We start from the raw sequence: 144,179 nt of genomic DNA on the forward strand, positions 1-144,179 counted from the left end.
GGTCTAAGTCCAACTCCAATTAAAAAAATTATTCATGCATTTAATCAAATTAAATGAGAACCATAAACTACTTAATTACAAGTTTTAAAACAATAAACTGTTTCAAAAAATTCTCAAGAATCCAAATTACAAGGCTGCATATTTGAAGTTAAAAGATATTGAAGGTTTTCAACATTTTCTAAACACCTTATACAGCGCATTGTATAGATTTGATACTTGAAGACATTGGCAAGATACATTTGCATAAACGAGTATTGGAAAATCAAAGATTATAACTACAATTATATATGGACATGCATGGCTTTTAAATTTGACAAGAAAATATACAAATGGTAAAGAGCTCTTACGACCAGCTATTACTCGTTTTGCAACTTTTTATCTTACTCTTCAAAGTATTGGTGTAAACAAAAAGGCATTAAAGAATATGTTCTTATCTCCAAAATTTCAAGATAGTGAGTATTATATCAAAAATCCAAAAGGTAAAGAAGTAACACACATTGTCACTGAAGATAGAAAATTTTGGAAAGCAATTGTTTATATCATCAAAGTCACATTACCTTTGGTGAAAGTATTGAGAAGGGTTGATTCAGATGATAAACCAGTTATGAGATTTTTGTTTAATGATATGAAAAAGACAAAGGAAAAAATAGCTCATAATGTAGGCAATGATAAGAGCAGCTATATAAAAATTTGGGATATTATTGACAAGAGGTGGGATAATCAAATGCATCACTGCTTACATTCTGTAGGGTATTTTCTAAACCCACACTTTCATTATGATGATGATTGTGTAAAAGATAAAAAAAATAAAACTGGGTTTATGGAATGTTTAGAAAAGATAGTGCCCAATATAGAAGAACGTTGTGAGATTTTGATTCAGCTTGATACATATGAAAATGCAATTGGTTTGTTTGGTAGACCAGAGGCAATTGGCACAAGAAAGAGAAAAAATCCAGGTATGTATTTTTCTTTATATTGTCTTAATTTCAATTCTAATTGATCTAAATTTTTTATTACTAGCATTCTTTTTTATTTTATTTTCTCAGCTGATTGGTGTGATACATTTGGTGATGAAACAAAAGAATTGAAAAACTTTGCAATGCGAGTGCTGAATTTCACATGTAGTGCATCAGGATGTGAGCGTAATTGGAGCACTTTTTCTTTGGAAAATAAAGATATTTTCGTATTATTGATTGTTCATTGTTGCATAATATATTACAAATTTGTAATTATATAACTTTTTAATTTATAAGTACATACAAAAAGGCGAAATCGCCTTGAGCAAGAAAAACTCAATGCTTTGGTGTTTATCATGTACAATATGAACTTGAAAGAAAGAGATATAAGAAGGAAGACAGTTGAGGATCCTTTGTGTCTTGAAAATATTGATTCTGATGATGAGTGGATTATAGAAAAAAAGATCCAATTTTGCCACAAGATGCATTAGAAGATTCTTGGTTGGATCCAGCTTTTAATTTGGATAATATAGATGTTACTCCTTTTGAGACTTCACCAAGCTCAACTAAAAAACGTAAAAAAGATCCATCTTCAAACAATATGCATGCTAATAAAGGTATGTTTTGTATTTTATAAATCTTATACTTTTTGAATTTTAAATATTAATTTTGTTAATATTTTGGAATGAAGGTAAAAGAAAACAAGTAGAAGATTCAGAAAATGAGAGTGTGGATAATGAAGAAACTGAAAATGAAGAAAAAACTATCCCATATATGGATGATTCAAATGAAGATGAGCTATCTAGTCCTAGTGAAGACAATTTTGTTGAAAATATTTGATATTGTTTAAGGCTTATGAGATGATCATGACAGTACACTTGATAAAGGTGCAGGCACTAAGAATGTACATGATAGTACACCTAACTCTGTTCCCGTAGAAGGAATGTAGTTTAACAATGAGGATGCTGCATATAAATTTTACAATAATTATGCCTTAAAATTTGGCTCCAGTGTTAAAATGTATTCTTGGTAAAAAATGCACAGGGTGTTGTGGTGAGAAAGACATATGCTTGTTCTAAGGAATGTTGGAAGAAGTCAAGTGAAAATCCAACAAGGAGCAAGCAAGAATCAAGATGTGGATGTTCAGCGAGAATGGTGTTAAGAAGACTTACGAATAAAAAATATGCAGTCCATACTTTAATCAGTGGTCATAACCATGAATTAGAAGCTTTATTTATGACTCCCATGTTAAGGTCACATCGTAAAGTAACTGAAACACATGCTGCAATTACAAAAATAGCTGATAGCACCAACATTATACTAAGAAAGACATACAATTTGTGCGCGCACATAGATGGTGGTCGTGAGAATATGACATTCACACCTATGGATCTAAGAAACCACTTGAGTAGGAAGATGATAGATAACATGAAGAATGGAGAAATATGTTTTTTGGTTGATTACTTATAGAAGAAATCAAGCAATTACTCTGGTTTCTTTAGTGCAATGCAATTGGATAATGATGGATATGTTGTGAATATATTTTGGGTAGATTCAAAGTCAAGAGTAGATTATGAATGCTTCAATGATGTGCTTTTTTTTATACGACAGTGAAGATTAATATTGAACAGTAGCCATTTGCGCAGTTTGTCAAAGTGAACCATCACTCACAGAGTTGTATATTAGGCAACGCTTTTTTGTATGACCAGATCAAGGAACTTTGAGTGGTTGTTCATAGTATTTACATAGGCAGTGAATCAGAAGCAACTTGAAGTTGCACTTACAAATGGTGATCACACAATTACGGTTGTAGTGTCTCATGTGTGGCAAGATGCACATCATCGCCTATGTTTGTAACATATCTTTCAAAATGCAGCAAAAAACATAGGACACATATTTAATCAGAAGACAGGGTTTGACAAAAAGTTTACAAGGTGTGTACTTGAGAGCGTAGACGAGGTCGCCTTTATGTCTGATTGAGAGAAAATGATTCAGTTATACAACCTTGAAGACTGTCTATGGTTACAAAATTTATATGCAGAAAAAGAGAAGTAGGCATTTACGTATGAAAGATAATACTTTTGTGCAAGTATGATAAGCACACAAAGAGCTGAATCTATGCATGCCACACTGAAGAAAACCATGTATTCATGTTTAACAATGTTTCGCTTCATGAAACAATATGAATTATTTGTAGACGGTCTTAGACAGAATGAGCTTGAACAAGATGTGAAATGCTTCAATACACGTCCTGTAACTTTGGGCATGAAAATATTGATGTGACCTACAGATCTGTATAGACTAACTGTATTTGACTGAATTAAGAAAGAGGTTATACAGGTCATGAATTGTAACATAGAAGGACACAAATACTTGATGACATATTTGCTCTTTCCTTTGTAATTTTTTGTTTGTGCATCCTAATTCAATATTGTCGCTTTCAATAGATTTCTCTTATTGGTGGAACTTATGTATCTATCTTTTAAAGATTCACCCTATCTTGAAATGATTTTCAGCTCGTGACTTGATTACTGCAATGTCTGTATGGCCTTTTTTTTCTTTTTTTGCATCGCATAATTTTCTTACCTAAATATCATGTATTTGACTCTGTGATTTTGTTTTCGGAACATCATTGTCACTGGCCTATTTCCTTCAATGGGCCAGCGCGGTGCGACAGTCCCTTCTCACCGCCGTAAGCCTACTTGTTAGCTCGCTTGACGGTCGCAGAAGCTTGTAATCAGAGTGCAAGAGAGAATAAAGGAAGAGAAATTGCAATCACAACGAGGTAGAACAAAAGAAAGCTCAATGCATTTACTTCATTCACAATTTCACCCGCAGGCCAGTTTAAGTATACGAGCTACCTCTTTGGAGTATTGATTCATCTGAACCGGACAACTTATATCAGACTCAACAAAAGCAAAATAGACTCTAAGCAAAATTGTACAATGTAAGTCGCAAGGGAACACAAACAGGGGGTTATTAATAGTTTTGGTATCTGTAGATGTCCAGAACAACCTCAAGGAGAATAAGGAAGAGAAAAGAATATAGACAGGGTTGCTGCTGAAATGATTCCCAATGGGAAATTTAGGCGAGAGGGCTTGCCCCGACCTACCGAAAAACAGCGAAGGCAGGGGCGATGCCTCTGCCTAACGAGAAAAGAGGCACAGAGAGGGCTCGACCCCCTCCCCAGCCGCAACAAGGAGCAAAGAGGGGCTCGACCCGCTCCCCCATCAAAACGAGCAGGGAGGGGGCTCAGCCCCTCCCCTGCCAACACAAAGAGTAGGGAGGAGACTCAACCACTCCCCTGACATAACACGAAGCAGGGAGGGGGCTCAGCCTCTCCCTTGCCATGATAGGGAGCAAGGAGCAGGGAGGAGGGGCTCGACCCCTCCCTTGCTGAACAGAGGGAAACAGAGAGGAGGGGGAGGCGAGCCCCTCCTCTGCCGTAACAGGAGGCAGGGAGGAGGGCTCGAGCCCCTCCTCTGCCATAACAGGAGAACAGAGAGGAGAGGGGCGAGCCCCTCCTCTGCTGGAAGAACCATGAATCGGCAGGGGCTCCGCCCCTACCGAAAAATCCACAAAAAGGCAGGGGGCAAAAGCCCCTGCCGAAAAAATGGGCCAACACAGGGAGCTCCGCTCCCTGCCGTCGAAACAAGAGGGACAGGGGGAGCAGAGCCCTTTGTCGACACGACAAGTGGCAGGGGGTTGAGCCCTCTGCTGAAACAACAAGTGACAGGGGGCTCTGCCCCCTGCTTAAAACAGTAAGCGACAGGGGGCGAAGCCCCCTGCCAACACAGTAAGTGACAGGGGGCGGAGCCCCCTGTTGGCGAATGGCGACGACAGGGGGCTCTGCCCCCCTGTCAGTCGACCCAAAAAGAGAGAGGCTGGAAGGAGTCCCCCTGCCGACAACAGGGGGCTCAGCCCCTTGTCAGCCGATCTCTTCGGGAGAAGAAGAAGAGGAGGCGAGAGAAAATAGGGGAGACGAAGAAGAAAAATGAAAGAGGAGCGTACCTGGTGGTCGCTGGCGTCGACAGCGTCGGCATCGAAGGTTGTCGGCTCCCTGCAGCACACGGGATGAAGGCGATGGTCGGCGGCAAGTCACCGGCGTCGGTGGCCGCAGAGAGGAACGAGGGGGAAAGAGAGAGTCGGTCGGGGAAGAGAGACCGAGAGACGAGAGGGGGAAGAGGCGCTGAGGGGGAGAGAGACCGAGAGAGGAAGAAGGGGGGCGGGGGTTCTCTCTGAACCCCTGCCTCGCTGTCTTCAAAAGACACGGGAGGCGGTGCCTCCCTTTCGGGTCCGGGTCCGGATCCGACTCGAATCCAAGTTTATTTTTTTTTCAGTTTATTACAGTCTATCTCAATCAACTCAGAAGATCATCACAATTCATCATAACATTTCATTTATTCATAATAAAGATTTACAAAATCCACGCCGGATCTTTTGGTCTGGAAAATGTACACCCTCACAAGGAGTTACCGCCCTAGACGGATGGTCTGCCTGGTCTTGGACAATATACTTCCTCACAGGAATATACCGTCTTCGCGGGCTACCCGCTCTTGGACAATGCACTTCCTCACAGAGACTTACCGCTCTAGCCGAATTATTTGATCTGTTCATCCACACCCTCACAGAGAATCCTTTGGGAACAGTTCCTCAACGAGTACCATATCCAGGGAAAACTATTGTGATACATGCATCAATACAATTGACCACTCTCAGGGTCGATAGCCATCAACACGGGCATAAGCAATAATATAATCAAAGAATCACACCATACATCACTTCATATGACATTAAAATTATAAAATCACACATTTAACCAATGAGGCTTTATGAACCAAAGTTCACTATTGAAGTTAAACATTTATTGCATGCATTCATAATTTCATTTCACGTGGCATTTAAATCATATAATACATAAACATGTTATCCTGCGCATCATATCATCGCCACAAAGAACATTGCACTCCGTAAATTGAACCTCGAAGCATACGTAAACAAATCATGAGTTCTACGCATGCATATGTGAACATGCACATTTCATAATATGAAGCAACTAAACCTCAACATACATAACTCCTATGTAGTTCGAGATTTGCACACACGATAAAAGTCATATGCATTTTTCACCACATGAATCGATATATCACCTTAGATATAATTGTGTAAGGGTTGGTCAAAATCTCATTGACCATCCTACCGTACACCATACGCATATATTTCTCAAGCAAACAAGACATACAAGTTCAAAACAATTTATAACATTCGCATGTTTTAGAATAAATGTGTCTATCATATGACAAGACAATATATATAACATTCACAGTATGCATCGAACACGACTTATACATGTCCATAATAGTTATATGTGCATCATGTATCAAATTCATACAAACACACAAAACAACATATTATGCGCAAACCAAAGTATGATGACACACATTGCGTACATATTATACATTCATAAGTGCACAAGCATTCAAACCCACACACAGATGTACCTGCAGCAAACACACTCCATATTTCGCTAACTACAATCATGACAAGCATGATCTCCGAACTACAATCACAAGAGTCCTAGATATCCACAACTAAGTGAAGTGTGTGAGCATAACTTGTATTTGTAATTCATTTAGATATTCAGTGCAACATCATGCTTACACAATTAATACCTAAACATGTTCTCTATAAGTTCAGTTAAGGTATCTTACCTTAATAATATGAAGAACAATGAATCGAAACTCAAAAGACTGAGGAGTTTTAAAGTCCGCAAAGACCGCTACCCAAGTAATACAACGAACCCTTCGTGTGCGATCGCAAATGCTAAAAACTCAAAAAATGTCAATTATAATAAGATTAGCCAAAAATAGCAAATTACCCTATAAATCATTACCAAGAGCCAAATAACACACAAATACACTCCAATAATTTACAAACTCTATCAAAAATATATTTAATATAATATATATATATATATATATAAATAGTGATTTATAAAATTCAAAATCTAGAAATACATTTCTAATTTAGAGATAAAAAAATGAGTTTCTTATTTATTAATAATCCTTAAAAATTATGGGTTTTACAGAACTGATCTCAATCCCAGTATGTACCTGAACCCATTTCATACATGAAATTGGTATGCACCCAAACCCCGTATGTAACAGAACCATCTCAACTCAAGCCCATTGAAACCCGATTCACCATTAGAACCAGTTCAAAGCGAGAACCATTTCATGCCCATATTGTAAAGCAACATTAGCATGTGTTTCCTATTTTCAAGGGTTGTGTAATCACAACATTTATGTTCTAAACATAAGATTAAAAAAAGCATATAGTTAACTACATGAGAGTTATCTAAGATGCGTTCAAATAGTATCATTTTGCTAAAATCTCTCTTATCATTATTTTTATTGTTAAGTATTAAATATCATTCAACTCTCTCTCTCTCTCTCTCTCTCTCTCTTAATGCTAATAAAGGTCCTCTCATCCGTCGAGTGCCAATACCAATAATAGAAAAAAAAACTTCAAAAAATCTAACGATTGGAAGTGTTAAAAAGAGAAATAGCTTTTCAAAATCAGTTTTGGAACATTGAAAGCTTTAAATGCTTTTAATTAGTGATTGAAAATTTTAAACAAAACATTGAATGATCTTGAAACGTTTTTTCATGTATCTCAAGAAAGTAGATAAGACTCGGCTGAGTCAATGATAAACTCGGCCGAGTCACCAAATAATCTTTTATCTTATATACGATCAAACCCAGGGTTACTGGAAGCGCCTATAGGAGTAGGGAAGCGTGCTTTCTCGAAATGTGCTTTGGAAGCACGAAACATAGCACTTCCAAAATGTGTGAGGAAGAGCGAGTTTATTTGGGAATCGTGCTTTCCATTTTGATGGTAACCGCGATTCCCTTTTAGCAGTAATCACGGTTCTTTGATTTTGGGAAGCGTGGTTTTAATTTTATGAGAATCACATTTCCTGAAAATAGGAACCAAGATTTCCATTATGGGGAATCAAGATTCCTCTAATTGGAAAAATCGATTCCCCTTATTTTTGTGTGTGATTTTAAATTTTTATTGCTCTCTCTCTCTCTCTCCTAGTTATTTTTTCTCTGTTCTCTTTCCTTTCTTCTGTTCTTTTTTCCTATTCTTCTTCTTCTTCTCCTTTTTTCTGTTTTTTTTTGTTCTTTTTCCTGTTCTTCTTCTATTCATTTTCTTCTTTTTTCTGTTTTTCCTCTTCTTTTTCTATTATTTTTCTTCTTTTCTTTAGTTATTTTTTCTGTTTTTTCCCCTTTTTCTCCCTATTTTTCTGTTTCTTTTTCTATTTTTGTTTTTCCTATCATTTTCATTTACTTTCATCCGGTGGAAACAAGAAAAAAAACAGAAAAGCATGACATTAAGGTTAGAAATTATGATTAAAAAAAGAATAAGATAGAAATTTTATGCATTTTTTTGTATTTGGTATTCTGATAATTCAAAGTTCAAAGCTGAAAGTTCAAACTTCAAAACAACTTGACATGGACAAGAGATGCTAAAGTTGAGACCAGGAGTATTGGGGCCAAAATTTCAGTCAAAGATACGGAATATGATTTTTTGCTTATTTGTAATAAGGCGGCCATCATGATATGGTGGAGTATGTTACTAGTTATTTATTGATGTACCAAATGCTTGCAAAAAAGATGCATCGTGATTGCACATATGATTCAGTTTTAAGATTAATGGTTAAAATGCTTTGGATTTTTCACGCTTTAATTTGTCAATGATAGCATAAATTACATGTTTGGTTAAGTAGGAAAAATATAAATACATATATGCTTCTCCTTTTGGTTTCCCATTCAATTCCCTCTTTGTTTTTCGTTTCCAAGTCCTTTTGTGATTCCCGATTCCAAAATTTTTAAGAGTGCCTCGTTTTCCGTATCGCTTCTCGCTCCCGCATCCTTGATCAAACCTCATGCCTAATTCTCCCATTATTTTAGACAGCATAATTTACATCTAATGAGATGGGAAATTGACCTCCAGAAAATGTTGAATAGACATATTTGCATTTAAAATGACAAGGAGAAACTATAAACTAGCCCTACTCACTAAAACAGAAGATATCTTTAGCGATGCATCAAAAGCATCTAATGTTGATGCATCCTCTGATCAACTTCATCTTTACCTCTTTTATCCTCGATCGGATGAGGACTTGACTTTTGAAGGATACTGCAGACCCTTCCAGATGGTCCATTGTCAATGCTGCAAACAACAGGGCAGAATCTAAAGTCCACCGTGTTCTTGCAGAAATTTCTATTAAAGCCCAAGCGGCTAGAAGGCAATTCTTTTAGACATCTGAAAGATTTGAAATTAGGGGATGCCTGTATATGAAAACAGAAGATAAAATAATCCCATCACCATCTAAATGAAGGCCCAACTTGATTTTCTAAAGGATAGTTCGATATAGATGGACATCATAAAAAATGCAGTTCATAAGGACTTTAAGGTAACCATAGCATTTTTGCTTAAATTCAATTCAACAAGAATGGATCAGGAACCAGGCAGCTCAGACACTCGAAGATAGAGATATAAGCTTTTGGATAAGTCTCATTCATTTGACGTGTAGGTAGCGATTTGTGCAGGATAATAAAACGGCCAAGCTGCCTTTGACCTAAACTTCTTCATTGATACCGGACTCATATTTCTTTCAGGCCAACGTGAAGTTTTTAAGTACTAAAATAAATCATTTAGCAACAAACAGAAAGGAAGTAGATAGCGACTATCAAACCATATTATCTACTACCAGTTGGTATGTACCTTCACCTTTTCAAGCTTCCAAGTACAAGGTGGGAGTCTCTTCCAAATGGAGACAAGGGTATATAGATAATGCCTGTAAATTTTGGTTGAAGACATTTGCTTTAGCTACTTAATGGAAGGTTTTCTCCTTCCTTTAAACTCAAATCCTTCATTGGAAGCAACCAAAACTATACGTATATATATATATATATATATATATATATATATATATATATATATATATATATATATATATATATATATATATATATATATATCATAGATTTTGATTATCTTCAGCCATTTCAGCTTTGTTGCCTTTTCCCCTTCAAACCCACATCATCAGAACATAGTTTCAATGACTAGTAAACTCGGGTCCATAGTCCCAACTTGTAGATTTCCCCAAACTCTTTGCTTATATAGACAAGCATCACATAGAGACCCTTATGTTGAGTTATGTGCATGCCTTTAGCTATTATCTTGCATTGTCAAGTTGTCTGTCTTTATCTTTTCAAAAAATACTTTGTCAAAGCCAATCTTTCACTCTTTCTAAAGCCACTCTGTTTACTTCTTTGTTATCAATCGAGATTCACACACTCGACAACCTATGTCACATGGGTGCGGGTGCGGGTGCAGGGATTCGGCACTTCCAAAAAACCCGGGTGCGGCACGGGCAAAAATGTAATATATATATATATATATATATATATATATATATATATATATAAAGGGGGTCGGGGGAAAACGCGGGTTTTTTCAAATTTCGCAGCTATCAGCAGCTGACAGACAGCTGCTGTCAGCATGATTTTTTTTTTTTAAAAAATTTGCAGCCCATTTGGGCAAATTTAAAAAAAAATCCAAAAAAAAATAGACCTTAATAATCCTGGGTGCGGTCAACGCACCCAGGATCGGGTTAACTGCACCCGGTGCCGCACCCGCACCCGCACCCGCGTCGACGCGGGTGCGGCACCCTGCTAGCCGAATCCCTGTGACATAGTCGACAACAAACAAGGGCATCTATAGACACCCCATTTTTTACTGTGACATTTTTATACCAAAAAAATATATCTTTAACCTATTCCAAAAAAAATGTTAACTTTAATCCAATTTTTTGCATTTAAAATGTCTTCTTTTAGGTTTTGACTAAAAGAATAATTAAAGAAAAGATTTTCAACTTTCCAAAGAGCCAAAAATCAGGTCAATTCGACATTATGATCAAAAGTTGTGACCAAAACAAGATTCTAGTTGCTGACAACACATTGATTATCGTCAACACCATATTGAATTGTTGTCAGTATCCTTGATTGTCGTCAGAACCTTCTTGAATTGTTGTTTGTATACTCGATTGTCAGCACCTTTTTGAATTGTTGTTAATATCCTTGAATTGTTGTCAGTAGTCAACTACTTTCTTGGAAGTGATGTCAGCATCTTCTAACCACAAATTGTTTATATTTATTTGTCATCAGGAGTAGATCACTCCATAAATTGTCATTAGCACCTGCCATTGACGACAAAACAAGTTTGTCGTTAGCAAGGTTTGTCATCAGCAGAATTGTCATCAACATTTTCTACCTCTTTCAAAAATGTGTGCCCCTCAGTTAAGCCCGACCTAATTCGTCCAACCTCCCTTCCAAACTCGGAACATAATATTTAGATTCTGAAATCCCTTTATAAAATTAAACCTCTATCTTAGGCAACATGCCTTGGACGAATTTCAACCGTTCATTAAAAAACTATTAAGTAGGAACTGTCCATCTCAATCTGGATAAGATTTGAAAAACAAATCCTAAATATGCGGGAAATAGATCTAGATCTGCAAAAAAAATTTATAAATAGCCCCCCATATGTTATAAGATCCGATGCTTGTGTCCTTAGCCGACCTAGCCTAGGACCTAAATCCCCTTATCTCACCCACTTTTAGAGCTTTCACCTAGCTGAAGTGTTGTCCGTGCTCCTCTGCACTCATCAACAATATAGGAAGGGCTATCTGACCCCGAAGGTGAGATTTGATTCTCTTTTACTGTTCATTTCATTTATTTGTTGCATTTTTGTAAGTATTGAAAGCCCTAACATTCATATATTCTTATTTGTTTCGTAGTTTTCTTTGAGTTTTGTTGGCTTCTGCTATCGAGCTCACCTTTTTAATAGGATTCACGTACAAGGTACGAACACTTGCAAATTGTCGCCCCAAAATGAAGATTTGGAGCTCCTAGTTTGGTTGATCCCTGTTCAAGGGAGGAAAAAAGACATATAAGGTATAACCTTGAAACCCTTTAATTTCTAAAATTTAGATCCAACTTTTTAGACCCATTTCTAATTCTTTTTTTGTGAAAACTCATCTTTTTGTTTTAAAAAAAATTGAGGATCCATAGGTAACAATGGCTTTTATCCAACTCAAAGCGAGTTGATCTGCATGCTTTTACACTTTACTATAGATTTAATTTTGACACATCACCTTCATTGATGAACTGGCTAGGAGGAGGATAGGATCCATCTATGAACTTGATGATATCTTGATTGAACACAACTCATTCAATTTGAGAGCATAATAACACGTAATTGTTTTGATCAAGGTTGATCGAAACTACAAAGGAGAAGATGTTTCCAGCAATCAAAACTCTCACCTTTGGCATCTTCTGTTGGGTTGTCTCTCCAAAGAAAGACTTTCTCATTTAGCAAAAAAAATTCTAATGTTTTTTCTTTCCTAAAACTTTATGTGATGTTTGTCATTATGCAAAACATACATGTTTACCTTTTTCCATTAGCACAAGTAGAAGCACTTTACCATGAGCATGTATATTACACAATCACACACATGCACATGTTTTTTCTTACCATTATTGATGATTAGTGTACTTATCTATATCTCATGAGATATAAATACAAAACTTATCATTTTTTGATAAAGTTTTGTACCATGGCGAATACACAATCTAGTTCTCAAGTTCAACAAATTCACACTGATAACGTCATTGATTTCACATCTCACGTGACATAATTTTTTTTTCATCAAAATGGTATTGATCATCAAAGGTCTTGTATTGCCACTCCGCAAAAAAATGTAACATTTACTCAATTTTCTTGACAAGTACTAGAGTTTGTCATCCAACAATTAATTTTTTCTTTCATAGATGATTGTTAAGAATCATATGGAGAATTAGAATTTAAATGAATTTGAGTAAAAATAAAATGTATGTAAGAATGGAACCTTGACCACCTAAATATATATCTGCAACATGTCTGTATCACAAGTAGAAAAGGAAGACCCTGTATTGCCAAAAAGTCCTAATTGGTTGGTGAACTCCTAATTAGACCCAAAATTTGATATAAATGGAGTTGAACAATTACCTATTAAAGTGTTGACAAAGCATCTAGGGTCACAAGGATGTGTTATTGCTCTGTCTTTTGACTTTTGATTGAATATTCTTGCATTATTCAATTTTTTATAATGGTATGATCTAATATCGTTTGCATGAAATTAACAATCATTTACGATGAGGACATACACGTTTTTCCACCCCGTAGAATGGTTCACCACCCACCAACAAAGGTGAACACCTAGACAAAATCCACTTCATATCACATGTAGGTGATACTTCAAGGGAGGAAGAGATGTCCCCCCAAACGCTACATGCCACTACAACTCCAAAGCCATCCACGACGGTCTCAGGTAAATATTAATTCAGTATTTCTTTTGTACAATTAAAAATTTATTACTGTCATTCCTATTAATATATATTTATTTTTTACAACAAATTAGCAACTGTAAAATCTTCTCAGCGCAAACATGAAAAGAGCAAATGTGTAGCCCACAAGAAGAAAATTAAGAACAAAAGGCTTCAATAAGTATTAAGCTTGTAACGCCAGGAGTCGTGGGCGAGGGTGCCTCCGTATTCTCTTGGAGGCTTTCATGCATCATCAGAGAGTTGGCCAACATGAATAAGAAGTCATGGATAATCCCAGAGGATGAGAAGATAGTGTTGCGTGAGTCAATTTATGTAAGTATATTGCCTAACTGTGTTTTATTAAACAAATTAATCCATAAAGAAAATGTTACTAACTATATTATGATAATTCAATACAAACAGTTTGATTTAGACAAGGATATAGATGAATATCATGCTACTATGGATAAACAACTTTAGCTATCATACTCAAGGGTGTGAGAAGGTTTTTACAAGCATTACAAGAAGTTTGAAAACCAAGACAAAGCAGCAAAACATCATCTTGAGAGAGTCAACTCTGAAGTGTGGAATGAGTTTTGTAACTTTTAAACTGGAGACTATTAGACGATAAATATTGGATATATATTCATAAGTAAATAAATATTTAAATTTTTAGATTTTCATGAACCAATTGATCTTTCTTTGGTTAACAATGGACATAAAAGAAAAATTTCATGAATAGAGCAAAGCAGTCTGTCCAACATATCAGTGGATCATCTTCGTACATCCATAGGTTTCATATGAAGTTTCTTATTTCCTAACTTTATTTTTTTCATATAGTAGTACAATGTTAAATATGTTTGATTTAATAAATTTTAAATTTATTATTTACAGACGGAAATAGATGCGCAAAATCGATGGCATGTGCATTCTGCAAAGAGACGCACACCCATTCAAATCGCACGACATTCATTTGCAACAAAGCAGAAAACACCTTCGTAAGTAATTAACACTTTGTAGCAGCGAAGGAGAATCCACATTCATTCATTATATTTTGTAAATTATCATTAGATACTGATAACCAAATATTAACGCCGTGCATAACAAGTTGCACTTTGTAGAGATTGAAAGTGAGAAAACATGTTTTTCACAAGGAAACCCATCAATGTCACAACGAGACGTTTTTGCTAAAGTCTTCATAGAGCAGTCTGGACATGTGAGAGGGATGAGTGCATTTGCTATTCTATTTAAAGGCAAAACTCATGTTTTAGAGTTATCTTCTCAGTTGGAGGCGACACAGTCGGAGCTCCAATAATTAAGAGAACAACTGGAGCTAGAGAAAGAAGACTGAGAGCGAGAGAAAGAAGATCGAGAGTGAGAAAGAGAAGAAAATTAAAAGTTCAGAGAGCAGATGCAGACTTTCATAGATTATCTCAGACAGAACCCTCCCATCCTAGATCTCTTTTATTTTCTCGTAGATAAGATCACAAGATGTATATTTGTTGGATGAACATATTGTAGTTTTTGATGTCATGTTATGTTTTAAGGACATGTGTCTGTTTATAGTTTCTATTTATGTTTGGCCTTTTTTTAATCTTTTTCTGTTGTAGTTAGTGTAAAATTGATTATGTATATATATATTAAAGTTGATATTCTCTTGAATGTAAAAAGATGTTTTGTTAATGTTATCTTTTTGCATTTCTAGATTCTCATGTAAGTTCAAGAAAAGACGAAAGCATTATCGAACATTCAATCGTAATATAATTAAAATATTTATAAGTTATCAAACTAAATTCTTATACTGCTATTATCCTCATTAATATTGTCATAATTGAATTGTCAAATTGTAGTCATTCTTGAAGTGTATTTGTTGCAGGTTTAAAGAGGATGTAAGGTTGGGGTTTGAATATGATATATGTTTATTTTTTGAAGTATATGTTTATATTTGAATATATGTTTGAAGTTAATGTTTGAGGGGGTTGGAGATGAGGAATATTTGAGGAGGGTGGAGAAGTGTATTTGTATTTTGAAATCTATATTTATATTTGAATGTATATTTGAAGTTGAATGTTTGAGGGGGGTTGGAGAGAATGAATGTTTGAATAGGTTGGAGAAATGTGTTTGTTTTTTTTGAAGTATATATTTATATTTTAATGTATGTTTGAAGTTGAATGTTTAAGGGTGTTGGAGATGATGAATGTTTGAGGAAGTTGGAGAAGTATGTTTGTTTTTTGAACTATATGTTTATATTTGAATATATATTTGAAGTTAAATGTTTGAGGGGTGGGAGAGGATGAATGTTTGAGAAGGTTGGAGAAATATGTTTGGTTTTTGAAGTGTATGTTTATATTTGAATGTATGTTTGAAGTTGAATGTTTAAGGAGGTCGGAGAAGTATATGTTTATATTTGAATGAATGTATGTTTGAGGATGTTCCCGTTTTGTTTAATGTAATGTAAAAAAAAGTTTAAAACTGATATAAAATATATTTGTGCAGGTTTAAGGCCTATAACGATGACATTTCTGTGTCGCCGTTATAGGCCTTAATGCTATGTTGCCGTTACAACCTATAACAATGATGTAATTGTCGCTATCATAGCCTAAAATGATGACTTACTTCTCGCCGTTATAAACTATAACAATGAGTTAATTCTTTCAGTTTTTGCATAAAACGTTGACAAAAAACTATCATTACTAAATATTGCTTTGTTATGTAAATGGTGGTAGGGTCTTGCCACTGCGGAGATGCCTTTGTCCAATTTTATAAAAGGAAAGTGCAGGTTAGTGGGGCCACCTTCAACTTGGTCTTTGACTCTACATGAAAAAAATGTTCACAAGTGTGGAAAGCTTTTGTTAAGGCTTTTGATACTTTCAAAGAAGGGTTGGTCGTTATTGATTCATTAGGCCAAGTTAAATGGGTGCTCAACAATGATGGTTGTTTTTCTGTTGCTTCCTGCTATATGGCATGTAATGAACATGGTATGTCTTGGCTCTCAGATAAAACTATTTGGTACAGATGACCTTCGCCTAGAGCATCATTTTTTGCTTTAGGTGCTACTAGCCAGGAAGATAAGCACTCGAGACCTCCTGTAGAAGATTGAGATCAGTTTAGCTTACAGATGTTGTCTATGTGAAAATAGCATTGAAACTGTTGAACATTTGATTTGGTTTTGCTCATATTTTCAAGAGATTTTCTCCCTTATGTGGCCAAATGTTAAAAATAGAGCCAATTCAGCTCCCTTGCTTCAGGCAATTGATTATTGGGCCTACGCCCACTAAGTTCTCATGCATTTGGAAGAAAGTCTAGAGGTGGTGGTTTATATGGAGAGTTTGGGAAGAAAAACATAAGGAAAATTTTAGGGGAAAGAAGAAACCTGCCAAGTCAATTATGTTGTTTATCCAATTCAACCTGTTTTGTGTTGTGAAGCTTAATTGGAAAGATTCATATCTCTCATGACTAGGCCACCGTCGAATAGGGTCGGTCTTTGACAAGTCATGATGACTTGGAGGACGCTCAACCTGTATGATATCAAAAACTATAATTTGTATACTTTTGATATTTCATTAGTCTGATGACTCCTTGTCATGTGGTTAACCTGTATATTTCTTTCTTGCTGCTATTTAATGAATCTTATTCTTCTTAAAAAAAAGAAAAAAATCATGAAATGTAATTGGCCATAAGTTATTATGAGTTGTTATGCCTAAACCCAATTTGATTATCCCTCAAACATGTGTGGACTAGAAACCAACTTTGATCATCACGTGCATAAAAGAAAAGTATGCTTGTATAACTGGATTTAAGAAAAGTTAAAGTTTTATGAAACCACGGAAAATTTAATGCCGATAAAATTGTCCATTTTAGACATTTATCACTATTGCAGATAGGTTAGGTAGGTGAAGAAGAAGACCCATTAATGAGCCTTGTTACTGGGACCAAACCAAAGGCTTACTTTTCCACACTTTCCCAATCCATGCATAGTACGTGCACAGCAGAGTTCCAACTACCAGCCAAACCCCAGAAAAAATCTAATTAAAATCGAGTGAGGATTTTGTTCTTTACTGTGAATAAAGTTTGTAGCAAAATTCTCTTTTAATCCGTGCACATGCTCAAGGCTTTAGAAAAATGGTAGAGAGAGAGATTTTTGTGGTTAATTGAATCTTGTCACTGTGCCCCAAGTGGTCCAAATGCAAACGAATTAAATTCCTGACGTGCAATGTCATCCGATGGGGGCAAGGATGGTTGTTGTTCAGTTGTTCCCTTCACAGCATCCAAAGTTTTGTACGGCAAGGATGGTCATTTTGCATGAATGTGAGAAGAAGTCTTTGCTAGTAAGTCATTCTCAATGAACTTGACTAGATTCATTTTATCATCTTCGCTAGATTTATCTTCAAAGATTGGTTTATTTTTGTTTAGAACATATAAAGTTTAGTCGTGAATAAGCAAATACTCTATTGTGCGTTGCCACATCATGAAGTTTGTACAATTGAGCTTCTCAATTTTAGAGAGCTCAACCATAGTTACTCAATTTGCCATTTTTCAACCTTAAGAAAAAGAGATAACTAGGATTAAATTAAATTATTCCACTATTATTAATTTTTGAAAATTTAAATATGCTTAAAATAAAAAACTCTTTTCTATAGTTTTTGGAAGTTTTGAACCCCTTTTAATAATTTAAAAAAGGCTCTGTCCTTATTCTATAATTTTTGTTTTAACCAGATTGCTTTTCAATAAGTTTTAGGTACCTATCCATAATTTATTTTGTTACAGAACTACTTAGATTGAAAATAAACGCAAATCTAAGTACTAAAATGTAAACTAGGTATTAAAATGTAATTATCACAAATTCAATACCATTCAAGAAATAATAAAAAATCAGGCACTGAACAAGAAATAATTAATAACAAAAACTATTTTTTTTGCAAAAATCAGATACAAGGGATTTTCTGTAAAAAACCAAAACTCAAAGACCCTTTGAGGAAAAACAAAAAATACAACATTGTCTCTGTGAAACAATGTGTTGTAGGGTGTTTCTGTAAAACAGAATGCTCTGGGGTTTGTTCTAGAATTTTCAAAGATATCAGGCACCAATACTGAAAAACAAAATTTTTATATAAATACTTTAAAAAAGGGGAACCCGTTTAGGGTTTTCACTTCGATATTTCTAAGCAGAGAGAGAGAAATAGGAGGTGCAGCTGGAGTAGCATGCTTTCTTTGGCAAACCACCAGCGGACAACCTACAGTCGAACCACTACCTCACGTGGTGGTCCATAGCCTCTTTGGCACCCTTTTGCTAATGAGGACAACCGGAGGTAGGTTATATGTTCTCCCCGGAACACACATTGTAGCTACAGTGCGTGTTCCAGGGTCTCAACTGAGCACCGTACACCCTCGTACGTCTCGCAGGTGGGTGTACGGTGATGTACGACATGCCCGTACACCCCATTGAGCGCCACACGACGCTCAGTCGGGACCCCGAAACACGAACTGTAGCTACAATGTGTGTTCCAGGGAGAACACGCAACACCCCCTCTAAGTGACAACACAAGCCTCTTCACCGACCACTTATTGCGAGAGCCTCCTTTCGGAGATGCAGGCAACAACCCAGTGCTTTAGCAATCTCTGGCAAACCCCTTTCGAGCCTCTATTTTTTATTTGTGGTCTTCGCTCGATCGAAACAGAGAGGAAGGATTGAGAGAGAACAGAGGGTTGGGAGCATAGGGTGTTCGACCCTCTGCTTCTTCTCCTCCCTAATGTTGGAACAATGAGAGGGGAAAGTCATGGTGGCTCTTCCTCTCTCTCACTCTGTCTTCGTAAGGCAACCCTCTGCTCCTCCTATTTCTCTAGCTGAAAATCGAGGGGTCTCTACCCTCTCCCGACTGCACTGAGGGCTCCACCCTCGCCCCCTTAGGTTTGAGATCAGAACAAAGAGGGAAGGTCGCGATGGGTGGTTCTTCCTTCTTCTTCTGTCTCTTCCTCTCTGTATGCCAACAGAGGACTCCCCACTCCCTTTGTGTCCCTTTGTGTCCCTTTGTGTCTTTCTTCCTTTTCTGTCTCGATGAGGAAGTAGAGGGTTTTGACCCTCTACTTCTTCTCTTTGAGATTTGAACACAGAGAGGGGGAGCAAGCCTTTTTTTTTTGTTCTTGCTCTCTATAGACAGAGGACGAAAGTTCATCTATCGTACAAGAGATGGGCAAAGAGGGTGGCCGACCTCCGGTCGGTGACCCTGCATATCACCCGAAGGGTCACATCCCCAAAGAAGCCGAATCTACGCTAGATCAACAGATCCACACTCTCCCTTTTTTTCATATAGAATGTTGTGTACATGCACTAGTGACAAGCACATACACCCGATTATTGGCAAAATTGTGATAGTGGCAATGACAATCCTTGTCGAGCAACAACTCAGGCTCAGCAGTAACCCGAGCTCTGATACTACTAAAGGATCGGTGAAGTCTGATAACTGGAAAGGGTCAAATCGAGGAGGAGCACACTATTACGCTTTTGATCTCCTAGAATTGGAGTATTCACAACCTCTGCAAGTATTCACTCTTCTCTCTCTGATTTTTCTCTAGATTTGTTTTTGAATTATCTTTTCATAGAATGAAAGACTCTGTTATGTAAACCATGGGGCTGGACTTGTTTTCAATCCTTGGTGAAAGACTCTCCCTGATCCTCGAGAATCATAACTGTCATGCATGTGAGAATTATAATTTTAAAGTAATTGATGTTTTCCAAATACGTGCATGTAAAACTACTCGACGAAAGCGATCGCCAATGAAAAGCTCAGTTGAAGAAAGCATAAGGATATCTCTTGAGTATACTACAAACTACTTTCCATACGAGTTCTTGTAAACCATCTGAGCTTAACAAAGACAACCTCAAATAATCATTTCAGGCATCACCTCATGGGATGAAAGGTTCAAGAATATGTAGCCTCCACTTTTCGATGACAATTCTGATGGCATCACAACAGAGAATTGGCTTATGCAAGTAAAAAAATCTTTAGATGCCATTGAGTGTTCGAAAGATCAAAGGGTATGGATAGCAGTGTCGAACCTAACCAGCAATGTGGAGCACTGCTGGAGGACCATCTGAGACATTCTAAAGCGGGACACTTATTTGCCTTGGTCCACCTTTGTGAGGAGGTTATACAAGCAATTCTTTTCGAAGTATCAGTGAGTGGAGAAAGAGAAAAAATTCAGGAAGTTGAAGCAAGGGGATATGACTGTAGCCCAGTATACAACTTAATTTAACTCTCTTTCCCGTTTTGCCAAGTCCTTGGTGGCAAACAAGGAAGATAAATACATGCGTTTTGAGAAGGGATTGAGACTCAAAATTTTTGAGGTTGGTAAGGCCACAACAAATAAAGAAATACAGACGACTTGTAGACTACACTTCTAGGTATAAATTTTGGGAGTTGAGGATGAAAGAGAAGTCACAAGAAAAGAAAAAGCTTAGGACTGAAGAGAAGGCCAAATACAATGGAAGTGATATGGGTGAGTCATCTTGAAGAAAATTTTAGTATAAAGGGAAGTTTCAACAAGAGCACAAGAGGCACTACGGAGGTTAGACCAGTGGTCAGACCCAGGGTAAGCAAGTCAAGAATTCATGAGTCTAACAAGCTAAGAGGCAGAAAACTCAAAAGTCGGCCTACTCAGACAGTTCATGCAGGACTTGTAGACTTTTGAGGCATGAAGGCAGATAAGACCTAATGAATGTCAAGTCTTTCAACTGTCAGTAAATGGGTCACTATGCCAACGACTGCTCAAGGCCTGACCGAAGAAACAATGCAACCCCAAAGCAGAAACTCGTAGTACCATGTTGCGCATATGAGGTTGCTCTTCAAGAAGCCCATGCTAGTCCCAAGGTGGTTGAAGGTACACTCCTTATTTTTGGTATTTTAGCATATGTGTTATTTGACTCTAGAGATACACAGTTTTACCACTTCAACATCTGAGAAACGGTTACTAGTTTCGCCTTTACAGTTGACTGTTTCTTACTTGATAGAAACACTCATAGGAAAGTCCACTGTAGTGGACACTATATACAACAATTGCTTAGTAAAAGTAGAGAATTGTGAGTTGTCTGTGAATTTGTTGCAACTCGATTTCAAGAATATAGACGTTGTCCTTGGTATAGACTGACTGTCAGACCACCATGCCACTATTGATTGCAGAAGAAAGTGCGTTAATTTTTAAAACTCTCAGACTCTAACTTTCACATATCAGGGTGTTAGGAAACTACTCAAGCGGATGATCATGTCATGCATTGAATTTATGGCTTACATAAAGAATGATGCATTGAATTTATGGCTTACATAAAGACCAATGGAAGAGAAGACCTCACCATATCAGATGTGGACATAGATCGAGAATATGTAGATGGTTTTTTTTGAAAAAACTACAAGGTCTCCCTCCTGATCGAGAGATTGAGTTTATGATCGATTTCATTCTAAGAACAACACCAATTTAAAAAGCTATGGCCGGGTGAACTCTTGCAACCACTATCCATTCCTGTATTAAAGTAGGCATACATTATCATGAATTTTATCATGAGATTTTCTAAGACCAAAGAAGGACTGAATGCAATCTGGGTGATTGTCGATAGATTGACCAAGTCTGTACATTTTTTTGCATGCAAGATAATGTGTTCCTTCAATCACTTGGCTCGTCTCTTTATTAAGGAGAAAGTGAGATTGCACGGAGTGCCAAACTCTATTATATCGGGCAAAGATTCAACATTCACCTTCAAGTTTTGGCAAAGCGTTCAAGAAGCAATTGGGACTCAATTGAAGATGAGCACAACCTTTCATCCTCTGACAAACAGTCAATCCGAAATGACTATCAAATCATTGAAGAATATATTGCGAGCTTGTGCACTAGAGTATCATGACTCTTGACACGAGATTCTGCTATTAATGGAATTTACTTAATTATAACAATAATTTCGAGGCCAGTATTAATATGGCTCCCTACAAAGCTTTATATAGGAGACGTTGTAGAACACTTCTGTGTTGGGACCAAGTAGGTGAAAGAAAGACTTTAAGGTCTAAATTGGTTTGACAAATGGAGGAGGATATCAAATTCATCCGTGAAAGATTTCTAACAGCTCAGAGTCATCATAAAAGTTATGTCGATAAGAGGTGACGTGAGTTGGCGTTCGAGCAAGGTGACCATGTTTTCTTGAAGATATCACATTTTAAAAGAGTAATGATGTTCGAAAAGAAGGAAAAATTAAGTCCAAGATATATTGGACCCTTCAAATTTTTGAAAATGATAGGGTCTACAACCTATCGGTTGGCATTACCCCTATCGCTATCCAGGATACATAATATATTTCATGTATTCCTGTTAATGAAGTACATGCCAGATTCTTCACATATACTGGACATAGTAGAATCAATATTGGATATCCAAGAAGGCCTAGTTAGTAAGGAATCCACTAGATGAAACTCATGGGAAAAGATTGTTTTAACCAAATCCAACCTCTTTGATGTTTTCAACATGATCAAAATGGTAGGAATAAACTCTTGGATCATATTTTTTTGACCCTCTTGAAGCCACCAAGTCTCCAACTTGAAGGAACTCTTTTCGATGTGCCAACCCTCTCTCCATGTTATGCTAATGATGGCATGTTTCAACTAGGGGTGTCAATGTGTCGGGTTCGGCGGACGTAGGTGAAACCAGACTTGGACCAGATTTTCGGGTATGCTATCGGGTCCATACTCGAGTCTACTATAAGAGAAACCATACTCGGACCTCATAAGAACTGCATGAACCATACTCGGTAAAATAATATTTTTATCATTTCTACATTGAAAATTTGTGGGTCTTAATCGGAACTTGGGTCAGGCCCAAGTCTGGTATAAAATTTTACAAACTATACTCGGGTCTAGGTATTAATCGGACCTTCTGGTCCAAACTCAAGTCTTAGTCAGGTCTTTTTATTTATCACCGTACCTGGACCCTATAGGGTTTGGGACGAGTAAACCCGACCAGTTGACACTCCTAGTTCCAACACCGTGAATGGGTCTATAGAGGACCACATAACGTGATGTCCATGCACCATCTCTCAGGAGTAAAGAAACCGGTCAAGCCAGCCCGTATACATAAGTTAGTACAAAGGGTGAGGGCTTAGAAGTATCCTTTAAAAATATCATAATTGGGAATTCTCTAAAAAAATAACAGCGCCCCCTGGCAAATCCCCCTTTCACATCCCTCTTGACGAGGATCCCAAATATGATGTTTTATACTATTTTCATGAATTGTAAGCCATTGATTTTTACCATCTCAAAAGTGAAACCCCTAACAGTTATATACAACCATACCATGGGGTTTGAACTTGCAACGTCCCTACACAATGTGACGTACACTTACAGATCCTGCCTGATAAGTGGAGGCTCGGTTCGTTAAAAAATGAGATCTTATATTATATTAAACATGATAAAACCTTATAATGTAACTAACAAATCATGTTAAAACACATATGTACGGATAGGTTTACCATCTGATGACCAGGCCTATGAATACAAGAACGTGTACTACCCTAAGTATAAATTTTTCTAACTTCAGGGGGCTCCATATCCGTAGTGAAGTGACCCTTGGATTATGTTTCTCCAACATGTATGTCAGATTTTCCATGGATTGAAAAATCAATGGCCCCACAATGTGTCAAATCTAAAAAAACTGTAACTTCCTAAAAAAATACAATCTAAGGGTCAATTTTTGACTTTTTCATCATGAAAACAACTTCCTTGTGTGAGTTTTAAACAAATAACTACTATTGGAATCCAAAAGGTAACCAACATATATAATAAAGCTAATTGTAAATACAATCTAGTTATGCAAGTTGTTTTGACTCAATTTAACCTTGTAAATGTGTTCTAAATGCTCAAATTAGTGAGGAGCAACCCTCATATAATGTTTTTTTTATGAAAAAACCATGTTTTTTTGGGTAAAAAAAAAATTGAAGCATTTACTACTGTTCATTTTTGCATTGCCTGGAAAACATGTACATAAGTCCAGATTCTAGCTATTCAAAAGTCGCTTTCTACTAAAAACAATATGTAAATTACATTCATGGGGTCACTTAAACAAAATAAATAAATAAAAGTTTATATATATATATAAACCGTCCAACCAAAAAGTCCAAAATTTACAACCGATGATGATGGTGTTCCTTCTCTAACAATCAAGTGTTTCATGGAACAGATTTTACATATTAGGTTTTTATTATTTATTTAGTAAGCAACATGTTTTATATTATGGAATTTTGATATTCATTAAGCAACATGTTTTAGAAAAATATAGTACCATGATACCATATGGTGGTACACACTTGTGTTTAAATGAATCTAGCTACCAAATGACAAATCTAGCTGTAAAAATGTGCTTAACCATATTTAATACATCATAAGATCCTATTTTTGAGACAATAAAAATCAACCGCTCACAATTCATTACAATAAGGGTGGTCTCTAAATGGCATAAAACATCACATTTCAATTAACTTAGGAAGGTCAGATTTTGCAATGGGATCTTAGATGTATGTAAATTAAGTGTGTACCACAATATATATATATATATATATAGGCCCCCTTTTTGTGTTAGGTCTTATTAGGCCCTTTCAAAAATCGTAGTTTTAAGTATTTTTCTCACATCTATTACTGTAGATATGATCTATAGGTTTTGTTTAGTGTAAACCGGCTTTTGGATCGTCAGAATCTGACTTGCATACAGGTTTTTTCAATTATCCAAAATCAATGGCTATGAAGGTACCAGTTTTTTTTGGCTCATAAAAATATAGTTTTTGGTTGAAAAAACATTATCCAAGAGTCAATTCCCACTAAATTAAGCATGTAAACACATCTAATGGTTCAGATCTATCATAAAACACTTAAAATCAATGAATTAAGTGCAATTTTGATGAATGGTATTAGCTCCTCATCATTCACGGTTGGATTAGAACATAACCAAGCATAGCTGGACCTACGTTGGATAACACGATCAAGGCATTACTTATCTTTAAATAAAACTAAGTTTCCTGTTTCAAAAAATAAAAATAAAAACACTTTCACGGCATTGATGGCCGTGATAATCACTATAAGTTGAAAACGGGTTAGATCCAATAATTTGGAGGCTTTCTACTGCATGCATGTGTCCCCTCAAGGGGCGTTTGAGTCAAGGGATGCAACAGCCCGTAGAGACTTTTTTTTTTTTTTGGACCAAGAAGTTTTCGAAGGGGATAGATAGGGATGGCAGTGGACCAGGGTAGGGGGACAAGGTCTCCACCGTTGCCCCATCTCAAAATCTTACCCTCCATTCCCACCTCCATCACCGCACGGGTTTTGATTTTAACCTCCATCCCCGTTTCATGTCCATCCTTGGTTCATACGGGGTGAGGCGTGAAGGGCCCCTGTTTCCTTTCGGTCTACTGCTATCCGTAAAGAAGGATGAGCGGCGGGGCAAGACGGGGATCAGGCGGGAGAAAGCATAAGTCTATCCCTGCCTCCATTACTGCACCGGTTTTGATTTTAACCTTCATCCCCGCCTCCATCCCCATTTCATGTCCTTTATCCCGATCCAAACTGAGCGAGGCAGGGCAGGCTCGTTTCCCCAATCCACTGCCATCCCTAGGGACAAAGGCGTAGCTGGGGGGGGGGGGGCAGGACTGGGCCCAGTCCTGCCTCCCGAAACAGTTAAAAAAGATTTTTTTTTTTAAAAGCCCAGCCCTGATTTCATATGAAATAGATTTTTATCCATTTTTGTAGCCCAGCCCAGTCCTAGCCCAGCCCTGACTGCAGCAAATAGTTTGATTCGTCCATATGAAATAGATTTTTATTAATAATTGTAGCCATTTTTTATTTTATCTCAATTTTTTTTTGGGGGGACGCTGCCCCGAACCCCGACTATCACACATTTTTTTTTTGCTACATCCCTGTTTGCACCCCCCTCACATGAATCCTAGCTACGCCACTGCCTAGGGATAATCTCTAAGTGGGATCACCAACACTCAAGCACCAAAAGAGAGAGTCAAACCTGAAACGAAAGAGTCAGCCCTTCTTCCCGATGGGTTTAAAAGTCCGGTCATTTAAACGGTTAGCGGAGACTGTTTCAACGCTTTCACTGTGGGCCTCTGGCCACCACTTTGTCTCCTCATTGTTGGTTTGGAAAAACCAAGGGTGCGACTCATTCAAAACGAGTGCGTCCCATCCCTTTTGTCCACCTTATCAAACGTCACCTCAAGGATTCCTGCATCTGTCACAAAGGCTTTAGGGCTTGCACTTCATGCGTGCTTGGGTGAAAGGAAGATATCTTCTTTCGAAATAAATTGGAAATCATCTTCCAACCTAGCTGCGTCATGCAAAGATAACACTTCAGGCTTGCTGCTGCTGCTGATCATCTTATTGATCCTTTTAGCCCATTTAATTCACAGGGTTATTAGCTTGTGAATTTGAGGGTTGGTATCATCTCAGAAGTCAAAAACTTGTGGCGGTTGCTTGCTGTGACCACATTGATCTCTGATAATCACATTTTGAAGTGCAATAAATCTCATCTGAAGACACAGCCCCTCTCTCTCTCTCTCTCCTCCTTTGAAGTCTAAAACTCTTGATATTGGCACATAGGTTTCCTGGAAAGACCGATTAACATTCATCATTTGAAAAACACTTTTTCTGTTTTTTTGGTCCACCTTATTGTCTTTTGAAATTGAAAAATATTCATTCATTCTCATAAAAAAAAAAGAAATGGGTAAATATTTCGAACATTTGATCATGAAGCTTATTATTGTAATAACTTATGATTTAACCCGAGTTAGTAGATAACAGTGAAGGTTGGCCTTCCTCTCAATAAAAAAACAAAAAAAGAAAACATGAAGGTTGGCCTTTCTACATAATTAGGCTCTTCTACAGAATTAGAGGCAAACAATTGACCCCCAAAATTTTAGTGAAACAGAACACTGCGAATGGCAATGTGTTACTGTAACACATTACAGAGGGCGAATCTTCTGAATTAACTATTTTAATTAACTTTTTAAACACATGAACATTTGTCCAATTTTGAACTATCCCATAAAGTCAATATAAGACCAATCTGTGGGGTCACTGCAGTCTGCAAATGAATTTAGCAGCTCGTGATTCGACTCAAGTAGCTAGCAAGCCAAGCCGTTTAGCTTAAATGAGTTGAGCCCTGGTGTTGGAAGTGTAAACTTATGTTGTGTAGTGAATAAAAAAGTGTTGAGATTTTATAGGCAAAATAGGTATTTTTATAATGTAATACATGAAGTATGGGCATAAAAAAAATGTTAATGTGAACTTATTGTGTACGTTACACAAGGTAACTCAAGTAATTGTAATGGATATAGTGGGTCATGCGTCAAGTATAAAGTCATTGATATGACATTTGAGAAGTTATGAGTCCCTGAGTTATGTGACTTGAGACATGCAAGTAGTGTCATTAATGGCCATTAAGTCATTAAGATAAAAATTAGTATTTAGAGATGAGAAATAAAAGGGAGATTAAAAGTTGTCGTTAATTCATGACAGACGTGCAGAAATGACCCCAATTCTATATATACTTATGAGTTATATTTTTTAAGTACGAAGAGTATTCAATATATTGATGCTTTTCAGCGCTTATTTTTCTTAAGCCTTTCTCATGTGAGATTGTTACTTTTTGTCTTTCATTTGGCTCGGTTTGGCTTGGAAGAGCTTGTGTAGTCTCTCTCTCTCTATATATATATATATATATATATATATATATATATATATATATATATATATATATATATATATATATATATATATATATATATATATACACAACAACAACTACGCCTTCATCCCAAAACAATTGGGGTCAGCATATATATATATATATATATATATATATATATATATATATATATATATATATATATATATATATATATAACACAAAATGTTTTTACGTGAGTCGGCTTGTGTTTGGCTCATATCATTCAGGGGGAGTCGATCTCAGCTTGCTAAAACACGAGCATGAGCTAAGTCACGACTCACGAGCTCAATCCAGTGGTAAACGAGCAAGCCTGAATATACTCTGGTCTGTTCGGTTCGTTCAGCTCATTTTGTCACAAGTTTTTTTTTTTTCATTTTGATGAATCCAATGGAGAGAGAGAGAGACAGAGAGAGGCAGACTGCTGTTATGTAATGGGGGCACAATGAAGAAGTTTGGGGCCTAGCGACCGTAATTTAGGAAAGAGGATCAGGTCCAAGAAAACTGTCAAAGCCACCTTGGTTACTTTCCATCAAGAGGATGAACAACTCGCAAAACCTCAGACTGCTTCCTGTTTAGAGCAAATCTTTACCATTCATTTTCTAAATGGCTTATGTCATTCATCTAGAAGGTGAATGACATCAAAAAATCTTGTTGAGCCCATCTAGCTGGGAACCACATTTTTCGTTAGGTTTCGAGTGCCCATCATCTTCACGGTGGACGGCATCCAAGGTGCCTTTAAACAGTTTTCTGTCCAAGGTCCTGATCCACACTTTCTTGCAATTTAGTGTGATCTACAAAGCCTTGAATCTCTTGTTGGGGGCAACTATGTTGAACTCATATCAACTACCAACCTCTAGAATCTGAAACCCAGCTGAGAGAGAGAGATAGAGTTGGTAGATGCTGTGTTGATTTGACTTGGAAACCAAACAGAATTTTCAATCCTACTATTTAATTAATTATTGGCCCTCAAGCATATGCGTATACATATGTACATACGATCGACCTCTCCACGCTGCCCTTCAAAGAGATCACCAGCAACAATGGCCAGGAAGCAAGATGATGCACCTACATCTCCCTTCTTGGCACGGTTCCATGCAGACTTCTTCCGCGTCTCCATGGCCCTCGCCAGCCAAGCTGTCCTCTGGAGGACGCTCAGCTCGGGGTCATTCTCTGATCCATGGCCACCCATCTTCAACTCTATTATGGAGAAGATCTTCTGGCTTTTGGCAGCTCTGGTCCTGTGTTTCTCCTGCCTTGCCTACCTCTTCAAATCCATCTTTTACTTCAACATTGTCAAGGCCGAGTTTTTGGACCGCTGGAGGGTCAACTACCTCTTTGTACCATGGATTGCTGCCATCTTGCTCTTACAATGCGTCCTGCCCTCCAGATATGACCGTTGGAAGGGTGGTCACACTTGGGAGGGGCTAAGATTCTTCAACTGGCCGGGACATTTCAATTCCACCATTTCCAGGGTCTTTTGGTGCCTGTTCACTGTTCCAATATTGTTGCTAGAACTTAAGATCTACGGCCAGTGGTTCACTAAGGGCAAGCGTTTCTTGTCCACTGTGGCCAACCCTTCGACTCACCTGTCCTTAATCGGCAACTTCATCGCCGCCCAGACCGCGGCTCAGCTGGATTGGCTCGAACTCAGCTTGTTCATGTTTGCCATAGGCATCATACACTACGTCGTGGTGTTTATTACACTGTATCAGCGCCTTCCTTGCAATGGCTCGTTCCCGGCACAGCTAAGACCGGTGACCTTCCTGTCGATTGCCGCCCCTAGCATGGCATGCATAGCATGGGAGTCCATCTCCGGCAGCTTCGACTCTGGCTGCAAGATGTTGCACTTCCTCTCCCTCTTCCTCTTCACCTTGCTAGTAAAGTTCACTTACTGAAGTACTTTTATAAGCTCTTTTATTCTTAATTAATTAACAAGTATCACCACTTGTATTTGGGTTATAGGTTGTTAGGCCTACTCTTTTCATGAAAGCAATGAAGAGGTTCAATGCCACGTGGTGGGCGTATGTGTTCCCGGTAACAATGCTTGCACTGTCATCGGCTGAGTATGCAGAGGAAGTGCACACTGGCTTAGCTCATGCACTTAGAAGGACCGTATCTATGATTTCACTAGCTATGACTATGGGCTTGATCCTACTCACAGTTGTTCACAGAAAATCCATCTTTGTTAAGGATACGCTTCTCATTCCTCGCTCAAAAATTTTGCCAATGAATTCACCCTCTAGGACCATGGAGGAGCACGTTTCCCACCCAACCCTACCCTCCCTCCCTCTCTAAATGGAAAAGACAAAGGAGATTTAAGTGTAAAATGAAAATGGTCTCCTCTCAATTTACAATCACAAACTTTTTGAGTACAATCATGATAATGGTGGGGATACTTACATCACTTCCAGCTATTTGATGCATATTATCCATTTATTAAAGCATATATGTTATGCCATGTGTTCCTTGTAAGTTATACAACTGAATTTTGCAGAATAATAATTCGTAAACTAGTTTCACTTTTTCTTTTTAACATTTTCCCTTGATAAGAAATTGCAGCATGAAGCTTTAGAGTGGTCATATGCATGTAATATATATGATCACAATTACTATTGGTTGCCACGTAAGGCAGGGTGGTTCTGGGGCTTCATCCTAGGTTTTCCTGGTCATAAAAATAATTACTATTGACTGCCAAAGTGCATCATCTTTTGCTCTTTTATTTATTTTCAGTTTTGAATATTAATAGGCCCACAAGGGCTCCCAATACCTGGCTAGTTTAGTGGTTTAAGGAGTTTAACTCCTAGCATAGGCCCGGGGGCAGGGTTCCTACCCTCAGAGTGTGACACTGCTGACCACCATAGGTATGACAGGCTGAGCCTGCGCGACCAGGTCTTCGTGCAGGGTGTGGTTTCTTCATGAGTACAGTTGGCAGGGGACAATGCTCGTGGATTTTACACAGTGGACAATAAAGCAGGGCTACAGTCAACGGGGAACCTGTCAACCCAGGACATTTGAACCACAATGGCAAATTATAAAAAAAGAAAAAAGAAAAAAGAAAAAAGAAAAAAACAAAACAAAATTTTTGAGGATGCATGATGTACAAAATTAGAACATGGTTCTCATTTTCTTCATTTGTTCCATTCGCTTGTCATCAATCTCTCAACAATGCATTATGTATTCTGATTCTTTAACTGAGGTTTAATGAATATTTTCCTTTTTCCTCAAAAAAAAAAAACGCATAGTTTATACTTAAATCTAATTTAAAAAAAAGGAAAAAATGGGAAAAGGTGATATTTTTCTATTAGATGGCTGTAGCAAATGTATATATCATATAAACTTTATCCTCTCCACAATTTGAAAGTCGGGCATATGAATTAGGCAAAGCCTCCCTTAATTAGGCCTCAGGCATATGAATTAGGCAAAACGCCCTTAATTTGGCATGAAATAAGATGGTATGACCTGGATATAGTTTATCATATAATTTGTAAGATGACCCTGGATATAGTTTGGCATAGGCATCATACACATATAATTTGGCACGAAGGGAAGCAGATCAGGTCATGCTGAAAATGAGCGTTTTTGCTCATGCTGACATCGTGGCCATCCAATTTGCATTTTAAAAAAGCTCAAAAGTCAACAAAACCACGTGGCATTCATCCAAAATGCAAACAGACGGCCACGATGTCCGCATGAGCAAAAACCCTCATGTTCAGCATGACCTGATCTGCGCCCCTCAAGGATAGGTTCTAATTAGCTTCAACTTTGCAGCAAGAGACACGTGCCCCAAGCATCAACTTGTGACATTATTTATCTTCAACACCGGGAGCCCTTTGTTGGGGATTTGGCTCAAAACTATTATTAAGTTTCTTATATATATATATATATTTTTTTTTTTTAAGTTTATAGGTTTTTAATCTTTCTTACAAGTTTAGTCCCATGTTGAAAATTGTAAGAATCCTCTTTTGTGCTTATATAGAAGAGTGTTGCTTTAGAGGGCTTGTACATTTTTTATATGGTGAATCTAGATCCTTGACTTCGGTTATTGGACCTTAGTCTTCGGGCTTTGGTTTCAGACTTGTTTTTACTTTTTTTTTTTAATACTTGGGACGATTTTAATCCTTAAGTATAGTTTTGTCTATTAACCAAACCTTAAATGTGTATTGACTTAGTATTTATTTAGTTTGGATCTTACCTGAACCAAACCCAACTTTTTTGCATGGAGCTTTAATGGTTTTAACTGTCCACCAACCACCCTTACCTATTGTTGACTGTTTAGGACAATCTTTGATTCTACCAATGTTATTTTAGACCTAACTTGTGCCCTTTTAGTCTATTTTTGATACCCTCTTTGGTCTCGCCATTATAGTTATTTGTTTGGGCATATTAAAGGCCCTTTTCGATGGTTGGGGCTTATATAAATCCCAACCCCCTCTCATTTCTCTCTTCCATTAACTTTCTTTTCTCTCTCTCTCTCTCAAGCTCTCTTCCCTCCTTATGTTTTCTCTTTTTAAGAGTTGATTAGCTCTCTCTTCTTGTCTCCTTATTCTTTTGGAGTGCTTTTAAAATTTAGATATGGTTGCTTTTTAGAATCCAACTCTAATTCATCCTAAGCTCTCTTAAGACATGTGCATTCATATATATTCATATATTTATATATGAATATATAAACCTATGTAAACCAAAATACCCATCAAGGGTATTTCGGTCCTTTCACTAGATAGGCATCAGGGGCTGATACTTTGCTTTTTTGTATTTTTATTTTTTTCACTTTTTTATTTTGTCTTTTTTACTTTTTCATTTTTTGTCTTTTGTGATTGGGACAACTTCATATAGCTGTTGGAGCTGCCCCAACAGTCATAAATACGACCGTTGGGTGCAGCCCCAACAGCCATATGAGGCTGCCCCATATGTATCCTCATGTATTATAAATAGGTCTCTCTAGACCTTGTATTTTCATTTCTTCTTGAGAGTGTCTCTATGCAATATCAAATTTGTTAGACCCTTGTATGGGTGATTTGATGATTCAATCAAGTATTTTACTTGATTTAAAGTGTGTTCTTGCATGTGTATTGTATTCAATCCATTTCACTACTTTTTTATTTAAATCGACCCATCTAGGGCGCAAAATTTTCCTCTCTCCCCTTGCAAAATTTAAACCGACCCAAAAGTCGTTCGATTTAAATCAGTTTTGGCAGAACGTTCGAACGAGGACGACTTCGTGGCGGAGGAACGCGAGGAAGAAGAGGAGTCGGAGTCGTCGACGCTGGAGGACCAGGCCGGCCCAACCTCTCCGGTCTCGAACGACTCTTCTTTTGCCGATTTCACCGACATTCTTAACGACAGCAAGCCTTCCGTCCCGATAAGTGGTTTTCTTTTTCAAGTGTGGCTTTCCATTCCCGACCTCTATTTTTTCGGCCTAACGATTCTATTGGGAGTTTTGGTTTCAGGTCGACGGATAAGCGAGGGAACCGAACAAGTGAGGGAACCAGGTTGGGAGGACGTCAGAGAGCGCGCCAGTTTGGAGGTGCAGCCACTGCCTTGTGCAGAAGACCTCGTAGTGGCGGGCCGGGCTGGACAAGCAGAGAAACAGGTCGGGAGGGCACCAGAGAGCATGCCAGTTCAGAGGTGCAGCCACTGCCTTGTGTAGAAGACCCCGCAATGGCAGACCGAGCTGCTCGGGTCTAAGACCATGTGCAACGCCTGTGGGGTGAGGTACAAGTTCAGCCTATTGCTGTCGGAATACCGTCTGGTAGGGAGCAATTTTTTTTTTAAATTTAGCAACAGATATTATTCGCTAAAATATCCAATGCTAACCCGTCGCTAAAATAGCGACGAATCATATCCGTCGCAAAACCAAATATGTGCTTATTTAGCAACAGACTCGCGATAGATCATGTTCGTTGCTAATTTGTCACAAATTAGCAACGGAAGTAACGACAAATCAATTTTGTCGCTAATTAGTGACCAAAAATTTATGATGGACGGTATCCATTGCTAATTCATCGCCAATCAGTCGCTAAACAATTTAGTGACAGATTAACGATGGATAGCGCCCGTCGCTAATCCACGATTTTCTTGTAGTGGTACTAGCCTAAACCCAATTTGTTTATTCCTTAGGCTTGCATGTTCTGGAAACCAACTTATCCTCACAGGTAGGGATGGCAGTAGACCAGGGTGGGGCACAAGGACTCCACCCCTTTCCTGTTTCAAAATCCTGCCCTCCATCCTCGTTTTATGTCCTCCACCCCGGGTTCAAATGGGAGTAGGCGGGGCAGGGCCCCGTTTTTCCTCTATTTATTGCCATCTCTAAAGAAGAATTGGGGTCGGGACGGGGCGGAGCAGAGTGGGACCCTGTTTGCCCTTGATCCATTGCCATCCCTAAAGAAAGATTGGGGACGGGATGGGGAGGGGTGGGATGGGGCAAGGCAGGGATCGAGACGGGGACTGGGGCATGGGAAAGCTGGGTTTTGATTTTAACCTCCATCTCCGCTTCATGTCCTCCATCGCCGATCCAAACGGGATGAGGCGGGGCAGGCCCTGTTTTCCCCCGATCCACTGCCATCCCTACTCAGAGGCATATAAGAAAAGTATGCCATAAAAATATAAGAAAAGTCAAAGTTTTGTGAAACAATAGAAATCTTAAAGAACACAAAATTGTTCTTTAAACTTTTATAAATATGACAAACGACAGATAGTTTGGGTAGGCATTCAAGAATACCCATTAATGAGCTTTGTTACAAGTCAACATGCCTTGGGACCAAACCAAAGACTTACTTTTCTACACTTTCTCAACCCACAACTATCATTTTTAATTAAAGGAGCAATATGTGAACAACTGACTTCCAACTCTTTATAGGAATCTTGTGAAAGTAGAACCAACCAAAACAAAGAAGAAATCTTATTAAAATCAAGTGAAGTTTTCTTTCTTTACTATGAATGCAGTTTGTGGTAAAATCCACCTTTAATCCAAGCACAAGTTCAAGGCTTTAGAAAAATGGTAGACAAAATTTTTTTTGCCCTGTTTAGGTTCATTGCATCTTGTGATCCTCACCGTGGCACTGTGCCTCAAGTGGTCCAAATCCAAATTAATTAATTCTTGACATGTAATGTCATCCGATGGGACCATAAGGTAGGTTCATGCAGTTGCTATTGTTATTTGGCTCAAAATTATGCTTATTTGGAACTAAGGTTTTTGACAAAATAACTCTTTCTTTTGCCTAGTTGTTTGAGAAAGATTTTTTTTAAAAAAAACCCACTTTATGAAATGTTTAGTCCCATATTGATCATCTTTTGAAAACTTCATGAGTTTAAAATGAGGAGAGTTGGATTTGAAATTGAATTTGAATTGGCTCATTCCTGGTCTTGGTCTTGGTATATCTATGACCATTCTTTTTGAATAATTTTATACCTCATAAAAAGATTTGCTGCTTTACCAAGACAATGCAATTTTCCTTTGTAATTTGCAAATTTCCTTTGTGATTTGCAAATTTCGTATGTGATTTGCAAATTTTCTTTGTGACTTGAAAACTTCTTTTTCGACTTCGAATTTTCTTTGTGACTTGCGAACTTCCTTTGTGACTTATAGTATTTCTTTTATAACTTGCAAAATTTCTTTGTGACTTGCAAAATTTCTCTATGAATTTTCTTTGTGACTTGCGAACTTCTTTTGTGACTTGCATTTTCCTTTCTGACTTGCAAAATTTCTCATCATATGCAATTTTCCTTTTTTGACATTTCTTATTACTTATGACTTTTGGTAAGCCTCAACGTGTCAACATGTTGGGACGATAAGTACACATGATACTTATGTTTGGTTGGTGGCGAACCTTGATGGGACACTAAAAAGTCAAGTTTTAAGAGATGAAAAGAAAGAGTGAAACTCTCTGGGTTTTCTATTTTTTCCTATGGGTTTTCTCCTTCTTGTCCCTCACTGTGAAGTTGTTCAGGGTAACTCTGTCGTGGTGACTAGCCTACCCAGTACTGGAGGTGGTTAGTATTACATGAAAGGTGATGCTTGGTTGAATCTCAGAAGTGAAGTTGTGAACAACATTACTGCACCCACGATCAAACCTAGTGAGGCAAATCACTTTTAAGAAAGTGCCTTGTTGCACGCCTCTAAGCATTGTTTCTACCGATTAGAAAAGGGTTTTAGATCTCTTACAATGGTTGCTATATAGATTGTATAGAAATTTTCAACAATTGCTACTCATTAACTGGTGCTTAGTTGTTCCTCCAAGTTTTGTATAACTACCAGTGCATTAAAAATAAAGGCATTACAACTCTGTGTTGGAGTACAAGTTGTAATGGCTTCACGTTGTACCAACGGAAAAAAAAGAAAAAAAAAATTAGCCATGTTTTCTCTGTGTAAACTCTATATGCTTTTCCTCTAGAAAGTAATACCAACCAAACTTACGACAACCCCAGCTTTACGAGTGAGAGACTCACCAGTCCCACCATTAGAGAGCTCGGTTAGTGCATGGGCAAACAGTGCGGCTGCCATGAGCGTAGCCAATCGAGGAATTTCAAATCCAGTCATAGAGTTTCTTGTTGAAGAAACCAGGAGGGTGACAATTCAGGCTGCAGAGGCAAAATGACATGCTGTACAAGTGAATAGAAGTGGCCTAGGACTAGCACAAGGATGAGCAACATTGGGAAGTTTGTAGGAAGGAGGCGATGATGAAGATCCCACTCTTACGCCTGTCTCACCTATCTACACTCATGCTTCACCCTCGTACAATGTATGTACTCTTCCTATGCCTGAAGATCCCATGGTTGGCACCGCGTCACCTACTTATACTCATGCTTCACCCCATACAATATGTATGCTCTTCCTATGCTTCACCCTTAGTAGACGCGAAGAAGTTCAGGAAGAGAAGCAAGTTTTAGATGAATTGAGGAGTGATATGATGTTACATTTAGGAATGCTTAGTTTTATTTGGTCTAGTCCAATTATCTCTTGTTTTGCTTTGTTTTTTTCTTGCTTTGTCTAGTATTATTTCATTTATGTATAGTAGGATGATTAATGAAATAAAATATTTTTAACTAAATGAGTATCATAATTGTATGCATGTGATGGAATTTCATACGAATATAACTGACTTAATAAAGATAAGTCCATTACATGATGATTTCAATGCATCATATATGGTATTCGTAAGAGAACATCCTATCTATCTAAGAATGTTCTATAGATGAGAAATGTAACAGCTTGACGCAGTGATTGGTGATGGACAGTGCCTTAACGGACTATCTTGGAGGGTGCTTTTATCATCTTGCACCTCGAGAGGTGCACTAGTTTAGAAAATGCCCTCATCTTTTTATACCCTTGAGAGGCATGCTCTACGCGATGGTAGAGAAGAGAGTATAGAGATCCTACAAGGGTCGCCGATGGAAAGCTTAGGAGGAGAAAGCACGAGGATACCTCCTAAGTATACTAAAAACTACATTATATATGAGCTCTTGTAAACCATCTGAGCTTAACAAGGACAACCTCAAACGATCATTTCAGGCATCACCTCTTGGGCTGAAAGGTTCAAGAATATGTAGCTTCCACTTTTCGATGACAATCTTGATGACATCACAATAGAGAACTGACTCATATCAGTAGAAAAAGCTTCAGATGCCATTGAGTGTCCGGAGGATCAGAGGGTATGGATAAAGATGTCGAACCTAACCAATAATGCGGAACACTAGTGGAGGACCATCCGATACATTCTAGAGTAGGACACTTATTTTCCTTGGTCCACCTTCGTGAGAAGGTTATACAAGCAATTATTTTTGAAGTGTCAGTGGGTGGAGAAAGAGAAAGAATTCAGGAAGTTGAAGCAAAGGGATATGACTGTATCCTAGTATATAACCCAATTTAACTCTCTTTCTCGTTTTGCCAAGTCCTTGGTGGCGAATGAGAAATATAAGTGCAGATGCTTTGAGAGGGGATTGAGACTCAAAATTCTGAGGTTGGTAGAGCTATAATAAATAAAGAAATACAGTCGACTTGTGAACTACGCTTCTAGGTATGAATTTTTAGAGTTGAGGACGAAGGAGAAGTTCCAAGAAAAGAAAAAGCGTAAGACTGAAGAGAAGGCCAAACATAATAGCAGCGATGTGAGTGAGTCCTTTTGAAGGAAGTTTCAGTATAAAGGGAAGTTCCAACAAGAGCAGAAGAAGCACTATGGAGGTTAGACTAGTGGTCAAACCTAGTGTAAGCAAGTCAAAAATTCAAAAGTCCAACAAGTTAAGAGATAGAAAACTCAGAAGTGGACTCACTCAGACAGTTCATGCAGGACTTATGGACTTTGGAGACACAAAGGCAAATGCGACCTAATGAATGCCAAATGCTTCAACTGCCAACAGATGGGTCATTATGCCAACGACTGCCCACAGCCTGATCGAAAAAATAGTGCAGCCCCGAAGCAGAAACTCGTAGTACCAGGTCACGCATATGTGGTTGCTCTTCAAGAAGCCCTTGTCAGCCCTGAGGTGATTGAATGTACACTTCTTATTTTTGGTATTTTAGCACGTGTTGTTTGACTCTAGAGATACACATAGTTTTACCGCATTAATCTCTAGGAAACAGTTACCAGTTGCACCTTCACGGTTGACTATTTCTTACTTGATAGAAACACTCATAAGAAAGTACATCATATTGAACATTGTGTACAATAATTGTTTAGTAAAAGTAGAGAACTGTGAGTTGCCTGCGAATTTGTTGCAACTCAATTTCAAGGATATAGATGTTGTCTTTGGTATGGACTGATTCTCGGACCACCATGCCACTATTGTTTGCAGAAGAAAGTGCATTAATTTTTAAAAAACCCAGACTTTAACTTTCACATATCAAGGTGTTAGGAAACTACTCAGGCCGATGATCATATCGTGCTTGAAGGCCAATAAGTACATTCAAGAATGGTGCATTGAATTTATGGCTTATATGAAGACCAATGGGAGAGAAGACCTCATCATATCAGATATGGACATAGATCGAGAATATGCAGATATTTTTTTAGAGAAACTACTAGGTCTCCCTCCTGATTGAGAGATTGAGTTTATGATCGATCTCATCTCAGGAACAACACCCATTTCAAAAGCCAAGGCCGGGTGGACTCTTGCAACCACTACTCATTCCTGTATGGAAGTGGGCAGATATCACAATGGATTTTGTCATGAGATTTTCTAAGACCAAGGAAGGAATGAATGCAATCTGGATGATTGTCGATAGATTGACCAAGTCTGCACATTTTTTTGCATGCAAGATAACATGTTCCTTCAGGCAGTTGACTCATCTCTTTATTAAGAAGAAAGTGAGATTGCACGGAGTGCCAAACTCTATTGTATCAAACAAAGATTCAACATTCACCTTCAATTTTTGCCAAAGCGTTAAAAAAATAATGGGGACTCAATTGAATTTAATTATAACAATAATTTTTAGTCCAGTATTAATATGGATCCCTATGAAGCTTTATATAGGAGACGTTGTAGAATGCCTATGTGTTGGGACCCAGTAGGTGAAAGAAAGACTTTAGGGTCTAAATTGGTTCGACAAATAGAGGAGCAAATCAAATTCATTCGTGAAAGACTCCTAATAGCTCATAGTCATCATAAAAGTTATGCCAATAAGAGGCGACGTGAGTTGGTATCCGAGTAAGGTGACAATGTTTTCTTGAAGATATCACCTTTTAAAGGAGTAATAAGGTACAAAAAGAAGAAAAAAATAAGTCCAAAATATATTAGACCCTTCAAAATTTTGAAAAGGATAGGGTCTACAACCTATCGGTTAGCATTACCCCCATCGTTATCCAAAATACATAATGTGTTTCATGTATTCATGTTAAGGAAGCACATGCCAAATCCTTCACATATATTGGACATAGTAGAATCAGTATTGGATATCCAAGAAGACTTGAGTATTCGTAAAGAACCAATCGAGATCTTAGAATTCAAAAAGAATAAACTAAGAAAGAAAGTTGTTCTAATGGTCCTTATAAAATGGAAGCATCATAATAAGAATGAATCCACGTGGGAGAGTGAGCCAGACATCCACGTATAATTTCTCCAGTTATTTCTGAGAAAGATTTAGGATTGATCTTTTTTTAAATGGGTGAAATTGTAACGCTACCCAGGTGGGTTATTCTTTAGAGTTGGAATTTAAGCATTCTAGGTAAGTAGACATTTGCAAATTTCTTCTTAGTTAAATAAAATACAAACTAGTTGGTTTAAGCATCTCCTTGGTAGGAATGAACTCTTGGATCATATTTTTTTGACCCTCTCGAAGCCACCAAGTCTCCAACTTGAAGGAACTCTTTTCTATTTGCCAACCCGCTCTCCATGTTATGCTAATGAGGGCATGTTCCAACTAGGGGTGTCAATGTGTCGAGTTTGGTTCGGACCTAGGTGAAACCAGACTTGGACCAAATTTTTGGGTATGGTATCGGGTCCAGACTCAGGTCTACTATAAGAGAAACCATACCTGGACCTGATAAGAACTACATGAACCATACCCAGTAAAATAATATTTTGATCATTTTTACATTGAAAATTTGTGGGTCTTATTCGGAACTTGGGTCGGGCCCAAGTCTGGTATAAAATTTTACAAACTATTCTAAAGGCTTATGTGTTTTTATTTGGTTATTGATATGTTGAGAGCCTTGAAACTAAATTTGATTATAATTTCTTGTCATAAATAAATGGTAATGGGATATACAAAAGATAAGTTTTATTAGATTTGGACTTGGTTAATATCCAAATCAATTTGAATTGTAGAACTTGGATTTCAGTCCTAAAAGAGTAACACATATGCTTTTGGTTTGTGATGCCTTGATTTTGCATATATTTCCTAATTACAATGCATAAGAAAAGTGGAAGCTGAATTTTTAGTTTTGCCCATGCATGTAAGGATGCCGAAGAAACAAGTTTGGGTTGGATGGGCCCGACCAGAAAACATTTGATAGGGTTTGATATAAACTTCAAAATCTGATTAATTAATCGGTTCAGATTCGGTTGTAGCAAATAAAATCCGTTTGAGCAGATTTGTGGTGCATGCGTTTATTTCCAAACGTGTGAAGAAAAAACATTTGGTGATTTAAATTTTAAACACAATAGATTGACAGGTGCGGCTGGCTTACTCAGTTTTTGGGTTAGGTTCAGACCTTTCTTCTAAAAACAGATTCGGATTCAGACAGAGCATTTTTCATGTTCTACTCCCAATTTGAATCCATTAAAGTGTATCCAATTAGGTCGATCAGATTCAGTATTACTTACATCTGAACTGAATCCGACCTGTTTACATCCCTACATGCATGTGAATATTTATTTGCTAATGGTGATAAATAATGATCATAACTCATGCTTCCTGGATAGGCCATTTATATGAAAGTATGATTAAATAGTTTTTCATGCTTTGAAGGCTTTATTCATGGTTTCCAATATGGATAAATTTACCGTTTTGAAAAAATTTAATTCATGATAATGCATGTAGCACTAAGAAAGTGCTTATTAAATTGAGATGATTGTTGATCCTAGGTATGGAAAGTACCTAGACATGTTTGGTAATGCACATGATATCAAACTTTACTATTAAAAAAAATGACCGAGCATGCTCATATGTTTTATCGATCATTTGTCTATTTGTTACTAATTTTAAATCTCAGGGTTGTAATACAACCTTGGTAGATATGCAACTTTCTTCATCTTTTGGACTTTCTATCTGATTTAGAGCCAGTAAAAGATTCAATTGAGTTTGAGGTGTTCAAGCTCGACTCGGTGGTGAGCTGAGCTGAGCTCAGCTCGAGCTCATGATGCACCAGAGACAAACAAGTCAAGCCCAAGTTGGCCTATGTAGGAGAAAAAAAATCAAAGTTGGAAGCAATAGGATTTGAACTATAAACCTACTTAGCTGCACTCAAGCAAACTCATTTGCAAAATAAAATACATTGTTTCAAAACTAGAAGCAACATGATTTTAAATCTAGACCTATTGTTTTCAAGCCAAACACTTAAACATTTAATATCTCTTTAGTTATTTTTCTACTAAACTCTATGATGTAAAACATATATCATTTTTACTACTTAATAAGCCCATACATTCCAAGCGCCAATAACTACTGTTTATGTTCGGCTTGCCAAGCCTATTTTATGAGTTCAAATGAGCTCTTTGCAAGCCACATACGAGCCAAATCATGAGCCATTCATCTCATGTCCCAGCCCTAATCTGATTTATGATTGGATTTATATTAGATTCGTTCTGTTTACAATTTTTACAAGATCAAGATTTGTTGTCAACCATTCTTTTGGATCCAGTATCACTGTATAAAATTCAGACCTTGGTCCAGCCTATATGCAACATGTTTACCAACCTACCTATCAAAAGCATTCAAAGCACACTAGCCTTGATAACTTCTGCAATCTGACATGTTTCATATTTGTATTAGGTTGGTCAATAGTATATTAAATTTCATACACCAGTAGAGCTTACATATTGTGAGTTGATCAAAGCTAGTGCTGAGTTCATGTAGCTAGTACACCAGTGAAGGCTAGATACTTTACCTTTTTTTTTAGAAAGGCAAATAATCAATTAATATTTATATGTTTAATATATCATTGTAATCTTTTGTTATAGGCTCAAATCGAATAACCGGTATAGCCAACCTAGTATTGTAGTTTGGTGTGAACGAGTGTCTACAATTGTAAGTTAAAATCATTATTTAGTTATAATTATTCTTTATTGAGTTGTAAATTTACTTTTGTATAATTACAAAAGTAGGTTTAAAGCACACTAGTTCCAACTTTGCAGCAAAGTAATTGTTACTTAAATTTTATGTCATTGAATAGTTATATAATCATTATTTTCTCATGTCTGATAAACTTTGAGAAAAAAATTAAATTATTAATAAAATTTTATCTGTGTGAACCGTATATACTTTTTCACTAAAAAGTAATACTAACCCGACTTGGAGTCTCAAGGTTACCGTGCATAAGAAGTCAGCCGACCTCTCAAGGTTCCGCAAGTATCCTGGATTCTTTCGTTATGAAATATCTAATATTTCTTAATTAGAAGATCCAAATTGGCCCACATGACCGAGTATATCAGATCTGACCTAATGTAAGTTTCGAATATGGATCAGTTACCGCAATGCATAGTCGGATGGCCCATTTAATTATGGCTATGGCCTACACGCACAGTGGCGGTTTGATGTGATCTTATCTTTTTGGTTTTTGCATACATATGCAGTCTCATCGAGTTTTCTCCTCATCCTAACTCATCATGCTCATGGCCTCCTTTCAGTCGGCTCTGCTGCACCTATTGTGTGTTCTTTCTTCCATCAGCTCTCTCTTCTTCGCGCTTGTTAGCGGCAGCAACAGCTTGCCATCTGTTCCTGTGCATCTTCTAAGCAATAACACCGATCAGTCTGCTTTACTCTCCTTCAAATCCTACGTTACCAGTGATCCCTACAACGCATTATCAAATTGGAACACCAACATCTCCTTCTGCCAATGGTATGGCGTCACATGTAGCCGCCGCAGGCAGAGAGTGGTGGTTCTGGAGCTCACCGTTATGTCACTGGGAGGCACTCTTTCTCCACACATCGCCAATCTCTCATTCCTAAGTGTTCTTGTTCTCGCATACAATGCCTTCCATGGTACCATACACGATATCGACTTTGGTCGCTTGGTCTACTTGCAGGAACTCGGTCTGGCCATGAACAATCTTGAAGGAACGATCCCACCGAGTCTGGCTCACTGCCAAAATCTTCAGGTACTAAAATTGTCTTACAACCAATTCACGGGGAACATCCCTGTGTGGTTGGGGAGTCTCCCAAATCTCTGGTACTTATTTCTTGGCTTCAACAAGCTCAACGGCACGATTCCGCAAGCATTGGCAAACCTTTCAAGTCTTCAATACCTGCGCCTGTTTAATAATGAGTTGCAGGGGAACATACCTGCAGAATTGGGGAGCCTAGGCGCCTTGCAAGATTTGGAATTGTCATCCAACAGCCTTACGGGGGCCATTCCGTCGACCATATTCAACATCTCATCCCTTGAAGTCCTACAATTATCAAACAATAGCCTCCTAACGGGGAAACTCCCATTAAACGTTGGCGATGCGCTTCCTAATCTCCAAAAGCTCGATCTCAGTGGTGTCCTCTTGGGTGGACAGCTGCCCGTCTCTCTCTCCAACTGTTCCTTGCTTACAGATCTAAATTTGCGGAGCTGTAGATTGAAAGGGCCTATACGTGGTGAACTTGGGTCTCTAGCTCAGCTGAAAAATCTGGATTTGAGCGGCAATCATCTCACAGGCCTGATACCTTCTTCCATATTTAATATCACCTCTCTCAAAGAAATTACACTTGCCAGCAATCAGCTATCTGGCCCACTCCCGTTAGACATGGGCAAGTCACTGCCTAATCTCACCGGCCTGTATCTTTTCGCGAACTATTTGAATGGTCAGATACCTGCCTCTCTTTCTAATGCTTCCATGCTCGAAACAATTGAGTTGACTCAGAATGACTTTAGTGGGCCAATACCCTTGGAATTAGGTAGTTTGCCGAGCCTCCAAGTTCTTCACCTTGCCATCAACAAGTTGACAAATGTACCTGAACACAATGAAATTGCTCTTCTTGATGCTATGACAAAGTGTAGGCTTTTAGAGGATCTTGAACTTACGTATAATCAACTTAACGGATTCCTTCCTGCTTCCATAGGGAACTTATCCAGCAACCTTGGAACCATTTTCTTGGGATTCAATCAGATCGAGGGTAGCATCCCATTGGAGATCACAAACTTGACCAACTTGGAGGAATTGGAGTTGTCGGGAAACAGCTTAGGTGGAGCCATTCCGCCAAATATAGGACGGTTGCAGAATTTGCGGCGGATGATTTTATTCGGTAACGGGTTGGAAGGATCAATCCCGAACTCATTCTACCATTTGGAGAACCTGATCATACTAAATCTTGGAAGTAATAACTTGGTTGGGTCGATATCAAATTCCATACAGAATCTTAGTCACCTAGAAAGATTGTATCTGTCTTCCAACAATTTGTCGCCAACGATCCCTTCTAGTATTGGGTACCTAAAGCACCTGGGCATTTTGGACATATCACAAAACCAACTGATCGGACCGATCCCTTCGGAGGTGGGAAACTTGGGAGAAACTCTGTACCGCTTGGACCTTTCAGCAAACAAGTTATCGGGAGAGTTGCCTGTGGCTTTATCAAACCTTCAAATGCTTCAGTATCTGAACCTCTCAAGCAACTCATTTCAAGGGCCTATTCCCCAGATGTTTAGCAAATTGTTAAACATTGATACCCTGGACCTTTCCCTTAACAATCTCTCTGGTACAATCCCAGAGTCATTAGCGTCACTCAAACATCTTACCTTCCTAAACCTATCTTTCAATCGATTAGAGGGACAAATTCCAACAAGTGGCATCTTTTCAAATCTTACTGCTGAGTCATTCATGGGAAATTATGCACTATGTGGAGAAACCAAGTTTCAATTACGACCATGTCCGGTCACAAACAAGTCGACGAAAAGGTCCATTTCCATTGTAGCTGTTGCATGCATTGCTGGAGGTTCGTGCCTTGTCTTCATTATATGCATGCTTGCTGTGATATTCTACTGCAGAAAAAGCACACAACTGCGTGCCCCTGATGTTGAGTCATCTGTAACTAAACATCCAATGGTCTCATATACTGAACTATCGCGTGCAACAAATGAGTTTAGCGAGCACAACTTGATCGGAAGTGGGAGCGTCGGCTTGGTGTACAAAGGGGTTCTCTCAGATGAGCAGGTGGTCGCCATTAAGGTTTTCAATTTGCCAATGGAGGGGGCATCAAAAAGCTTCCACAGAGAGTGTGAGATCATGCGTAAAATTCGTCACAGAAATCTTGTAAGGGTAATCACCGCTTGCTCCAATCTAGATTTCAAAGCATTAGTCCTTCAATACATGCCCAATGGAAGCTTGGACAAGTGGCTATACTCTGAAGATGATCGCTTGAGTCTTCTTCAGAGACTGGACATCATGGTGGATGTAGCACAAGCTATGGAGTATCTTCATTATGATTATTCAGAACCAATTGTTCATTGTGATCTGAAGCCAAGCAACATACTTTTGGACGAGGACATGATTGGACATGTTAGTGATTTTGGAATTGCCAGGATGCTAGAGCAAACCAGCTCTTCTACACTTACATCCACTCTTGGCACATTTGGGTACATTGCACCAGGTATTTGTAACCGATGACCACATTTTTTTCAAATCTTTGTGCGTGTTCGATTGGCCCATGTCCTGCATAGGACAGATCAGGTGATTTGCCCAAAAAAAAAAAAAATTTTCTGTGTTTCGAAATCACCACCGTTCTCACTTCAATCACCACCACCTGCTGTAAAACGATGACATCAGGCCCTACTGCTTGCATAATGAGTAGTGGCGATTGAATTTTGGACGGTGGTGATTTGAGAATACAAAAAAAAAAAAATTGTATTTTGGCAATGCGCCGAGGGTAGGGGACGTGGGTCTTATGCCAAAGGAGAAAAGTTGTCCTGGATCCGACGGTTCAGTAAAAGTTGTCCTGGACCATCTTGACCACGATGTCAAACACCTGACGGCCTTGATCCCAAATGCACTAGTCAAACAAAAAATACTTGAAAGTATTATTTTTAGAAGGTTCTAACTGGGCATAACGAAAAAAGGGTAGAACCATCCCTATTCTCTCTCTCACTATATATATATATATATATATATATATATATATATATATATATATATATATATATATATATATATATATATATATATATATATAAAGAGAAGGAGGAAGAGGTATAATATATAGCAAATGCCACAGCAGATGTGCAAAGGCGCTCATCACACACATGATCAATTGTGTATGCCAATTGTCAAGCAATAACTCCTCGTAAAAGCATTGACCCTTATTCGAAATCACATATATATATATATATATATATATATATATATATATATATATATATATATATATATATATATATATATATATATATATATATATATATATATATGGTAACCTAAAAAATGACCACAGTGCTAAATAAAACATGCTAATGGATTTTTGGTGTTTGTTTCCGAAATTCTCATCTCATAGCTCTATTTAGTAGGATTGATTTACTAGAAATTGACACTTAGATCATGCATTTTGGATGAAAAATTGTGTTAGGAGCCTTGAAAAATTATGAAAATTGTAGGCCATTGATTTTTGCAACCTTATAAAAAACAAATGCTCTAAAAAGTGAAACCTATAAAAACCAGCATATAAATCACACTTGTATGGTCATAATTTTGTAAAAACACTGAAAATCCAATAGCATATTTCATTTAGCATCATGTGTTTCCATCTTCCTATATATATGACTAGGAATAAAGGTAAATGCTTTTATCAACGAGCTATTGCTTGACAATTCACCCGCACACTTGATCGTATGTGTGATTAACAGTGCATTCACTATTCTCTCTCTCTCTCTCTCTCTCTCTCTCTCTCTCTCTCTCTCTCTATATATATATATATATATATATATATATATATATATATATATATATATATATATATATATATATATATATATGAAGAGATAGACAGAGAAGGGGGATGGTTCTACCATTTTTTCGTTAGGTCCAGTTAGAACCCTCTAAAAATCAAACTTTCAAATATTTTTCGTTTTATCTAAACCATTAGATGTGTTTATCATTGCTTATTTACTAGGAAATAAGCTTTCTTTCAAATTGATTTGATGTAAAAGTATAAATATTTTATCATCAAATTTTAGTATAATACCAACCATTGATTTTTTACCTCTTTTAAATACGCATCTAAGCCTAAGAAATCTTAATCAAATACATGTTCTTTATTGAGTAAACAATGATAAACACATCTAACGAATCACCTGAAAGTATGATTTTGGGAGGATCCTAACAGGACCTAACAGAAAGTACAAACCATTCAAACCACTTTGGAGAATAGATTTTAAAAGTGTTTTTTTTTTACAAATATGCCCATATGGATGTGATCTCCGTGGTTAAAAATCTAAGAAATGGATCTTATAGCAAATTTTTTCTATGCGTATGCAGGATATTATAATAAGCCAAAAAACAATGGTTTAAATTTTAGAAGTTTTTTATATCGCAAAAAACCAATCTGTGTATCAAAAAAGTTTGCGATAAGTCAGTTCTTAGGTTTCTGATAACGAAGATCACGTGTGGTTAATGGATTCTTTAAAAAGTGCATTTAAATATGATTTTTAAAAGTAGTTTGACGATTTGTACCTTCCTTTGTTTGGATGGCTCTGCTTCTTTTTATATATATATATATATATATATATATATATATATATATATATATATATATATATATATATATATATATATATATATATATATATATATTATGGAAACATGCAAAATGAGCATAAATAGCTTTTTCAATGCTTTTTTTTTAACAATTCTCATCCCATAGTATGTTTAAGATGGTTGGTTTGATGTAAAAAATAATTTTTTGAATCTGAAATTTTACAAAGATTTTGAGTCGTTTTTTAAAATCCCTTGAAAAATTACCCACGTGTTGGAATTGGAAAATCCAAGTTGTCAGCACAATTGCGTCCACAATGTGAAACGGCCACCATATGATGCTTTGTAGCTTAAGTTTGTGTGGTGGCTATGTTGGCAATCTTCCAAAGTTGAGGCTGTCAATGAGATAGATTACGGGGTTTATCCCTATGAGCCTATGGCTGTCAACAAGTTAGATCATAGGATTGGAGAGAATTTTAACTAGCTTCTATCATGTATTATTTTGTCTACAAGATGCAGGTTCAGTATTGGTTCAATCATTTAGATCTAGGATATATAGAGCCTAACTCATCAATCACTAATCTCTTTTACTTTTTACTTTTCACTTTTCACTTTTTAGTACTGGTGCTATTATTTACCGTTTTGTATTGTTTAAATAACCTTTTTGTTCTTGAATTGCAACATTTTATGATAAACTAGTAATCAATCACTAATCTCTTTTACTTTTCACTTTTTAGTACTGGTGCTATTATTTACCGTTTTGTATTGTTTAAATAACCTTTTTGTTCAACATTTTATGATAAACTAGTAATCAATCACTAATCTCTTTTACTTTTTACTTTTCACTTTTTAGTACTGGTGCTATTATTTACCGTTTTGTATTGTTTGAAATAACCTTTTTGTTCTTGAATTGCAACATTTTATGATAAACTAGAAATTGGATAAGGTAAAGTTTTATGGCTTAAATTTTGGATAAGGTGCACAGATCAACCGTTTCTAATGCTTGTAGCCTATTTAGTTTTGTGGGTTTCTTTGGCTGATTTACTACACTAATGTCATGATTATTGTAAAGCAGAATTTGGGTTGATTAACTCCGCCTGTGTAGTTATACACTGCCGGTCCCAAGCCCGGATAAAGGAGGAGGGTTGCGGTAGGCCTGTGACAGCCAGCATAAAAACTTTGTCATATCCTATGAAAATGAACCAATATGAGAATTTCGTTGGGGCGTTCCCTACTGAGCGACGCGCTGTACTCTCTAGGCCCGGAGGCAGTGATAAATGTGCAAGGGTTGCTAGGTCGTCGCCCAGAAGCGACGCGTCACACCGGCGCCCGGGTGTGGTGTCAAATAGGCAAGGGTTCCCTCACTTTGTTGGACGGGTGGGGGTAAAGAAGTTAGTCCAAGACCATAAAATTAGGTTAGCCACTTGGAACATAGGGTCTTTAACTGGTAAGTTGGTAGAGTTAGTAGATGTTATGTGTAGGAGAAAGATTGATATTTTATGTCTTCAAGAGACCAAATGGGTAGGTGAGAAAGCTAAAGTGATAGAACCTTGGGGATATAAGATTTGGTATACAGGAATAAATAGGAATAGGAATGGAGTAGGGATTGTTATGAGTCGTCAGTTTATAGATAATGTAGTTGAGGTCCGTAGGAAGGGTGATAGAATTTTACTTATTAAATTAGTATTAGGTACGGATATTATTAATATTATTAGTGTTTATGCACCTCAAGTAGGTTTAGATGATTCCATTAAGCATCAATTTTGGGAAGATTTAGATGGAGTAGTACAAGAGACATCTTATGGAGAAAAGCTTTTCATCGGCGGTGACCTTAATGGACATGTAGGCATTAGTAGGGAGGGATTTGAGAATATCCATGGAGGATATGGTATAGGAGAAAGAAATGAAAGTGGAGAAAGGATTTTAGATTTTTGTTTGTCCTATGATATGATCTTAGCAAACACTTGGTTTAGGAAGAGGGAGTCTCACCTAGTAACATTTAAAAGTGGGGTTAATACGAGTCAGATAGATTTTTTCCTACTTAGAAAGAGAGATAGGGGTTGTTGCATCGATTGTAAGGTTATACCAGGAGAAAGTGTAGCTACACAACATAGAGTCTTAATTTTAGATCTTAGAATTAGACAATGCCGCAAAAGGGATAGACATAGGATAGATCCTAGAATTAAGTGGTGGGCACTGAAAGGAGCTAAACAAGGAATGTTTGTAGAGCAGGTAGTTAAGGAAGTTGATTGGTGTCTCGAGGAGGATTCAGAATCAATGTGGAATAAGATAGCGGGTGGTATGAGAAAAGTAGCTAAGGAGGTATTGGGTGAGTCTAAAGGCGGTGCACCACTAGGTAAGGATACATCATGGTGGAACGAGGATGTCAAATTAGCTATTAAGGTTAAAAGAGAGTGTTATAGAAATCTAAGTAAGAGTCGTGATAATGAGAATTTGGAGAAGTATATGATAGCAAAGAAGGAAGCTAAAAAAGTTGTTCGAAACGCGAGGGCTAAGGTATATAAGGAGGTTTATGACAAGTTGGATACCAAAGAAGGCGAGAAGGATATTTATAGGCTTGCAAAGATGAGAGATAGGAAATCGAAGGATTTGGGTATGGTTAGATGTATCAAAGATGAAACGCAAAGGGTTTTAGTCAAAGATGAGGAGATTAAGGAGAGATGGAAAGATTATTTTGATAAGCTATTTAATGATAGTCATGCTCAAGATCTTGGAGACTTCTCCATTCCTTTTCATGAGATAAATCGTGACTTCATGCGCAAGATTCAAAAGAAAGAAATTGCAGAGGCTTTGAAGAAAATGAAATCAAGAAGGGCAGTTGGCCCAGATGGTATACCTATCGAGGCTTGGAAATGCTTGGGAGAGAAAGGTTTAGAATGGTTGACAAATCTTTTTAACTTGATTTGGCGAACAAATAAGATGCCTAATGAGTGGAGGAAGAGTACTTTGGTGCCTTTATATAAGAATAAGGGTGATATACAAGATTGCACAAACTATCGTGGTATAAAACTCATGAGTCATACTATGAAACTTTGGGAGAGGGTGATTGAGTCTAGGTTGAGGAAGGTTTTCATGATATCGGAGAATCAATTTGGTTTTATGCCTGGAAGATCAACTATGGAAGCTATACATCTTCTTAGACAACTTATTGAAAGATATAGAGAGAGGAACAAAGATTTGCATATGGTTTTTATTGATTTAGAGAAGGCATACGATAGAGTACCTAGGGACGTTCTCTGGTGGACAATGATGAAGAAAGGTGTTTCTCTCAAGTACATTAGTATAATTAAAGATATGTATGAAGGAGTAGTAACCAATGTCCGCACTTGTGGAGGGGTGACAACCAATTTTCCGATAACGGTTGGGTTACATCAAGGATCTGCTTTAAGCCCTTTCCTATTTGCGATAGTGATGGATGAGCTTACGAGATCAATTCAAGAAAATGTACCGTGGTGTATGTTGTTTGCTGATGATATTGTTTTGATTGATGAGTCTAGAGCTGGGGTTAATGCTAAGTTAGAATTATGGAGACAGACATTGGAAGCTAGAGGTTTTAAGTTGAGTAAGAGTAAGACTGAATATATGGAATGTCGGTTTAGTAAGCAACGAAGTAGGGATGGGAGTGTAGTGAAGCTTGGTGAGCAAGATATACCGGTGAATGATTATTTCAAATATTTGGGATCCATCATTCAAAAGTATGGAGAAATTGATGGAGATGTAAATCATAGGATAAAGGTTGGGTGGATGAAATGGAAAAGTGCTACTGGAGTGCTGTGCGATCGTAGAATGCCATTGCGGTTGAAGGGAAAGTTTTATAGGACGACTATTAGACCCGCTTTACTATATGGTACGGAATGTTGGGCTGCCAAGAGACATCATATTCAAAAATGAGTGTAGCTGAGATGCGGATGCTTAGATGGATGTGTGGAAATACAATAAAAGATAAGATTCGGAACGAAGAGATACGTAAGAAGGTAGGTGTTGCACCCATTGAAAATAAGATGCGAGAGAATCGTTTACGGTGGTTTGGACATATTCGGCGAAGGCCTAATGATGCTCCAGTTAGAAGGTTGGAGAAATGGGAAAATATATTAGTTAAAAGAGGTCGGGGTAGGCCTAGGAAGACTTGGATGGAGATGATAGGAAAGGATATGAATGCTTTGAACCTCACCGAGGACATGGCGTTGGATAGAAATGATTGGAGGAAAATGTTTTATGCCTGGAAGATCAACTATGGAAGCTATACATCTTCTTAGACAACTTATTGAAAGATATAGAGAGAGGAACAAAGATTTGCATATGGTTTTTATTGATTTAGAGAAGGCATACGATAGAGTACCTAGGGACGTTCTCTGGTGGACAATGATGAAGAAAGGTGTTTCTCTCAAGTACATTAGTATAATTAAAGATATGTATGAAGGAGTAGTAACCAATGTCCGCACTTGTGGAGGGGTGACAACCAATTTTCCGATAACGGTTGGGTTACATCAAGGATCTGCTTTAAGCCCTTTCCTATTTGCGATAGTGATGGATGAGCTTACGAGATCAATTCAAGAAAATGTACCGTGGTGTATGTTGTTTGCTGATGATATTGTTTTGATTGATGAGTCTAGAGCTGGGGTTAATGCTAAGTTAGAATTATGGAGACAGACATTGGAAGCTAGAGGTTTTAAGTTGAGTAAGAGTAAGACTGAATATATGAAATGTCGGTTTAGTAAGCAACGAAGTAGGGATGGGAGTGTAGTGAAGCTTGGTGAGCAAGATATACCGGTGAATGATTATTTCAAATATTTGGGATCCATCATTCAAAAGTATGGAGAAATTGATGGAGATGTAAATCATAGGATAAAGGTTGGGTGGATGAAATGGAAAAGTGCTACTGGAGTGCTGTGCGATCGTAGAATGCCATTGCGGTTGAAGGGAAAGTTTTATAGGACGACTATTAGACCCGCTTTACTATATGGTACGGAATGTTGGGCTGCCAAGAGACATCATATTCAAAAATGAGTGTAGCTGAGATGCGGATGCTTAGATGGATGTGTGGAAATACAATAAAAGATAAGATTCGGAACGAAGAGATACGTAAGAAGGTAGGTGTTGCACCCATTGAAAATAAGATGCGAGAGAATCGTTTACGGTGGTTTGGACATATTCGGCGAAGGCCTAATGATGCTCCAGTTAGAAGGTTGGAGAAATGGGAAAATATATTAGTTAAAAGAGGTCGGGGTAGGCCTAGGAAGACTTGGATGGAGATGATAGGAAAGGATATGAATGCTTTGAACCTCACCGAGGACATGGCGTTGGATAGAAATGATTGGAGGAAAATGTTTTATGCCTAGAAGATCAACTATGGAAGCTATACATCTTCTTAGACAACTTATTGAAAGATATAGAGAGAGGAACAAAGATTTGCATATGGTTTTTATTGATTTAGAGAAGGCATACGATAGAGTACCTAGGGACGTTCTCTGGTGGACAATGATGAAGAAAGGTGTTTCTCTCAAGTACATTAGTATAATTAAAGATATGTATGAAGGAGTAGTAACCAATGTCCGCACTTGTGGAGGGGTGACAACCAATTTTCCGATAACGGTTGGGTTACATCAAGGATCTGCTTTAAGCCCTTTCCTATTTGCGATAGTGATGGATGAGCTTACGAGATCAATTCAAGAAAATGTACCGTGGTGTATGTTGTTTGCTGATGATATTGTTTTGATTGATGAGTCTAGAGCTGGGGTTAATGCTAAGTTAGAATTATGGAGACAGACATTGGAAGCTAGAGGTTTTAAGTTGAGTAAGAGTAAGACTGAATATATGGAATGTCGGTTTAGTAAGCAACGAAGTAGGGATGGGAGTGTAGTGAAGCTTGGTGAGCAAGATATACCGGTGAATGATTATTTCAAATATTTGGGATCCATCATTCAAAAGTATGGAGAAATTGATGGAGATGTAAATCATAGGATAAAGGTTGGGTGGATGAAATGGAAAAGTGCTACTGGAGTGCTGTGCGATCGTAGAATGCCATTGCGGTTGAAGGAAAAGTTTTATAGGACGACTATTAGACCCGCTTTACTATATGGTACGGAATGTTGGGCTGCCAAGAGACATCATATTCAAAAATGAGTGTAGCTGAGATGCGGATGCTTAGATGGATGTGTGGAAATACAATAAAAGATAAGATTCGGAACGAAGAGATACGTAAGAAGGTAGGTGTTGCACCCATTGAAAATAAGATGCGAGAGAATCGTTTACGGTGGTTTGGACATATTCGGCGAAGGCCTAATGATGCTCCAGTTAGAAGGTTGGAGAAATGGGAAAATATATTAGTTAAAAGAGGTCGGGGTAGGCCTAGGAAGACTTGGATGGAGATGATAGGAAAGGATATGAATGCTTTGAACCTCACCGAGGACATGGCGTTGGATAGAAATGATTGGAGGAAAATGATTCATGTGGAAGACCCAAAATGAATTTCTTTTTTGGTTCATATCGCTGACCCCAATTGTTTTGGGATGAAGGCGTAGTTGTTGTTGTTGTTGTTGTTGTAGAATTTGGGTTGATTGGCAAGTTGTCCACTAGAGCAGATGTCTACAGCTATGGGATTCTTCTGTTGGAGACATTCACTAGAAAGAAGCCTACAGACCCTATGTTCAGTGGAGATTTTTGCTTGAAGCAATGGGTGAGTGAAGCATTCCCACAAGCAGTACAGGATGTTATAGATAGCTCAATTCTTGCGGATGAAAATAACAATGTGCTTGGTAGTTTGGAGTCAGTCATTGAAGTGGGCCTGCTTTGCTGCAAGGAATCTCCAGAAGAGAGGATCAACATGAGAGATGTAGTGGTGAGGCTGAAGAAGATCAAGCAACAATTCGCCAGTCAATCCTGAGATTTTTAATTTATAGTGTACATTGTGACAATCTTATTTTGGATTCCTTTCGACATGATTTCTCTAACTAATTCTCAATTATCTTGTTCTCAATAGGACTATAGCTACTCTCTCTCTCTCTCTCTAGTAGACTCATAGATTTGAAATTTATCTTTTTTTGCTTTATGTAATTTTATGTGGACTGTATTTAAAAAAATATTGTTTCATGTTCCTTTTACAAAACTCCCTGTGTTTTCTATTTTTCATTGTGCTGTTTTAATTATGATTGAATATGTATTTTTTGTTTTTCTATCAATTTTTTAATGTTGGGTTGAATCTCTTTATGTTGGGCTGCTGACATTACAATCATTTTGTGTGTCATTTCTACTCAAATCCTATTGAATCAATATTTAGTTTGCACCAACCTTGTTTCCTCTATTGATTACTCATCTTAAACAGGGTGGGATGTTCTTATTGTCCCTTGTGTTATTGATGTCAAAGTTGACCATCTCATGTTCAGTTTTTGATGCCTTTTACATTGTCTCCCTGTGGTGAATGAGAAAGAAAAATGTTGATTCGAGGATTAGCTCCTGTGGATCTGCCCATTAACTCATCCCAAACGTGTCCTTCTGGTGTTTCTTAACTCAAACACGGACCATCGATTGGTCTATGCACCGCCAAACGAAATCTAGTAGCTCACGTCCACGGTAAAAGAGTGGGAGAATGATCTTCCTCACCAAGGATTTTTCTTTTTTTCTTCAGAAACTTGTCTTCCTCCTGAGAGTAGGTTCTCTACCTCCCATGAGAACCAATAGCATGGGTATCTCTTCTTGGTCCAATGAAAGATGACCCAACACTTATTGGGCCAATGGGAGTTGCGTTCATTGGGTCAAATAGGAGGTGACCTACCTCCTACTAGCTCAATAGGCCATTACCAAATGAACTATCATTTAGATCCAGAAGTTAGAATTAAAGGATCCAAACTCATAATGATAAAATATATGCATCCAAGTAGAATGAATTTGGACAGAAAAAAAAGCAAATCCTAAGATAAAGAAAGAGGATCCAAGTCCATAAAAAAAATTAAAGCTACCTGCATACACCCGCCGATGGCCCAAACGAATCCTAACAGGCCATCAAAACTAATCCTACTAAAATAAAAATTATAGAAGTTTCAAAATTAAAATCTAAATATCTAAAACCTATTTTTTGATAAAATATTATCAAACACACTAAAAATAAATTTTGAAAATTCAAAAATATCAAAATTGTCCACCGAATGTCCAAGGTGAACCGAGTTTGCGTATTTGGGGCTGATGAAATATTTTTCCCGAACACCATCTCCAAATGTGTTGCATTAGTAAGCATATCATGGCCACATGCTTCATATCATAACCCATATGCATTTACTGTTAGGTGTAAGAATGAAGGGAAGAGAGAATTCAAATATGAAAATGGGTTGTTTTGGAAAAAGTGGTTTTGATGACATGGAATAGTCCCATATTGATTGTGCTTGAGTTTGTTGTGGGCTTTATAAGCCACATGTAAACTCTTACACTTGTTCCTGAGAACAAGAGGTTGGGATGACTACCACACACACGTGCACGCACGCGCGCCTGCCCGCCGTGTCGTGCCAAGACGGGTCGGGTTCGGGTAATTGGCCCTTTAGGGCCATATCCAATCAAGACCAAAGTACCTTTTTGCCCAAAGTTTCTGTGAATATTTGGATTTTTCAACGGGTATGAGAAATGATAACAGGTCACGACTCCTCAAAGTTTGTGCCCGTTATGGCTCTTCAGATTCCGTAACGGATCTCGACTCTTCGAAGTCCGTTAACAGGTCACGTCTCCTCAGCTGGGGTTACAAAGATCCAAGACTGACTAATCTCTGAAGAAGGGCTCTGCATTTTCTTTTTTCCCTGTTGCTATCTCTCTCTCTCTCCTGAGTTATCTCGAAAGGGGTTGACGTCGGAACCCTGATTGCACTATATGTGGGGGCGAATCTTCTCTAAGGGGAGTACTTTCGTACGCCTTAGCCTATTACATTATCTAAACATGTTTCTGTTGTTTTCATTATGTTCTTCGCATCTGTTTGTTCATATGCTGTTGTCTGGATTTTGGTTGGATGCGGAAACCGACATGCTTGCTCCCTGTTTCTGTTTCGATCTGCTGAAAACCATGATTTGTATTCTGCTGCATATTATGATTTATATCATGTTTTATATCATGATTATGATTGTGAAACTGCGTGATCCGAAACATGATCCAACATTTACATCCTTATGCACACATCATAAACACATTTTGCATATCATAACACTATAATATATTTAACACGATGTGCATATCGCAACCACACTGCACAACATAATATGTACATTACTTTATGCTGCCCATGTCATTAGCATGCACATATCATTATCATAGGCATGTTTCGTATCATATGCATAATACTATATTCCCAACATCATATGTAGCATCTCATAACAGTATAGGCATTCATACATCAAAGGCATTCAACCCAAAACCGCTTATTCAGAAAACTGTAATTACAAAAATTTTACATGCCATATAAAAGAATAAACCACAGATCATCCAGAACAAATAATTAAAGTGCTGGGATTTTTACAAGAGATTAATCGACCTATTATCAGTATACAAAAAAAATGTAGACCTAAATACATTATGGATTAAGAGATGAAAATTCTAATTGATTGTTTCTGTTCTCATAATAGTCTTGTTAAACTGTCTATCCAATTGGAACTTCATTCATGAATTGTATAGAAAAGATAAAATTTCAAGATTTTTACAGTGAGCAACTTGATATGTATATTGTCAACCCACAAAAAAGCTGCTTTAAATTCGATTCCAGCATAGGATAAAAATATTGGAATGCCTATTGTTTTTATATTTCCATAGAACAGGTTTTGGGAAATTACATGTTAACTTCTAAGATTTTTCATTTCCCTACTAGAATGATTTGTCCTCTAAGAAATTTTTTGTAGTTTCTTCTAGATCCATACTAACCCACATAAAAATCTCAAACACAAATACGAGATATTCCAAAAGATAAAAATTCTTCAAAATCCGTGCAGTCTTGCAGCTACGACAGAATTTTTGTTTCAACTTGCTGACAATGTAACTCTCAAACTGTCGCTCTGTTAATGCTCAAAATTTTTTTTTTGAGAATTTTCTAGTGTTTTAGAATCACTCCGTAAATTTTGATAATTTTTATGGTTCACGGTTTGAGAGAACCAGATTTTTCTTTCAAACTGGTCAAAATATAAAATATATTTTTTTCAAAAGAAGGCTACCATAATCCCAAAAATAGTCCACAAAGGTATTTTCAGATCTCGATGTTTATTTAATTTGACTTAGTTCATTCATTCAGAAAGATTTTGTAAATCGAAGGTTTTATTGCGGTGAACGTGCATCACGTACGTGTAGGTGATGCCACTCCGTGCATTGTCCATCGTGTGTGCATTTGGAATTAAAAATGACCTACCTCTCTCTCTCTCTCTCTCTCTCTCTATATATATATATATATATATTTATATAAAGAGAGAGAGAGTATTTGGTCATGTCAACCTGACGATCCAAACAAGTTACAAATTATAGGTGTGGACCATGTTAACCCAATAAAACCTCATGGACAAATTCGTGGTTCATATTTTTTTTAGTAAAAACGTGATTTCATGACAAGTTGTAAGCTATAAATTTTTTTAATGCTTATAAAATCGTGCTTTGTGATGGGACGATCGACCACCTGATAATGGTATCTAGCTTTAATGACATAATGATAGATGGCCACGGCCCGACTGCCGGCATTGGATCCGAGTCACGGGTTCGGGTTCGAGTTTGGTTAGCATATGGATCTTGAATTCAAGCATGGCAGTTCTACGTAGAGATGCTAACAATGTTGTCAAAATGGTATCAGCCATGGAATCGTTTGGCCAATGATTCAGGTAAATTGACCGATGCCGATTCTCAACTGAAAAAAACTATGGGTACTTGGCCTGGGTTCAAATGCTCCATTAAGTAATCGAGCCTGGCTTAGACTTGATGTGGTAGAGTGTTTAGGTGATCTATGCTCCAACTGGCTCATGCAAAAAAGTTGCGTCAGGTATGGTACCAACAAATATCATGATCCAGGCCGGGCCCGTATATTGCCCGGGTCAGGTTCGGGTCAAACCCAATATTATTTGGGTCGGCACTTTTCAACTCCGGGGATTCGGGCCGGGTCGGGTACCCGATACAAATCTGACCCGTTGACAGCCCTCTATATGCAGCTTATCGGTTGTCCGAGTTCGGGTTCGGGTTCGGGTTCGGGTCGGTCCACTCCAACGAGAGTCCTTTTTCAAATCCCTTCAAATTTTAGCGCCAACCAAACGTTCATGCCTAGTGTCTCTTCAGCGACCATTCTCTCTCTCTCTCTCTCTCGCTTCTTCCTACAAGAAATCTCAAAATTAAATTAATGCAGAAATTTTCATATAATTTCCTCCACTGCCTCAGCATTACTCTCTGCGACTCGAGGCCTAATTCACGAAATTGAAGGGAGAATTCGGAGGGCTTCGTTCCTCTCCGGTCGGAATCAGATTGCTTTGTCACCTCCTGTTTTATCCGTCCGACGGCGACGGCGATGGCGCTGGATCCAAGTACCGTATTCTCGCTGACCCTCTTCTTCTCCCTGCTCTGTGCCTGCATCGTCATCGGCCACCTCCTCCGCGAGAACCGGTGGATGAACGAGTCCATCAACGCCCTCATCATCGTAGGATCCTCTCCCCCATTCCTGTTTCCGGTTCAATTCTGATCTCGGATCGTTAGAATCCAAATTTTGGTTAGGATTTCGAGATTACGTTCAAAATTGGAGCTCATGTTGGAGGATTTCTTTTAGATGTGTCCTATTCAAGATGAAATTTAGTGCTTCTGAAATACAGAGACTAATTTAAGTTGTTTTCGTATGTTGTCTAAAATTCTTAGCGGTTCAATGATGATATGATCGGGATTAGGTGCTCTAATTGAATATTTTTTGTTAGGGCAAGAATCAGGTGTTCTGGTCTTCATTTGTTACAATCATTGATCAGAGACCTGATTGTAATATGTTTGATTATGTGTTAAAGTTGGCCTTTCACGCCATTTTATTTCTGATTTTTAGGTTATTGGCTATGTAAGGTAGTTTAACCCAATTACACCCAGAAAATGCAAAGGGGAGAATTCAGTAGGTGTGATACCGGTTGATTTCAGCATAATTAGGTTTAACTGCGGTGTTAGGTTAGATGTTTCTCTTTTCTGCTGATTCAAGATTCTTTGTGTTTAGAATATGAACCTTGAACAGGGGCATCAAGAGCCAGATCGTAGCATATATGTGCATACCATGTGGGTGTGCGCGCATGTGTGTGAATACTGCATGCATATGAAATATTCGTTTGTCACCTGAACTAATGAAGCGTCATAAATTCAATTATGAATTGGTTAAGACTTAAAAACTTTCACCTTCATCTGGGTTCTTGGACTGCTAATGCAATTGGAAGGTATATCCATAAGAATGACCAAGCTTCATGGAGAATGACTAAATCTATGAGATTGAAAGCATTTATGACAAAAGCACTCTTCTTAAGAACTATAATCAAGGTTGTAAGTAGTGTATCTTTATCCGTATCGGTCGGGCCCAAAGTTAGATGTATCATAAAAAATCATAATTTTTTAATATAAAAATTTCAAAAATCCAAAAAAAATCAAGAAATAATCAGAAAAAATTCTAAAAAAATCATAACATGTGAAACAATGATGAATTGCACAAAATACAATCATAAAATCACATATGAAGCATTTATGTATCTATGTAGTATGAGTTGCGTAAGATCAAACATCAACTAATGTAGATAATATTGTATGCATATCTCAAAAGAACAATGCAAAATATTAATATTTTGCAATTAAGAACATGCCACAATACTCATACTTTCATATTACATAAACAAAAACAAAATAACCAAGTTTATGAACACTTAAGTGTTAAATAACCAAGTTTTTTGAGAATATAACCTCAATCATCAACATTATCTTCTTCTTCTCCTCCTCCTCCTTTTCCTTCGACATCCACACTGTCTCCAATATACGTGGGCTCTTCATCATCTACAACCTGTGCTCCTTCCACGTCGATCCACTTAATGTCCTGTTCATTCAAAATGCTTGCTTCTTCTTAAACTCATGCATCAAATACATCAAAATGTTTCAAATTGATGGGATCAAATTTCTCTTTGTGCCTCCTTGATGATAACTTTTCTGTTTGCTTAAAAAGATGATATGAAAAAATTAAAATTAGTTTGGGTTTTGTGTGATATAAAAAAAATTTAAATAAACACAAAAACTACAAATAAACTTTATAATTTTATATACCTCTTCCTCAGTCGTAAGTTGTAGCGAACGTAAACGAGGTCATTTAGCCTTTTGTGCTCCAATCTATTTCTTTTTTTTGTATGGATTGGTTCAAAGATGCTTCAGTTTTCCTCATATTTACTTGCACTACATGTTTAGTTGAGAATGTGAATGACAAAAACTCTCAAATTTGGAACATCATTTCTAAACCTGGTCTACTACATGTTTGAAAAAAAACAAGAAAATGAGAAATCAATAAGACGATAACAAATACAATCATACAAAACATCATAACTAAATAACAATATGAAATTAAAATTAAAATAGATAAAATAAATTACCTAGATGCATCGTTTCACACTGCTGCAGGTCTCCCTATATCATACAATGCATTATCATACATTTTTAATTTTTTATGAATTTGACCTTGAATGTCATAATCAAGGATTAACCTTTTGATGCAATCCAAAAGCCCCTTGTTGACTTCCCTATCTATTTTAAACATAGGGGAGTATCTAAATTTGGGATTTAGATAATATACTGCAGCATGAAGAGGTTGATGAAGTTGCCCAGTCCACCTATGATAAATGATGTTCCATATAGACATGTACAATTTTTTCTTCCCATTCAAATTATCTCTAATGACCTTTTTTGCCTTATCCATGACCTCATAGAGATAACCCATAGCCGATCTGTCTTCACTGTCAACCAATCGAAGCACCTTCACCAAAGGTATAGTGATTCTCAACAACTTCACGTGTCAATCCCAAAATTCAGTTCTTAATACAATCTACAATTTCTCTTGGTTTTCTTTTTTGTGCATGCAGATATGCATTCCATTCATCTGATGAAAACATTTTTTTAGTGTAGTTCTATTCTTTATTAGACTTTGCACTGTAAAAAAATTTGTAGCAAATCTAGTAAATGCCCTATGAATCAACTCAGCACCACTAGTGTACTTTCTTATTTGGCTCAAAATCAATGTATAATTTGTAAATAAATTTAGTAATTTCTTGGCAGCATTCAACTGTACGCTTTATCTCATCCATGTTGCCGATGTCCTCAAGTAAGAGGTCTATGCAATGGGCAGCACATGGGGTTCAAAAGGATGACCCATAATTTTCTGTCAATTCTTTATCTATTGCCCTATAATTTGTTGCATTATCAATAATAAATTGAACAATATTTTGAGGTTGAACCTCTTTCACAACCTGATCAAATACTCTAAGCAATACATATGTTGTCTTGGGCAGGGCATATCAGACAAATCAATTAACTTCAAAAACATAGTTTCTTTGGATCAATAGATAAATTTTTTTCTCAAGGTCCTTAACTTTTTGTCTGTCCACCCATCTGCCATTATGCTACACCCAGTTTCTCAACATGACTGCCTCATCTCATCATAATATGCCTTCACTTCATTCACACTAGTATCTAAGTTTTTTTCTCAAATCATGATATGAATGCATTTTATATCCAAGCCCGATACTGGTTATGACATCTGTTATGGCCTGAAAATGAAAGGAAATTGCCACATTAAAAAGAATGCAGACATCATAGAACCATTTCCCAACTACGACATTTGTCTGCACGACTAAATGTTCGCCCCACGGAAGTCCTAGATGAGAAAAATCTCCTAATAGAGTCTCTAGCTCTACCTCTTCTCGAAAAACTCCCTCCTCCTCCTCTTCTTTTTGTGCCCGCGACACTACTACTACTAGAACCAACCACACTTTTTTCTTTCGCTGCAGAACTTCCTGCTTATGATGTTATGCTAGGGGTTGTATGCTCAGAAGTAAGGAGCTCATCTTCGTCCTTCTAGGGCTATGCATACCTCATTTCTGCCTCACTCATCTCATTTTCTTGTCTTTTTTCTCTCAAACCAGTGAGTATTGTTGGCATTACCATTTCACGGCATCCAGTAAATGCCTTAACATGCAGGCAGCAACATTGTGATGTGTCCCGGCTAAATGATGCTTCAACTAAGAGATACCACCCGAAAAAAATATGATGGCAATAGTTGCATTCGATTTTCAATTGGTTTCCACTCACTACTTGAGTGCTCCATTGCCATGCTTGATCTTTTGATGCCATCTTCAAAAACAAAAAATTCAATGGGAAGCAAAAAATATTGATTTGTTACCTTAGCCTACTCTCTTGATTGAAAAAGGATGAAAATGCACTCTTACGTGAGAAATCCACAACATCCCTCTCTCTTGCACACAAATGGGCACCCAAATTACTCTCATGCCTCTTAGGGTACGTGGGTTCTCCTCTAAAGGCCTCTACACAAATGAGAGAATTGACCCTCAAGAGGTCTTAAAAACCCAAAATGAAAAAAGTTAACTTTGGCTTTTTTAAAGCGTGCCACACCTGTATCGTACTGTACAATACGATACAAGGCTGTATCGTACGATACATACTCGTATCGTGATACCAGTGTGTATCGTATCGAGTGAGGCCATAGTTACGATACGTATCGTACTATGTCGTATAGTACGGTACGATACTTACAACATTGACCATAACTTAATCTTGATTGAAGAAGATTCACCCACTTTACATAGCCAGCAGTAAACATAGGAGCTGTAAACCTGGTTTTGGTAGGCATCCCTAAGGTGTGGACTTGGCAAGTTTTGGGTTGCACAGTTAGACATAGAAAATAAACATATATCTAGAGTACTCAAGAAATATATGAACTTGTAGCAAAGGAATACTTCCAAATTAAAAACTTCGGAATGGATTATCTAGTTTAAGCTGGAATTGATGTTGAGTTTTTCCTTTCTTAATATCCCCTACCCTTCCACAATCAAGTTTCGTCACTTTTAACACTAAATCAGTTGCATCACTCTTTATCTCTTGCAGATCAACATTTATATTCCCAACAAGGCTTATGGAGATAAGCTTCTCTAGAGCATTTTGTTGTGCTATTAATATTGAATGTGTACTTTTGGGAAATATAAAACTTGAATTACAAGACAAAATGCATTTTTTACTTAAATTAGTTATTATGTCAGTGCATAAAATTTTTTCTAAGTATTTAGATAGCTAGATTTGATCTTATTTGAGTATATGTATACTTTGAGTTAGCATACCATTCTGGTGTAACTTTTATTGCTTGCTTAATTTGTGTTTGATGGGTGTAGGGTTTACTGGCTGGAGTAGTAGCCCTGGTGGTTACCAGAGGAACAAGTTCCCGTGTTCTAGTTTTCAGTGAGGAATTATTCTTCATATTTCTACTTCCTCCCATAATTTTCAATGCAGGGTAAGTTCTTCCATCTTCTCCACTACTGCCCACCCACGGCCCATATCTCATCTCCCTCACCCACCTTCCCCAACGACACACCCTTGTTTGCTGACTATTTGTCTTCTGCTGAAATGTCTGTTTGGATTTTTGAAGATTTACATGAAATTGTTGATTTCCATTATTTTTTAGTTTTGGCAGTGGATGTTGGTGCACAGTTGGATCCCTATGTTGTCCCTCTCTAGCATATGATGCACATAATTTTTTGAAAATTTGGATTAGTAAAATCAATCTAAGATATTTAAAGTTTCACAAGGTTCTCTTTCTTATGTTTGTTGCAGCATAATCTTCACACAGTTTGCAAGTTTGCTCAAGGATCTTTATCTGTACTTACCGTTTTTTTGCTGACTGAAATGAAGACCATTGCCACAACTTGCTTTTACTCAGTAACAGGACTATATTTTTCCATGCAAATAGAAACTCGTGTCAGTATTTTCTTTCTGTTTTTCTATTGGAACTCCTTTTTGTTCTTGAGCATATCAATGTAACATGATAGTCCCTCCTTATATTGAATCTTATATGGTATTTCTGCAAATTAATTAGTATTTTATTTAACAAACCGATACCAAATTTTAGACATATGTTACATGCTTCTTACTTAAATATCCAACTTCTTGATTATTTTCATTATTTCAAATATTTTGTAGCTTTCAGGTCAAGAAAAAGCAATTCTTTCATAATTTCATAACTATATTGATGTTTGGAGCAGTTGGCACATTCATATCTTTTTGCATAATCACAATTGGTAAGTGTTGAATAACCTCTTACTCTAACATTTTCATTCTGGCTTTGATAAAAAAAATCCTTAATTCGAAGTTTAATATCTGGTCATTTTGAAACTGGAAACTTTTTTAAGCAAATGACCAAATAATTCAGGATTGTTTGTGGTACAGGATCAATATTTAGTTCTAAGCACATCTAATTCATGATATTATCTTTGATGGGGGCGATCCCTTCAAGGACTTGGCTACTTGTAATCCAATTTCTTTTACAATGGATGTATGAGTGCAAAGCTAAATTATCTTTTATACTGAGCTCTTTATTTATACTGTTTTCATAAGAATAACACTTGTATTTTGAGGATTATATGCTAGTTTGTTATCTTCAACATCTAATTTTATTGGTAACATATGATGTTATAGCTTGAGTTATCCTATGATAGTAACAACAATTGTTAAAAATCAGCGGCACATTTGCTACAGATAAGGGGGACTATCTTCCTGGTAAAATAGCTAATGAGGGAAATGGTTTATGGCATGATGCAGACCAGGCTGTGTCGACCTTTGTTTTTTGGGATTAGATTCCATGTGTAGCTTACATGGAATGCAAAGAAGGCCTGCTTCCTAGAGGCAGGATCCATAAGTCAGGTGCCGCTTTGGAAGATCTAAAATTCTAAACTCGTGTTGGGCCCTGTTGACCAAAGGACAATCTAAGGCAGGTGGTTTCTATGGGCATAACCCTCCCAAAAGAAAATGAATGGTACAATTATTTGAAATCTTAGCAAAACATTTTTCTTGGCATGTCATGTCCCCTTCTCGTGAATGAAGACCAATTGAAGCAGAGTGTTTCTTTTAACAATGAGCATGCATTTATTGGAATCAGAAAACACTCACTCGGTCAAATCAGTATGTCTACTAGCAACAATACCAGACCAATTGAAGCAGAGTGTTTCTTTTAACAATGAGCATGCATTTATTGGAATCAGAAAACATTCACTGGGTCAAATCAGTATGTCTACTAGCAACATTACCTACTGTATTCTGATTCTTACCTAATTGGTAAGTATGAAACATTGCAGGTTCCTATTTTCTATTCAGAAAGATTGCTGTGACATCATTGACCTCGGGGGATTATTTAGGTAGCTATTGATTATGTTCGCAAGTTATGAGTCTAATATACTATATAATGCCTTATTCCTCAGATTTTTTATTTTTTCAGCTATAGGTGCCATATTCTCAGCCACGGACTCTGTTTGTACTTTACAGGTATTGCATAATATCAAGCTGGTATGAAAAGATTTTACTTTCATTTGAAGGTTATGCTTCTGATTATTTGAGCTCTAAATTGTTAAAGGTTCTTAGTCAAGATGAGACACCCTTGCTTTACAGCCTTGTATTTGGGGAAGGAGTAGTGAATGATGCCACATCAATAGTACTCTTCAATGCAGTCACAAATCTTGATTTCAGTAGTATTGGTGGTGTTACTTCATTAAGGCTGCTGGGCAATTTCCTTTATCTAATTTTCACCAGCACTCTACTTGGTATAGTTGTAAGTTGAAAAAACTTCAGGGATGCTGCATAAACCTTCTTTGTTTTTATAATCATTTCTCTTTCTCTATCCATTTTTTTGCTTGTCTGTGTATTTTCAGGCTGGCCTTCTGAGTGCTTTCATCATCAAAATGCTCTACTTTGGAAGGTCTGTGTGAAATATTGCTTCGTTTATAGCTCTTTTGGATTTTTAACCAAGCTTTGCATGTTGTCCAAATGAGTCAGTTGCATTGTGTAGAGCTCACGGTTAATTCTACTGTCTCGATTTTACTTCATCAGATTCTCATGGATTTTGGCTTCTTTCTGTAACACCCCAAAATCGTGGACTTGAAACCTTTTATGAAAAAGGTTGAAAGCTTTGAAATCGATTATTTATCAGAGTTTGAAACAGGAGTTCAGCGGAAAATCATGTTTAAAATAGCAAGTCCCTAGACTTTGGGCGCATTACAGCGCAAACTTCCCTTTACAAACTGATTTGCAATTCAAATATATATTTTATTGAAATGAAAAAAAGAACGAAGTTTTGGTAACACAGTTTTAATAATTTAGAGTTTTAATCAAAAGAGATGCTTTCAAAGAAACTCTATACTATATTTACCAAAATATCCTCAGGAGCATAACGTCAGGGAAAGGGTCTCACCTTGAACTCATCACGTCATCGTGCCATTGCAAACTGTCTCAACCTGTTCACCACCTGCCCATGAAATGGGTCAGTTTCGCAAGAAACTAATATGGGTGAAAAAGACAAGGAAGAACAAAGACTGCAATAAGCAAGATAATCACTAGATCAAGCAGGAAAAAGCAAGACTAGCAGAACTGACAAAACGTGTTGTGGAGTAAGCAAAACTCTAGTAAAGCAAACAGCTAAATACAAGAGCAGTAAGGACCATAGTGCTAAACAGACAATTATAGTAATCCGACTGATTCTATAAGTGAAGAGTAACTAACTCTATCCACCAGTCAAACAAAGCAACTGAATAAGACAAGCATTCATAACAATGCTCGCCATACATACAATTACCATTAGATGGCTCAGTCCATCGGCAAATAACTAATTTAATCGTAAGGCACTAGCTATTGCATCACAAGCAATTTATAAGCTACACATGATAAGCTATCATACAACAACAGTTATATCACAATCTGTAAGCAACTTATAAGACAAGCGGCTACATCAGTCCTAGTTGCCACCAGTTCGTAGATTACGAGCTGTATGTAATCACATCAATTATAAGAGATGTAAGCCAAAGTGCTACCTTACAACAAACACCAAGCAGTTCGCCCAAGGGGTAAAGCAAGTCCTATGCTAATATGTAGCAACTGACATAATGCTATTATTATAAGCATTTAGCTAGTTTGAGAAGTTAGTTATTACTTAGCAAAGAACTGCGTAAGCAGTTTAACCAACTAGAGTAATGCCTCGACAGACGTGCATAACTCAACGAGTAGCATACTGAACTACTGAATAAGCAAGCAAGCAATTCACGTCACAGCACACATATCTCCTAATGATGTGCGTATGTTATATCTTGTTCTCATTATGAGCTGGCCATTGTGGGTACACACAAGGCAAGAAACGTAGAAACAACCGAGATCGATTCAGGGGTCCATTATGCTATGTATTTTATTATACCCCGAATGACTGACTGAGTCTGCGTCCTAAGGGGACAACCAGTGGCCAAGAGAGTAAGTCCCCAAAGGTGAACAGGGCCTACGGATGCATCCAACTTCTGCAGAAGTGTCAGACGACTACCACCTAGGATAATTATGGTAGCCCCAATTTTCTCTACCTCCGATGACTGGGAAAGCCGGGCCTTTGCCCGTAATAGCCATTAATGGTTTGTCCATTAGAGTTTTGTACCATACATCCTCTCTCTTGATGAACAATTTCGAACCGACACGACGAGGGTTTTTTAACCGTCGTCCCATTCTACATGCTTTGGTCTTTCGACCCACTCGAGCATCTTGCCTATGAAGGCACATAGTTGTCATTATGTGAATTACACCCGCCACTGCGCATTCGAGGCAACCACACACCTCTCATCCTACTCACCGCAGTACGCAACGTACCTATTCAAAAGTACAACCACGATGAGAGGGGTAAAGATCTCTCACAGGAAATCCCCCAACACATCTGCTTTACAGAAGTCCACAATGAACTCATTCGAGTTCCAACTTATTACGCTCGGGTCCTTTAGACAATCGCAAGCATTCTGCCTATTAGGCGAATATCAGCATTACATGATTACCTTAAAGTGTCAATATACGTTTCGAGGTTATTACAGACCTCTCATCCTGCTCTTCGTAGTCCAAACATATTGTACATGACCGAGAGTACGACTACAAGGAGAGGAGCATGGATTTCTTAAAAGAAATCCATCAACAATAATCTTACGATAATCTCGCGAAAGAAGGAAGTGTGCCAACTATCTTGGTTTGACCAGAAAGCCTAGAAACTAGGTCTCGCATCAGAGGTGATGTAACGTCGATCTAGCAATGGCGCAAGTACCTCGATAGGATTCTCGCCCTACTCGTGCACAGGCTCCTAAACAAGGTTATCTGAGTCGTATTAGATAGGCGAACTGAAGTTGTAACACACCTCTCCCAAATACATCGATTTGGGAGATCTAGCCGTTATCTCGCAGAAGGCTTTTGAAAATTTGCTTTACAAAGCTATACATCTTTGAAAATAGGTTTGCACCTAAGACCATCATTTTTGGAGAACCGAAGTGCATAAGTGTGTATCGTGACTTTTAAAACAGATAAGTGAAACGATGCACACTATACACTCGAAGCTGCACTCAGGGAGTGCAAGCTGACAAGAGGCAAATCCGTGCACATTATGGTACAACGGCAAATCGATGAGCAAGACTCGATATGCGAAGCTGCACCTCAAGCGTAAAACGCACAAGCCACAGACGAGGTATGAAATCATACCTCGACCATCAAAACACACAAGCAAACAACTACGTAAGCAACTCACGAGGTATGGGATCCTATCCTGATTAAGCAAGTGCAGAAAGATAACTCGTGAGGCATGGAGTTGTACCTCGATAGATCGATAAACGTAAGCAAGTAAAGGAGCATACGACAGAGATAAGAATACATGCACGAGCAAAGCATATGCATAAAGTGCGGCAGCAAAGTGAGAACAAACAACACATACAAAAAGTAAGTGCAAAAGCAAGCACGACTACAACAGGAAAGTAAAGTAGTAAGTAGTAAGGCCATGGCGCATAAAGCGCGGGGCAAAAAAAGTAAATGTAGAAAGTAAAGTGCGAGAACGTAAAGGAGGACCAGGATTGCATCCTAGAGTAAAAAGGCATACATATACAAGTAAATGCCATGGCGCAAAGCGCGGTGCAACAGGAAAGTAAAGTACGAAAAAGTAAAGAGGACAAGGATCGTGAAACCACGTCCTTGAGTTAAAATGACATGAACTGTAAAGACATGAATTAAAAGCCCGCGCACATATAGAGCGACGGCAACAGAAAAGGAAAGTGCAAGGAAAGTAAAGAGGACAAGGATCGCGAAACCACGTCCTTAAATTAAAAGACATACGTATATATTTTATACGTATACATATATCATCGTCCTCTTTTATTTTTAGTTATCTTTCCTTATTTTAGCGTTTATCCCGTTCATTGTCCTTTTATGCAAGAATCCCCTACCTTGAGGGGTTGCGGTCCTCGTACGCTCGCGACGTAGGTAAGCGCAAGCTCGAGCCACAGAGGGCGAGCAGGATCCACCGTTCAACCTGCGATGCTTAAAACATTAGTATATGCCGTAATATAAACGAGAAGCGGGTCCGGTAAGACCTGCAGTGGTACCGGACCCCAAATACAAGGGTAGGTAGGGAGTTGAGCTCCTTGCAGAAGAGGGACAGAGGCAACAAGGCAGGGAGCCCTCGATTCCCTGTCTGCTGGGACAACAAAGGAGGGACAGGGGGAACGGAGCCCCTTGTCGACACAACAGATGGCAGGGGGCTCCGCCCCCTGCTGGCAACAAAAGAGTGTTAAAATGTATCATTCAACCTTTGTAATACTATATATATTTTATATATATAAAGGATAATACATATTCATATATTGTATATATGCATATGTATTATCCTAATTATATATATAAAATATATATTTTTCTATTTATAGGCATAGGGGTAGTTTAGACATTTCCAGTTTTACGCATATTCCATTCGGAATATGTTTGTAATTTAATTTTATTTTTTATTTTTTATTTTTCTATTTTTTTGGGTTTGTGCCACCTAGGGAGGCTCCCTAAAGAGTCGTTGGGGAGCCCCCAACGGTCACAAATGTGACCGTTGGGGGCTCCCAACGACTCCTTTGGGAGCCCCCTTTGTGGCTCCTCTCTTGTGTTATAAATAGGGGTCTCCCCCTTGTATTTCTTATAGATTTGGAGGAGCTCTTGCTCCATTGTAAGGGTTTTTTCCCCTCTTCTTCCTTTCTTTCAATAATATTCAACTTATGACTTTAAGTCATATTTTTGCCCCTTGTGTGGGTTTATGTGTTAGCACATTATGTGCTTATGTTGTTCCTTTTAATGGGTTTATTCACACTTCATGTGCATGTATGGGTTCATTATTGAACCTAATGTATTCAAAGCCACTTTCTAACATGGTATCAGAGCCCGGTTACGATGGGATTGTCTCTTGGCGCAACGGAGAGCGTGGTGCTCAAGAAATGGTGAAGTATTCATTGTTCTTTTTTTATTAGAAGTTTTTCGGTATGTATCTCTTTTCTTAACATATTATGCATTATGAAACTATCTTTCTTGCATATTTAGTGTTTTTAGTTTAATCATTTCCTTTCACTTTTTCGCGTGTTTGTATATCTACTTTTAAATTTGGTAAACTTGTTTGTTGTTCAAAAATATAATTCTTGGTTATATAGTTATCGATTTCTCATCACATATAATAGTAATTTATGTTTTGCAAAATTATTTTTTAATTATGTGAGATTTATGATTTTTCATAAGAATTTCGTGATTAACATATAAGTTAACTTTTTAAATACGATTTCTTGCTAAATTAATGATCTTTGCTTAAAAACTCTTGTGTTTGGTTTTTTTGGCAAAACTTTTTGTAACTTATATAATTCTTGTATAAGTTAATGTTCTTTGCTATATTCTTTGATTTTCTCATCTAAATCTTTGTAGCTTACCTCTTTATGAATCCTAAGTAGTTCTTGTTAATGATAAGAACTCCTAAAGATGTTTCAATGATTTTGGTTTATTTAAAGGATTTTTTATGATAAATAGGTTGTTCGAACCATTGTAAAAGATTTTTTAAAAGAATTTCTCACACTATATAGAGTGCATAGTGTGTCTATTACATCTTTTTGGTATAAAAGATTTCGTTAATTTTATTGATACAACTTTACAAACTTGTTGGTTTGTATTTTTCACATAAGATTTCAAAACCTCTTGTTTATATCTCTAAAGATGTCTATGTTGACCATCATATGGTCCTCTTTGTCCTAAATTACATTTATCAAGCATATAATTGCATAATTAAAAGTTTGAGAAATCTCAAGGATTGCTCTTTTTATAAAGTGCATACTTGCTCCCTTTTGTGTGTTTTTGTATTTTATATACATTTGTTTCTCAAATAGTTGCGCTTGTATGCATTTCCTCTTTTCTATGAAATACATGCCTTAGTGCATGTTTGTTTACACCTTGGTGTGTATTTGTTCAAATATTGTATGAGTGCCCTCGTGCACATCTTTTTGTGCTTGCATATGTATTGTCTCTTCGTAGACATTTCTTACATTATGAAGCTTTTATGCACATTTCTTTTTGTGAAAAATATAATGAATTTAGATATTGACCCTTTTTAAAAATCATTATAAAACATGATAAGTACTTATAGCACTTTGTACGTTTCCGCATATCTCATCACAATCAAAGGATATTTAAAACTTGTTGTATGGGATTTTTATCCCAAATCTATAAATTTTCAAGTACTATTGAATATTCTTTCTTTGAGTTTTGAGTTAAACCTCTCCTTGTGAACCGTTACGGTTCTTGTGATTCCTTTGATTAAAAAGCTTGATTGTCTTGATTATCCCAAGATGTATTCTTCATGTCATTATGTTTGTTGCCAAGGTATTCTTTTGACTTTTAATGACACTTATTTTATCCATCACATGTTGTCATATGATGCATCAATTCTTTTATGGCCCTATTGTTATATTAGAGATTTTTGAGGTGAGTTATGGGCACCTCGTGTTATATCATTCTAGATTGTCCACTTGCCATATTATAGATGGTGATTGAGGTGAGTTATGGGCACCTTAGGACTCTAGAATGATTTGGTATATGATCTCTAATTATGAGTGTGGCACTCATTGTTATGTCATTTTAGTTTGTCCACTTACCATATTATAGATGGTGGTTGAGGTGAGTTATGGGCACCTTGGGACTCTAGAATGATTTGGTATATGAGTGTGTCACTAGTTTAATGTTGGCCATTGATCTTATGGATGCTCTTATTTATATATAAATGTGATGGATATATAATGTTTAAAACCTTAAATGTTTTAAGGTATATTAAAATCAAGGTTTTGGGGTTTTTTGCCCAACCTTTTATTGTTTATGAATCATATGAGTGCATTTGCACATTTATGTTTTGTGCTCTTATGCACAAGTATTCTTGGTGTGTGTATATTCACACATTTTATTTCAAATTGATATTGTTATGAGTATTCTTTTTGAAGAATATTGTTTCAAGGTTTTATTTATATGATTGTCATTACAAGTTTTATTGCCTCAAAAGTCTTATCCTTTTATGCCCCTTATCTAAGTGTCATCATATGTAGACAAGAATTTTATTACACCTTCGTGTGTTGGTTGCCCTTTGTTGACTTTTGCTCTCTTGGTCTAGTAGCTGAACACACTTGTCTTGAGTGTTATTTTATGTAGACAAGGCACGTTGATTCACACCATGGTGTGTGATTTTAGCCTATGTTGGCATGTGTGTCCTTGTTCTAGTCGCTGAGTTATATGCCCATGGTTGGCTTCTTTCACTTAATTCAAGTGCCATTTTATGTAGACAAGAGATGTATTGTGTTTTTAGCCCATGGTTGGCTTAATACTCTTGTTCTAGTATCTGAACATATTTGATCTTGAGTGTATTTTTACGTAGACAAGAGATGCTTTTTGTCCATGTTGGCGTGTATTCTCTTGTTCTTGTCGTTGATACACTCATTTCAAGTATTAATATATGTAGACAAGAGGTATTTTTACACACCTTAGTGTGTGTCATTTGGCCTTTAATGACATTCTTGATCTAGTAGCTTATACACTTGATATGGGTTTTGGAGGACTAATGAGGTAGTGGTTTGTAATGGATGAACTATTGTTGAAATTTGCAAAATTTCATTCATGACTTGTGTTTTAAGATATTCAAGTGAATCATATTTTTGATATGCATATTTTAAAAATCAAGTTGATTTTTTTTTTGGCATATATTAAGTGCTTATGGTTCTTTGGCCACTTTTGTATGCAAAATGTGTTTTTGTCAATTGAGTGAGATTTTCCTAAATGGGTAAGATTCTCTACTCAAATAACACTCTTCGTTTTGCCTCATAAATGGATTTAAAACCTTGTGAACTTTTGTGTTTATTTTGTCTAAAGTATGCTTGGAGACGTCGTTTCTCTTGTTTAGCACTTCATTACATGTTTGAAGCATGTTCATTAATGATTCCTTTAAGTATTAATTCATTTCATGATAATATATGCATAGGCTCTTTATGACTTTTTAGGATCTCATTCAATAAAGCATATGTAACTTATGCCTCTTCGTAGGCTTGCTATGGTGTCCCTTAGGGGACCATTGTGTTATTCCCCATTATGGGGTTATGTTTGTCCAATGTTGGACCTTATGAATGAATTTTGCATTCTTGCAATTCATTTCCGCATAATTTGCTTCCGCTTACCATTTAACATGATATATGACTTTGAAATCTTGTTTTTTTTTTTCTAAATTTTCCTCATGCTAAAGTAAGTATTTTATCATGTGATCTTGCATAAATATAATTTTGCACCTTGTTAGGAAAGTTCCATTTAAGTAAAGTGCAAAGATATTTTTTACTTGTTCTTTGTTGTTGTTCCACAGGATCTTGAAGATAAGTGGAAAATGAAGTACCTTGGATAGATCATGGAAGGTGCTCATCGTTAAAGACGTTGGAGGAAGACATTTACATTTTCAATAGCATTCATACTAAAGGCTCTTGAAGCCTTGAGATTCTTCCTCTTGCTTTCTTCAATCTTTTCGTTCCCCCACGCAAAGTTTGAGGGGGGGTGTTAAAATGTATCATTCAACCTTTGTAATACTATATATATTTTATATATATAAAGGATAATACATATTCATATATTGTATATATGCATATGTATTATCCTAATTATATATATAAAATATATATTTTTCTATTTATAGGCATAGGGGTAGTTTAGACATTTCCAGTTTTACGCATATTCCATTCAGAATATGTTTGTAATTTAATTTTATTTTTTATTTTTTATTTTTCTATTTTTTTGGGTTTGTGCCACCTAGGGAGGCTCCCCAAAGAGTCGTTGGGGAGCCCCCAACGGTCACAAATGTGACCGTTGGGGGCTCCCAACGACTCCTTTGGGAGCCCCCTTTGTGGCTCCTCTCTTGTGTTATAAATAGGGGTCTCCCCTTGTATTTCTTATAGATTTGGAGGAGCTCTTGCTCCATTGTAAGGGGTTTTTTCCCTCTTCTTCCTTTCTTTCAATAATATTCAACTTATGACTTTAAGTCATATTTTTGCCCCTTGTGTGGGTTTATGTGTTAGCACATTATGTGCTTATGTTGTTCCCTTTAATGGGTTTATTCGCACTTCATGTGCATGTATGGGTTCATTATTGAACCTAATGTATTCAAAGCCACTTTCTAACAAAGAGGGACAGGGGGAACGGAGCCCCCTGTCGACACAGCAGATGGAAAGGGGCTCCGCCCCCCTGATTACAACAAAAGAGGGACAGGGAGAACGGAGCCCCCTGTCGACGCAACGAGCAACGGAGGGGAGGGGGTTTACCTGAGGAGAAACGACGACGATCGGGGTGAGGATGTCGACAGCACCGTCGCCGGAGGCTGCAGTTGATGGCGACGATGATCGCCAGGAAACTTGAAGGGAAAAAGTGGTGGCCGGCAGCGGGTCGCCTACGCAGCAGAGGGAAGAAGAAGCTGGAAGGGGCGATGACCGGCGGCGGGACCAGGGAGGAGGGAGCGACGGGGCCTCACGCCGACGGAGGGTGACGAAAAGACTCAGAGGGGGGAGAAGGTGGTGGCTGGCGGCTTCTGTCGCCGGCGCTCGCTCAAAGGGTGAGAGGCGGTGGGTTGCCGGAGCTCGAAGGCCGCCGGCGGCTCCGATCGCCGGCGTCCTACGACAGAGGGGACGGAGAGGGGAGAGGTGGAAGGGAGGAGAGAGAGTGTGGCGAGGGTTTTACCCCTCGCCCCTCTCAGCCTGCGTCTTTTAAAGACGCAGGCTCTCGCGAAAGTTCGAGAGCCCGGGTCCGGGTCAGACTCAGACCCGGGTCCGACACGACGGGCCAAGCCTCGACACGTGCAGGGCACGTGTCTGACATGTGTCCGACACGATAAATTTTTTCCAGACTCTACACTTTCTATCTGCTCCAATGTTGCTATATCATGATAACAAGATGCCCATATGTGATATCCTTAACATTCATAGGCACAAAGCATTTAGAGATTGAATATCACATGGTTCACTACTCCTATTTTGCTAAAAAATTTCTTCATGCCTCCTAAAATGAGCAGCTGCCGATCTTCTTGTTCTTAGGTCTTTTGGTTTCAGTTCATATTATAGGCATTATTAGACGTTCTTTCTTGGTCTATATTATGGTTGCAATTATGTGCTCTTTTGGTTCAAATTATTTAGAGGTGTGGTTATTGTATGTCAGTAACTTATTATGTGGTAATACTGTACATTCTTCAGGATGTCCTTTCTTTTGTTGCTTATTCTTTCTGGTGCAAATCAAATAACGTTATAGCTACTAAGTTATCTGATAGGCTTTCATACTTTTTTTAATGATTATAAAACATGGTAAAAAGAAGTACCACTAAATGGGAAGAATTTCCACAAATTTGTGGGCTGAGTTCTTGCTATCTCTATGCCTAGTGTATAGCATGTGTGGACCTTTTGCTTTCTTATAGTAGAACTCAGTATTGACAAACATTCTGTTTATATTAAACAGCTTTATCATCTAATTCTAATTAATTATCAGCCATGATTTTTCGATTTCTTATCTTTGACTATTTTTAGTTTTCTGACTGTAAGAATTTTTATCTATTCATGCAGGCATTCCACAGACCGTGAAGTTGCTCTAATGATGCTGGTGGCCTATCTGTCTTATATGCTAGCTGAGGTAATTAGGGACCAGTGCTTATTGGAGAAATTTTTTCCTGAGTATGAACTTAAGATCATTTACATATTATTGCTCTGATTTCAGTGCATTTTTCTCTATGCAGCTTTTCTCTCTTAGTGGGATTATGACAATTTTCTTTTGTGGTATTGTCATGTCACATTATACATGGCATAATGTTACAGAAAGCTCACGGACAACGGCTAAGTAAGCTCATGAATTTTTTTGTTTATTCATTTACATTGATTCTTAATTTATCCAAGTAGTGCAACAGATTGAACAATAATCTACAGATCCTAGGGGCTATTGGGTATACCTGATATTGAAATTGATTACTTGGATGGGAGTGTATTTTGCTGATCTGCAATTATAAGTATGTGGAAGCCATGGATGAAAAGGTGGAAGCCAATTTAAATGGTAATCCCCATTTAAAGAAAGATAACATGGTGATACAAACCACACCACACCAGTGCTCTTTCTATTGGCAAAATTTGTGTGCCATCAAACAGGTTGAACATGTATGTTGTCAAATACAAGCACATGGTTAGATCAATCAGAATAAGGCAAGGTGAGTAGAAAATATTTCCAAGACTCCAAGAATCATTTACAGGTTGACAATTGACTAAGGATAGGATAACATATCAAAGTAGTTACCTGCTGATCCCTGTGAAAATAGTGAGTAGGTTGTGTCTTAGGGGCATAGTTGGTATTTGATATGTCTATTTTTTTGTACATATTTTTTTGTTGTTTCTTTCTTGTTCTTATCTTTTTTAGGGGAATTTCAGTCTTTGTAATGTAATCCCAATAAAGAGGGTAAACTCTTTTATATATCTTTACAAATAAGACAATTTAGAGTTTTGCCCTCCACTTTAGTGTGTATGAAGCCTGAGCCTAAATTGGGTATGAATCCTAGGCTCAAATTGGGTATGGATCCTGAGCTTGTATTCAGGTATGGACCCTAGGTCTGGCTTGAGTAGGGACCCTAGGCTTGGCCTGGCCAAAGCGTTGACTAAGTCAAGGTCTAGGCTCACCACTATGGAAAGAGAGCAGGAGCGAGAGCTAGGGACCTCACTGAGAGAGAGAGAGAGAGAGAGAGAGAGAGAGAGAGAGAGAGAGAGAGAGAGAGAGAGAGAGAGAGAGAGAGAGAGAGATAGAGAGAGATAGAGAGAGAGAGCAAAGCTCATGGGAGAGAGGGAGAGGAGAGCTTGTTGAGTGAAGAGAAAGGGAGAGGGCTGGGGTTTATATAGGCACCAGCCCACCAGCCACCATTGAAGGCCCATAAAGGCCATTCAAGAGGCCCAAACACCTAGTTTTAATGGGCTTAGGCTGGCCAAACCCATCCACTACAAAGTACGTTTGTCAGCAATACAGATAAATGACTTTGGTATTGGGTATTCTCTACTTCTCACTCTGGTTACCTCAACGGCTAGTTTCCAAAGAGAGCCTTAGTGACATTCACAAATCGTGCTACCAAATGAATGGAGCCCTCTGGGCATTAATGCATTGGATCCCATCAAAACTTCAAAGTCAAAATCATGTTTAGCCAAATTTAATATTGGGATGAGTGTGCATTGATTCTAAATGATCATGCAGCCCAATATTTCGAGATTAATGTAGCAAAAGCATGATGCACTTCTTTTTCTTTGTGGCATTCCATTATTGACAATTTCCTTTCAGCTCGTCGTTTGGTAGTTCTAAATGTGTCAACTCATGTCGTTTTTTCTTTTAAAGGACATGGCCATCAACATCTCTACTCCTACGAAGACGTGTTGTGATAATAAAAGTGACATCTATATTGTAAACAATCACACCTTTCACGAGCAGACAAAGCACATAGAGATGTATTGTCACTATATTCATGAAGGATTCCTCAAGGAAACTATTGAGCTACCTTATGTGACATCAGAATATCAAATTGCCGACTTCACTAAAGCCTTGCCATAACCTTGCTTCTCTTTTCTTCTTGACAAATTGTTAGTCATTCCCCCATCAGTTTGAGGGGGGTGTTAAATGTATTTATTGTTTATATATATATATATTTATTTATTTATATTAACATATGTATAAATGTATATACATGAAATTCCAAGTTAGAATAGATTAGGTAACTTCATTCCACTCAACCGACACTAACTGCATCTTCATGGAGAATTCAATTTCATCGGATCTATGTTGGAGACAGCGGGGCAGTCGTTGCACCCAAGGTTATAAGTATCGTATCGTTACCCATATCGGTTGGGGCCAAAAAAGATGTGTATCATATTGTAAAAAATCATAATTTTTTAATAAAAAATTTCAATAATTCCAAAAAATCAAGAAAAATAAGAAAACTAGCAAAAAATCTAAAATCATAACACATAAAACAATGATGAATTGCACAAAATACAACAATAAAATCACATGCAAAGCATTTATGTCTCTATGAGTTGCATAAGATATCATCAAACATCAACTATCTTAAAAGAAAAATATTAAATATTAAATATCTTATAATCAAGAACATACCACAAGACTCATACTTTCATATTATATAAAAAAAACAAAATAACCAAGTTTATGAACACTTAAGTGTTAAATAACAAAGTTTTTTAAAATATAACCCCAATCATCATCATCATTATCGTCTTCTCCTCCTCCTTCGACATCCACATCGTCTCCAATATACGTGGGCTCTATGCTCCTTCCACGTTGATCCATTGAATGTCCTCTTCATTCAAAATGTTTGCTTCTTCTTCAACCCATGCATCCAATGCTTTAAAATGTTCCAAACTGATAGAATCAAATTGCTCTTTGTGCCTTCTTAATGATAACTTTTCCATTTGCCTAAAACGATGACTTGAAAAAATTATAATTAGTTGGCTTTTATATGATATAAAAAAAACTTTAAATAAACACATGAAAATGACATAAACTTTATAATTTTGTATACCTCTGCCTCAGCCGTAAATTATAGCAAACGTAGCCGAGGTCATTGAGCCTTTTGTACTCCAATCTATTTCTTCTTTTTTTATGGATTTGCTAAAAAATGCTCTGGTTTCTCTTACATCTACTTGCACTACACGTTTGGCTAAGAATGAGAATGATAAAAGCTCTTAAATTTGGAACATCACTTCCAAACCTAGTCCACCATATGTCTAAAAAAAAATAAGAAAATGAGAAATTAATAAGACAATAACACATACAATCATACAAAACATCATAACTAAATAACAATATGAAATTAAAATTGAAATAGACAAAATAAATTACTTGGATGCATCATGGCATGGTTTAACACTGCTGCAAGTCTCCCCATATCATACAATGCATTATCATAAATTTTATTTCTTTATGGATTTGATCTTGAATTCCATAATCAGGGATCAACCTTTCGATGCAATCTGAAAGTCTCTTGTTGACTTCCTTGACCATTTTAAACTTAGGAGAGTATCTAAATGCAAGATTTAAATAATATGTTGCAGCATGAAGAGGTTGATGAAGTTTTTCAGTCCACCTATAATCAATGATGTTCCATATAGGCATTTACAATTTTTTCTTCCCATTCAAATTATATCTAATTGCCTCTTTTGCCTTATCCATGGCCTAATATAGATAACCCATAATTGGTTTGTCTTCACTCTCAACCAATAGAACTACCTTCACCAAAGGTATAGTGATTCTCAACAACTTCATGCATGAATCCCAAAATTCACTTCAAAATACATTACAATTTTCCTTGACTTTCTTTTTTTGTGCATGGGGATATGCATTCCACTCATCTGATGAAAACATTTTTTTTAGTGCAGTTCTATTCTTTAATAGGCCTTGCATTGTCAAAAAATTCATAGCAAATCTAGTAACTGCAGTACGAATCAACTCAACACCACTAGTGTACTTTCTCAAACTCGCTTTGTTTCTTATGACTATTTTTTTGTCCAGTACCAAGCTTTTCTTTCCACAGTTCATTCTTATATTGAGCTCAATACTTATGATGAAGCTATTCTTCATCCTGAGTAGCAACAAGCTATGATAGAAGAGTTGGCTGCATTAGAGAAGCTGCATGCATGGGACTTGACTAAGCTACCTGAAGGGAAGAAGGCATTTGGTTGCAAATGGGTATATAGAATAAAAACATAAGTAGATGGGACCATTGAGCGATACAAGGCAACACTTGTAGCTAAAGGATATCATCAACAGTTTAACATTGACTATGCAGTGATGTTTTCCTTAGTAGCTCACATGACTACTATTCGTACTCTACTCACAGTTACAACAGTCAGACATTTGGATATGTGGCAGCTTGATGTGAAAAATACATTTCTCAGTTGATATTTGGAGGAAGAGGTTTATATGCAGTTGTGTGAACACCCCAAAATTTTCAAAAATTACAAAAAAAAATCCTTTTTGCCCCTGACCCCCATTTTCTGAATAATTGAGTCAGTTTTAATCAAAATTCCAGTTTATTTCTCGGATTTTACTGGAATCAAATCCATTTTCTATATCTAACTCAATTTCGGATCCGAATCTAGTGTCAAAATCTAATTCTGAGCCCGGTTATCCAATTTACAAATCGAATTTATAAAAATCCAAAAATAGTTTTTGAATGGCTCAGACAGTCCATCCGGTATCCATTTGGATCCATTGTTCTATATTCCTCAATTCGAGGTCCGAAATTCGAATATTTCCTCAAAACTCTGGATCCAAACCCGTTTTCTAAAGAAATTTCCAAAGTTTAACCCCGAATTCTCAGAAAACCTCTCTTTTGTAAATATTTTTTTAATTTTACAAAAATAGTTTAAAATCCCTTATTTTCCCATAGTTTTAGATTTTTTATTTTAAAAACACAAAAAAATGTAGAAAATATAAGGAAAAAGAACAAAAATAGAAAAGAAAAATATGAAAAGAATGGTGTAAAAGCCCCTTTTTGAAAATTGCCTTTTTGTTAAAACCACTTTTCAGAAAACTTTTGAAAGGAGCCTTTCTTTTAAAAATTTTTAAAAACCTCGTAGACCCGATTTGCAAAATTCCTAACGGCCTCTCGTTATAAAAGAGAGACCGCAGGGAGGGGGGTCGATCATCCATTGTTCGCCATCATCCATTGTTCGCCCTCTACATCCATCGTCTCTTCCGCTCTTCTTCTTGAGTAGTAGAAGATCCCTACAGTAGAACAAAGGGAAAGCTCTCCTTCCTCCTTCAGAATTTCTGTAAAGAAGCGCAGAGCGATCCCGAAATCAAACCTCCAGTAGCAGCTGCGGTAGGTATTCCCCCTCTCCTCTGTTTCTCCTGATTTTTCTTTTGTTTTCTTACTTCTGGCCCCATTAACGCACTCCTGGTGGCGTTGAGTTGCCTGTGCAATATCAACCCATCCCCGTGCAAGAGCAACGGAATACTCATTCTGACATTTCCTTTTTATGTTTATTGAATTTTCTCTGGTTTACGGTCAAATATCTGTTTATGCCCGATTTTCCCTGCTTTAATTTTCGTTATCCAATTTCCTGCTCCTTTTTGCGGTTTATTTTTAGTTGTCTTCTACATTTTGATTTTCCCGCATCAGGGAGTGGTTTAATCGTTCTAGAATTACTGTATCTGTACATTTTCTTTTTCTCTTTCTCGTAATTGATGTTTTTACAAATTCCTCTGGTTGTATTCGACTGTTGGCATTCGGATGAGGCATATCTGGGTACTGAGTACCCATCTGCCGATGAATCGTATGATGCATAGCAGTATTCCAGAGAGTTCATTAGATCCCTTCTCATCCTTTCTGTATTTTCGTTATTTGGTTTAACTTTGTGATCTAGTCTATTGTTTATTTTACTTTTTTTTCTTTCATTTACTTTTCTGATTTGTGTCTAATTTCCATTTTCTTGTTGATGATCGACCGTTTTTCTTTTTTTTTCTTTTTCTTTTTTGTCCATACTTTCATCCTCTTTTCCCCTTTTTTTAAATCATCGTTCCGATAGACATTTCTGTATTTTCTGTAATTGCTTCATAGGATCGATGTTTGATTGCTCCATTGCCATCATATCGTGTGAGCATTCTCCATTTCCATACCTCGTGTTTGGTATTTCATGATTTCACGATGCATAGCCATTTCTTCACTACATTATGCACAATTTCTCCTTTATTTCCTATTTTCAGCGTGTGTATCATCTCTAATTGTGGCATTTTGCATCATATTATGCATGTCTCATGTGGATATTTCCTGTAGCATCCCATATTCATACAGCATCGTGCATCACATTTGTTCCCCTTTCATTCATTTTATTTGATGCTTATGACCAGCACGGTACTTTGCATCCCCATTTTTTCCTGTTCAGAGTGCCATTCATCTTATCACTGAAATTCTGCTAATTGCTCTGCTTGTGCTTGTATTGGAATACGTAGTGTCGGACACCATCACTCCACGATGCCTTCACACCCTGTTTCGCGTATCAATATTTCCTGCATCTATCTCATTTGTCCAGCATTTCTGCAACATCCCCATCCTGCAGGGAAAGGGATATCATGTGCCCCATTAGAAATTTTTGCTGTCAAGAGATGACTAGTGTCTGCTGATAAAAAAAAATGTATTGGTACCTCAGAATGGTTGGACGAGTCATGTGTTTACCGTTAATGTACTTAGTGAAAATGTTATGAAGATAGCATGTTCTCAGTAATGAACTAACTATGAACCATTCAGGGAAGCCATTTCGTATATCAAGTCAATATCTTCTTCAGGATCTAGAAAGCCATGCATATGGTCACACTGGTTATTCAGCTTGCTCTGTGGTAATGACATCTTGCCCGTCCCTGTGCACTTGGATTGACTACACCAATTGCAGTCATGGTTGCAACTGATGCTAGGGACTGATCACGGATTTCTTATAAAAGGTGGAAATGCTCGGAAGGGGGCTCAAAAGGTCCACTATGTGGTGTTTGACAAGAATGGAACACCTACGCAGGACAAGCCTGCAGTTACATCAGTCAAGGGGTAGTCATCGAATATGCATACCACCAAACCCCTCCATCTCCGACCAGAGATCCTCATTTGTCTCTGTCTGGGATTGGTTTTGCTGGATTTTGCTCCCGCAATAAAAGATTGGAGGCGCACTCTCCATTCTGATCTGCATTCAGTGAACTCCCTGGACTTTATAAATAGTCCCTTTTGATTTCAGGATTAGATCTTTCTTTCTTTTTGTTAACTGGTTTTGGTCTTCACTCTTTGGGAAATATGTAGGTGGGAACAAATAGCTTCACGTAGGTTACCTGGTTGTGGATCAATATATGATGCTAGTCATTTGCCAAATTTGGCCTTGAATTATTGCAGCCACTGAGGTTCCAATTGCAGATTTTGGCTCCAGACCACAGTCAGTACAGGTGCAAAATCATTCAAGAAGCTGAGTAAAGGTGATGGGATATCGACATTTGAGTTTATTAAAGTAGGGTGGTTGCAGCGCTGTCAAATTATGTTTCTTGTAGAACTCTCTCAAAGATGAATATCTCATTGGCCAACATAAGTGAGCTTCGCCAGCAAATTTTAAGAAGGCCTGGGTGATTTGTTACTATTGCGCTGCCTTCTGCACTTAAGGCAAATGGTGATGTTCTCATAGTTGTTTTAATGCAAAAATTGCAGGATGCCTTAAAGCGTTCTCCTGTTATACTTAACCACTGCTCATCACCTAACCTTGCATATACCCTGTAGCTTCATCGGATGTATACCTTTCTCACCCAACCATCCATTTTCAGTCCTTCCACCACCTGCTATTCATCCCCCATCGCACCACCATAGCCCAGACTTCCCCAGTTACTTCTTTGTATAACCTCCACATCACCCAAATGCATGCTGGTTGACTCACTGCAGCATCAAAATGAAGCAGTTGCAATGACTGGTGATGGTGGCGTGCCAACACTGAAGAAGGAAGATATGGGAATTGCAAGGGGGTCAGAAATTTCTGTTGCAAAGAGTGCTACGGATAGGGTGCTGGCTGATGACAACTTGATATCTATTGTTACCACAGTATCATTTCCCTTTCCTGCGCTACAGCAGCAAAATTACAGAGCATTCTACTGCCATGCCATCTCACTTCATACAACATACCCCCCCCCCCCCCCCCTTTTTGTTTTATCATTTCTTACTATATTACCCCCAGCATCCATTTACCTATAGCATTCATGTTTATCTACTGCCACACAACACCTCACAGCACATCTATGCTTATAGCTGCATCTACAACTGCTACAGCACACCTCGCATTTTGCACTACAACACCATCTGCCCCTGTTGTATTTGCATAACATCCACGACTCCCTTTACATCTGCTGTAGCATCATCTATTGTTTTTATTTATGTTTCATTACTTCCTGTACCTTGTTACAAGAGCACATGTTAGGTCATTTCATCATTCGCATGCTGGAAATTTCTGCAGCACCCTTCATACCTCCACTTAGCCCTCCCTGCAATACTCACCTGTCACCATTGCACTTTCACATTATTTGCTGCTGTAGCCCACTCCTTCATCCCAACACCTACATCACTTCACTGTTGCACTCAAAGGCTTACTTGCTCACTCTATCTTCACATCCATCACATAGCTCCCAGCACATTAATACTTTAACTCCACTCTGCTGCAACTCTGCATACACTAGCAGCTATACTCCAGCACCCTGTTTATATTATGCATTCCCCTACTACCAGCCGCCACCTGCTAGCCTTCCCCTTTACACCCGATATTACCCATCACATGCAATCTCTCATTTAGCCTAGATGAAGCATTTAAGTTCTGTATATGCATCCTTCATCTAGTTTAGCTATCACCCTCTTAGCTTAAGGCTCATGCATTCTCATGTAGGTCTTCTGATTGGCATTCAGACACTTCATGTATATCTCTAATTTGCCATAAGAGTAAAGATTTGTAGGTGCATCCTCCAAGTAGAGTAAGTATAGACATGTGTATTTGGTATAATATCTTTCATTTACCTTATACTAGCACTGTCTTGCAGGAAATAGGTAGAAAATGTTATCTTCTTTCTTAGCTTAGGAATGTTAATTTCAATTTCAAGTTTCAGTTTAAAGATTGTAATAGCTAGATTATAATGAGAATTCTACATTTCCAGTCTTAGAATAGAATGTATGAGCATGCAATTTTTTATTACCTGTTACATATTATTTTTCTTTCATTTTCAAAAATCCACAAATGGTGAAACACGAATGGCACGTGCACCGTTCTAATAAAAGGTAATTAAATCCTAAGTAGACGATTTGCATTTATAGTCATAGTCAAAATGTGAACAATACTTAGGATTTTTATCTTTTATGAGATAACACAAGATCCACACTTGGGTCTCCTTCAAAAATCATCATATTTTCTGATTTTTTTTTCCTTTATCAGAGTTTGACTTGTAAATTAACTTAAAATATATATCAATGACCATAGTCAGGATATATTGAAAGTTAATTTCATTCCAAATCCTATAAAGGTACCAAAATATATTTTATTTCTTATTTGAATTTAAATACAAATTATTTTATAATACATTTGTGACCATAGTCATGAATGTATTATATCTTCAATCTTATTTTAATTCTCCTAAAGAATGAAATATGCTTTTTTCAAATATCCAATTTTCCAAATTCTCTCAAATCATTCATCATTTATGATAGAATTGCATTCCTTTTCATATTATTTCAAATTCCAAGTGATTTTGAGGTAAATTTCCAAATGTTTCTTCTCATTTCCCAAATCAATCTTCAATTCTTATTTATAAATTCAAATTCATCCTCCTATTCTCAATTCTATCTTGTTTCAAAATTCAAACTTCAATATTTCAATTTCAAAGTTCTATTCAACTTTGAAATTTCAAAGTTCATCTCCAAATTCAAAATTCAAATTCCAACTCAAATCAAATTTCAAAGTTCAATTCAACTTTGAAATTTCAAATTCATTCCCCAGTTCAAAGATTCAGTTTCAAAATCAATTCAATATTCCAAATCATGTTTCAAAGTTCAATTCAACTTTGAAATCTCAGATTCATCCCCTGATTTCAAAATTCAAGTTTAAAATCAAGTTTATTCTCTATTTCGAATTCCACAATTTTCAAGTTCTATCTAAGATTGAGTCTTGATTCTCAATCCAATTCATTCATCCAAAATCAAAGTTTTGAGATTGATTCTGAATCTCAAAAATCGGTTTTCGATGAAATCAAGATCAATTTCAAAATCAAATTCAAAATTTCCAAAATCCAACTCTATTTTCAAATTCCATTTGGATTTCTTAAATCCAATTCCATTTGGATTTCTTAAATCCAATTCCATCTTGAATTCGAGATTCTCAATCCAATTCCATCTTGAATTCCAGATTTCAAATTCAATTCCATCTTGAATTCCAGATTTCAAATTCAATTCCATCTTGAATTCCAAATCTCAAATCTAATTCCATCTTGAATTCCAGATTTTCAAGTCCAATTCCATTTCCAAATCTCACCTTGATTTTCAATTCCAAATTCAAATTCCAACTCTATTTTTCGAAATTCACTTTTTAAATCTATTTCCCAAGTCTAAATTCAACTTCCAAATTCAATTCCTATTTCAGGTTCTGAATTTAACCTCAAGATCAAAGATCCCTTTTCAAAATCGATTTTTGAGAATCAAATTCAAAGTTCATTTCTGACTTTGAAATTTCATTTTTACTTCAAATTCTATCTCAGTTCCAATTCTCCTTTCTCTCTTCATTCTTCAATTCAAGATCTATTTTCAAATCTCTGATTACTCCGAGACTTAGAATTTTAAGTCTCTTTTTTCAGATCTATTTCAAGTCTTAAGTTAGATTCAAAATCCAACTTTTCCAAGTCAATCTTCAACTTTCAAAAAAAAAACATTCCTTCAAAATATTTTCAAACTTATTTCAAAATCACTTGAAAAATCCCAAAAATTTCTAAATTATTCTTCTCAAAAGCATACATCTCTGTATTTGTATTGCACAAACATGATTCTTTGTGCATTTTAGACTTAGAATAAATTCTTAGACAATATTTAGGCAAAGCAAAAGGCATAAGTTCGATCCTTGGTTCGATTACTCCTGGTAAAGGCGCCAGGAACGGTTGAACCTCGTACCGACGAACGAATCCCGTCTCTCCATTTTCCTGCAAATTTTCAAAAACGGAGGCGAGTAATTTCAAAATATTTTCAAAATTAAGGTCAAGTGAGACCTTTGCAAAAGAGTTCCTCTCTCTTCTTTCTTTTCTCTTCTCTCTTCTTTTCTATCTTTTATTCTCCTTCAAAAAGGGAATAGAGGCTAGAAAGGAAAAAGAGAAGGAAAAGAGGGAACAAGAGGAAAAATTTTGCAATAATCACAAGTTGCCACTAGATATGTCATATTTTGAAGGGAGAGTTTGTCACCTTCACAAAGCACTATATGGTCTCAAACAAGAACCTAAAGCTTGGTTCAAAAAGTTTAGTACTACAATAAGGCGATTTGACTTTACTCAAGGCTACCATGATCCATCTTTGTTTATTTCATCATCTCCTCAAGGACTCTGCTTGCTTCTGTTATATGTTGATGATATGATTATTATAGGGGATGATACTCATTTGATTAATAGTGTAAGTACTCTGGTATTTATTTGGGTTGGAGGTTGCATACTCCAAGAGATGATATTTACTATCGCAACATAAGTAAGCAACTGACCTTGTGACTTGAGTTAGGTTAGCAGAGGACAAAAAGCATGTAGACATGCCCATTTAGGTGAACACTAGACTCAGATCGACAGATGGTGAACTTCTTGTTGATCCTACAATATATCGTCAGTTGGTTGGGAGCCTCATTTACTTGACAATTTCACAATCAGATATTGCCTATGTTGTGCATTTAGTGAGTCAGTTTATGAGTGCACCCTATATAGTTCATCTAGCTGCAGTATTGAGGATCATTCAGTATGTCAAATATACTATGCATTATGTATTGTTCTTCTCTTCAACCTCTTCACTTGTGCTTAAAGCCTGCTATGTTTCTGATTTAGAGGATGTGGTAGTACTCGTCATCCTACTATTGGTTTTTGTATCTTTCTTGGAGACTATTTGATCTCCTAAAAGAGCAAGAAGCAACAAAAGATTGCACTGTCTATAGCAGAGGCTGAGTATCAAGCTATGGCGCAAACTACTACAGAGATTGTGTGACTTCAATTACTTAAGGATATGGGTGTTACTCTATCATCATCAACAACTTTGCATTGTGATAATTAGAGTGCTATCCATATGGCTAAGAATCCAGAGTTTCATAAGGTACCAAACATTAGAGATTGATTGTCACTTCGTACATCAGGCGTCTCTTGATGGCACCATTACCTTGCCTTATGTTCAAATTCATCAGATTGTTTATGTGTCCACTAAGCCACAACAAACCGTTTGGTTTCGCACCTCTATCTCCAAACTTGTTATGGTTCCTATTGCACCATCTTGAGTTTGAGGGGGAGAGTAGGTTACGTCTTATGGGCATAGTTGGTATTTTGATATTTGATATTTTTTTGTACATAGTTTTTCTATTGCTTCTTTCTTTTTCTTATCTTTTTAGGGGTATTTCAGTCTTTCTAATGTTGTGATGTAAGACCAATAAAGATGGTAGACTATCTTTTATATCTTTACGCAATCAAATAAGACAATTTAGAGTTTTGCCGTCCACTCTAGTGTGTGTGCTTCCTTCGTATTGCAGGCAATCGAAGAATCTCCATGATCATTTCATTAGGATCAATAGAAGAAGATAGTTGAAGTTATTTGTTGCACTATCAAAAAGTGGATATTTTCTAAGCACACATGGAGAATTACGGAAGCCTAAGAGATATATGGGGATAGAAACATTTGGTAAAGTTGGATCATAGTCAATGATAAAAAATTCAAAATTTAGGAAATTTGCATACACTTTTCTAACATCACACAGGTAATTTTATTGATATTTGTTTTTAGAGGTTGTCTGGGATCAAAGTCAATGTTTGCATTACATATTTGTCTCTGATTGCAAAACCGCTTTAGGAAGTTCAAGATTTTTAGAGTGAAAGAAAGTGGTTCATGTATTCTTTGAGTTGTTGAAGCCTGAGCATGTTAATCAAATTGAAGTACCTCCTGTAGATTGCTTTTATTTATTTTCCTCCATTAGTGATTTCCAGGAGCTGCATGAGTCGCACATCCATGGCCTTAAAATAAGAAGATAGCTTCAAAGATGCACTCACAACGTAAGCAAATGCATGCCTGAGCAAAGAAGGAAAAAGAACAAGTTTGCTACAAAAATTAAAGGGAAGAAACATTTTTCCTTTAAAGATCTCTGTTGAAGGATAACATTCAGTCTTTCAAACCAACAGAAAGGACTCAAAACCCTGGGGTTTGATGGATGCCAAATACCCCTTTCTAGATCTCTTTTGACCTTGGTTGACCATAGTTTGGAACATTCATTTATGTCACCCAACCTTGGGCTCAAATGCATCCATAGCCCCATTCTTGGAAAATCTAGTCTACAATGCATCATTAATTTATGTTGTTTGGTTGGTCTGCTTGCTCGTTGTTAAAGCCTTTGAACTGTTTCTATATTCTGATATGACTTCTATATGTTCTGTAATCTAGGTTATTTCTTTTCTTAAACCAATCTGATTAGTCAGCACAAAAATCTGCAAAAATGTTTGGTTCTCTTGACGGGCTTAGGATTTAAAAGTACTACAATAAAATTTCCTTTATTAGATATCCAAGTATACATGGATGGGCTTTTAAGATATTGCATGAAATTATTCTCCAATTTGATTTATATTTGTTCAAGCAAATATTTTTTGACACTGTCTATTAAAAGGTGCGTGCGTGTAATGTGTGTGTAATGTGTGTGCATCTTTGCATCCATGAGAATCTAAGCTACCTTCATATTTGTGTCTACTTTCGGGAGAGAAACAGTTCACATTGTTCCAAAGTTGACAATTCTCTTTAGGAAAGAGCTCCTGGATGCGATTGAGTGCAAGTAATCTGATAGGAATACAAGAAATCTAGGAATACAGCCACAGGAGATCGAGGAAATTTATGGAATTTTAGTGGCATAAAAAAATATAGCCTCAGGAACCTCAAAAGAAAATGTAGAGCAACTTTGCCATAACTATGGATATTTCATTTCGGTCCATTTAGAGCATTGACAATAAATCATTGTATGTTTCTGCAAGGATTGTTTACAGGCACCTATGGCATTCATGATTTCAGGCACTCATTTACAATGATATCCTTCATTGCGGAAACATTTATCTTCCTCTATGTTGGTATGGATGCCTTGGACATTGACAAATGGAGGACAAGCCAAGCCAGGTAAAATATGCTTTTCCCTTTGGGTATGTTTAATGGAATTTATGTGTTCCACATTTGGTACTGGAACAAGTTTAGTTCCGAGATATATAAACACAATTCTTGGAAAGACAAAAAAGGCAACGATGATATTGTTCAGTGTTTGTGAACCCCTTGGGCACTCGGCCACTTGTACTAAAGTCTAAATCATCTATCCTATTAAAATGTTTTCAACAGTTAGTTTTGAGATATTCTCAGCGCTATACAGGTTACCTCTGTTGTATAAGGTTCAATATTGATATGGATGGAGCCATATTCTTGGTAGTACCTCTAGTTAAATAGCATAAAATGGTCTAGGACAGCACTGTTTTCTAGTTGTCATTGTCTTTTCCTTCTGTTCCAAATATACACTGAAGAAAAGGAAAGCAGTTCGTTCATCCAGAGCATAAAATGAAAGAGCAAGTCTTTTTCGGTGATGCGCTAAATCATTTCTGATGATATTTTGTCAGTCTGTTTATTCTCAATACATCCATTTGCTTGGCCATGAAGAATATCAGTTTGTATAACACTCAAAATGTCAAATAACTTAGGGAACTTTTGCAAGTTTAAGATATCTATTGACGTGAGAGTTATTTTGTGCTTGCATTGTTTTCTTATGTGCATGTTCTCAGAGTTATTTTGCACTTGCATTGTTTCCTTATGTGCATGTTCTCTAGGAAATAGGAATCATATCAATATTGTCTCCTCTCTGCTGCACATGGATATCAAAGTGGGGTGCTCATGCTGTGTGCTGCTTTAAGCTGATTTCCTTTAATAGTCATGTAGATTTTATGTCATTGTTTGATGCGTTCTCCTAACCTTTTCTCTTCCAAGCATTCATTGTGAGGATTAGGCCTATATTCTTGTTAGCAGAAATGGAATGCTGAAGACTAATAGTTTTGGGCATGAAATTACAGCAAGTCCAGGAGTATAAATAAGAAAACAAACATATAGATCCTTAGATTAAAGATTTACTCCTTAAATGCTACCTGCTTTGTGAGGTTCACATATTCCCAAAACTACCAAAAATGAAAGAATTGGACATAATAATATCAAAAGGGAAAGAACCATATTTTTTAGTTCCTTCAATGCACACACGGCTTATCTCAAAAAAGAGATAAAGTGTGCGATAAGCACAACACTACCAATGTGCACAAATGCACAAGAACACTTAGAACAAATGTACACAAATGTACAATAAAGAAACTCAAATGCACAAAGGCATACAAAATATAAAGAATTTTATTGAGAAGAATGGAGAACAAAAGCTCCAAGAAGTGAAGTTTACAAAGGGGGAACTCCCCTATTTATAAGAGGAAAAGGAGCCTTGGAGGGGCTCCACTAGCTGTTGGAGCCCCTCCAACGGTTAGAATTCTAACCGTTGGAGAGGCTCAACAGCTAGTGTTGAGCCCTCCAAGGTTGACTTTGAGTCAACAAAAAAATAAAGACAAAAAAGGGAAAGGAAAAAAAAGAAAAGAAGAAAAGTAAAAAAGCAAAAAGAATTACAACATATTCATAATTATGAATATGCGCAAAAGGAAGAGAAATGACTAAAATACCCTTGCAGGTTTTACAAGAAAAAAGAAATATATATATTTACATATATATATAGATAGATAGATACATATACATATATACGTGATGTATATATGTATATGTATCTCTCTTTATATATATATGTAAATATTTACATAAAGAGAGATACATTTTAACGCCCTCCCTCAAACTTAGGGCACAATGACCGAAAGTTTGCTAAGGAGAAAGTTGAATCTTGGAGAGCAAAGCGCCTTGGTGAAGAAATCTGTCAACTGATATTCTGACGTTACATAAGGAAGATCGATGACTTTTTGTAGATATGCCTCTCGGACATAATGACAGTCCATCTCAATATGCTTTGTCCGCTCATGAAACGTGTGATTCTTAGCAATATAGATTGCACTCTTATTATCACAACATAACTTTGTGGGTTCTTGAATTGGAATCCCCATGTCTTGCAGCAACTGATGAATCCAGACAATCTCCATAGTTGTAGACGCCATGGCTCGATATTCTGCTTCGGTGGATGATAGAGACACCTTCTGTTGTTTCTTACATCTCCATGAGATCAGGGATTCACCTAAAAAAATGCAAAAGCCTGTAGTGGAGTGACGATTATTTGGGTCACCTCCCCAATCAGAGTCAGTATATGCAATTAAATTTAACTCAGAAGATGAGGAAAGAAAAACTCCCTTGTTTAAAGTTCCCTTTATGTATCTAACAACTCGGAGAACGACACTCATATGAACGGATGTAGGAGCATGCTGAAATTGGCTTGCAGTATGCACGGCATGAGAGATGTCCGGCCTTGTGATGCTAAGATACATTAGAGACCCCACAAGTTGCCGGTAGGGGGTAGGATCCTCCAAAGGTTTCCCATCATCGATCTTCATTTTTTATCCCACAATTTTTGGGGTCTCACAGATTTTATCATCAGTAATACCTGATCTGTCAAGAATCTCACAGGCAAGTTTAGTTTGAGACAAAAAATAGCCTCTATGAGAGTAGGCTACCTCGATACCAAGAAAGTAAGTCAGATACCCCAGGTCCGACATTTCAAACTTTTCTTTTAAAGTGGTTTTAATGTTTCTGATGCCCTTTATGTCACTACCTGTTATCAACATATCATCAACATACAACAGTAAAATCACAATTCCTGCATCAGACTTTTTGACGAACAGAGCAGCGTCAGTGTAGCATGAGGAAAAACCATTTTGAACCATTACATCATTAAATCGATCATACCAAGCCTTAGGGGCTTGTTTTAAACCATAAAGCGCTTTTTGCAAACGAAGGACTTTCCCCTTTGGTACGTTCATATCAGGAGGAGCATCCATGTAGACTTCTTCATTAAGGTCCCCATTTAGAAATGCTTTTTTAACATCCATTTGGTAAATATTCAATTTTTTAATAGATGCAATGGTGATCAAACACCTTACAGTAACCATTCGTGCAACAGGAGCAAAGGTTTCTTCGTAATCGATGTTGTATTCTTGACTATATCCTTTTGCGACAAGACGGGCTTTATATCTTTCGAGAGTGCCATCACTCTTGGTTTTGATTTTAAAAACCCATCTACATCCTATTGTTTTCTTTCCTTCTGGAAGACATTGAAAAACCCACGTTTTGGCTTTGTTGAGGGCTCTAAGTTCGTTGTCCATGGCATCCCTCCATTCTATTATTTCCTTAGCTTCTTTAAAATTTCTAGGTTCTTGATATGAGTGAATGGCACTAAGATATGCCCTATGCTTTGGAGAAAAAGACTCATAGGATATAAATCTAGAAGGATTTTTCCTAGATCTTTTAGTTCTTCGAGAGTTGTTGGAAGATTCACTAAGGTCACTATATTTCTCTATTGCACTTCTAAAAGTGCTTTTATCTCTATGTGTATAGGTAATTGGTTCATTTATCATTTCTTCTTCATCATGAATGGTTTGAGGAATACTTTCACTTATATCCTCATTCTCATTTAATTCATCATCGCTAACAAAATCTTCATTTCTAGATAATAGTTCAAACAAAAAAGAATAATCGGCATTATCTTCATGAATTTTGTGTTCTTCAAAACCACTTATGTTTTCTAAAAAGGTTACATTTCTTGAAACATATAGTTTATCATTCTTAATATCATAACACCTAAAACCTTTTTGGGTTTCCGAATATCCTAAAAACGCACAAGGAATAGCTTTGGGAGATAATTTATCATTCTTATCAGTGAGAACAAAACATTTACAACAAAAAATTCTTAACCTATTGTAATCGGGTTCTTTTTTATATAAGATTTCATATGGAGATATTTGATTCAAGTTTTTGGATGGAAGTCGGTTGATGAGATAAACCGATGCAAGAGCCACTTCGGCCCAAAATCTTTTTGGAATTTTTTGAGAAATTAGCAAAGTTCTTGTAGTTTCAATTATGTGTCTATTTTTTCGTTCGGCCAACCCATTTTGTTGAGGAGTTTTGGGACAAGACCTTTGATGAACAATCCCATTATTTTCAATATAACTTTTGAAATCATTTGAGAGATATTCTCCCCCGGAATCGGTTCTAAGAATTTGTAATTTACTATTGAATTGATTTTGTATTAACATGTGAAAAACCTTAAAAGTAGAGAAAACCTCATGTTTATGTTTGAGGAAGTATATCCAACTATACCTTGAGAAATCATCCACATAAATAACATAATACGAAAAACCTCCCTTAGACACAACGGGTGCCGGTCCCCAAACATCCGAATGCACAATTTCGAAAGGCTTAGTTGAAAAATAGTTCTTTGTCCAAAAGGTAAGCTTCTCATTTTTCCAAGAATACAATCATTATAATTGAAATTGTCTTTACATAAGGTTTTAGCAAAATGTAAATACGAAAGCTTGACAATATTTGGATGCCCAAGGCGTTTATGCCAAACATTTATATCCTTATGTTGGGCAACATTACAAAAAGAGGTTTTTGGAATTTGAAGAAATTCCATGAGATAAAGATCTCCCTTCCTAGAGCCTTCCCCAATCAACTTCCCTGACCGGCGATCCTGTATCCAACATTTATTTGATGAGAAATTGATATCACACCCATGATCCGATAGTTGAGAGACGGAAAGCAAATTTAAATTTAGTTTTGGTATAAATCTAACTTTTGGAATAGAAAAACCTTGTCTTTCAAAATCACCAATTCCTTTTATTTCAAGAGAAGCCCCATCCGCGATGGAGACAAAAGAGGGTGACAAATTTTTTGAGTATTTAGAAAGTGAAAAAACATTTGGAGTCATATGAAAGGATGCACCCGAGTCTAAAAGCCAAAGAGTCTTACCGGGAGGAGAGAAGGTGGTCATAGCGGCTCCGGAAACGGATCCCTTGAGGAGTGGTTGAAGAGCTTCCATGATTTGATTGAGAGACAAAGTAGCATGATTGGAAGTAGAAGGCCCTTCCTCCTTGGTTGATTGGAAAGTAGTAGACATAGCCACCATCTTCTTCCATTTAGGGCATACCGGTTTAATGTGACCCGGTTCTTTGCAAAAATGGCATATGATCTTACTATAATCTCTTCTTCCATAATGCCCACCATTTTCTCTTCCTCCTTGATTTTTGTTAAAATGAGGGGGTTTATAGGTTTTAACATTATTCCCCGGTCTTGAGACGGCATAAGCACCCTCATCCTCATCTTTAGAGGGAATGACTAACACACTTAGATTGGTTTTATTAATTCCCAATCTAGTTTCTTCTCCACTTAATTTGGTAAGCACATCTTCCAAAGGAGGGGAAGAGAAGGAAGATAAGAGAGAGGATCTAGTTTGTTCAAACTCGGGTCTAAGCCCATTTAAAAAGTTAAAGAAATGATCATCTTCTAATTGTTTGGCCCTCAATTCAATAGCCTCACCACTCCATTTAGGTTCTTGGAGGGCAAGCTCATCCCAAATAGTGGATAACTCGGCGAAATACTCTCTAACGGACATTTCTCCTTGTTGAAGGGTTAAAGCCTTCTTTTGGAGATAGTATTTATGGGATAAATCTCTTGAGGTATACATTCTTTCGAGATATTCCCATACTTGATATGCCTTTTTGAACTTTAGAATGTTGGCATTAATTTTGGTCTCAACCGAAGAGAAGAACCATGAGAGTATTTTGTAATTTTTCATTTCCCACTCTTCATGCTTCTTATTGTAATCTTCAAAAGCCTTTTCTCTTTCTTCTCCCTCAAGAACCTTGATCTCCCCTCTCTCAAGGGTAGTAATTTTTGGTTCGGGTTCGGGAATAGTTCCTTGAACATATCCCCAAAGACCCTTACCTTTTATATGGGCCTCCATATTCCCGGCCCATACATGATAATTCGTTCCATTCAATTTGAAGCCAAGAGAGAAGTGAGAATCCTTTTCGCCCATTAGAGAGGATACAAAGAGAAATAAATGCGTACCACAATGCGAAATGAGTCCCTTCTTGATGTAGGAAGCTTCTAAAATATAGAATGAAGAGCCGAGTCTTCACTCCAACCACCACAACTTAATGGCACACTTTTCGAGGTACTCCAACGAAGAGAGAAAAGAGCACGATCTTCTTTTCCTTTAAGCCTAGCTTTGATACCATGTGAAAATATCTCAAAAAAGAGATAAAGTGTGCGATAAGCACAACACCACCAATGTGCACAAATGCACAAGAACACTTAGAACAAATGTACACAAAGGTACAATAAAGAAACTCAAATGCACAAAGGCATACAAAATATAAAGAATTTTATTGAGAAGAATGGAGAACAAAAGCTCCAAGAAGTGAAGTTTACAAAGGGGGAACTCCCCTATTTATAAGAGGAAAAGGAGCCTTGGAGGGGCTCCGCTAGCTGTTGGAGCCCCTCCAACGGTTAGAATTCTAATCGTTGGAGAGGCTCAACAGCTAGTGTTGAGCCCTCCAAGGTTGACTTTGAGTCAACAAAAAAATAAAGACAAAAAAGGGAAAGGAAAAAAAAGAAAAGAAGAAAAGTAAAAAAGCAAAAAGAATTACAACATATTCATAATTATGAATATGCGCAAAAGGAAGAGAAATGACTAAAATACCCTTGCGGGTTTTACAAGAAAAAAGAAATATATATATTTACATATATATAGAGAGATAGATACATATACATATATATGTGATGTATATATGTATATGTATCTCTCTTTATATATATATGTAAATATTTACATAAAGAGAGATACATTTTAACAATAATAATATCAAAAGGGAAAGAACCATATTTTTTAGTTCCTTCAATGCACACACGGCTTATTGACAGAAAGGCATTTATTTTTATAGTATGGCCATCGTGCAACTAGCTCAATATTCTATTGCCTGTCATGCTTGCATTAGCTCACTACACCTTCAATACAGCTCCATTTTGGACTCATCAATGCAATAGAACTTGACATTGACTTAATGCTTTTGTATGGCTCTATATCACATAAGTGCGGGTGAGGGTTTGGGTATGAAAGTGTGCGATATATATATATATAGTATTTGCTACCCTCGTGGGTAAGGAATCCTCAAGTTAGAACTCATAGGGGGTGGTTTTTTTGACCAAATCTGCCCTCATGGATGTGTTCAACATAGTCAAAATAGTAGGAACCGACCCTTGGATCATAGTTTTTTATGTAAAAATGTGGTTTTTTTTAGGTTTGAAAATTTGGTGCATTATAATGTTAGAAATACACGTGAGGGTATTCTGGGTATTTCTCTGTGTTGTAAATCAGTTCATACTAAGAGGGTATTATTGTATTTTATCATGTATTTTCTCAATTAATATAATTCAAGAGAGGCGTCCCTGTTGGGGCACGACCTCAGTTCATCTCTTATTCTTTTCTTTCTTCTTTATTTTCTTTGTGCATCAGGACACGCAAACCGAGGGATGTAGCAATCTTCACATGGTTGTCAGACCAGACCTAGGGGTGGCAATCGGGTCGGGTTGGCGGGTCGTGTCGGCGGGGTGGCGGGTCAGCATACCTCAACACGAACCTGACTCATTTATTAAACGGGTCGGCTGTGGCAAACATGAACCTGACCCATTTATTAAACGGGTAACCCGACACGACACGATTAACCCGTTTAATAAACGGGTCAGGTCGGGTAAACGGGTTGGCGGGGGGGGGGGGGGGGGTTGGCGGGTCAGGTTCGGGTAAACGGGTAAATGGGTAAACGGGTTGGCGGGTGGGTCGGGGTCGGGTAAATGGGTTGGTGGGTGGGTTGGAGGGTCGGGTTCGGGCAAACGGGTTGGCAGGCGGGTCGGGGTCGGGTAAACGGGTTGACGGGTCAGGTTCAGGTAAACGGGTTGACCCGCTCGCCTAACCCGTTTATTAAATGGGTCAGGGTTGGCATACCCCTAACACGAACCCGGCCCGTTTAATAAACGGGTTAGGTGGGTCGACCCGTTTAAGCCAAACCCGAACCCGGCTAAGAAAGCGGGTTGGCGGGTCGTGTCAGATTTTGCCACCCCTAACGAGACCCATTTCTCTTCATAACCCTATTACAGTAACGTCAAATCTGATTTGACGTCTCTAAATCTTCATCATTTCCTTCATGTATTTCAAGTTGATTTAATCGTTATCATATTCTTTTTCTTTTCCTCTACCTAATTTGTTACATCAGCCTTTATTTCATATCAGAATCATATCTGAATCTACAAATCTCAGCGTGAATACCCACCTTCTATTTCACGTTTTTCCTTAAACCCAAATCAATTTTTGGGCCCAATAAAGTCTATTTTAACATTTGAAAACATCGAGTAGTCATCAGACTACATACAACTTTCTGGATCCAACGATCTTAAAAAAAAACTGGATTGGCTTTGTTATTTCACATTCAGACTTTGTTTTGGTTGGGCTTTTATCAGATTCATATTCAATTTTGCTTGTTTTGAGCCATTATCGCATTACCTTCTCTCCTCTTGTTTCAATGTCTTCTTCTTCTCAGTCACTCACTTCCTCCTTTCTCAACCAACTTGTGACTAATAAGTTAGATAGAAACCAATTTCATAACCTGAGAAAAGCAGATTATCCCCTTCATCTGCAGTCATGACTTGATGGGACACCTCAATGGATCCACTGTTTTCCCCTTGGAATTTATGCCAACCAACAAAGAAAAATCAAAGGAAAATGAGGAGACAACAAAAGATGGTGACTCCGATAAGATTATCTATGTCAAAACTCAGCATATATTGATTGGTTCAAAAGTGATCAGATAGTTAGCGTCCATCATGGCGACTCTCTCTAGAAAAGTTCTTATACACACTCCAACAGGGGTGACAGCAAAGGAGCTTTGGGATATATTGCACAAATGGTATGAGCAGATTTCCACTCCTAAGGTATATCATCAAGTCTGAATTTGGATCATTGAAGAGAGAATATAATAGTGTGGCAAATTTTCTTGATCAAGTGAAATATATCACGGATCAGTTAGCAGCCATAGGGAGCCCTGTGACAGATGAAGATGTGTGTTGCTAGACTCTTCGTGGATTAGGTGATAAATACAATATTTTTAGGCTATGCATATGAGTCTTGAGAAAAGAGGTAATTTTGACAAGCTTAGGTCCATGCTACTTGAATTCAAATCAAATTTTGGCATCTCAGCAAAGAAAGAGGATTCTAATCTAAATCATGAGGTGATGATGGCTACCACCTCAAATCGTGGATGAGGACGAGGCTGAAATCAATATGATAACAGAAACATAGAGCTTCTTCCTAATCCTAATGCTACAAATACAAGCGAAAATTGTCAGAATATCACATGCTAGATGTGTGAAAAGCGGGGACATTCATGCTCCAATTGTTATTAGAGATATGTTCCTACATACCGTCCTCCTACAGTTACCTATCCAACCCATTTTGCACCACAGGCCAACAATATGGATGGGGGAAGAGGCACACGACCAGCTATGTTCAATGCAACTGTTGGTTCGGGCTCTTCTTTTCCTCAGTCACATAATCAAGACATGGACTCATTGAGCGCATCCTTTTCTCAAATTGGTATGCATGGTACTGGAAATCCCTATGGTATATCATGGATACTCGGACAGAATCAGCAGCCCATAAATCCAGCCAATCCAACATGGCCTATCAGTTCGGATCAGCCCACTTTGTCAGCCTCTTCAACATCTCAGAACTCTCAATCAAGTGCTTGTTTTTAGATTCGAGAGATGCACATCATGTCACAGGTGGTGTAGGTAAACTCACACATCTCATTCCTTATCATGGTAATGGAAAAATAGTCACTAATGATGGAAAAACTCATTCCATTACCCACACTGGAACCACCACCATCCACACTCCTCATGGTCCTTTTCATCTTTTTAATACCTTTCTTGTTCCAAATATTAGGCGAAATCTTGTTTCTGTGTCTCAACTTTCTGATCAATCTAACTCTTGTATTTCTTTTTCTTCTTCTTCCGTTTCTGTAAAGGACATTCACACAAAGTGGAACCTCGTTGAAGGAAAGAGATGCGGAGGGTTGTACGTCCTCAATGAAGCTCCTGTTAGTCGGTCTCAGATTCTAGTGTCAGATGAAGTTGTCCTTAATAATGATGTCTTACTGTGGCACAAGCGATTGGTTAATTGTAATTCTGCTTTTCTTGAGATTATGTGTAATAAAGGGCTTATTCCTTTAAAGAAGAAGTCCATCATTCGTTCTATGTCATGTGTTCAGTGTCGAGTTTGTAAGAGTCATGAGCTCCCGTTTGGTATTTCTAATAAAAGAGCTTCATTTTTTCGTGAGTTGATATATTCTGATGTTTGGGGTCCTGCACCTGTGATGTCCTTGTCTAAATCTCATTTTTATGTAATTTTTGTGGATGATTTTTCTCGCTATTGTGTTTTCGTAGTGATGGTAGTGGTGAGTTTGTCTGTGGCCTTTTCCAATTATCTTGATGATCATTGGGATCAAACGTGAGTTGTCTTGTCCACAAACCTCTCAGCAAAATGGGGTGGCTGAGAGAGCACTGACACATATCCGAAACAACACTCACCCTTATGGAGGAATCTAAAATTCAACTGAGTTTGTAGATTGAGTTCTTCCATACAACTATCTTTTTTATCAACCGTACACTACTTACTCCTCTTGGAGGATACTCTCCTTTCTTTATGTTTCATGGGCAGCAACTTAATTACTCTCTCTTAAGGACCTTTGGGAGTAAGTGTTTCGTGCATATTCACGATTCATTGAGAGATAAATTTTCACTTAAGGCTCAAGTGTACAAGTATGATGGATATGATGATACTTATAAAGGATACCTGTGCTATAATCCCATTACTAGTAAATTGATTATTTCACGGCATATATTTTATGAGAATGAGTTTGATACATCCAACAATGACAGCAGCCGCATTAGGCTAGTCAGCTCACACGGACAATCATTGATTTTCTGGCCAACAACAGTCATGTTGTGCCCAGATCAACCAACAGCGGATGGGCAGCCAAAGCCTTCATTATCAGCCCCATATATTGATCATAATGCTGCAATGAACTTGAGCGCAGCTTCAGATTCCTCACAGCAGCGTGCTCCTTTCACCTTTTATTCGCACACATATCACAGTCGTAATCATAATGCTTCCAAGGAAGATACGGTTCAACCTCCTACTGTTGATCCAACTCCCCTTACTGCCATACCTCCTTTATTATTAGAATCTCCATCCCTTGCTGCAGTTGAGCTAGGACATGTCTCTCATTCCAATCAGCCTAGACGGTCTGCTCGAGTTAGACATCCACTACAGCGTTGGGTAAGCTATAATTTTTCCTTTGTTGAGTTCCATGTTTTTGCTACAACCCTTGACTTTGGTCAAGAACCCAAATTTTATCATGACGCTCGACATCACTCTAAGTGGATTGAAGCCATGATCGATGAAATTTCAGTGCTTTATGAGTGTAATACTTGGGAAGTAGTACCCAGGCCTATCGATAAGAATATTGTTGGATGTTGTTGGGTCTACAAAATTAAATATAAGGCTGATGGCACCATTGAACAGTACAAGGCAACACTAGTGGCAAAAGGGTATACTCAAGAACATGACCTAGATTTTGATGATATATTTAGTCTTGTTGTGCACATAGGTACTATTCGTGTGGTTCTCTCTCTAGCCACTATATATGGATGAAACCTTAGTCAGATGAATGTAAAGAATGTGTTTCTACATGGTGCATTACATGAAGAAGTGTTCATGGAAAACACCCTTGGGTATCTTAAGGTTGTTCCCAAGACCACGGTTCTTCGCTTACGAAAGGTCATCTATGGTCTGAAGCACACCGCTTGTGCGTCGTTTGAGACTTTTAGTACTGTTGTCTGATCCTTTGGTTTTGTTCGAAGCCAGCGTGATTATTCCTTATTTGTATATTCTAATCAACTTCACATTATCATCATTCTTGTCTATGTGGATGGTCTTGTTATTACAGGCAGTGATGCAACCAGAATTACGGAGGTAAAATCCATGCTTAGTAAGTGGTTCCATATGAAAGACTTGGATCCCTTGAGGTATTTTCTCGGTATTGAGGTTGATCACACAAGTTCTCTTGTTCTATCTCAGCAAAAATATGCTCTAGACATCCTTTCTCGCTTTGGGATGGCAGAATGTAAACCGGTTCCTACTCCCACAATAGTCAGCATTAAGTTGGTAGATAATGACCCTCAAGACCCTCTCCTGTCTCATCCCGAACAGTTCAGGAGTCTAGTTGGAGCCCTCCAATATCTCACCTTTACGAGGCCTGACTTGGTATTTGCTACCAAGCAAGTCTCTCGTTTTATGCAGTCTCCTCAGCGTAGTCACATCGAAGCAGAAAAACGGATTCTGCGTTATGTGAAGGGCACAATCAGTGATGGGCTGGTTTATAAGAGGCACACTCCTAGCCTCTATGATGGGTTGGATCTTGTTATCCTTGCTTACTCAGATGTGGATTAGGCCAGTGATCCTTCTTCCCGGCGATCTATCACAGGTTATGCAGTCTTTTTAGAACACAAACTCATTTTTTGGTCTAATCGATGATAGAAGACCGTTGCCCGATCTAGTAAAGAAGCAGAATACCGTGCTATGGCAGCCATCACAGCCGAAGTTTTGTACACTAGGCACTTGTTGATTAATCTACACCAGAAGATCTCTCGTTTACTTCTCTATTGTGATAACCGGAGTGCCATAGCCATTGCCACCAATCCTGTGCAGCATGGAAAAATGAAACATGTGAAAATTGATCAACATTTTATGCAGAAAAAGGTAGAAAGTAAAGAGATCCAATTGATGTTTATCCGTGGTGAGGATCAAGTGGCAGATCTTTTCACCAAACCCCTCTCATCCTTGCGTCATTGGTTTCTTAAATTCAAATTGTCCATGGTCATTCAACAACCATGCACAGTTTGTGGGGAGCTGTTAGAAATACATGTGAGGGTATTATGGGTATTTATCTATGTTGTAAATCAGCTCATACCAAAAGGGTATTATCGTATTTTGTCATGTATTTTTCTCACTTAATATATATTCAAGAGAGGTGTCCCTGCTAGGGCACGACCTCAGTTCATCTCCTATTCTTTTCTTCTCTATTTTCTTTGTGCAGCAAGACACACAAACCGAGGGACGCAACAGTATTAGCCATTGATTTTTCAACCCTTGTAAAATGTAGCATATACATAAGAAAAACATGATCCAAAGGTCAGTTTCTACTAAATTTAATATGTAGATTACATCTAAAGGGTCAGATGTGCAAAAAAACAAAACAAAATAAAAATATTACATGTTTTCATTAGGGGGTTCCTTACCCAAGAGGGTAGCAAACATTAACCCCATATATATATATATATATATATATATATATATATATATATATATATATATATATATAGGAAAAATATTTGCTACTAATGAAGGTAAGGAACTAATGAGCTAGAAATCATATGTGAAAGTTGTATCGAGACCAACCAACCACATAGATGCATTCAGCATGGTTTGTTTGCTAAGAATCAAGCTTTGGATTCATGCTTTTCTGATGTAAAATCGTGAATTTTTGAGTAATGAAATTTTGGCACATTGTCGGCCATTGATTTTTTAACCCTTTTAAAAACTTAATTATTTGTCATAATCACATGATTTAAAATTAAAAACTTAATTATTTGTCATAATCACATGATTTAAAACAAGTTTCCTACGAAACAAACCATGTAGATCATATTGGTAACATTTGATCTATAAAAGATTGGAAATTTTTGAAGAAAAGAGTGATTTCTACTCATTAGTTCCTTACCTTCATTAATAGCAAATATGTATTTATATATATATATATATATATATATATATATATATATATATATATATATATATATATATATAGATGGGTGCTTTTAGTGTGGTATTGAACCACCATAACTTACTGGTGGTACACACCTGATTTACATAGATCTAAGCTCCAAAAGCCAAATCTAACCTTTGGATCATGTTTACCATGTTTTATTTACTATTTGCATGTGTTAAAGTTGACTCCAGCATGATGTTTTGTACAATTCTTAAACCATCCTTATTTTCATGAATTATGAGTCATTCCAACATTAAATTTTCACTCTCAAAATGGAATCTTGTGGTGTATTAGACGTGATAAAACCGGCTAACATAGTAAATAAAAACATATTTACTGTTAGTCTAACATTTGGTAGCTAGATCCATACAAACGTGTGTACCACTATATCATATCATGGTAGAAGAACATATATATATATATATATATATATATATATATATATATATATAGAGAGAGAGAGAGAGAGAGTTTAAAAAAAAACACCAAAAATCCATTAGCATGTTTTATTTAGCATTGTGCTCATTTTTTAGGTTACCATTTTCATATATATATATATATATATATATATTATTTATTTATATTTATATAGAGGGTTGATGTTTGCTACTGTCACCATGTCGCGTGAGGTATGAATGCCTCCTGTTTTTATCTTTTTTTTTTTGTTTATCATGAATCTAATTTCATAAATTTGATCTACATGTTTTGTTTAGTGAGAATTGGCACTTGGATCGTCTGATTACAACACAAGCATGATTTTGGAAGGCTTCAAAAGTCACTGGTGCACGATGTGTGATATTTTCACAACACTTAAAATCGTTATTTTAGGTCAAAAAACCACTATGCAAATGTTGATTCCTAACATTTGGACCATGCTGAATCCATATGAGGTTCGATTGGATCAAAACAACCTGTGCCTATGTGATCTAGAGGCATTTGTAACTCATGTCACCATGACCAAATACTAACTCACACATGCACTCGCGCGCGTGCACACACACACACACACGTTATGAAACAAATGAAGCAAACCACAAAGGTCCAGATCTATGTGGCTCGGCACTCGGGTCTACATCCACCAGCGAAGGAGGAATATAAATCCTCCGAAAAAAGTGAAGAATACAATGGTGATACAAGAAGTCTCAAAGCCCCAATGACCCCAATACATCCAAAGCTCTCTCTAACTCAAAGGGAGGTGGCTCTCCGTAAAAGAAAGAAACCCTAAAACTACTACAACAAACCTCATTGAAAATTCCCCTTCTACTACCTTCAAAATATTTTTTGGATCGGGTCATGGATTGAAGCAGGTGCAAAATCCAAGACTCCCAGGACAATATATATAAAAATTTGTAGGCTATTCGGTCTGTCTTTCGTGTTTAATCAGATGGCATGATTTTATATAGGCTTTTCTGGTGACATTTTTGGAAAAGACTGCCATATATAAATTATATTTGCAATTTGGAAATTATTTTACTGAGTGGTAGGTTGCTTGAGTTCAAGATATGCGAATTTCTCTTGTTTGTCACGTTTGATATAAACTTTTACCAGGTTGCATCCTTGCTCGGCAGGTTTATCTTACCTTGTGACTATGAACTGTTGTTTGTCTTGACGTGCTCTCACCTTAGCTTTTCTTTTTCTAAACAATTCAGTGCAGGTGTTTCATTTTCCATTTGTGCTACATTATTGATGCTGATTTTGGTAGGAAGGGCTGCATTCGTGTACCCACTTGCTTTTGTCAGAAATAGACTGGGAAGAAAAGAAACTACAAAGATAGAACTTCGTCAGCAGGTAATTTTTTCCTCTTTATGGCCATGATTGTAAGCAGAAAGCCTGATATGACAAAATCTGTAGTTGTAGATCACTAACGTGTCTGTGTATACTAGTTCATAATCTGGTGGGCCGGTCTTATGAGAGGTGCTGTCACGATGGCTTTATCATACAACCATGTAAGTTACAGAATCAGGCATACGCCTTTTTTTGTCATAATCCTTCATTCTTCATAATATTATCTTAAGTTCTTAACTAGCTATTCTTTTTTAGTTCACTGACTCAGGATCAACTACAGTTCCTAGTGACGCTCTTATGATCACAAGCACCATTATTGTGGTTCTCTTCAGCACAGTGGTAGAGTATATTCGTTCCCACTTTGTTGTTTTGTATAAATTTTCCTTGATCATTGATCGTGTAGCTTCCAACAGCTTTTTTTGTTTTGATAAGCTTCCAAAAACTATAAGTCTATAACATATCATGTAAATAACTTAGGATCTCTTTATATATAAGGTAAATGTTTGGTAGCAATGAAGGTCCAGAACAATTGAGCTGAAAATTTATAGGTGCAAGTTGTATGGACTCAATCTGACTAATGGTTTGTTCTGTTGAATTTTGAAGCTCTTCAAAAACCTACTTGCATGATTCCAAACTTATTTTTACCAAATAAGCCATGTAGATCACATCTTTAGAGTCTAAACTACAAAAAGTAAAAAAAAGAAAGAAAGAAAGAAAAGAAAAGTGATTTATACTCATTAATACTAAATATTACCCTATATATATATGACCAAAGGGAGTCCGCGCAGCCTTGCACCATGCATCTTTCTTTCTTTTTTTTGAAAAAATGAGTTTCAGCAGCAGTTTTAAACTGCTGCTAAAAACCTTTTTTGCGAGCAAATTTTTTTCTGATCGCGCGCATGATGATGATTTTTGGACGCGCGGCCTTGTGCCATGCATCCTTTTTTTGTCAGGCGAAAGTCGGACGCGCGGCCTTGTGCCATGCATCCTTTTTTTTTAAACACACTTTTTGCGGTGGTTTTGAATCGCCACTAGAAGTACATTTTTGCACAAATTTTGTGCAAAATGGACCGATGTACCCTACTCTAGACATACATATAGATATAGATAGAGAAAGAGAGATCTTTTCATGATTTGAACTACTAGATGTATTGGTCATATCCTAATTACTAGAGAACATGTTTTCTATCATATTAATTTAATGAAAGAACTTGAACATTTTTTATTTATTTTTTCTCTAAAAGGCATCTGATCATGAAAAATACCTAGTATAATACATGTTTTCTGTTGGGAAAACTGTGAGAAACACATATACCAATTTGATCAAGCAAAAAGCCCCAAGGGATTGGGGGGGCTGGTGGGAGGAAGCCTTGGCTGCTAGACAGGTGGTCAGGGTTCCATTCCCATGGGTGTAAGTCCCTTGCATATAAGGGGCAAGGGCATTATGTCCCTTGCTCGTGCTGAAGCAAGGCTACTCCCTGGAAGCAAGGGGTGTGTCATGGGTTTACACAATCAAAAAAGAGACGTAAGTATGCAGGCTAGCATAGCCAGCGCGACTAGGTCTTTGATCCCAAGGGTGGTTTCCCCATTCCTCGTGGGGAAAAAATTGATCAAGCAAAAAACACTACTATAATTGTAAAAGGTCCAAACAAGTGACCTAGCTTTTTTGGGGCTGAAAATATATATATCCTTACTCTCGTGTGTGTGTGTATATATATATATATATATATATATATACAAAAGGATGAAGCATACAAGTTACGGTTTTTATCATAATATAAGTTGGAAGTACAAGGTTCAAAAAGATGCCGTGTGTGTGTGTGGAGATAGGGTGTATTGGAAAAGCATGTGACTGATATATGGTTGATACTTGTGCACAGGTATTTGGGTTGGTAACTAAGCATCTGATCAGACTTTTGCTTTTGCAACACCCAAGGACGGACCAGACGGGAACGGCTGATGAAACCACCAGCTTTGAAGATCTGCGTATGCTATTACTTGAAAATGGGGAGGAGGCAGAAGCAGAAAGCAGCTCTCTGCCAAAAAGAAATAGCCTGCGGTTGCTGCTCCAAGCACCTACTTGTACCGTGCACTACTTCTGGAGAAAGTTCGATGACAGTTGCATGAGACCATTGTTTGGTGGACGCGGGTTCGTTCCTTTTGTCCTTGGCTCCCCCACTGGCGAAGAAATTGAGAACGCATAATAAGCTCAAGCCAGACATGGAGTTAATTGCAAATTGCTGTATCACAGGCCTCTTGGCTAAGCCATGAAGACCTTGAACCTTTCTGGGTCTACTCTCCCACTCCCAGTCCAGTGCCTGCTGTAGTAAGAGTAGCCTTCGCACGCTGCCCAGTGCTTGGAGGGAGGAAGCATGACAGCATACCGTGGCAGTTGGGCCAAGCAGTTATTAGGTTGAATGATTTGTATCGTGACATTTTGTAATATTTGTTCATTTTTGGTAAGGGACGTGTTCCAGTATTGGATTAAGATTAGAAAAGTCGCAATAAACTGGATTGTAATAACCACCTTTGTTGGGAAAGGTTATTAGATTCAATCAATCTCTCCCTCTCATGTAAATCCAACACCTGATTTTCGAGAAAGATCTACCAAACTACCAGCTATGGCTACTCAAAACTACAATTAGTTACAAATATCTAATTTTATCTAAGCAAGCAAGAAAAAAACTAATAATAACAAAAAAATCTCTCATATTCTCATATCAATCAACGGCCAAACTCATAGATTTCTCATTTATTTATAGATGAGAAATTTGCAATGTTGATGAACTCTAAATAAAATAAGTTTCTTAATGTAGATAAGGATCTAATATTCAAAATACAGTTAAAAATAAATTAAAAATGTAGATCTAAACTGATTTAATAGATCCGGTTATTCTACTATGTTCTTGCATCATTCTCTCTGGGTTGGAGAAGACTTGCCCTCAAGCTTGAATCCCGCTCAAACTTCCTTTAATTATGCTCCATTTTGTAGATTATGAGCCCACAATATAGAACTGGATATATTTATTAATTCAAAAGATGCATGCACCAAATAGGTTTGGATCCAATATGTGCATAAAAGCCTGACATGTTTTTTCCAAGTCATCCATAGTCGTCTGGATCTCTATACAGATCTGGATCAAATGAAACCAATGCCAATTTGGTCCCATGTGGAGAAGTCGATAAGAAAATTATGTGGATCTTCTGCTCCATCATGTCACACTCTTCATGCCATTGTCGATTCACTGCAAGCAAGCTTAGGTTTTGAGATAGGTTCAGTTTAGGTAAGGAGGATCTGGGTAAGATTTGGATATGAAGAGGAGGTAGGGCATGTATAGGCTATGTTTAGATTGAATCCAACAAACCCTGACTTAAGACTAAGTTAGGGTTTTCAAATATTTTGATACGAGGGTCCAAAATAAGTTTAGGGGGATTCAATATAAGAGATGTACATTCAAGACATGGTTTTTTATCCAAATATTATTTAATTGAATCTAACATTTGCTAGATTCTGAGAAGTTTTCTATTGGGTTTTAAGTGAGTTTCAACTATTTGGGTGTGGGTAGGTTTAGGGACATGTATAGGTTTTTCTCTTTCCAGCTCCATCTCTGCTTCAAAATTCATTGCATATTGAATTGTTTGCTCTAAATACGAGACTATGATAGGACTCAATTTGTTCAATATGCAACCGTTAAGTCCACAAATATACTTAAAAATCTGCGTCTCCATGGTCTCTTGAATATGAGCATGTACTCCATGACTTTTTTTGTATACTCTTGCACTAATTTGGAACCTTGATAATTAAAGATAAAAAGCGTCGAGTAGGACTCACCTGGATCCATTCTATGCATGTGTTATGTCTCAATGGGATCGGATCTTGGGACTAGTCTAAAATAGGGTTGGGGCATGTGGATCTTGGATTGGGTTACGATTAGGATTTGAACAAGTAGAATGATGGGTTAGAATAGAATCCGATTGATTTGTATAAAGATATGAGTTATATCAGGTATTTGGATCGAAAATGGGTCAAGTATACAGGCCAAACTCAAGGCAAGTCTTCTCCAACCCAGAAAAATGATACATGGCTGAAGCAGGACGCACTCAGCTCTAGGATTCATTTAGAGTTTATTTTTCTCTTTTAGATTTTCTTTAATATTTCAATTAAAGTTAGGGCTTAGATCCATCTGTATTAGATCAAGGTTTTTTAAACTTCATATAAGCGTTCACTGTAGACACTTTATTTCATAGTTACCTGGAAACAAAATGGATACAAGAAACTATGCCTCAGAGCATTAAAAAAGTAGCATGAAGCAAGATACGATTACAAAGCTATTATGCAAGTGCATGAAAAATGAAAAGAAAACACATACAAAGCAATATGAAGCATAGGCAAAAGCAAACAAGAAATAACGTGAACACGAATATAAAAAATAAGTAAACTCATTATAAAAAATTATAATTTTCTAATATGAAAAACCAAAGAAGCTAGGGGGAAAGTGACAAGAAACAAAAGGGTAACTTTAAGCGAAAGCGAATCAATTTGGGAAAAGAACAAGCAGGATTCCCAATAAAGTGAATCATTGAATCGAGCTTCTCATATTTTAGAAGCGAAAAATGACCCTGTTGTACGAATAATTTGACCCAATTTCCTAAAAACCCTATAAGTTTTTTATATTTATTTCGATGTCCAAAATTGCAAATATATGACATCATTAGGATCTTTTTATCCCTTACAATTACGAATTGAGGCCTTATCGTGACAGAATTGTACTTCCCATCAGCTAGTTCAAACTCTCACTTAAATTTAGAATCGCATGATTTTTTATGTGGACCTCAAGAACTCACATGAATTTATTTATGAATTTTTGGTGAAACTATAACCATCAAAAGCATAAATATACTACTCTTTCGCAGATATGTCAATATTTTGCATAAATATATTTGTGAAATACCTCTCACAAATATCTTATTTTTCGCATATACTTCCCAAAATTGCATAAATTTATGCGTAAAACTCCACTTAAAGAGAAACAATAAAATCACAAATATCTTACTTAAATATTTGAATTTTTTTATTATATACATTTTTTCTTAATATTTGTGGAGTTCTCGAATCATATATATATGTGTGTGTGTTTTTTATTCTAGGGTTTCTTCTTTTTGTTTGTATATGTAAAGAAATTCTTTGTAGAACCCTTGCAGTGATTTCTATATAATTTGGCTCTATATTTCGAGGAGGTTACGATATCATCTTTATGATCGACTTTTTCATCTACAGGTTTGAAAGGTAAGTTCCATATAATATATACATGTGTATTGTCATGTGTATTTTTGTTTAATATGGCAGTCTACAATCAGGGGTATGAACTGATCGATCTCGCGATCATTGAATATCCCCATGTGTATTTGTGTTTGGCTATTGCTATGGATATTTTTTGTATGTTTCATTCTATTAGCGTTGACTTTCTCAACCACTAGATTTTTTATTTAGGGTTTACTATGTTTACGTTTTTTTCATAAAAATATATATTGTTGTAAATGATTTATGGTTGTTTGTTTGTCCTTTAGTTAATATTTGTTGTTCTTGTATTGGTGTAATGAGGCTAGGGTTCACTATGCACACATATTGAAAGGGCTAAAGTACACTATCATGGTTGTTGTAAGTAGCTAATGATAGAGTAAAAAAGGGCTAAAGTATACTATCATAGGTTTGATTACACTAATTGAAAATCTATAGTAGTCTCCAAAATTATTACCTTTAAGGAATTTGCATCTTTGATGTCTCATAAAATTAGATATGTGTTAGACTTATTGAGTCATCAGTATAGGTATTCTACAAACTTAAACAATCAAGAAATATGAATAGATGTTGAAGAAGAGGAGGATGTAAAATTGATGTTATTTAATGGTGATGTTTATTTGAAAGTATGCAAAGTCAATTAAAAAGCAGTTAAACAAGAAATAGTTAATCAATGGAATGATACAAATTTTGTGTAGCATGTGCATATATCTAGACACCATCTATCGAGTTGAGTCCTTCGTCAATTATCCATCCCAAACAGTGCATGATATTGATGTTGTATATGAACAACGAATCACTGCAAATGATATGAAACCACGTGAGCAAAGAAGTGTCAATGATCTTCATCATAATAATTTCAATGACATACAACCTTTTCGGACATATGGCAATGTTAGGTACAAGTTATGATTTTGATGTAATTTATGGTTGAAATATGTGTGTAATGATGAATGTGATATTTTGATGGTTAATCTTTAATGTTGAAAATGCAATAATGATGCATGCATGAAAGCAATTAAAATAATAGATACAATGAATTTTGATTTAGTTGATACAACTGAATATTCATTTAGTAGTAGCAGCGATCATGTTGATAGTGAACAATCAGATGATATCAATGATAATGAGTATATCATGTCGATAAGAGATGTTAAATACAATGATGATTGAGACAAATAAGTGTGGGTGAAAGCATTGTACCAATGGTATTTGAGAATATGAACCCTTAATTCTCGTTTAATGGGTTGTCATGTAATGAAGAGCAATTAAAAATCATTGAAGTGTACATATCTGATTTGTATAAGCAATTGTGTAATGAAAAGCTTAATGATTGTGAACAATTCCAATGGCTAACAACAAACTCAAATGATCATAAAAAAATTTTGGGGCAAAAGGTTTAATGATCTTCAGTACTGCCACAAATTTTTAAAAGATCATGTGATCAAGAATAACTATAAAGCAAAATTTTTAAAGAGTTACAATAATAGAGTCATTATCGTACACACGAGCAAGAACGTGCATGTGATGATTGATTGCCCCTAAAAGATTCATTACACAAAGGTACACGAAACAAGTTTATATTAAGTGAAGAAGTATGAAAGTGAGCATACATGTGGTGGATCACTGGACAACCTTGTTATGGAGAAAGTGTCTTTCAAGAATTTCAGGTGTTATTCACAAATGCATGCATGATAACTTGAAGATAACTTTAAGAGAAATCATGAATGACATCAGTTGCAAGGTGATAGAAATCATGATTCCTTTCTTCATCTACAAGCAACAGTACAGCATGGGGAGAGAGAACGTGGCTGCAGTAAAAATCCCTAATCAGGGTATTCAGTTTTGCTTCTCTGATTAAATACACACAGATACAATAGCTAGGGTACGAAAATACCCATTACATGTTATGATAAAATTATAGCATGTCATTAATGAAACATTAATGAGCATGTGTTTAAAATGAAAGGAATTGGGTCTGGATCCTGAGATCCAGACCTTATACTAAATGACAATATCTTTTCACCCGCCCTCAAGTTGTACATAGTTTTGGACCATGAACAACTTGTCTTTTAACATCCAAAATCTGTCCTTGATAAGTCCTTTTGTAAACAAGTCAGCAACTTGATCAGCAGTCCGCACGTATTCTGGTTCAATTTCCTTCTCTTCAACCTTTTGTCTTATAAAATGTTGATCAATTTCAATATGTTTGGCATGACTGTGGTAGATAGAATTGAATGACATGTTGATAGCACTTTGATTGTCACACAAGAGAATACTTTTAGAAATTGATTCTCCTACTTCTGTCAACAGGTATCTGATCCATGTTACTTTGGCTGTAGCAGCTGCCATTGATCTATATTTTGCTTTTGTGCTCGACCTGGCTATGGCTTTTGTTTTCTACTGCTCCAGGAGACAAGATTTAGCCCAATGAAAACACAGTATTCTGAGACAGATCTACGTTCATCTGGATCTCCTGCCCAATCTGCATCTGTGTAAGTAAGGAGTTCATGCATGTGATGACCAGGCATACTCTTTCTGTACAGAAGACCATCCCCAATAGTACTCTTCAAATATCGAAGAATGTGTTTAACGGCTTCCATATGCCCAATATGTGGTTCATGCATGAACTGAGATACCTGATTGACAGAATAGACAATGTTAGGCCGAGTGAAGGTAAGATATTGAAGCATTCCTACTATCCTGCGATATCCTGTAGGATCCTCATACAAATCTCCATCTTGGCAACTGAGTTTCTGATGAAGTACACTGGGTGTGCTGAGAGGCTTGCAATTTGTCATACCTGCCTTGCTAAAAACATCAATGGTATACTTATGTTGAGTAAGTGTCATGCCTTCAGGAGTTCGGTCAACTTCTACTCCAAGAAAGTATCGCAGTTTACCAAGATACTTCATCTTGAATCTATGATTCAAAAGTTCTTTAACTTGTTCAATATGTTCATTAGAGTTACCTGTAATGATAATGTCATCAACATATATCAATAACAGGGTAACTATATCTTTGCATTTGAATATGAAAAGAGAATGGTCAAGAAGAGACCGACTAAACCCATATTTTTCTACTTTAAGAGAGAAACTGTCAAACCAAGATTAAGATGCCTGCTTCATACCATATATAGCTCTCTTTAACCTGCACACGTATTCTTTAGAGTTCCCTTCTGCATACCCAGTGGGCTGCTCTATGTATACTTCTTCCTTCAGAGTTCCATGTAGAAATGCATTCTTCACATCCAATTGGTTGAGAGTCCACTGGTGCTCAACAGCCAATGATAGTATGATGCGGATAGTTCCCATTTTCACGACTGAACTAAAGGTCTCATCATAGTCTTGTCCTTGCTTATGTGTGAATTCTTTGGCAACCAACCTTGCCTTATATCGCTCGATAGTACCATCTGGCTTATACTTTATCTTATAAACCCATTTTGACCCAACCACATTTCGATTATGTGGTCTGGAAACAATGTCCCAAGTGTCACACTCATGAAGAGCCTCCATTTCGTCATTCATAGCTTCAATCCATCTCTTAGAATTTATTGCTTGATAAAATGTTGTTGGTTGATCATCCTTGCCCAAAGAGGTTAAGAAAAGTTGAAAATCCATCGTGAAGTTCTCATAACTGACCCACCTATCAATAGGATGCCGAGGTCGGGTAGACCTTCTGTGAGCAGGTGATTGAGTGGAAACATAAGGAGAATTATGCTCCTGATTAAAGCTGGGAGGTATCTCCTTCTCACGTCGAGTGTAAACAATGCCTTTATACCTTTCGGGGGCCAATAGTGATTCAGACGTTGCATTTTCTTGAATTCTTTGCGCAGCAATAGATACGTTTCCCTCGTCTCTTTGATTATATTCAGAAGAACATACATTATCAATACTAGAAAATAGATCTGAGTTCAACCAAGGGTGATAAACTTCAATTTAAGGAGTGCTAGCATTATGACCAAAATTTGATTAGTCAAACACAACATTTCTGGATATTTTGATGTGCTTGCTCACGGGATCATAGCATTTGTAGCCTTTGTAATCATCAGCATACCCCATAAATCTGCACTTTAAGGCCTTATCCTGAAACTTGTGTCACATTGAACTGTCAACATGAACATAACATACACACCCGAATACACGCAAATCGTGATAATTTGGATGCACACCATGCAAAGAGAAATAGGGTGATTTGTTCTCTAAGATGTTCATAGGCAATCGATTTATGACAGATCGTTGTGTGAAAAGTCTCTGCTCAGAAGGTAACTGGAAGGTTACTATCATGCATCATGCTCATTGCACTCTCGACAATATGGCGATGCTTCTGTTCAGCAATCCCATTCTGTTGAGGTGTATGAGAGCAAGACACCAGTCTACTTATTCCATTTGTCTGGAGGAAATTTATAAAGTCATTTGAAGAGAATTCACCCCCTCCATCACATTGGAAACAAATAATATTCTGAGAGAATTGGTTTTGAACAAAAGAATGAAAATTCTGAAATAACTTAAGGTTTCAGATTTACTTTTCATAAAGAATATCCATGTATATCGAGAATAGTTGTCAACAAATATGAGATGATATCTAGTGTCAGACATGGAAGGAACTGGAGTCGGGCCCCAAATATCAGAACATATAATTTCAAATGGTCTTGAAGCTTTTTTATTAATGGAATGAAAAAGAAGAACATGACTCTTACACTGAAGACAACTAGAACACTTTTTATTATCGACACTTAAGTCTAGACTTGACTTGGGAATAAGACTACTTGAAACAAGCTTATCAATAAAGCGACTACTACAATGACCCAGACAACCATGCCAAAGATTCGACTCAATACATTCAGAAAGATTAAAAACACTCTCAGGAGAAACTGAAGATGATAATGTGAGCTTCAAGATGGAATCAACAGGGTGAACACGAGAGGAAGGATTCTCTTGGAATACATACATATTTCCTTGACGTTTTCCTTCAGCGAGCGTTTCCCTCGTTTGAAGATCCTTAACACAAACAGAAAAAGGAGTAAACTCAACTGAAACACTAATGTCATCTACAAGTTTAGAGACAGAAACAATACTTTTCTTGATATTAGGAGCATGAATGAAATTTGAAAGAGCAAGAGAATAGTTGGACATGGGGATTACAGAATTTTCAATGTGCGAAATATGGTGGTGAGACCCATCTCCAATGACTATACTATTTCTACCAACATAAGGAACAAGATTTAGGAGCTTACCAGCATCACCAGTGACATGAGTGGCTGCACCCGAATCAACATACCAAGTACCTTGATTATTCTGTTTGATATTCAATTCAGCCAAAGCAGATAATAGCAACTCTTTGACTTCTCCACTATTCTTCAATGTATCTGTTCCCTTTCTTGTCTCCAATTGCTTTCCTCTATTTTGCGGGTTAAACCATCAATTTGCCTTTATGTGTCCCTTTTTGTTGTAGAGAAAGCAGGTAGGTATTGTCCTTTGCTTTTGCCCATTGGGAGGAACATTGGGTGTAGGTAGTATTCCACGACTTCCTTGTCCATTTCTTTCTTGACCCCCTTTGTCTCGAAAATCATACCTACCACGTCCTCGCCCATAGGCAACTTCTGTGGCAAGGACATTGTGTGCTCCAACATGAGCATAAGTATCTTCAGAAAATCCTTTCAACGTCATCTCATACTGTAAAAGCTTGACACGAAGATCTTCAAATGTAGGTAAATCTGGCAAACACAATAAGGAAGTAACCATCATATGATAGTCTGACCCGAGCCCACTCAAAGTTTGTTGCACCATATCTTTGTCACTAACAGGGCATCCCACAATGGCCAATTGATCTGTAATAGTCTTCATTTTGTTCAAATACTCCATAATAGTCATGGAGTCCTTCCTTAGCATTTGAAACTCTTTCTTTAAAAATAATACTCTGGCCTGAGAAACTTGAGAATATGTCTAAACCAGTCGATGCCATAATTGCATTGCTGAGCAGTCATTTGGAATTGCCACAAGCACTTCCTGTGACAATGTAGAATGTAGAAGTGATATAGGCAACCAACGCCTGATCTCGTTTCATCCAGGATACATACTCAGGATTTCTAACATAGGTAATAGAAAGATCTCCCTCACCATTCTTTTCTTCTTGTGGTATGAATTCTGGAGGAACAGGAACAGAACCATCCAGATGTCCAGAAAGGTCCTGACTTCTTATGAATGGTATGATTTGTCGCTTCCAAGTTAGAAAATTAGAATTGTTCAGTTTCTCAGACACAAGTTGCCTGAGAAAGTTTGAGGAAAGACCAGACTGAGAATGAAGGAATGAGTCCATATTCTTTTGAAGCAAAAAAAAAAACAAGAAGGAATAAGATCCAACCAAGAGAAGGAATAAGAAATAAGGAAATGGCCTTACGACAAAGACCCAACCACAATTGAATTCTAGTATAATTCAGAACATATATTTTAATATCAGAGAAATCTAAAGACCAGACTCATTTTTTTTTGTTTTTTTTTTTAACTGATGAACAAGAGGCAGGAAAATGGGACTGCGCAGTAAAGAATCTGTTCTGAATAGAATTCAATCAGTAATAGGTACGTTATTTTGAAAATAACGTGTTTTCCTTTTAGAATAATGAGAAAAAAGGCAAAACAGAGATGAAAATGAATTCGAAGATGAAATTATTTTAATCAAGACAGATCTGGGCATGCAGATCACAATTTGATCTGACGTCAATATGAAAATGAGTTTGACATGATCCTTTTCAACTCTTGGAATCACACATAGATCAAAAAATTGATCTTGCGTGATTATTTTGGTTATGGATGGGTAAGATCACGTGCAACAATATGAAAGAAGTAGTAGATATGACAGAAGAACAACAGGGAATAAAAGATGGAGGAAATATGCCAACGTGACCAAATTTCAGTTTTGGATTTTGGAAATAAGAGAAACACGTTGGCTTAAATAAAAAAGGGGAATCAAAAGGAGGTACTTGAAGAAGACAATAAGCAGATTAATGATGTATTTCAAAAGAGCAAAAAGAAAAAGGAGAGTACGAAGAAGAGATTTCAATCCGAACTGCGGATTTGAATACAAGAGAAATCGATAGGAAAAATGAGGAAATAGGTACCTTAGAAGGAGACAAATCAGTCATAGAAGGAACCAATCTTCAATATTGAACCTGCTGCTCTGATACCATGATAGAAATCATGGTTCCTTTCTTCATCTACAAGCAACAGTACAACATGGGGAGAGAGAACGTGGCTGCAGTAAAAATCCTTAATCAGGGTATTCAGTTTTGCTTTTTTGATTAAATACACATAGATAGAATAGCTAGGGTACGAAAATACCCATTACATGTTATGATAAAATTACAGCATGCCATTAATGAAACATTAATGAGTGTGTGTTTAAAATGAAAGCAATTGGGTCTGGATCCTGAGATCCAGACCTTATACTAAATGACAATATCTTTTCACAAGGAAGGTATAGAGGTTACTTACAAATAAGCATAGCATGAACAGGAACACACTAAGGTTGCATTATATGGTTCATTCAAAGAGTTTTTCAAAATACTTTTTGCCTATTTGGATTATCTGATAAAGGCCAACTGAGGATCGATAGGGTATATTAAGATCGATCAAAAAGATCAATTTCAGTATTTGTTCTTATCCTTTCAACCAAGCATCGATGGATTTTTGAAAGGATGTCCTCTAATTTTTATGGTAGATGGCGCATTCCTAAAAGAAAGATACGCGAATATATTGTTGTCAGCCCATACTATTGATCTTTGTGATGGAATATTTTTTATAGCATTTGCAGTTGTTGATAAGGAGTCCAATGATTAATGGGCATGGTTTTTAGAGTGTCTAAAGCATGAATTTATACACTTCAACAAGTTTAGAGAGAGGAGTATTGACACTTATCTCAGATAGGCATCCAAATTTAAAGTATGTTGGTCCATAAACATGGCCCACATATCATGTTGGATTTTGCATGAAGCATTTGACGAAAAAAAATTTGAAGAAATTTGGATCACCACATAGTGTACTTTGGTGGAGTGCAGCTTAAGCGGCTAGGAAAAAACAATGCAATTATTTCTTCACAAAATTAAAGAACAAAGTATAGACGCATACAATTATGTTGCCACTGACATAAAACTAAAACATTAGGCTAATTGTCACTTTTCAGCAAAAAGATATGGCTGATCAACATCTAATATAGCAAAGAGCTTTAATTCGTGGATTCTTGCTATATGTGACAAGCCCTTAATTCTACCTATTGAAAAGTTTTATCTCATGTTGATGAAACTTTTTGATAAAAAAAAATTCTAGAACAGCATATGATAGGCATTGTGATCCCGAAGGTAAAAGAAAAGCTAAAGGAATTAAAGAAAAATGCACAACAAATACGTGTGCAAGTAGTGCATAGCATCTGACAATAGTACGAAGCCTGCGATCGATCTCACGGTTATAATGTTGATCTTTAGAGGTGCTTGTCCTTTTGTGAAGAGTAATAGGTTAACGAGATTATTTGCAAATATGTGATCGCATGTATTTTATATGAGAATAACCTACCAGAGGATTATTGTGACAAGTTCTTCACAGTTGAATCATATCGGGTTGCATATAATCAATATACATTCTTTCTGATGGTGGATAATGAATTACACATCGCTTTATCTACTCTTATAGTTGTTTATCCACCAAAAGTGGTTCACAAAGCAGGGTGACTTAAAGTGTATAGACGAAGAACAAAACACAAAGATGTTGTGCCATACAAGTGTAGTGTATGTATTGAAGTTAGCCACAACATGTAGAAGCATGAATAATATATATATATATATATATATATATATAATTGTTTAATGACTTACTTCTTCGTGTGTATGTATAGTGTTATTTAATGAATTGTTTCTTTATGTGTATATTCAGTGTTTTATAATTAATTACTTCTTTTTGTGTATATCTAAGTAATTTGAGATGTTTAGTCGTATATATTCTCTTAGTACAAAGATATTCAAATAACCCTGAGGTTCGAAGAGAAAGGAACAATCGATTATATATAAGGTATAACTAATATCCCAAATCATGACTATATAATTGATATTAATTGTATACAATTTATTTTGTTGTTAAGAACATGTTAATGAGAATGAAAAAGCTATAGAAGAGAACACCCCAGAGCCGAAAGAGTATGAGTTTGGCAAAGAAACTCTCTTGATAAGTGACATAAGTATTAGTTTTGTACGTTCTTTTGTTATATTTTCACGTTATTTTGTTTATTTTTTTGTTATCACACTGAATTTACTATGTAGCATCTAACAAGATTTGTAGAAAGATTCCATCTGACTCACAGCGAGGATAGAAAAAGAGACAACTTGTTGAAGACCCTTTACCTTACCAGGTTTTTTTCTATGAGTTTGAAAAGTGATGCTTATATTATTTTACTATCGATTAATAAAAACTAACTGGTAAACCTTATTTGTTCACAGCAAATGGTCGTAACTAAAGAGCAGCGAGGTGGGCCAACTGATTTCTTGGAAAGTAACGACTTGTATCATTTTTTTTATGTTGGCAATGTATGCTTTTACATAATTTTGCATACTTACAAATAAATTTTTATGTGCACAAAGATGTTACACTAGATTTATGGTGCATCTCTTAATTTCTTTCAACTGGGACAATGAGCACTGGGTTATTTGGGAAATGAACATGAAGGAAAAGGACTTCAAACTGTATAATTCTACGTCGAACACATATTTAGCAAATAAAAACGTAAAACAAATAATATGATAGCATAACTTACTCAATAATATACTCATTTTTTTTGTTATCTCATTTTCATGTATATATGTTGCAGGTTTATTTTTTTAGCATAATTTGCATTTGACTTTTACAAATATTGGACAACATAGGCCATGGAGGGTATTCCTCAACAAGAAAATGAGTAATTACTTTACATTTATTTATTAACTCATTTTGTACATGTACATATTTTTTACTTGGTATTTTTTTGTTTTATAGGTATGATTGTGGTATATTTGTCATACAGTATATATAGTACTTGGACAGAAACTGAAGATTGAACTTTACACAAGTATGTGTTTATATATCAGTTCACTATCTTGAGATGTTCGTGGTAGTTAGTTGTTTCCTAATAAATGATTATTTTCAGCAATATGTCACAGATATAAGGAGTCGTATGATCAAGTTTTACAAGCACATAAAGAACAGGACTTCTAAAGATGCAAAGAACAATGAAAAGGTAGAGACATTGGTTAGAAAGGTGTCAAAAGAGTCTATCCAACTATCTAAGTTATAGACAATTATGCACATATTGTAACTTTATAATTATAATATGAAGCCCGTGATGTTGTAGAAATAAGGATGTTTTTTTGTTTGGACAATGTCTATGTTTTGCATTTGTGTTTAGATTCAGAATAGTAAGTATATTTACAATATTGTGGATTTTCTCAATAGTAATTATATTTGCAGTATTTACAATGTCAATGTTATGAATGATGTGGATTTTCGTAAATATGTTTGTGTTTTTAGAATGCATATGTGAAACTGACAGATTTTAGTGAATCAGTACAATTTTCACAAATATGTTTATGTAATTTTGGAACGTATATGTGAAATTGTCAAATTTTTGTGAATCAGTACAATTTTCACAAATATGTTTATGTGAATTCGTGAATTATATGCAAAAAAATTGATACATGTGATTTTAGTGATTTTAGTTTAAGTGAAGTTTCACACATAACTTATGTGAATTTGTGAAGTATATGCAAATGAATTGAGTATTTATGATTTTAGTTGTTTTAGTGGTTATACAAAACAGTAGGATTTTTCTAAAATAGTCAGATTTTTGTGAAATAATCAGTTATGCAAAATAGCAGAATTTTTGCGAAACATTCATATTTTTATGAAACAGTAGAATTTTTACAAATTTTTTTATGTGAATTTGTGAATTATATGCGAAAAGTATGATATGTGCAATTTTAGTGGTTTCAGTTTAAGTGAAGTTTTACACATATGTTTAAGTGAATTTATAAAGTACATGCGAAATAGTAGGATATTTTCGAGCTTAGTGGTTTAAATTTTTTAAGTAGAGTTTCACATATAACAACCCAAATAACAGCAAAATGTAACCAAATAGATATTCCAATCATTTAAACATTCAAATGATTTGAAAACATATAGATAATAACATTCTATACAAATTATTTAACATTCGTTTCAATTTAAACATTCAAATCATTTAAACATTCAATAGTGATTTCAGTTTTAGTGCAATCTATTGTTAAACTAAACATATAAACATTTAAATAACATATAAATCAATAGCATTATATACAAATCAATGACATTCAAATGATATCATATCTTCTTGAGTGCATGTCATATTCTTCAGCATGTAGATTTTTTAAAGTGCAAGAGCCAACTCTCCCTCTGATCAACTTACAGTCTTTTTGTGTTTCTCTTCAACTTTCTCCTCCTCTTGAAAGACCCTCTTTGCCATTGAAGCACATGCAACCTTTTAGGTGACTACAAAATCATCATTGGTGGCACGTTCCATGGACGACTTATCAATATCTTCATTGCCCTTGCGTCAGTCTTAAAGTTCAGAGAGGAGTATCGTGGGGTAATCCTTCGTCTGATCCTTCTCGGAATGCAACAAAAATTTGTTAACTACGCGAGGGCGACTAGGTGGTGGTTGAACAAATTTAAATTACAGAAAAACTCGACTCACCATTTAGCACTCAACTTCATTTATGTTGTGCAACCAAATGTCTTTTTTGGCAATAGCATTTGCCCTCACAATGACATTGGCAATCTGCTCCTCCTCCAACGCGTCTTTATATGGGCACCAGTTTACCTATATTTTCTTTATGGCTAAGCCTATAAATATGCATTTAATAAAAAATATACAAAATATCAACAACAATACCTTTGTTCGCCCTAGTCAACCTATGAAGCGATGCAGCACATTCAACACGTGACATGTGAGGACCCACCATTCTTCAAACATGACCTTATTTGTTGCATGACCGATTCTATATTGTGGCATGTGAAAATTCATAAAAAATATCAAGCATTTGGGACTTTCAAATGGATATGTATTTTTATATCCAAACTTATATAATAATGACTAATATATAGTATGTATCAAAACACAGTCTGTAAGTATAGGAATAACCATAAATCAAAAGTTTGGGTACAATGAATGAATAAATACATCCAACAACACCAATATCTCAACAAGGTTTTTTCTTCTGCTCCTCGTGCTACTTAAACTTGTATATAGGTATGCAAATGAGACTGCTCCCCGTACATATTGATTGACGTGATCCATGTCTTCTAATAGTTTGATGTATGATGCATAGATCGACTTTTCACCAATGTTGATGAATAATCAAGAGCCAAAGAAGTATGGCAAGAATGCTCTCATTATCTTATCAACCTTACTATTGCCCTTCTCTCCAACACACGATAGTTTTACCTTCATCATCCTCGCCTTTCTGGGCTCATAGTAATTCCTAAGCCATGAAATCTTGATCTTATTGGCTTCGAAGACATCATCATTTGCTTGCAAATAAATATCACATAAGTGCTTAAAATTTCTCCATCGTTGTTCACTAACTGGTTCTCCATAACACTTCAGTCTGATGATTCGTGTCAGGTTCTCTAACGTGATAGTCATCTCAAGATCTCCGAACTAGAATGTATTGGTTGTCAAAGATATTTCATGGTGTGATTTTCAAGAATTTGTGAAAATACATTTGATCCAACAACTCCTTCACTTTCTTCATTCGTGTTAAAAACTATTGGTGTGCTTGGTTCCAATAGAATAGATGCATGCATGATGTTGGCTCTTCTAAATCATTTGGTTGAGAATCCTATAATCCAAATTAATTTTAATGAAATTAGTCAATTCTAATTAATTTATGTTTCACACATACATGACAAAATAAATAATTATATTTATGAATAGTTGCAACATTAAACTAATCAATAATTTAATGTATATATATATCATAATTTAATCAATGATTGAATGTAAAATTAAATTTGATTATTATAAATATCAAATTAACAAAATATTTGTCCACAGGCACCGAACATTTTTCTCCGCTGTAACTTTTTCGTTGGAGCTTGCACTTTCTTCTTCGCATGGGGAGCAACATCAGACTCTTGAACATTGTTTGCATCCAATCCAGCCACATGACTTTCACTTACATCCACTTTTTAATAAGGGTCCACATTAACCTCAATCCCTTGGTTAGGTACCTCCTCCACTCTCTCACCGCTGCCACCATAGGTAGCCGCATCTCCAGATTCATTTATCTAGGCATTGAGGTTAGCAACAACTTCAATGTCAATCAATAGGTCACCTTTTCCCTTATTAGATGCTTTTAGGATGAGAGACAAGAATATACCTGCAAATTGCTTAACTTTTTTTGCAATGTCGCCTTAGATATGGGTCACCTTGAATTTTATAGTTGTTCTTTATACGATAATTTAGGTTTTTTTTTAGCTCACTGTTTAAGCACAATTGTATATTATTATCGAGGGTGCATTTTTTATGAAAAACGTCAGACACACTAAGTCATGCTTCCAAATTAACAGGATAACCTAGTTCGTAATTCTTCATTGGCTTTTGTTGTTGTGCTACAACAATAGAAGATGATGTGGGTCTTGACCCCTTCGACACAATCTTCTTTTGATTTACCATATTGTATTAGTAAACAAATTTAAATTTTCTTACAATAACAACTCAAGAAATATTGAACAAGCATTGCAAAAAACAAACAACTATTTGTGTTTCAAAAAGCATTAAAAAAAAAGAAACATTGTACTTACCAAAAATATTGGAAAAGCATTTTATTTTAAAAAATATAATAATAAAAAAGAACATTGTCTGAACAAAAGAGAACAGTGTTTGATTTAGTCGTTAAACAAATGAAAATATTATACTTACCGAAAAAACATATTGTCGATGGTTCAGCAGTGATGAAGTGCTTCCTATGAATAGTTACTAAAAATAGTTACGGTAAGAAAAATAAGTTGAAGACAAAAAACAAAAAAATCCTAGATTATGCAAAAATAAGTAAGTTGAGGGACCACAACGAATCTATACATGATTTGACAAATCTACAAAAAATAAGAAATATTACATATTTTTTATATTTTTATAAATATTTAAATACAATATTTACTATATAAGACAACAAATTCACAAATATTAAGCAATTTTTTAAGTAAGATATTTGTGATTTTGTTGTTTTCATTTAAGTGAAGTTTCACACATAAATTTATGCAAATTCAAGATATACGAAAAAATAAGATATTTCACAAATATATTTATGCAAAATATTAACATACACACACACACAAAGAGTAGGGATGGCAGTGGACCGGGGGAAAGCGGGGCTCCGCCTCGCCCCGTTTGGACCGGGGATGAAGGGTATGAAACGGGGATGGAGGCGGGGACGAAGGTTAAAATCCATCCCCGTCCGGGGGTGGAGGCGGGGATGGACTGGCACGTTCCCCCGCCCCGCCCCGCCCCATCCCCACCCCGGCCCATCCCCGCCCCGGCCCCGGCCCCGGCCCATCCCCGTCCCGGCCCCGCCCCATCCCCGCCCCCAACCCTTTATATTTTTACTGTTTACTAACCCTAACTCCCTTCCCTAATTTCCTAACCCTGGAGCCGCCGAGCCGGGCCGTCGCCTCTTCCCCTTCCCCATCCGCATTATCATTGTAGCCGGGTCGTCGCCGACCACCGTTGGCCGTCGCAAGGGGAGGCCTCCACCCTCATACTCAGCCTCCTCTGCAAGCTCGACGGGAGGGCGGAGCTCTACCGAGACGTACCCCTCTCCTACCTCTTCCTTGGTTTTCAGGCGGTTCAACTTCCTTGGTTTTCAGGCGATTCAACTCCTCTGCAAGCTCGACGGGAGGGCGGAGCTCTACCAAGGCTTTCAGGCAGTTCAACTCCGCCTTCGAGGAGGCATACCGGGCGCAGACTGCGTCGATCGTGGTGGAGGACATGAAACGGGGATGAAGGCGGGGACGGGGACGGGGCGGGGGTGGAGGACATGAAACGGGGATGAAGGCGGGGGTGGAGGATAAAATCCATCCCCGCCGCAGAGGCGGGGCGGGGGTGGAGGATAAAATTTTGAGGCGGGGCGGGGGTGGAAACCTTGTCCCCTGCCCCGCCCCGCCCCATTGCCATCCCTAACAAAGAGTAAGATATTTGCAATTTTGGTGGTTTCAGTTTCAAAATAAATTTGTAAATAAATTTATGTGAGTTCGTAAGATCTAGATAAAAAATATGTTATTCTAAATTTAAGTGAGTTGAAACTAGCCAACGAACGATATAATTTTATTGGAATAAAGCCTCAATTAACAATTGAGGAGAATAAAAAAATTAACGATGTTGGATAATTACAATTTTGAACATGAGAGAATATAAAAAATTATGAAGTTTTAAAAAAATAGGTTAAAATATCCATACAGTACAATCATTTTCCATTTTAAAAACAAATTTCCCAAAACTTTCTCTCATTTAAAGGAAGCCAAGAGTTTTGACTTCTGAAGCAAACATCCAAGAAAATGAGTTTCTCCATGCAACAAGAAGCTTCCAGTAACCAATGTTTATTTTGAGAGATGAATAAATGAATTATTGGTTATTTTTGGCTTAATTTTTCTTAAAATTTTTATACATCGTGGATTACAATAGCATAGACCGTAGCGTGGTTTTGTGAATCCGGCAATTGATTTGCATCACTTCTCTCACGCAAAAACACACATGCACAAAGTGAAGCACAGAGGCTACAAAAGGTCATAACTAAAAAGCTTTTTAAGCACGATATATGGTTCTCACATGAAGACTGCAGTAATTTCAACTTATTGACCTATCAAAACTCATTCCTGTCCCCGCACCTGGGCACAGGACACCCATGTAGAAAACTACTTAAAGGCCAGGAATAGTATACATAAACGATAAAGAAAAACTCAATCCAGCATCCCTCAAGATCTCAAGTATTTGTATGCAAAGATAATAAAAATAATAGTCATGCAAAACTGTCATCAAGGATACTAATCATCAAAAGAATGCCAATAGATTCAACTTCTCTGGCGAGCAGACTGCATCATCACCATGTAACACTTGGACAAAGTCTACAATCAGCAGAACATTCACCACTGAAGTCCAGATCCGAAACCTGGTTGGAAAACGTTTCCATGAAGCTGTATAAGAGGAAGTGATCGAACTGTCAAAACTTACTGAATAATCACACGCAGAAGTATACTAAAGCTGCACCAGAAACTGCTTCAATCATCAAGGTAGTAATAGGAACCAGCAGACTTTTGTTCCCTGTCTTTGGTAGAATCTAGTTTGTTTATACGAGGCCTATAGTTGGTAGGATCCCTTCTAAATGTGATGTCCAGATGCTGCAAAAATATTTCATACCATGACACACCTCCAAAAATTTCTTTACAAGTAAACAATGGAACAATTAGCTTACCGACAAGAAGAGATTCATCCCTGTCAACAAGGACTGTGGAGCATTAGCAACACAATCCATGGATGGTATTCCCTCATAGACAATCACCCTATCTGCTAGGTATGTTGCCATTATGAAGTCATGCTCAACAACAAAAGCAGTCTTCTTAGCATGAAGGATGAATCTTTTGATGACTTTTGAAGCCACTATACGCTGTTCTGAGTCCAGATATGCACTTGGCTCGTCAATCAGATAGATATCTGCAGGCTGCACGAGATTATATGAATTTCAATAAAGCAGCACATGCAAAATAGTAGTGTCATTGAGCAAACAATGAAGATGAACAAATAATGGGAAGCTTTCCATTTTTCTAACCAACCAGAAAAATTTTCATTTCACATCTCTAAACACGACAGATCAGGGCCATTGTTTTTTTTCATGGGCAGAGAAACCACCCTTGGAATCAGAAACCTATTCACGCTGGCTAAGCCTGCCGTACTTACGATGGCTGAGCAAGGGCTTATTCCTTGCCCTCATTAATGCAAGGGGTTGATGCTCATGGGAATGGAACCCTGACAACCTGTCTAGTGGCCAAGGCCCTTTCCACTGCACCAAACCCCTTGGGCTCGATCAGGGCCATTGTTTGGTGCGATGATAAAGCATGATCAAACTGTTATTGAACAATCATGGGTTCAAGTCCTGAGAGTAGTCACTTCTTGAAAAAGGCAGAAGGTCAGGACTGTCTCTGGTCTAACCCTTCCCAGCACCTCAGGGTACCGGAACACACCAGGTAAGGCCCTTTTTATCTCAAAAGACAAGATATGTGGCACATATTCATTTACACAGGTTCCAAATATCACATCGGGAACTGTATCCACTCCAGGGTGTGCCCTTTTATGTATAATACATTAACAAGAAATAATATCCACAACAAAACATAGCACCATAAGTCAACATGGCTGATTGGGAGCCATGCCACATCAACATGGAAGTACAGAATCATTCATCAGTATCTCTGTATTCAATCTATTTATTATTTTTAATGAATATAAAAGGCACAAAAAATAGCACAAAGGAGAATCTGCATGAGTAATAAGTATGCTTGTATAATCGCTACAAACCCCTGAGTAGTAGTTTGGCAAACAAAACCTTTATTTATGGACCATTACCGTGTTGTTCATATGCCAGACGTGATGCACACAATGCACATGCCCCCTATGGTGCACAGACAGCACCCTTCAAACACCATGGTATGATCGGGGCACTGATTTCCAGATAGGTCCAATGCAATACTCCCACACAAATTAGAAGCCCTGAAGAGGCATTCAACCTTTGAGAGACCAAGCCTCCCTCACAGTAAGCAGCATAATAGCAAAAAATCAAACCTTCTCATTTCATCTCCTGACAGACCTTCAAAAAGGTTGAGCCTCCCGGGATTACATTCGCTGCTCTATTCCCAAAACAACTTGCAAAGATAAAAGAGGTGATTAGAAGCTACTAAACGTGAGAGGGAATTCCCCCACAACCATTCAGGATAGAAACACTAGGAACAATACCCATCAAGGTGGTGTATATTAGTAAGTTGTCTTTTAATACCACAAAGGGGAAAAGAAACACCCAAAACTATTTCCAAAAACCTTCTTTAATGAAGAGGGATGCATTTTTTAAAGAAAGAAGACTAAAGTACAAAGGGGGATAGCATATCATTTATCTGATAAACAGAAGGGCACTACATCCGCTCAAACACAGAGAAAAGCTATCTTTACAAGTATCCCAAGAATGCTACCCCTCCTATCAGGGGCATTTGCGCCTGATGCACCATTTCCTCTGGATATGGTTAAACAATTTTTTACCCATCTTGTCATGACTCACCTTAATGGGTTCTTGTCCAGTACGTTGATGTAGCATTTATTATCCATTTAGTACCATCACCATGCATAGAGTAACTGAACCTATTAGAAATTAAAGGGAACTCCAAAATATCGTCTGATGACTATTTTGTGAATCTCATAAAGCAATTTTCACTTGCTGTAAAAATTCCATCATTTCCATCTCTGCTCCCACAGTAGATAGCATTATCATGTAGTGGGGAGCCATAACTTCAAAATCTTTGCAGCGTGATGCTTTTTCATACTTCCAACTAACCACAACCATGTATCCTCCCTTTTCAGCACACGAAGTGTCAGCCTCTGGGTAAAAATCTAACCTCAAAAGTTAGAAATTTTGAGTAGGTTTCTCTCAAAAAAGAAAGACTCGAGTAGCTTGTGCTACAGCGTTCAACACTTTTTTTGAAGAAGAATACAGCAGTCACCACATGTTGAAAAAATACAAGAGGGTTAATTGCAGCAGCAGATGTGATAAGCATATTGATGATATGTTATTATGTTGTATGTACATCATTATTATTTTTTCTAAAAATTCACTAAACACAGAAGAACCTGAAAAGGGATCAAAAAAGAATGCCACTCACACAAGATGACCAATGCGGCAATGCCCCTGCTATGTTTCCACCTTCACTAAGCCTCTAAGCACCTTATTCTAAGCTGAAAGTTCCTATATGGCTGAGCTCGATATAAATTTATAAATAATGGCAATTAGTTTTAATGCCACAAACTCCAAAGTGTCAAAAACCTTTATCTTCTAGTTCAGCCACTATATGATTTCCAATGTAACGTTTTCCATGCCATCTGACATGGAAAAAATGGTAAAGTTGCTCAAAACTAGGCGCCCCCATTAATTCCAAGGGCAACAACCATGAGCACATCTCTAGAAGATCTCGGCCCACATGGTATGGCACCTTGGCCTATTCTACCTTGATGTCTTCATCCAGCACGTACCCTCATTTATTAGAACTTAGATGATAAATCATCAAAAGCATCTCCAGTTTTACTAAAAGTAAGATTTTAGCACCTTGTTACTTTTTCACAAACAGCAGATTCTGTGTTTTAACTTTTAATCAATAAAGAATGCTCCTCAGAATGGAAAAATAGGGCAAACAAGAGAAAGATACTTGTTCATATTTATTAATTATTTGTAATTCAAAGCAGCTCAGGAGAAGCTTTAAACTCCCCATCAGATATAGACCTTCCAACTCTCTTCAATCTGTCAGCAACACCTCATAGAGAAACTTTTATGAAGCTGCAATTCTAATTTATTCCATTGATAACTTAGCTAACCACAAGCAAAAAGACCATTATCCCAGACCAATTGCCTAGAGGACTGCATGGTGTAAAGGAATTTCCTTGATAATGAATCCCGTTATGAAGGAAGATCACAATGTATCCTTAGGACTAGATTGAACTGAGGTACCGTATTAAACAATAATGGAAGTGATCTCTTCCACATAAATGGTGGCAGTTAACATGAACATGCATTACTAAAACCAGCAAATGAGATCACAACATTTTTAATTAACAAACTAGCAAAATACATACAATTTCTATATCCAGCTTTAGCTGAAAGGCAGAGTCTCTTGGCCAAACAAGTGACAGGCATTTGGTCAGGCAGCCTGCACGTCATGAGCACGGATTTTTTAGGCTAAAGTTTGGTGGGAAGGTATCATCAAGCCACAGCATGTCCAATTTATGAGCCAGACCAGCCTGTTGTCCATGACTTAAAAGGATTGGGCTGCTTGGCCCAGTCCGTCAGCTGGCTGGACTTGACCTGGCAGCGGCACATCCTACTTATGGGCTGGCGGCCCATGACTACTAATTTGACTTTTTTTTAATAACTATTATAACTTATTTTCTTACATTATTTCGCTTTTTCCTGATAATAGATTCAGGTTAACCACAGGATTCAGTTCTAAAATTGCCTCAGAATAGTAATACCTTTGTTATATCAATCCTAATAGTAACATGCTCTCAAATGGAAATATCCTTGAATTCTTAAAAAGAGTATCTTGAAACAAGTTGCAGTCATGTGGATAGCCAGAGGTACCAGAGGTAAGAGAAACTGACTTGTAGACAAGCATAAGCCACCATTCATTAAACACAAATCCCCCCCCATATAAGATCCCCGCAATATCACAACAAAAAATAAATAAAAAGTAAAAAGTAAAGAAAAGAACAACTTACCTTGCCAAGGCATAGACATAATGCTACTCTCTGCAATTCACCACCAGATAGATTAATAACTTCTTGGTCCATTAATTGCTCTATTTGAAGTGGCTTCATGACATCTGACACAAACTGGGGATGCATATAAGAATCTCTGATCTTTTGATGCAGCAAGTGTCTAACTGTTGATTGGAATTTTGGACTTATTTTCTGTGGTTTGTATGAAACATTGAACTCAGGTATTTCCAACTCTGAGCCCTCCACTGTATCAGGTTTCAGAAGACCAGCCTGCAGAAATTTTAGACAGTGGATAACAAGTATATGCATGGGAATCCAAAATAAGCTGGAGAAGGGTCACACAACAAATTTCAGGTGACTGAATGCACCATAGAGTATTCAGAAAATAGCAGTTCAATAAGAAAAATGATATTTCTCTGCAGATTACATACCAGCATTCGGATAAATGTTGTTTTTCCAGTCCCATTTTCCCCCAGCATCACAATAATCTGGGAATCAGTAAATTCACCCTCAATAACCTGAAGTTTAAAATTTCCCTGTGTTTTTGTCATGGTTTGGTATTTGTATCTAGCATATGTTTGAATCTCTTCTGCGCTTTCTTGTGGTGTCTCTGCAACCTGCATAACACATGCACGTTTAATAACAACCAACAATCAAACAGCAAATATTGCTCATATTTATAAAATTTGACTAGTTACCTTAAATGTAAGGGACTCATCTCGAAATCGAAGGTTCTCAGTTGGAACAAATCCTGCTAAGAATACATTAATACCTTCTCTAACAGAGAAGGGAAGCGTTACAACCCCATATGCTCCTGGTTTTCCATAGAGACAGCAAATGAAGTCTGATAAATAATCTAGGACACTGAGGTCATGTTCAACCACAATCACATAGCTGAAAGAGGAAAGATAAGACTGTGTCATCTTCCACTTCATCTCCAAAAAAGTCATAACAGAAGACATAAAGAGAAATGTCCGGAAGACAGACCTGTTAGGCCTAAGCAGTGATCTAATTACTTGTGCAGCTTTCAACCTCTGTTTCACGTCAAGATAACTTGATGGCTCATCAAACATATATATTTCTGCACTCTGAACTGCAACCACTGCAATAGCAAAGCGCTGGAGCTCTCCACCTGATAAATCACCAACATTCCGATCTATAACCTGATTTAACTCAAGTTCCTGGCAAAGCTGTGCCTTTATCTGCTTTTCATCTTTTTGGTCAAGCACCTGGCCAACATTCCCTTGCACTGCTTTTGGTATGTGATCAACATACTGTGGTTTGATAATTGCCTATTTAATGTAACAAAAGTCAATAACAGGAATAGGATAACAAATCCTGAGGCAGAAACACCAATGTGTCATTTTCTTCAGAACAAATAAAATAAAGTGCAATGTGAAGTAAAAACAAATATATAGAGGAACCATAGACATTTGAATTGTACCTGAAATACAAAAAGAAAGGGGAAAAACAAGTATTGTAGCCACATGGTACTTGATTGTATTATTGTTCTTATGGTCTTCCTATGTACAAAAATGGTTCAAAGTTTTTTGAATCCGCTACTTGGCATAGATGGATGTATTACCATGAGGCTGATGGCTACAAGATGAGCTTGCATACGAGCAGGAGAAGTCGGCTAGAATGAAAGGACATTCTCAGACAGCAAACTATAAGGTAACTATGAGATGTCAGTATTAGCACATAGCAGTCTGTGACTTAAAGAATGGGACCAGAATACCAAATTTTTCTGTAGTATAGAAGACCAACTGTTGCTGACTAATATTCTAAAGATGGTTTCTCCCAAAAAAAAAATCTCAAAAAAATATTCTAAAGATGGTGATGGGTGAATGATAGAGCTAACAAAGTTGACTTGCCAAAGTTAGAAGAAAAAACCCATTTTACTATGTTACTAAGCAAAACAGAAACTTAAAGTGTAGCATCACTAATATTCCTTTCTACTGCTCAGTTTGTCCTGCTCTTGCAAATCTTGATACCACTCCTGCTGCTACACCTGCCATCAAGTTTGTAAGTTGCTCTCATTCTTTTCAGTACATGCCCCGTAAGTTCCATAATTGATCCTGTGCCAAGTAGATAAGTACACACCTATGTCACATGGGTGTGGGTACGGGTACGAGTGCGACACGGGTGCGGATCAATTTCAAAAAATTTGGACACAGGGACACAGCTATATATATAATAAGATCCGATCCCAATACCGTCTTGGATCCAGGTCGGGTCCGGATCCAGACCCGACCCGACCCGAGTCCAAATTAATTTTAATAAATGGACAAAAATAGACTCGGTCAAAGTTGACCAAGTCCAAAATGTGGACGGACTCGGCCCCGGTGCGTTGACCGTGTCTGAAGCCGCACCCGTGTTTGCCCCGTGTCCGAAGCCGCACCCGTGTCTGTCCCATGTCCGGACGTGTCGACGCGGGTGCGTCGGCCTTTTAGCCGAGTCCGTGTGACTTAGGTACACACACAGAGCGTAGACACATACACACACTCACACACTTCTCGTACTCTTATTCGGTAGACTTAGCAACCTCACATTATGATGGCAAATGAATCTAATTTAGCTGACCATCAAATATGTCATATTCCTGATTTTGATGATGCCCCCATAAATTTGTCAAAGGTTTTCTCTCTTACTATTAGAATTAATCACTCTGCTAATTGAGTATAACCAGAGGTCCAGAGGTCATTCCCATCCACAAGCTAAAAAAAACCACACAAATTTTTCAACAAATGTTCACATAAACTACACAAAAGATTGAACTGGCATGGTATTCATGGTTTTCTAGCATCAAATTTGTAGACAAAGGGATCAACAGATTCATGTGCCAATTTCTAGCAATCATGGGAAGACACTGAGAACCACTAGATTGTAAAAAAATGGTACCTTGAGATTGTCTTCCAAAATACGGGTAAAATAATTCTGAAGTTCCGAGCCTCTAAAATAAGTCAAAATTTCCTGCCAATCAGGTGGATTCTGCAGAAAAAACAGTCTCGCTCGTTACAATTACATCAAATATTTTCCATGTGAAAAGATGTCCAAGAAAAGCATTGGTTTCTTCTTTTCTTTATCCATACAACACAAAGCATTACATTAAATCGTCCCAAGTTAGGCTTCAATTTCCCAGCTAACACTTTGAGAGCAGTTGATTTTCCAATGCCATTTGTTCCAACCAATCCCAGTACCTGTCCAGGCCTAGGAACTGGCAACCTGCATGATTTGACTGTTACAGTTCACATTATCAAAGCAACAACAAATGCAAAGTGACATGCTGCAAAAGTAGCACTGTTATACAAACCTGTGCAGCTTAAAGGTGTTTGCTCCATAACGATGTGTTGTATCTTTATCCAAATCTTTTGGAAGGTTGATGATTTGAATGGCCTCAAATGGGCATTTCTTCATTCATGGAGACAACATAGAATTCATTCTAGGGCAGTTTACTCATTCTAGCCATATAAGATGAAAAATCATCAAGCAAGACTGATAAACAAGTACACACACCTTGACACAAATACCACATCCAATGCACAACTCCTCGGATATGAACGCAATCTTAGAGGCTGGAGTGACCTCAATACACAATTTTCCTACAAAGAAGTAGCTAGTGATGTTCAGTGACTAAAGAAAATACAACTACTAATACCGAAGAAACTTCCAAATTGTGAAACACTGATGGCAGAAGAGTAGGCAAAATTGCATTGCAGGAAATATTAAAAACTGAAAACCAATAGGAAGTAACATGTCCAAAATAATATTTATCGTGCACTCTCATTGCCTATTTCATATCATTGACAATTCTTTGACCCGAGTGATATTTTAACCTTAAAGTGACCAAGCCAATATTGTAATATTAAAAGAAAACAGACTATATGCCCAAGATCCACCAATAATAATTCATCGATTATAGAATCTAAATTCTAAAACATCTTACCAGACACTAACTCAGATATTCAAGCAACAGATAAGTGTCACAAACAATCTCAAACAGAAGCATTAGCAACATGAAGAACTACTGTCATCAAATACAAAGGTCAAATTTTCTAAGTGGGACACATCAGGATATGACAAACATGACCATCAAAATGCTAGATATATAGTTATCAATATCAGCCTCAAGTCCCAACACTATCTAAGAGAGGAAAGTTCACAAGATATCATAAGATTTTCTATACATCTCAACAAAATCTCAGCATTCTTGAAAGAAAATAATACAGAAGATATAAATAGATAGATTTTCTTTTTGCTTTTTTGCAAAATATTAATAAAAGATAGAAAAGCTTTTGAACCATGGAAAAAATAAGGAATAAACATAAAAAATAAACTGAGATAAATAAAAATGTCATGCTATTCCTGTGAAAATATTGTGATAACAGCATGATAATATCATGATATTAGCTCAATATTTTGAACTGGTGATGTTTTGAAGATATCTGAATCTGTTCCCTTTCTTCCACTTTATTGAAACGGAAATATCAGCGACATGTGTGACTATGTTTGAAACAAGATAGGAACCAATCTGGCATGACAATTTGAGTCAATCATCTATCAAAGAATTACAAACTACACGTTCTTTCCCGTACAGACTCCCTCTTCCTGCATCCACCTGAACAAACCAATTGGTTCTCTTTCCAGGTCCAAACTAAAACTTAGCCCCAATATCTTGTTCAACCTCTCACAGTACTATCATTCGCTAAATCAAACAGAATATACGTCAATGAAATAGTACTAAAAGTATGACGATAATAGCAACAGCAATAGTAACAATGACGACAATGACAGCAAAAATAAAAACAAGCAGGATGTTGCTGAGTTTTTAACGAAGTCAGTTGCTTCTTCTCATTACTGTCCCAACTCTTACCTTTTCCATAAAAAAAAATTGTGAGGAGCTTTTAGCAAACATTATATTTTTTCCTTCACGCATTATTAGCCAAATTTCCATTCCCCCTTTTATCTTATTTCCTATTCATTCAAACTTTATTCTATTCCATCCTCAGTAATTCCGGAACCTTCAGATTCTATAACTGAAAATCGATAAACAAGTTCATCAAAGCAGTTTCCAATTCATCAGTGATAAATTCATCTTTCGAACAAAAATCAGCACAGAGAATTGCACCGAACAAACAAAGCCCCAGTTCATGGTAATTCCCCCGGAGATAATATCACAGACAACTAGCAAGATCACACCAAAGCAACTCAATCAAGGAAAGAAAAAAGAAGAAGTTTTAAAGGCATCGAGCTCGTTTTTTTGGAACAAATTAACCAAAAAGAGAAAAGATACTCCAACCGATGACAGAGACAATAAGAGAAAAGAAAAAACGGATATCATCAAAAACTCGAACAAAGAGACCAAATTTGCAGGCGTTTCGTCGCCTGAGGAGTCGATTCTCATGATAAAAAACGCGAAATTCCCCAATTCGTGAGAAATCCCGGAATAAAGAAGAGGATCCGAACCTGTTTTGACGACGGGGCAACTCTTTTTACACTCTTGACGGCACTTCTTCGGCTTGCACCGATCTGAGCTCACGATCGCAATCCTAGTCAACCGATCCGCCATCCTTCTTCTCCCACACTGTGACGATGCGAAACCCTACCGCCCCTCTCGTCGTAGAAAAAGGGTTCCTTTTCAGAGAGAGAGAGAGAGAGAAACCCTAGCTTTCTCTGCCTCTCTTCCAGAGTTTTCCAGCAAAAGGGAGAGAGAATATGGCGCGGCGAAAGTCTAAAACTATAAAGGATAAAAGTCGTAATTGTTGAAAGACTGTTGCCGGGAAATTTTATTTGCAGAAAGAGGGCGGCAACGTTACCTCATACGTGGGGAGCACACGCCCTCCTGCGGTAGGGATGCAAACGGATCGGATCCGGATCGGTAAATACACAAGAAAGTCGAATCCAAATCGGGTTGAAATTAACAACCAAAAAATCATAAAAATGTGGCATACTGGATCCGGTCTGTTTGCAACAAGCCCTGCACAGAGAACCACCGCCCTTGATCATGTTGGGTTAAACCACCACGTTTGGTGGTGGTTACCCACGATGTGGGTAACGCTTCCCCAGATAAATTGCTCCTTCCGTTAAACCTAAATTAATTCAGAGGGAACGGTTACTCAACCGTTCTCAATTTTTGAGCTTATAAAAGGGTTTCATGAGCAACCCTTTAGAAGAGCGCAAATACAAAAAATTTAGGAGGGAAGAGGTCGACTCACCGGTAGCATTCGGAGGCATGCGCTTGTGGTGGCTGCAGACCGGCTGAGTTGAAGGAAACCCCTCTCCGGCAAGCACAGCAGCTCATCAATGGCCGCCTCAGGTACGATGTGTGTTTCTTCTTTGCAGGGGTTGTATACTGGCTGGTGGCTGAGACGCCGGCGCACCAGACCGGCGGTGAAAAACCTCGGGCGATCCCAACATTGGGTTATGGGCCCACCACGCTTCTGCTGCACGGTTTTCGGCAACTGTCGCCATTGGGCGACAGTGTTTTCTAGCCACAGTCGCCATGGGGCGACATATTCTTTTCCAGCAACTGTCGTCGTCGGGCGACAAACAACAAAAAATAAAAAAATAAAAAAATAAGGGTTTCAGGGTTCTTACCTGAGGCCGATGGTTCTTTCGTCGTCGAAGACTGCCGGGCGGTGTCACCATTTTTCTGGATGCTGACGAACCGCCGGAGTAGTCGCTGGATTCGGTTATTACCGGGTTCGACCTGGATCCAGTCTGAGTCGGGTAAGACCCAGATCCGGTTATTACTGGGTCCGACCCGGATTCGGTTCTTACCGGGTCCGACCCGGATCCGGTTACAGTCGGGTCTGGCCCGGATCCAGAAGGGTCCAGGCACTATTTGGTCTGAACCGGATCAGGGACTGATTCGGCCCCTTTCCGGGACCGGTTCGGAGCTGTTTTTGACTGGTTCCTTCCAGTTTATCACCGGTTCCGAGATGCTAAAACTCTGTTTTCTTAAATATAAGAAAATACAGGGATTTTGGCATACGGTTATAGGGTTTTGTGAATTTTTATTCATACTTGACTCGGTTCATAAGGTTCAGAATCGGTTCGGACCCTTGGATGACCGATTCAGGGCCATTTCAGACTGGTTCAGAGTGCTTTAAGACCGGTTCGTGAAACATACGACAGGTTCATTCAGTTTTAGAACCATTTCGAGGGTCATAAGTCTGGTCCTTTTGGTTTACGGACTATTTTAAGATATTATTTTACATATTTGGCATTAAGGATAGTTAGATGACTCAGTGTTTTCATGTCACCAAAGTGACTGAATACATGTAAGTCATAAATGAATTTTATACTATCATACAGTTTAAGTCGATATGCACATTGTACTTAGATTCATGAAACGATAGACGACCCAAAGGTAGTTTTATCGTGTTTGAAATTTAAGTAGGGTAGAATAAGGTAAATGTGTCGAGATACATCACACATGAGTATCCAAAGGTACCTTGTGTTGATGGTCTAACTTCACAAGAACCTTAGTTTTACCGAATATGGTCGGTAGGCGAAGTGGTTTTGCGTGTCGGAGCTCTTACCAAAGTAGGACTCCGATGACCCCCCTACACTCGCCTGGAAAGAAGCACATCAAGGGTTTTTATTATTTTGTTTTTTCCACTAAAGTTTTAGTCTCTTACGAATGCTTCCTGATACATGTCTTTTGTCATGAAGTTTCTTGTTCTGTGATTTTAGATGGCTCTAGCTCTATACATTTTCTACATGGATCTAATTTTAGTGATTGAAAAGAAACTGTTCTTTTTGCATTAGAGTATATGGATCTAGATCTGGCCCTAAGGATAGATGAACTTGCTGCTCTCACTGATCAGAGCAGTGTTGATCAAAAGATTGCTTTTGAGAAATGGGAGCGCTCAAATAGGCTTAGCTTGTTGCTTTTGCAATTTAAAGTAGCTAAGAATATTCGTAGTGCCATCCCACAATGCAGAACAGTGAGGGAATTCATGAATGTCATTGAGGCACAGTTTGTGAGTTCAAACAAGGCCAGAGCCAGAACCCTGATGTCAAAACTCATATCTATGAAATATACTGGAGGGGAAAACATTCGCCAGCATATTTTGGAGATGAGAAACATAGCATCTCAGCTGAATGACATGAAGCTCACCATCTCTGATTCTTTCCTAGTGCATTTAGTCCTAACATCCTTACCCTTGGAATACGGATCTTTCAAAATCTCGTACAACACACATAATGATGAATGAACATTTAATGAACTCATGTCCAAGTGTGTTGAAGAAGAAGAGAAGATGAAAGGTGAGAAGGTGCATAGTGCACATATGGCTTTTCATACGTCCAATGTAGGACCAAGGAAGAATGCATTTAAGAGAAATGCTAGGAAGAAGCCAACTGGGGATAAGTCATCCCAAGACAAGCAATCCAACTCTACTCCCATAAAGTGTTTCTTTTGCAAGAAGAAGGGACACATAAAGGCAGATTGCATAAAGTATAAGAAGTGGTTGAAAAAAGAGGTAATTTGTCATTTGTTTCTCATGAATGTAATTTATTACAAATTCCTAAAAATAGCTGATGGATTGATTCTGGTGCTACTGTTCATATTTCCAACTGTCTACAGTTGTTTCTGAGCAGAAGGGAACCAACAATGCATGAGAAAAGCATCTATTTGGGAAACAAGATGCGTTCACATGTGAAGGGTGTTGGAACCTGCAGGATTACTCTGGATACGGGCATAGTTTTAGATCTTCATGATGTCTTTTATATTTCATCATATAGTAGAAACTTAATTTCAATTTCAAAGTTGGATAAATTTGGATATTGTTTTAAGTTTGAAAATTCCAAATTGTTCATATTCAAAAATTCAATTAAAATTTATTCTGCATCAGTTTATGATGATTTATATAGATTGAATGTGAAGATCCAAACTTAGGAGTCTTTGACTTCTAAATACGCATTAGTTGGAAATAAACGTAGCATGACGAATGATAAATCTTACATGCTTTGACATCGAAGGTTGGGTCATATATCTAAAAAGAGAATAAAGAGACTGGTAAATGAAGAGATCTTGCAATCTCTAGATTTTACTGATAATGACTCATGTGTTTATTGCATAAAGGCTAAGCATACAAACACATATAAAGAGGGTGTCAAACGCAGTAGTGAGATATTAGAGATAGTCCATACGGATGTATGTGGACCGTTTTCCCCCTGTTACATAGGCGAAAAATATTTCGTCACCTTTATTGATGACTATTCTCGGTATACGTATCTCTACTTGATTTTCGAAAAATCTGACGTTTTTCAAATGTTTAAGAAATTTAAGAAAGAAGTAAAGAAACAAACCGATAAGGTTATTAAGATAGTCAGGTTTGATAGAGGTGGCGAATATTATGGTAGATTTACTGAGATGGGGCAAAGGGAAGGACCATGAGCGCGATTTCTTAAAGAGAAAGTAATTGTGCCTCAATATACCATGTCTGGTAGTGCCTATCAGAATGGTGTAGCTGAAAGGAGAAATCGTACGCTTAAAGAAATGATCAGAGCTATGTTGAATTATTCAACGCTTCCCATAAAGTTGTGGGGTGAAGCCTTAAGGATTGTTGTGCATATTTGAATAAGGTTCCTACGAAATCTGTGCCTAAAACTCCTTACGAGCTGTGGACAGGTAGGAAACTATCACTGTCTTATATGCACATATGGGGATGTCCTGCAGAGGCTAAACTGTATAACCCCCACATTAAAGCCTTTGATCCAAGAACAACCAGTGGATATTTCATTGGTTATCTAGAAAGATCAAAAGGGTACAGGTTTTATTACCCATCTCACTCACCATAGATTGTTGAAAGGGATAAGGCAAAATTCCTAGAAAATGATTCAGTAGGATTAAGTGCACTTCAAAGCCTTGGTTTTGAGGAAGTATAGGATCCAGTTTCGTCACCTGTTAAGGAAAACATCGAAAGATACCACATTGTTATTCCTAATGATGGTGTGGTTGATCATTCGATTGTTAATGCACAAATCCAAAGTGAACCTATTGTGGACAATGCGGAAGAGCACGAACAGGATGATCAGGTTCAATCTGAGCCTGAGGAACGACCTGTTTGGAGATCCACAAGAATTAGGAGATCTGCCATATATCCTGATTATGTGGTGTACCTTCAGGAGCCTGGTGATTTTATAGATATGGATGATGACTCGTTGACTTTTATGGAAGCTGTTGAAAGCAAACAATCTCCGCACTGGATAGAAGCCATGAAAGAAGAGTTAGACTCTATGGCTAAAAATCAAGTGTGGGATCTTGTCACGTTACCTAAAGGAGTAAAGCCCGTAGGGTGTAAATGGGTCTTTAAGACCAAGAAGGATTCCAAAGGTAACATATAGAGACATAAAGCAAGATTGGTTGCTAAAGGATTCACCCAAATGAAGGGCATTGACTATAATGAGACATTTTCTCTTGTCTCAACTAAGGAGTCAATGAGGATTATTTTGGCCCTCGTAGCTCATTATGACTTAGAGCTACATCAGATGGATGTGAAAACAATGTTCCTCAACGGGGATCTGAATGAAGAGGTATACATGGAACAACCTCTTGGTTTCTCTGAAAATGATCATTTGGTTTGCAAGCTTAACAAATCAATATATGAACTTAAACAGGCCTCCCGACAGTGGTATATTAAATTTTTCCAAGTCATTGTGACTTTCGGGTTTACAGAA

The 144,179-nt window shown here is 37.2% G+C and overlaps 4 protein-coding genes across 7 annotated transcripts; 3 read left to right on the forward strand and 1 right to left on the reverse strand.

Moving 5' to 3' along the window:
- Positions 1–29,187: 29,187 nt before the first annotated feature.
- LOC149837114 (S-type anion channel SLAH1-like) lies at positions 29,188–30,442 on the forward strand. The gene is made up of 3 exons (XM_090007969.1): positions 29,188–29,536; positions 29,597–30,024; positions 30,110–30,442. The coding sequence occupies exons 1-3, from the start codon at positions 29,188–29,190 to the stop codon at positions 30,440–30,442; spliced, it is 1,110 nt and encodes a 369-aa protein (XP_089864095.1).
- A 12,950-nt stretch (positions 30,443–43,392) lies between these two features.
- LOC149837115 (uncharacterized) lies at positions 43,393–55,457 on the forward strand. Its single transcript, XM_090005829.1, has 2 exons — positions 43,393–46,367; positions 55,027–55,457. The coding sequence occupies exons 1-2, from the start codon at positions 43,406–43,408 to the stop codon at positions 55,362–55,364; spliced, it is 3,300 nt and encodes a 1,099-aa protein (XP_089861955.1). The 5' UTR covers positions 43,393–43,405; the 3' UTR covers positions 55,365–55,457.
- A 4,524-nt stretch (positions 55,458–59,981) lies between these two features.
- LOC149837116 (sodium/hydrogen exchanger 1-like) lies at positions 59,982–109,821 on the forward strand. Its single transcript, XM_090007970.1, has 14 exons — positions 59,982–60,110; positions 64,867–64,985; positions 65,672–65,769; positions 66,823–66,882; positions 66,963–67,009; positions 67,098–67,292; positions 67,393–67,439; positions 77,656–77,722; positions 77,826–77,926; positions 91,899–92,000; positions 107,482–107,620; positions 107,716–107,778; positions 107,873–107,956; positions 109,498–109,821. Exons 1-14 carry the CDS (start codon positions 59,982–59,984, stop codon positions 109,819–109,821), a joined length of 1,575 nt encoding a protein of 524 aa, XP_089864096.1.
- Positions 109,822–128,756: 18,935 nt separating this feature from the next.
- Positions 128,757–139,198, reverse strand: LOC149837117 (ABC transporter E family member 2-like). Of its 4 annotated transcripts, XR_016431889.1 has the most exons (13): positions 138,957–139,198; positions 137,007–137,092; positions 136,804–136,901; positions 136,598–136,715; positions 136,392–136,481; positions 134,478–134,782; positions 134,189–134,384; positions 133,922–134,107; positions 133,491–133,760; positions 130,825–130,879; positions 130,584–130,727; positions 129,436–129,681; positions 128,757–129,361 (listed from the first exon to the last, which is right to left on the reverse strand). XR_016431889.1 is itself a non-coding variant. In XM_090005828.1 (12 exons), the coding sequence occupies exons 1-11, from the start codon at positions 139,057–139,059 to the stop codon at positions 129,242–129,244; spliced, it is 1,818 nt and encodes a 605-aa protein (XP_089861954.1). In that variant the 5' UTR covers positions 139,060–139,198; the 3' UTR covers positions 128,993–129,132; positions 129,231–129,241. The 4 variants fall into 4 exon arrangements, 3 of the variants coding, with proteins under 3 accessions (XP_089861952.1, XP_089861954.1, XP_089861953.1); XM_090005828.1 differs by lacking the exons at positions 130,584–130,727; positions 130,825–130,879 and having other exon boundaries at positions 128,993–129,132; positions 129,231–129,361; XM_090005827.1 differs by lacking the exons at positions 130,584–130,727; positions 130,825–130,879 and having other exon boundaries at positions 129,005–129,132; positions 129,195–129,361.
- Between the last annotated feature and the right edge of the window lie 4,981 nt (positions 139,199–144,179).

Source organism: Nuphar pumila, chromosome 5 (genome assembly GCF_984573655.1).
Source record: "Nuphar pumila chromosome 5, dmNupPumi1.hap1.1, whole genome shotgun sequence".
NCBI classification, from domain to species: domain Eukaryota; kingdom Viridiplantae; phylum Streptophyta; class Magnoliopsida; order Nymphaeales; family Nymphaeaceae; genus Nuphar; species Nuphar pumila.

What these genes read in the sequence shown, in the direction of transcription:
- LOC149837114 (XM_090007969.1), top strand. Translation starts at nt 29,188, where the DNA reads ATGGCCAGGAAGCAAGATGATGCACCTACATCTCCCTTCTTGGCACGG. An exon ending in ATGCGTCCTGCCCTCCAGAT is followed by an intron (nt 29,537 to 29,596) that starts ATGACCGTTGGA and finishes ACTGGCCGGGAC; the next exon opens with ATTTCAATTCCACCATTTCC. An exon ending in TCTTCCTCTTCACCTTGCTA is followed by an intron (nt 30,025 to 30,109) that starts GTAAAGTTCACT and finishes TTTGGGTTATAG; the next exon opens with GTTGTTAGGCCTACTCTTTT.
- LOC149837115 (XM_090005829.1), top strand. Translation starts at nt 43,406, where the DNA reads ATGCTCATGGCCTCCTTTCAGTCGGCTCTGCTGCACCTATTGTGTGTT. An exon ending in ATTTGGGTACATTGCACCAG is followed by an intron (nt 46,368 to 55,026) that starts GTATTTGTAACC and finishes TTGTTGTTGTAG; the next exon opens with AATTTGGGTTGATTGGCAAG.
- LOC149837116 (XM_090007970.1), top strand. Translation starts at nt 59,982, where the DNA reads ATGGCGCTGGATCCAAGTACCGTATTCTCGCTGACCCTCTTCTTCTCC. An exon ending in CCCATAATTTTCAATGCAGG is followed by an intron (nt 64,986 to 65,671) that starts GTAAGTTCTTCC and finishes AATATTTTGTAG; the next exon opens with CTTTCAGGTCAAGAAAAAGC. An exon ending in TGGTTCTCTTCAGCACAGTG is followed by an intron (nt 107,957 to 109,497) that starts GTAGAGTATATT and finishes ACTTGTGCACAG; the next exon opens with GTATTTGGGTTGGTAACTAA.
- LOC149837117 (XM_090005826.1), bottom strand. Translation starts at nt 139,059, where the DNA reads ATGGCGGATCGGTTGACTAGGATTGCGATCGTGAGCTCAGATCGGTGC. An exon ending in TTTTGGAAGACAATCTCAAG is followed by an intron (nt 134,783 to 136,391) that starts GTACCATTTTTT and finishes TACATTAAATAG; the next exon opens with GCAATTATCAAACCACAGTA. An exon ending in GGATGAATCTCTTCTTGTCG is followed by an intron (nt 129,362 to 129,435) that starts GTAAGCTAATTG and finishes ATATTTTTGCAG; the next exon opens with CATCTGGACATCACATTTAG.